Raw genomic sequence first — 130,262 nt, 5'->3', positions numbered from 1 at the left:
AATGTAGTAGAGGCTTTGAGTCCAATCTGGATTTGAAACGGCTGCTTGCTGACTGACTGATTCAGGGCATTTCCTCATCTATAAACATCATGGTGGTGCATCCTTGCAAAGTTCAGGTGCTGCTTAAATGGCCTGATAACCTGTGAAGTGCCTGGTGGTGGAAGATGAATGCTTGGTAATTGCTTTCTTTGCTCCTGTCCCTCCCAGCTGTGCTGTGCTTTGAGCATGGCTTCACTTTGAACTGTTTCACCCTCAGGACCTCAAAACTAAACCCTTTCTGACCACAGCCTTTAGTGCTCCCACTCCGCTATCTCTACTCTGCCATCAAGGCCTTTCTGTCCCTCTCCACTCCTCCCAGTTCTCCCTGCTAGAATTCTGTTGGCTTTTTACCCCCTCTCTATGACAGTCCAGTGCTGTCACAATTAACAGTGAAACTGAACCATTTGGTTTCTCTCCTCTTGTTCCTTAAGCTGCAGAATCCTGGCATATACCACAGTAAACTGAGGAGCCCTGGGTATTGATGCCCACTCCTGTGATCCAGCCCTAGGAAACTCCCCACGCATTTCTACTGCATAGGCATTGTTCCACTGTGTCCTCTTTCTCAATCCAAGCCCACCTGCATCTTCCTCACTCACAGCCCATTACAAAACAGCCTACTTCCTGAGAAAATTGAGATCTTGTCACAGAACTTCATCATCTTCCTTTTTCACCCCAAAATTGCTCTGTGATGTTAACTGCTTCCTTTTTCCCTTCTGTCTTGTGGGTGTATTTTCTTTTGAAGGAGATATAATTTACATACAGTAAAATGCCCAAATCTTAAATCCACAGCTTGATAAAATGTTGCCTATGTGTACACCAAAAACGAGATGCAGGATGTTTAATTACCTCAGAAAGTTCTCGTGTGTCTTCCCAGTCTGTAGCGTCTCTGAGATAACCACTACTCTGACTTCTTTCACCATCGAAGTTTTGTTTGTTCTTAAACTCATATAAATGGGCTCGCTGTGTGTGTGTGATTTTATAAATTGTTTTCTTTATTCAGGTATTCCTATTCATGATAAACTTTAGGAAGTGCAAATAAACAATAAAACTTCACAATACCACATTGTCCGGAGGTATCTACTGTTACTATTCCAGTGTATGTCTTCCCAGACTTTGCATATAAAAAAATTTTTTTCTACAAAAATGGGATGGCATTGTAAATATTGTATTCTCTCCATTTCATATCTTATCTGTATATTTTTAATGACTATGCATCATTTCACTGAATGGATGTACCATAAACTGATCAAAATCCTCTTACGACATTTTAGGTTGTTTTTTGTTTTGGTTTGGTTTTTTTGTTTGTTTTGCTTTTCTTTAAAAAAAAATTTTTTAACGTTTATTTATTTTTGAGAAAGAGACAGAGCATGAAGGGGGGGGGGCAGGGTGCAGAGAGAGAGGGAGATGCAGAATCCGAACAGGCTCCAGGCTCTGAGCGGTCAGCACAGAACCTGACGCAGGGCTTGAACTCCCGGACCATGAGATCATGACCTGAGCCGAAGTCGGACGCTTAACCAACCGAGCCACCCAGGCACCCCTGTTTTGCTTTTCTAAGTACAGACTGATAAACATCATCCCTGTAGCTAAGTGTACACACCCATGCTTGTTTTCTCAGGGAAGAAGAATCCCAGAAGTGAAGTTACTGAATCAAAGGTTGGAAATTTTACTTTTTTAAATGATTGTGTGATTTCCAAATTATCGTCCAGAAAAGTTATTTATACTCCTGCCAGCAGTGTGAGCTCAGTCTCTGATTTGTGTCATCATTGCCAGAACCTTTACAACTATCTTCTTTTCATTCGCTTGAATCTCTCTTCATGTTCCATCTAAAAATGTTTGGCATCTCCTCCCTTGCAAAACCTTAATCTTACCTTACCCACAGGTCCCAGTCCTATCTCCTTTCCTGCCAAGATAGCTTGCACAACCAGCCTCCACTTCCTTAACCTCCTGTTGATTGAACTTCCATCCCCACTGACCATCTCTTACAGTCAACTGCAGCCTCCTAATTGCCATGTTCATTGGTGTCTTACAAGATCTTTGTAAATAGAAAAGTTCCCCACCTGGTACCTGGGGGTCAGATTATGAGAATTAGGTTAGGGAATCATACTTTATCTTGAGGGCCATTGAGGGGCTTTAAGCAAGGGAGACACATCAGATTTGGGTTTCAGAAAGCTGATTCTGTCACTGTGGGGAGATTGGATGGGATGGGGCAAGACTAAGAGGTGATATGATGGAGTCTTGGATTAGGAATGGTGTGGGGATAGAGAAGCGTTAATGATCAGAATGAGAAGTATGTAGAAGGCACAATAACCAAGGAGGGCCTGAAGGCTGATTAGATACGGAGGGTGATGGAGTGTCCAGATTTCTGACAACGGCATTTTAGGAACAAAACAGTCCCTGGTGACCTTCACAGGTGCTATTTCAGTAGAGTAGTGTCAGAAGGCAGAAGTAATGAATGGGAAATGAAGTGGAAAGATGGAATGTAGGCAGCTCTCATGAAATTTGTCAGTGGAAGGTATTGGAGGAAATAGGACAAGCCAGAGAAGCATTATGAATGAGGAAAGGTTATTTAACACAGGAGAGACTTCATTATGTGTAAGTGTTAAAAGCAGTGAGATTTTAGAGAAAAATGTTGAAGGTGCATAGAGAAAGGATAACAGAGAAAGATGTCCCTGGGATGGTGGAAAGGTTGGCCTTAAGAGGAAGGATGGGAGCAGAAAGTGCATTTGTAGATTTGAAGGCAGAAGTTGAAAATGTCCACATGTGACGGTAACTCTTTGTCAGATTGTGGGGAGATGGTGGGGTCAGAGGTCTAAGAAGACTTTTGATTTGAAAGAGCTGTTTTAAAGAGTGCAGACTAGAATATAGGAAGACTTAGGTGGTTTTCTGGGAAAACAGAGAGTCCATATGAGATTGACACCAGAATATACAGTGGGAGTAGATATGAAAAGCCAGGACCTGTCGCCAGTCTATTTTCTTCACTGCTGCCAGTTTTCTTTCTGAAAACAGAGGGCACATGCAGGCATTCAGAATCTCTCTGCACCCCCTTTGTCCCAGATGAAAGTCCAGCTCTTCAGCCTAGAAGTTGGGGACTTCAACTCTGGGGCCTCTTTACAGCTTTGTTTTTCTGTTCCCCTGCATGGTCATACTAATTAACCACACAGATCTCTTGATTGTTCCCTAAACACACCAATGCACTTCCTGCCTAAAGCTGTACTAACACAACTAACACTCAAGATAAATGGTTTAGAAGATAAGCTGTCAATTTCTCAAACTCCTCTGATTGCCAGCCTACCAAGTGCCTATGCCATGTGATTCTGGTCTTCCAGAATCATATTTATAACACTCTGGCTTATTATAACACAGGTGCTGGCATGGCAAGGAGTGTAGATATAAATCAATTTAGACACATAGAAACTGCACACTCCTGGATCTTCTCACATAGCTCTTTTGGTGCCTATATTAGAGATCTTTACTTGCAGGTAACAAACAGGAAACCCACTGTAGCTAATTTAAGGGGGGAAAAAAACCCAAAAAAACTGATGTGTTGAAAGACTATGTGGTAGGTCCAAGAATTGAAAGCCAAATCTTAGAAAGGGTGAGGTCTAGGTTTCAGAAAGGGTGGCTTGGTGGAAAGGTGTTGTTAGAAGTAGAGGACATCCACGGGATGTTGGGACTTCCACCTTTGGGATGGAGAAACATAATTGGCAAGTAGATTGGGTAAAGCCTTTTCTTTTGAAAAATTGCAGAAAAGCATAAAGAAGAAAATAACCCTTATTCGTAGTCCCATCACCCAAAATTATTAAGATTAATATTTTGGCATAGTTGCTTCCAGCTTTCCCCCCTGGATATACTTGGGTTAAAATCACATAAAATGTTTATACATTTGCTAAAATAAATCCATTCACCCTCAGCAGATGTGGTTAATTTCTGGCTGAGCAACCTGCCATTGTGTTGAGCACTGAACAGCAGTGAGCCCTCTGTTGTTAGGAGGGCTTTCCCAGCATGCACTTCTCTGTCAGAGACTTTATCTGAGGTTGAAATAACAGCGGAGGCTGACAGGTTTGCCCCAGCTTGTCAGAACTGTGGAGGCCAGGGTGGTGGTGGTTCAAAGTATCACCGTGCAGAAAAATAATTGGAAATGGGAGAGATAACAGTTAATTCACTATGCTGGACACTGGAAAGAGAGGGCAAGGCCTGTGTAATCATCTGGGCCCTGGGACTGGGGTCAACTTCCCATATGCTTTCCCTCCAAGCAGCTCATTTTTTCACTTATTCAATCACCTGTTCAGATAACCCTCACTGATGCCTACTGTGTCCTTGCCCTTTTGCTAGGATCTGGGCATTTGGCGTATGTGATGACTTTTGGTCTAGTGAAGCAGAGACATGGGCAGCCAACCAGATTGATTGTAACAGGTGAGGCATATGGGGAAAGCTGTCTGCGTGGTGTGCTGAGGAAGCAGAGTAGAAGTGTGTTCTTCTCTGACTTGAGGGAGGGATCTGGGGAAGCTCACTTGAGGATGGGACATTCAAACTGGGCTTTGGAAAAGGAGCATGCTTACCAGGAGGAGAGGAGTTCAAGCATTTGAGACAACATAGTGTGGCTCAAGGGCAAGGGCTGCAGGGGGAGATGGACCTGGGCTTGATCCCAACTCTCTGGAATCTCTGGAAAGTCCTCTCCCCTATCTGAGTCTCAGGTTCTTCAGCAGGAACTATGAGGGAAGTAATAACAGTTTTACAGTAAAGAAATCAGAAGAAGGATCCCATGAGGGGTAACTCGGCAGCATGGTGGGCACTTAATGAAATGTGAATAGTCTTCTAAGCAGAGGAAACAGCATGCACAACACAGGGGTGAAAATGGCATGTTGGGTAAACCATGAGAACCTGGGGGTAGCTAGAAGGAAGGAGGGACACGCAGAGGCTGATGAGAGTGAGATTAGATTGGGATAATGGTTCTACTGCTTCCAACCCGTGTCATAGGGAAGCTGGAGAAGACAGGTGAGAGGAGGGAAAGACAAACATGGAACCTCAACGTCTTTGTCATCACCCATCTTCCAGTGAAATGACAAAGGAGGTTTATCTTCAGGGCTGAAATCAGTCTGACGTCAGTCTCCCCGTTCATAAAACAAAAACCCAAGACTCTTCTGCGGCTGTCATTCCCAAGAACCCGTGTGAGGGACAGAGGGCTTCCATCTCCTGTTGCATCCAGGAAATTGTAAGGTGGCAGGGGAAAACAGGCTGAAGGAGGCCTCTGTTAGGATTTTTCAGAAGTGGGTTCTCTGACTTGGAGAATGCAGAGTGGAAAGACTACCAGGCTATCCTGATTCTCCCACTTGGGCCTGGGACTTAGACTGGGGCCTCTCTGAGCCACAGCTTCTTCATATGGAAACCAAAGATAATATATACCTCAACTCGGAGCTGAGGAACAAATGAAACACTGTGGTTTATAAGGCCCTCTGGGACCTGGCCCCTGCCCTTCTCTTCAACTTCATCTCCTCAGCTTCATCCTGTGTTCTTGCCCAAACTGCTTCCTGCCTCTGAGCTTCTGCACATTCTGTTCCCTCCTTCTGGAAAGCTTTTCTCCTGACTAGCTCCTGTTCATCATTCAGGTCTCATCTCAACATCACCTCCCCTGGGAGACCACCCCTATGTCAGGGTGCCCCTGCCCCTGTATTCTTCATGACCCTTGTGATAATTTGAATTTAAAATTTTAAAATAATTTTTGTGAGAGAATGAGAGAGAGACAGAGTGCAAGCAGGGGAGGGGCAGAGAGGGAGACACAGAAACTGAAGCAGGCTCCAGGCTCTGAGCTGTCCGCACAGAGCCCAGTGTGGAGCTTGAAGTCATGAACTGCAAGATCATGACCTAACCTGAAATCAGACACTTAATTGACTGAGCCACCCAGGTGCCCCTAATTTGAAGTTATTGTTTACTTGTATATTGTCTAGCTCTCCTTCTGGAATGCCAGCTTCCTGGAGGCAGGAACTTGGTCTCATTCACTGGAGTTCCCAGTCATTGCCTAGAACAGTTTGTGGCTTTGGGCAGAAACACTCAGCCAGTTTTGTTGAATGACTTTATTTAGCACAAACAAGATGGGAAGCACCATACAAGGTGCTGAGGACTCTGTGGCAGTTAAACTTCCCTTATACAGTATCTAGGCTGTTACCCACTCTGTGCCCAGAGAAGGACATTTTTCCCATCAGTATACAGGCTGAGCTCAAAGGATTCTGAGGTACTGAGGCCAAGGCCAAAGTGGTGAGAAAGCATCTGGTCCTGGAGCTCCACCTTCTTCCCTCCAAGGACTTGTGGCATGTACCCCTTGGAGGGATGTTGCCAGTTTTACCAACTATTATTAAAGTAAAGATGCATTTTACTGCCAATTCATTCACTCTTCAAAGAATGGCTACAATGGGCCAGGCATAGCTGTAGTTGCTGGCAGGCAGAGCTTTTGATACAAGGGAGGAAACCAGAATGACCTCCTACTACCCTACTGCCCCGCCACCTGCTGCCACACCTTCAAATAACAAAACTCTAACCCAAAGAGGATAGGATTTTTAAAAATATTTTATGTATTTGTTCTTTAAGCTCTACGCCCAACATGGGGCTTGAACTCACAACCCTGAAATCATGAGTCGAATGCTCTACCAACTGAACCAACCAGGTGCTCCAAGACGATAGGATTTGTAATTTTTTAAATTTCTTTTTTGTTTGAGTATAATGTTACATTAGTTTCAGGTGTACAACTTAGTGATTTGACAAGTTTATACATTATGCTATGTTCACTACAAATGTAGCTACCACTTGTTCCATTACATTGTTATTACAGTATCATGCACTGTATTCTGTATGCTGTGCCTGTTATTTCTGTGACTTATTCATTGCCTAACTGGAAGACTGTATCTCCCTCTCCCCTTTACCCATTTTGCTGACCCCCCCCCCACCCGCCTCCTCCTATGGCAACCATCAATTTGTTCTCTGTATTTATAGGTCTGCTTTTTAATAATTTTTAATACATTTTTTTAGATTATATTTATGAGCGGAATCCTATGGTATTTGTCTTTCTCAGTCTGACTTATTTCACTCAGTCTGATACCCTCTAGGTCCATCCATATTGTTTTCCACGGTGGCTGTACCAGTTTACATTCCCACCAACAGTTCCTTTTTCTCCACATTCTTGCCAACACTAGTTTCTTGTCATTTTGATTTTAGCCTTTCTAACTGGTGTAAGGTGATACTTCATTGTAGTTTTGATTCGCATTTCCTTGATGATTAGTGATGTTAAGCATCTTTTCATGTGTTTGTTGGTCATCTGTAGGTCGTCTTTGGAAAAATGTCTATTCAGGTCCTCTGCCCATTTTTTACTCAGTTTTGTTGTTGCTGTTGTGATGAGTTGTATAAGTTGTTTATATATTTTAGATATTAACCCCTTATCAGATATATCATTTGTAAATATCTTCTCCCATTCAGTAGGTTGTCTTTTTATTTTGTTGATGGTTTCCTTTGCTGGACAAAAGCTTTTTATTTTGATGTGGTCTCAATAGTTTATTTTTGCTTTGGTTTCCCTTGCCTCAGGAGACATCTAAAAAACTGTTGCTATGGCTGATGTCAGAAAAATTACTGCCTGTTTCCTCTTCTAGCTTTTTATGGTTTTAGGTTTCTTTTGTTTTATGTATTTAAAAAAAAACTTTTTTTAATGTTTATTTTTGAGAGGGAGAGAGAGACAGAGACAGAGAGAGCATGGGGGTGGGGGGTGGGGGGGAGGGTCAGAAAAAGACGGAGACACAGAATCTGGAACAGGCTCCAGGCTCTGAGCTGTCAGCAAAAAGCCTGATGTGGGTCTTGAACCTACAAGCTGTGAGATCATGATCTGAGTCAAAGTCAGACACTCAACCAACTGAGCCACCCAGGTGTCCCTGTGGTTTTAGGTTTCATATTTAGTTCTTGAATCCATTTCAAGTTTATTTTTGTACATGGTGTTAGAAAGTGGTCTAACATCATTCTTTTGCATGTAGCTGTCCAGTTTGTCCATTTATTAAAGAGACTGTCTTTTCCCTATTGTATGTTCTTGCCTCCTTTGTCATAGATTAATTGACTATATAATTGTGGGTTTATTTCTGGGGTCTTCTGTTCCACTGAGAAAAATATGTGTCTATTTTTGTGCCAGCACTATACTGTTTTCATTACTACAGCTTTGTACTATATCTTGAAATCTGGACTTGTGATATCTCCAGCTTTGTTCTTCCTTCTCAAGATTGCTTTGGCTATCCAGGGCCTTCTGTGGTTCCATACAAATTTTAGTAATATTTGTTCCAGTTTTTTGTTTTGTTTTGTTTTGTTTTTTTAAGTGCTGTTGGTGGGGCACCTGGGTGGCTCAGTTGGTTTAGTGTCTGACTATTGATTTCAGCTCAGGTCATGATCCCAGGGTTGAGGGATCCAGTCCCATGTTTAAGATTCTTTCTCTCTCCCTCTTCCCCTCTCCCTGCTCACTCTCTCACTCTCTTAAAATACAAAAAAAAAAAAAAAAAAAAGAAGAAGAAGAAGGGGCACCTGGGTGGCTCAGTCAGTTGGGCGTCCAACTTTGGCTCAGGTCATGATCTCACAGTTTTGTGAGTTTGAGCCCCGCGTCGGGCTCTGTTCTGACAGCTCAGAGCCTGGAGCCTGTTTTGGATTCTGTGTCTCCCTCTGTCTCTGCTTCTCTCTCTCAAAAATAAATAAACATTAAAATAAAATTAAAAAATTAAAAAAAGAATGTTAAAAAAAGAAAACTGTTGTTGGTATTTTGATAGGGATTGCATTGAATCTGTAAATTACTTTGGGTAATATGGGAATTTTAATAATATTCTTCCAATCCATTTGTTTTTGTCATCTTCAATTTCTTTCATTTGTGTTTTATAGTTTTCAGAGATAGTTCTTTCACCTCTTTGGTTAAGTTTATTCCTAGGTATTTTGTTCTTTTTGGTACAATTGTAAATAGCATTGTTTTCATAATTTCTCTTTCTTCTACTTCATTATTAGCGTATAGGAACGCCACCAATTTCTGGGTGTTAATTTTGTATCCTGTCACTTAATTCTTTTATTATTTTTAGTAGTTTTTGGTAGAGTCTAGGATTTTCTATGTGTAGTGCAAAAATGATAGGATTTTAATCTGATTCATAATGTCATAATTTATCCATTTCCCACAGGCTTTTTTTTTTTTACTTTTTATTTTGAAATAAATATAGATTTATGGGAAGTTGTAAAACTATTACAAAAAGGTCTTATTTAACCCTTAGTTTCCCTCAATGATAACCTCTTACATAAATCAGCAAACTGACATTGGTAATATCCACAGATTTCTCCAGTTTTACATATACATATTTGTGTATGTGTGGGGGGGGGGGGCAGTTGCCAGTTTTATCATTTGTATAAATTCATGTAACCACACCATAATCAAGAAGCAATCTTTGTTGCATTACCACAAAGATCTTACCCCTGCTACTCTTTTATAAGTGAGACACACCCTTATTCCACCATCCCTAACCCCAGCAACCACTAATCTATTCTCCATCTCTCTAATGTTGTCATTTTGATAATGTTATAAAAATGGATATGTCACCTTAGTGATTGGCTTTTTTTCACTCAGTATAATTCCCTTGAGATCCATCCAAGTTGTTGCATGTATCAATAGTTTGTTTCTTTTCTTAAGTGAGCTCTACGCCCAATGTGGGGCTTGAACTCATGACCTTGAGATCAAGAGTCACAAGCTCCACCAACTGAGCCAGCCAGGCACCCTGAGTTTCTTTCTTTTATTGCTAAGTAGTATTCCATGATCTGGATGGGTCATAATTCAACCATTTGCTCATTGAAGGATATTTAAGTTGTTCCCCTATTACGAAGAAAGCAGCTGTGAACATTTGTGTACGTGATTTTGTGTGGACATGTTTTCATTTTTCTGGGATAAATGCCCAGGAGTGCTGGGTCATTTAGTAAGTTTAGTTTTATAGGAAACTGCCAGGCGGTTGCCATGGTGAAGCTGAGCAAAGAGGCCAAGCAGGGGCTGCATAGCTCTTCAAGGGTAGCCAATTTGCCACCCACTGGAGTGTTATTCCTCTCATGATTTACCTGCAATTTAAGGGGGGTGCGAATCCTGGAATGCCTGAACCAATCATGTTGAGCTTTCTTAAGGGATAAGGAACTATATTGGTCATCTGGATTTGGAAGCAATTAATGGACAGAAATAACATGGAAGGTATGTGCTGTGACTGAGATAAAAAGATGGGACACTATTTAGATGATCATCAGTTGAATGGCACAGGGCTCTTCACAGATGCATCTGTGGCAGAGTGGAACCTCTATTTACTTATGATAGATTGTGTCAAAATAAATGTTAAAAAAAAAAAAAAAAAACTTGCCAAACTGTATTCCAGAGTGGCTGTATGAGAGCAATGTATGAGAAATCCAATTTCCCTGCATCCTTACCAGAATTTGATATTGTCACTATTTATTATTTTTGTTGTTTTTACAGGTGTGTAATGATCTTATTGTAGTTGAATTTGCATTTCCCTAATAGCTTATGATGTTGAACAAATGAAATATCCTCTTTGTTCAATGTGTCCTTTCATGTCTTTTGCCCATGTTCTAATTGGATTGTCTTGAGTTTTAAAAGTTCTTTATATATCTGACATGAGTCATTTTTCAGATGTTACTTGTAAATTAAGCATTTAATTTCTGGTAAAGTCCAATTTATCATTTTTTTCCCCCTTTCATGTATTGCGTTTGGTGTCATGTCTGAGATCTCTTCACCAAGCCCTAGGTCGTAGCGAAGATTTTCACTTTTCTTCTTCTAAAAGTTTTCTAGTTTTATGTTTTACCTTTAAATCAATGATCCATTTTCAATTCATTTTTATGTTGTGACTTAAGGCAAGATTCTTTTTTATTTTTTATGGATGTTCAGCTATTCCAGTAGTATTTGTTGAAAAGACTATCCTTCGTTGAATGCTCAAAAATTAGTTGGTCATACTTGTACAGGGTCTGTTCCAGGGATCTTTATTCTGTCCCATTGATCTACTTGTTTATCCCTCTACCATATTGTTTTAATGTGGCTCTTCAGTAACTCTTCAAATCAGGTAGAGTGATTCTTCTCACTTTATTCTTGTTTTTTCAAGGTTGTCTTTGCTACTTATTTCTTTGCCTTTTCATATGCATGTTGAAGTAAGAATGTCTATCTCAAAACAAACTGCCAGAATTTTTATAGGAATTGCATTAAACTCACAGGTTAATATGGGAAGAAATAGTATCCTTCCTACTGCCAAGTCTTCTAATCCAAGAACATGACATGTTTCTCTATTTATGTAGATCTTTGATTTCTTTCATCTAGTGTTTTCCAATTTTCAACATATAAATCTCATAACACATTTTGTTAGATGTATATGTTTCATATCTCTTGAGTGATTATATAGTACCATTGTTTCAAATTTTGATTTTCATGTGTTCATTGCTACTATGTAGAATATAATTTTTGTATATTCATCTTGTAATCTATGACTTGATGAATTCATTTCTAGTTTTTTTGTATATTCCTTGGGATTTTTAAAATCTCCATGAGATCTTGATAATTTATAGGTTGTCAAATCTCCAAACAGGGACAATTTTCTTTTCAATCTGTAGGCTTAATATTATTTCCTTTTTCTTGCCATATCTCAGTGTGCTGGCTAGGACTTTCTGTATGATGTTGAGTACAAGTAGTGAAGAGTGGATAACCTTGCCTAGTCCTGACCTCAAGGGGGAAGCACCTAGTCTTTCACACCATTACATATGGTTAGCTGTTGGGTTTTTTGTAGATGCTATTTATCCCATTGAAGTTACCCTCTACTTCCAGCTTGCTGAGTTTTTTGTTTTGTTTTGTTTTTTTTTATCATGATAACTGTTGAATTTTGGTGTATTTTTTTGTTTTGATTTTTTTTTTGCATCAACTGGTAAGTTCATGTTTTTATTTTTTCCCCCACAGGTTTTTTGAAATATTGAAAAAAGTCTAGCAACTCCCCTAGACTTCAGACTAGGGCCCTGGGAACTCAGTTGCTACCACTGGTCTAGTCCAGCACTTCCCAGTGTACTCCAGCAAATGCAACTTGAACATTGCCTGTAGCCAAACAAGCTAAATGTAGGAAGTACTGCTCATAGGAAGTACTTCCTGGAAGCTTATAACACATCAGCATAGCCAAGGCTCAGAGAAGCCCTGCAATATAGGCTCCTGTTACCCTTTAGTGTGGAATTTCCCAAACGTTTTTAACCACAGAGCCCTTCTTAACCAACCCCCCCGCCCACACACACACACACACACACACACTCCCATAGCACATTTTCTGAAATGGACATAGGGACTGATTGTCCCTTATTTTGCAGATGATCCAGAAGCTGAAAGGAAAGTGACCTGACCAAGGCTACAGATAGTGGCATCACACAGATACCAGATCCTGGGTCTCCTGACCCCAGCCCACTGTTCCTGCTCCAGACCATGTTGCTTTGACATGCTAACAAGTCAGCTGATAACCCTGCAGCACCATACACCATCATGGGTAAGAGGAATGCAACTGCATTACCAACCTGGTCTCTTGGGTGGTTCTCAAGCCCCTTGTCCCCACTGAGCCTGAGGATGAGGGACTCAAGTCCACGCAGTCCGAGTAGGGCCTGTGGGTGGGAGAGTATGTAATGCAAGCCAGGCCAATCATGCCGTTGTAGCTCCCTGAGACGGTAGCGAATGGCTCAGGGATGCACTCATAATTCAAGTTGCGTCTAAATACTCCAGCCCAGAAATCCCATTAGAATTTTTTGGGGAAAATGGTTTTCCCCTGGAATTATGCTAAACTAGAAGAAATGGAGCTAGAGCTACCAAGAACTACCACACAGAAACAGCTCCTTCAAAACAAACTTGTAAAATGAGGGGAGGTCTTGGTTCCTTATACTATGCCTGAGCCCGATTCAGTCATGCTTGAGGCAGAACCTACCTCCAAAATTTAAATGACAGACCAACAAGTGCCTTAACCCGTTAGATGGAATTCTGCCACTTGTCAACAGAATCCTGCCTAATTTGAGTGTGAAGCAGATGGCCCACAATGTCATCACTAACCTGGCTTGGCAGACCTTCTCGATCAGGAGGTACCCCCAAGGTGCCACAGCACAGAACAGTCTTTTCTGCCCACCTTATCCCTATCCCCTACCCACTCTCAGACCGACATTATTACCCCCACTTCCCACCAAAAGAACACAGGTAGCCAAAGGCAGCTTGGGCAATACTTGATATACATCATACATTTATTAGTGAATATCCCTCTGAAATCAGCAACAATATTAAAAAAAATAATGATTGCACTACTTGGTCAAGCAGAACTAGCAACTTTCATTTTAAAAAAAGTACAAATCTGTTAAAAATTTCAATCAGTATACACATATATATAATACAACATACTAGTTATGTTAAATGCTACAAACCAATGTGAATCCAATGGAATGGAAAAAACCACACATTTAAGCTTTAAGAACCATTTTTTTCTCTATATATTAGCATTTTCTCAAATACATACATGGGAAAAATGAGGTAACTGTAAAATGTGCAAGGAACAGGGCCCCCCCAATTACATATATTTTTATATATATGTATATATATATATATATGTATATATATATATATATAAAACCTTTCTAACACAGAACACAGGTGCTGGGCCCAGCCAGGGCTGGGGGATGGTGCCCACTGTCATGCCTAGGCCAGAAGTTGGTAAATAAAAGAGTAAACAATGACAAGCCCCCACCACAGGAAATCATTGGTAACATGGCATCTATAGCAAGGTCGGCAAATCACAAACATCCTAAATAATTGTTTATAAATCTTTTTTTAATGATTTTTTTTTTTTAATGTTGTGTTCCCCCCCCCCATAGCTGCTCGTTGGAATCATTGCTGCAGCCGACACACAATCCGAGAGCCTGTTTCCGCCTGCCCCAGGAACCTTAAGGATTCTGAAAACCTTTTGTTGGGGTGGGAAAGGGAGGGGGGGGTTTGGAGAGGGTGGTTCTCTGTGTAAAACACGTGGGGTTTCAACACTGCTATAAATATAGAAACGTCACCTGGAGTTATATACAGTAAGACTTTGGGTTCTCCACGGGGGTGGGGCCAGGCTGATGGGGCCCCATGGCAGGCTGAGGGGACGCAGGGAGCCAGGGCCGCTGCGGGGAGAACGAGGGTGGTTGGAGCATCCCTGAGGCAGCAGGCGCCAGGGGCTGCCTGCTAGGATGTGCCGGCCCCACACGCGGTTCGTTCAGGGGCAGCAACCCCAGCTAGGGGTAGGACAGGAAAGGAACGGGACCAGGGAGGGAGAAGGTGGGAGCTCAGCCAGACCCTACAGGGGGCCTCCTCCAGACCTTGGAGGGCAGGGCTCAGGCTGGGAGGAGGCCCCTGGAGGTGGGATCCACACCCTCCCTGGTCCCTGTCCTCCTGGGACTTCCTAGGAGGAGACTCGCCCAGTCAGATGGGAGATGGGCCCTGGCTGGAGGGAGAAATGCCCTGAAAAGCGTACGGTCCCGGTAGGCTCTGGGGACGTGTGCAGTACAGTGCATGGCAGTTATCAGCTGAGCACAGACCACCCCCCAACCCCACCCGTGACCGCCAGCCGCCCAGCCCAGCCCCAGCCGCACGCATGCATGCAGACCAGGCGGCACCACCAGACCATTCCCGGCCCCCTGGGCACTTGGTCCTGGTTGGTCCCTGTATCCCCCCATTAAACCAAAAGAAAATAAATTGTTTAAAAATCCACACCCCCAAATCCTACACGCGATTTTGGGCCAAATGAATAAATAAAAACTGCTCCTCACGTTCATGCAAAACAACAGAGAGGGGAGATTGGGCATGGGTCTGGCCCCCATCAATGCCAGGGAGGGGTGGCCATGAGGAACACAGGAGGTCACTCTCCCCTGCATGGCCCAGGCCCCCTCAAGATACATGCCACCTCAGCTCAGAGCCTGTCTCCCACCTGCTCAGGAGGCTGGCTCTGATGCCCTCCAGCCTGGGGGTGGGGCTGGAATGTTGTGACTGGGGTGACAGTCCTTGAGGGAGCCAGACCCACCCCTCACAGCAGCCTGCGTGGGGCTGGCTGCCTGAATCTGTCTGGGGTCAAGGCAGGAGGACCCAGGCCTAGGGCGCTCAGGAAATGGCCTCATGCCACCATCTGTCCACACACCTGTCAGTGCCACCCAGTCAGATGGCACACCATTTCAGTGCAAGAGACCAGGCAACCCAGGATGGAGCTCCCTTTGCCCACCCTGGGGCTGAGGATCTCCCCCAGCTGCACTGGGGTGGGGGATGAACTCCTGGCTCCCAGGGCTGGCAGGTAAAGGAGACGGACTTGAGGGCAAACAGGAGGGAGACTGAGTTAGAGACACTCAGGCAGCTCCGTGGTGGGCAGACTGGCAGGCATATCGGGGCAGGAGTCTTTGGAGCTTGGCAAATGCAGGGGCTTATTGCAGGGGCTTCTCTCGGGGCTGACCCTGGCACCAGCTCTGGAGATGCAGGCGGGAATGACGGGGCAGGCCTGAGCCACTCCCTCCCCGTCCTCCCCAGGTCCCCCCAACCCGAGCTTCCAGAGCTTCGGGCAGGGTTATCCTGGGCAGCTGTGGGCCTCACTCAGCCTCCCTGGGCACCTCGGAGGCGTCGGCCCGGCAAATGGGACACGTCCGGTTGGCCTGGGGGAGCAGGCATACATCAGGCTCCGCTCTTGCCTGTCCCCCACCTCAGCTGGGTCTATTCTACTTCTGGGACTTGACCCCTGAACAGAGCCTTAACTTCTGGGTGATGACAAGGATAAGGGGGGAAACCCTCCAAGGTCCACCCACCTCCCTCACCACATGAGGAATACCCAGGATCTGGCCTGGGCTGCGTTACCTTTAACCACTTATCGACACACTTGGTGTGGAACTCGTGGTTGCAGGGGAGGACTCGGAGCAGCTGCCGTGCCTCGAAGTCACTGAAGCAGACAACACATCTAGAAGGAGGGCACTGAGTGTTACTTCCACACTAACAGCAGAGGGAGGCTCACTACATAGCACAAAGTCCCCTGGAGGAAGGGGTCCCCCTGGAGGAGACAGGGGCACAGTACTCACAGTGTCTGCTCTGACTGATGGCTGTCTGGGTTAAAGCGGTACGATGGGAGCTGCTCGATGTCCGCTTTGGTGAGGCCTCGGGGCTTCGCATCTCCTAGCCGCTCTGCCAGATTCAGGAGGGCCTGGATACAGACAGGAGGGTAGGGTCATTAGTGCTCAAGGCCAGAGGTCCCCCAAGCTCCTACCTCCCAGGAAAGTGCTCCACGGGACCTCATAGTTCTCCATCTCCACATCATCCACGTCGAGATCCAGGCTGATGGTGGGCCCCATTGCTGTTGGTGACATTGGCAGCATCGAGCTAGGGGAGACAGGTGTGGGGGACCCAGGGTCAAGGTCAGTAGGTGTAGGGGGTGCAGAGCTGCTCCCGACTCCCTCCGTGAAACAAAGCCCAGAGCTCTGCACCATTCACACCAGGACTCCAGTGTTTGTCCCAGGACATTATAGGAGAGCAAGGAACCCAGCTCGTGGGTGCTGAGAGTATGTGTGGTTTGGTGGGAATGCCAGATGGCTTCAGAGGTCCTGGGTACCTCCTAGGGCTATGTTTGGGTCCAACAACTGGAGGCCCCAGGAGACCAGAGCACCAGGGCTCTGGGGCAGATGTGCTGGTACTTACAGGAAGTAGGGCAGGAAGCTGGGGTAATACGGTGGTGGGGGTGGCGGTGGGGGTGGCGGGGGCAGCGGCTGTTGCAGGCGGTATCTCTGGGTGCTCAGTCTCCGAGGCATCATGTGGGAATATGGCTGTGAGAGGGGTGCCAGGTGCAGATCAGACCAGTGGGCCTGTCTCCTGATCGCCCTAGAGTCTGGGTCGGGGTGCTACTTACCACACCAAAGGACAGCTCCTGGTGCAGTGGATCATGGGGCAGGTAGTGCAGGGGCATAGATGGGGACAGGGCTGGGCCTGGGGCAGAGGTGGAGTAGGTAAAGCTCCCCAGGGGATGCTGGTCCCCCCGAAGGTCCACATCATTGTCAAGCCGCTGCAGGGGCTGGAAGAGGCAAGGGTGGGTCAGCCAGAGTCAGCAACAAGGGAAGCCCCGCCCCCCATACCATGCCCTATAGCATCAAACCCATCGCCCAGACTCACCATACGTGGATGCTGGGCCTGCAGCGATACAAACTGCCCAAGAGGTGCCATGTGGGCAGGCTGCGGGTGTGGGGCTGGCGGTGGGGGGTGCAGGATGTAGTGGTCACTGGAGATGAGGTGGGGGTAGGCCTGATAGGGCACAGGGAGCTGCTGCATGGTACACGCCTGGATCAGCTGCCAAGAGAGGGGGTGTGGGGGGTGTACTGTAGAATGTTCTTCTAGGCTCTGGGTTGGGGCTATGCTTGTGCTGAGAACCAGGAGCAATTCCATTCATTGAGAGGTCCCCACAGAAGCCCTATGGACCATCCCATCCCTGCTAGAGGCCACTTAGGCAGGACACTACACTCTTAAGGCCCTTAGTTAACAATTCCAAACCAAAAGGCAGGTACTGGGGTGCAGGAAGGTCCCTAAACCCCAGGTACTAACTGTACATGAGCACACACATGCTTCTCTGAACAGTGTTGGGGCCTGGAACTGGGCAGATGCTCTGATAGCCTTGATGGCTATCATAAACTTGGCTTGCTTCTACTGCTGGCCTGTGTCTGAGGCTTTCAGGTAGTAGTGGGGAAGGAGGTGAAAGCACTCACTCACCGGGGGTGGGAGGCAGCAGAGGGGGTAGTGCTGCCCGCTGAACATCACGGAGCATGCTGGGAGCTGCTGGGCACTGCAGCCAGGGATGTGTTGGCCTGTAGGCAAGGGGAAGCCTTGGGTTGTCACTGTGGTGACTGTGTAGGACAGAGGGACGGGTCCCTGGTGCACCTGTGGGTGGACAGAAAACCCAAGAACTGTAGGGAGGAAACCTGGCCATGCTGCTGCCCCTAAATGAGAAAACCCTGCTGGACCAGCTCCCTTCCCTTCTCTAGTGGGGTCCTACCTAGTTACAGACCTGGCTGTCCCCCTGCCCCAAGCCCTAAAGGGCAGAGAGAACCCTCTGGGAAACCTGGGAGGGGCTTCCAGCTCAACCACTCATCCACTGTGTAGTCCCAAAGGCGGCCCTTTCCTTCTCTGGGCCTCGATTTACCAGCCTGTAAAACAGGGCTAATAATGCCTCACTGAACATGCAATGAGTTAAGGAAAGTGCAATCAGGGCTCCACTATCTCTGGTCCTCAGACAGGTTTGCTAGAGACTGGTGGGGAGGGGCCCGCAGGGTGGGGAAACAGGTGAAGGGTGTTCTGCCTACCTGCTCGTGGAGATCAACCATGAACGGGCTCTGTTGAGAGGCTGGGTGCAGCATTCGGGGGCTCCTGCCGGCAGGAGCCGAGGCTCGGTGCTCCTCTACAGGGAGGTGTGGTCGGGACGGTGGCTGCTGGGAGGGTAAGTGCTCATCCTGGGCAGGCAGGCTGGCCAGGGGGCCCTCGCGGCTGGGGCTGCACCACAGAGAGGAGGCCCCAGTAGGACTGAGGGGAGCCACTCATTCAGAGAGCATGGAAAGAAGCCAAGGTCACTACCCACTGGGGAAGGAAGAAAGCTCAGGGCCCTATGCCCCACCCTCCCAGCCCCTATTCCCCAACCCAAGCTGACAGCCCCAGCACCAGGGGCTCTAGGCTCTGCAGGACTAGGAGGTTCCTTCCTACCTTCCCCGGAGCTGGCCCGGGGTACTGCTGGGTCCTACAGAGAATTGCCGCTGACCCACAGGGGCAGAGGGTGGCCACCTAGTCACTGCCAGAGCCCATGGTCGCATCAGGGGTGGCACAGGGGTAGAGGGGCTGGGCCAGGGCTCACAACCCTAGGAGGCAAACAGATAAACAAACTGAGGCACAAAGAAGTCCAGTCACTTGCCCCATTAGGGACTGCAGAGACAGAATCAAATCTCAGGAGTCCAATTCCAGAGGCCACAGATGCCCATCACACCCTGTGCTCCACATGTAGTGTGTACTCTGTCTGGGTCTGACCTTCTTGGCACTGGGGTTTAGGGATGACAGATCAGGGACAGGGAGCCCAGGCCTCAGTTTCCTGCTCTATGAAATGGGGTCAAGTTCCCATTCAGAGTTGTGGTGAGTTCAGAGGGCTGGCCAGCATGGTTCCCTCACAGTAGGGTTCCCAGGGCACCTTGTCCTGGTGTGGAGGTCTACAACTTCAATCTCCAGGAAGCTGGGGTTCCTGGGAGGGCACTCCAGCTTCCTCCCTTCTACTGGGGTGGCTCGGGGTCAATTCCAATCAGGCTTTCTCTTTCCAGTATTGCCAGGTAAGAGGTTCTGACCTGGTTCCTGCCCTCAGGGGCTCCAAATTCAAGTTAGTTTTCTATCTTTCCATAACCAGCTCCCTCAGTGTCTACCCACATGTGACTTTATTTACTCTTTAAGGAAGGCACTGTCAGCTCCATTTCAAGAAAGAGAAGACTGAGGCTCACAGAGAGGAAGAGACTTGTCCAAGTGTTCAAAGCTGGGAGGTGAGCTGGCCACAAGCCTCTCACTGCACCCTGCTGCCAGCAGGGAGGGGTCCAGCTCAAGGGCTTCACAGGAGGTGATGAAGGAAGTGGCCACTGGTGGATGGGTGGGTCTGGCATACAGCAAGCCCTTGCTCTGGGGGCATAACACAGCCCTCGGGTGGAGGTGGGGCTTGCTGAGAAAAAAGGGGAACTGAGAACCTAAAGGAGGAAGTTGGGAGGGAAAGGGGTGGGGCAGGTCTCCTCTCTAGTAGGAGTTGGGGGTCCAAGTGGGATAAGCTGCAGGGCCACAATTTATTTACTCCAGACACTGGGATGAGGCCCTGGCAGAGAGAATGCTGGAACCTATCAGGCCCTGCAAAGCTGAAGGTTGCATCAAATAGGACCAGCCCTTTGCTGTTCCTGCCACAGGAAGGCCCCCTCTAGCCACCCCTTCTCCATCTGACAAAACTCCTATGCATCTCTGATACCCAGGGTTGTGGTGAGTTCTCTGATACCCAGCTTTCAGTGTTGCCTCCCTGCCGACACAGCTTGGGAGCCAGTGTACCAACACAACACCCTCAACATTTTGTTTTTTCCTGCCAACAGTGGCAAGAACATTTCCTCTGTGCTAAGCTTTACAAGCCTGGGCCCTAAATCGCAAAAAACCAGCCTGCAGAGGAAGCTCTTCACTTGCTAGGGCAGCGCCTGGCCAAGGCCACAGCCAGGAAGTGTTAAGAGCTGTAATTCACACTTCTCCCATCTAACTTGAGTTCTGGCACTTGGCAGAAAGGCAGGCAGGGCCCAGTGACCAGCTTGTGTTCAGCACTGATCTGGGAAATGTACACTAGAAAGCCAATCACACAGGTCCAAGGCCACAGTCTACCAACAATGAAGTTGGTGCCCATGATTAAAAATTGGGAGATTACAGGGGTGCCTGGGTGGCTCAGTCGGTTAAGTGTCCAACTTTGGCTGAAGTCATGATCTCACAGTTAGTGAGTTCGAGCCCCATGTTGGGCTTTGTGCTGACAGATCAGAGCCTGGAGCCTGCTTTGGATTCTGTGTCTCCCTCTTTCTCTGCCCCTCCCCACCCCTCAAAAATAAACATTAAACATTTTTTTTCAATTGGGAGATTATATAAAAATCTGGCCTTCCCTGAAAGGAAAAAAAAAAAAAAAAGGAGACAATCTGGTTCCATTAGGCCCTCATTTCTGCTTGGCGCCCTCACTCAGAGCATGCATGAACTTTCCCCCCAGGCCACCCCAGGCCCATTCCCTACCTGCCCACCATAGGTAACTAGGTTTGTAACCCCTGGTGTGGGCCAAGGGCACATCCTTACACACACAGCCTTCCTGATTCTTGCTGACAATCCAGCCTAGCAAACAAAGGCCAAGAGAGACTCAGAGTAAACCCCCCAAATATCTGAAACAATAAACTCCTAGGCTACTCCAGACCTTCTGGATCAGAATCTTTGGAGGCTGGGGAACAAGGACACCTAGATTTTCTATCAAATTCACAAGCAGTTTCTACAACACAGCCAGGTTTGGGAACCTGTGCTCTAATGGGCCTCAGAGATCCTGGGAGCCCACAGTCCTTATTGATGAGGAATATTAACAATAATAACTATGACACCTCGTATGTGTCATCTTGAGTCCTCATAGCAACCCTCAGAAGGACACTGAGGCTCAGAGAGGTGAGGTCCAAGGCCTGTCAGCCAGAGTTGTGAGTGCACTGGGACATGATCCAGGCAGTGGCTTCAATGGTTCCTCTTGTGCCAGGCTGGCTGCCCTGCTGAGCTCTGGGGGGTGTGGATGCCACAGAGGCCCAGGTACATGGGAATCTTCTCTGTGGCCAGCCCCTTCAAAAACACCCATTCCTCAGGAAAGGTAAGTGGCAAGGAGCTGAGAAACCAGATCAGCAGACAGAAGGGCCTCCACCTGTAGATGATGGTGCCAAAGGTGAAAGCATCAACCCTTGCATTCTTACACATGATACCCCAACTTCTGGCCAGAGTCTTGGACACACCGCTTCCCCTCTCTGAGCCTCAGCTCCTTCGCCTATAAAATAGGAACAGCCCAATAACCACTTCCCAATGGACTGGCAAGGACTGCTCAAGGGCAGAGGTGATTTGCAAAGCTCAGGTGTGAATGATCACTATCAGAAATTAAGATAGGCTGACCTCCTAGCTGACTCTGGCTCACAAGCAAAAATGAGATGCCACTTCAAGCGCTCTAAGTGCTAGCTGGGAAATGTGCCTCCCTAGGGGAAAACTCCAGCTGGCAAGTGAGGGGCACCTGGTTCTTGGAAGTCCTACCAAGAACACAAGTTGTACACAGGGGACACACCCACTTCACAGTTGAGGAAACTGAGACATGGAGAAAGGAAGTAACTTACTCTAGCTCACAAAGCCAGAGAAACAGAACTAGTCTTGCCTGGCTAGCCCTCTAGGCCCCCAACTCCTGACTCTCTCATTAGCATCAGTATCCCCAATAACCACCTTATCCCAAGTCTCTTTTTCCAGTCCCTAAAGGGGATCTCAAGAGTTTTCTGTTTCAGGCACCCATGACTAACACTATTGTGGTGACGCAAGTGAGGCCCAGAGATGGAGCTATCAACTTGCTCAAGGTCAAACAGCAAGGGTGGCCAGGTAACCACCCTCATCAATTCCTCTGCCTTTCCATAGTCCTGTGCTGTGCTCTCTTAAGGTCTGGGCAAATGGGTCTTGAGGGTCCCATCCCTAAACCCAATCTTGCCTGGAAACAGGAACCACACTTTGCATCCACCCCTCTCCCCCAGGAGGTAGCCAAATCCCTACTTCCAGGGCCCCAAACAGCCATCCCAATCCTAGTCTAGGGAGCCCCAGCCAAGTCATTTGCCCCTGGGTGATGTTTGCAGGAACAAGGGCTGTTTTGCTGTTAAGCAAAGCCAGCCTCTGAGAGCATGAGTAGACTCAGGCAGGATGAGAAGCCGCCTCCACCCCAAGGGGCAGGCTAGGCCACCACTGCTTGGTGGGCAAGCAGAGCTCCCCAACATGTGCTGCCTGGAGGTAGCTGAGGGCAGGACCATCAGGCTCCTGGCTAGGAGTCCTTGGCCAGCCCAGGTTTCCTAGATGACCTTGATCAAGGAAATCTCTCTGCTTCCAAGAGCCTCAGTTGTCACAGCTGTGAAATGGGGGTGGAAATCTCCCCTTCTTAGAATGCCCAAATAAAGCCAGAAGAAACAAGACGCAAGAAACCAGGTGGTCACATTAACGGGCAGGGGAAACTAGTGTTCTGAGGGGCCGGCCCCTCCTCAACGCGAACTCGATGCGGGTTGCGGGGTTCTGGGGAGCTTACTCAGCCTCCCTTACCCGGGGATAGTGGGGCCCTAGATGTAGACACCCGCCCAAAGAGGGGTCTCCCACGTCCTCCTCTCACTCCTTTGTGCCGTGCTCGGAAGGGCATGGAGGGGCGGGAGGCCAGACTGCGGCGTTGGGGCCAGCGCGCTGTGACTTTAAGAGCCGAGGATCCCGGACCATGTGCTCGGCGTGAGACAAAAGCAACAACAAAGGAAGTGGCGGTGGCAGGGGGAGGGGGCGGCTCCTTCCTCTCCAACCGCAACACTCAGTCTCCGGAGAAGGGAGACTCGACCTGGCCTTGGGAGGTTGCGGGAGGGGGAGGTGGTGGTGGTGGTGGTAATCCTCCTTGATTCTAGAGGTCTCGCCGTCCCCCTCCGGACCGCCCGTGATTAACCCCTGCAGAGCCAGCTACACCACAGCCCCCAGCCCCAGGAGAGAGAGGAAGGAGTTCCAGGGATGCGGAAATAGGGAGTTGGGGCTCTGGCCCCTACTCACCTTCGGCCGCCAGGCCACACGTTGGCTCCTTTGTTCCCGATCTAGGACGGCCAAGCTGGGCAGGGGGGAGGGGGGCTGCCTGGACCCTTTAAGAGCCCCCGCCCTGCGGAACAATGTGCTCCCCTCCCCACCCCCCGGTCCGGGGGCAGTACAGCTCCTTCCGGGGCCCTTTCTTTGTTGTCGGTCCGCCGGCGTCTGCCTCGCGAGGCCCACGCGCGGTCTGCCTCCCTCAGCCCAGGCCCTCCGGGAGCGGGAGGCGGCGCAGGACGCAGCCGGGTTTGCGCAGCTGCGGGCCGCTGGCCCTTTAAGAACTGTCCGCGGCGGCAGCGGAATGTAACAAACCCCACATTTGATTCACAACATTCGAAGCGGCGGGGTCGCGCGCCGGGCGGGAGGGGGGCTCGCGGGGGCGCGCCGTGAGGTTCCGGCAAACAGTAGCCGGCTGCTGCCCGCGGCAGCCCCACCAAGAGCTCCGCCCCGCAGGTGCCATGAGAGCCAATCACTTGCGGCGACTCGGCACGTGATTAATAGGACGCCATCTTGAGGGCAGATTTTCTTTAAAACCTCCTTCTTGCCCCCACCTTCGCACTTAAAGTGACCGCGGTCACCACAGGCAAGGGGCGGGGCCACATGGCCTGAGCTAAAGATGGGAGACCCCGGGTTGGGCAAGGCCAACCGGCTGCAACTCGAACTTGATATGCAAACTCGCGAACCATTCGCGCCTCTGAGGCTCAGTTTCCCTGCCGGAGAAAGAAGTCCCGCTAGGAGAGCCGCAGCCCGGACTTACTGTGTCATGGTCTTCTCTTCCGGGACAGGGCGCCGTCTGAGACACTGAAGTGCAATGGGACTGACCTTCGACGGGGCAGGAGCGGCCTCTTAAGCCAGCCCGAGTAGGTTAGGAAGGCTCTAACAGCCTTGGGTCGGCAACCTCCCCGGAGATGACGTCAGCCCCAAGAGCTACCGCGCCGCGATGACATCATGGCCTGGCCGCCCTACATCTCCTTGTTTATACTACGCGGCAGCTTTAAAAAGCTGGGAGGGCCTGGATTGCCCAATGGACCAATAGCGGGCAACCCAGGCAAACGAACTAACGCCTATGAGGCAGGGCGATTGGTCCTGCTTGCGCTGACGTCACAGAGACATTTAACCGCCCCACCCCCAGCGTGGCCCGGGAAAGGGGCGGGGAACAGTTTGAAGCTTGAGCCGCAGTTGTCGGGAGCTCTGGGTGCTTTCAGCGCGTGGCTATGAGAGCTTAGTCTCCCCAGCGGAGGGCTTTAACGGTATTGGGGAACTAAGCCCAGTGGAGTCTTCAGTTTTCCACTGTACTTCTCCCAGCAGCGATGAGATGGAGGGATGACTACGACATTTTACAGATGGGTAAAGAGAATCAAGGGGGGGGGGCGTCACTCACCCCAGGTCACACAGCTAGGAAGTGTGGCTGAACAGATATTTGAATTAAAACCAAAACCGAGCTTCGTTCTCCTTTGCCTAATAATACTGGGGCAGACATTATACAAAGTAGGGTATTACCTCCACATCGATTATTTAAGAATAAAAATCAGTAATACTCTATCCCAGAGCTGGGCACAGGCCGAAAAGAATGATGTGTGCAATAAACAATAACTGGACTCTTCTGCATGGGGCTGCACTGACATAGGGCCACCTGCAAGACAGCCCTAAACAAGATGCCAGTGCAAAACGTTAATATTTGTTAAACCTCTGTGTTGGGCTACTGGAGGTGTGGTGGTGTCATTTTCTATGCTTCTTTGGTGTACTTCATAATCCCAAATTTAAAAATAAAAATTGAAAGCAATTTCCTGAACAGAATGTAACAGTATGTATCAATTTTTCTGAAATTGGATATATATGATATCTCCATAGAATATTTTTGGAAGGATATACAGGAACTAACAACTGTCCTCACGGAAAACTGGAAGAGAGTATGGGGTCAGGAGGACAGACTTTTTATTGTATATGCTTGTGTACATTTGCTCTTTTTAAAAAACCCTGTACAATTTGGGGAGGAGGATGGGTGAAATAGGGTATGGGGGTTAAAGAGTACACTCTTTATGATGAAAAAATAACAATAAAGAAAGAGAAAAAAACATGTACAGTATAGCCTATAGAAAATCGTGAAGAAAATTACTGTAAAGGTATGTTTTAAATCTTGTAAAGCATTAAAACAGGGGCGCCTGGGTGGCTCAGTTGGTTAAGCGTCTGACTTCAGCTCAGGTCACGATCTCAGTCTGATTTCGAGCCCCACGTCAGGCTCTGTGCTGACAGCTCAGAACCTGGAACCTGCTTCAAATTCTGTCTTCCTCTCTGTCTGCCCCTCCCCTGCTCACATTCTCTCTCTCTCTCTCTGTCACTCTCTCTCAAAAGTAAACATTAACAACTTAAAAAACATACTTTAAAAGGCATTAAAACATCAGTTCCCTTAAAGTCAGAAAATCTCCCTTCAGGAAAGGTATCCAATGGAAACAATCCAGAAGGAGGTTTGGGGAACAGAGATGCTTATCCAAGTGTTGTTTAGACCAGCAACAATCTGTTACAGCACTGTGGATGTGCAGCCAGCAACGCAACGAAGATGGTACCCAGGGGTGGTTTGCAGATGTCTAAGCACAGGAGATCAAGTTCGTGATGCAGTACTATAGATGTTACCTGCCAAACTCTATCCATCAGTTAAAACTAGGCGTGCTTGAGAATGAATGGGAAAGTACACGGTGATACCTTTCTCTAACCCACTTCCTTATCATCAACTCTCCCTTCTCCTATATCCCTCCCAACCTTCTATTTTTCCCACTATGTAAAAGCAACTAGAAAATCTTTCCCTCATTGGAAGATGCTACATTGTTAAAACCACCCTCCTGCTTGCCTCTGTAGGGACAGAACCTGCAATGGCTCCCTGCTGCCTGCCTTTTGGGCTATAATTAACAAACTTCCCCCACCCTTTCAGGCTCACCTCTCCCCAGTCCTTCTCCCACAACCATGATGGTGCACCCGCTGACCTTCCCTGCCTGAGATACCCCCCCTCTTCCTTTCTATCAGTCTATTCTTCTTTGTCCTCAGGGCTCTGTTCTCATCTCACCTCTTACAGGAAGCTCTGGGGTCTCCATTTTGTACTGAACTCCCTCATCTCTGAACTCAGGCCCAGACCGACCCTAACCTTCACTTCATACCATTTAATTCGCACACAGCCCTGTCAGTCATTTTGCTGCATGTCTCCATAATCCCCTCTGGTCTAAGAGGATCCAGAATTTTTAAATGCACTACCATCCAGTCTTCATTGGAAGGCCTTATTTTATGGGTGAGGATCCGAGGCCTAAGGAGTGAAATGATTTGCCCAAGGCCACACTGAGAACAGTGAGGCCACTCCACCCTGAGAAAGCATTCACCCACAATCAAGTCATGTACTTTAAAGCTACTAAACCTCTGACTATACAATTCTACTTAAAACATCATCACCCCTTACCTCTGGCAAAATCCTGCTCAACCTTTGAAGTTCAGCTCAAAGACTGCCTCCTTGGAACCCCCCTGACCGGTCTTCCGGCAGTCAGCTGCTTTGGCTTCCTTATTACACAGCAAGACTGCTACCACATTGCATCATGACAGCATTAGCTATCTCCATGGGGCTGCTCCCCCACCCCAGCAGGGGCTGGCTCACACTGGGTGGTGGATGCCCAAGGAAGGGGCTCTGGGCTTGACTCTTACTTCTGATACTACAGGGCCAGGAAAACCCTGCCCTGTCTTCTCTCATGATGACCCTCTTACTCCCCTGAGAGGCCCTCAGCAAATCCTCCCAGCCCCTCAGGGATCCCCCACGGCCAGAGGCCAGTAACACATCTCCTCCTGATCTGAAATACCTTCCCGGGCACATGCAGAATCACTCTGGAGGAAGTGGGAAGGAGGCTCAATTTTACCAGGTTTTTCCAGAGAAGCCACGAGTCTGTTTTCCTATGAAATCTCCCCTCAGGTTAACCCCCAGGTCCTCTGCTCTGGAATCCCAATGTGGTGATGTGGCCTGCACACCTGTGTGCCTCATTCTCATCACTCCACCCAACTCCACCCCTGCCCGCTTGAAGACAGGTTGTGTTTTCATCTCACAGCTGAGGAAAGTGGCTCAGGAAGTGCCTCTCCTTGCCTCAGATCTGGGGAAGTGTGGCCCAGTGGGCTCCAGAAGCCACAGGTGGGAGCGGCTCACTCTTGACCCAAGCATCTGCAGTGAGGTTCTGTGGAGAAATTAGAGTTCTAGGGTCTCCTGCACAGTCTAAGCAAGTCCCATCCTAGTCATCTTTTCACTGGTCCTCCCAATGACCTAAGAGCTAGGTGCCAGCGTTTTGCAGATGAGGAAATGGGTGAGGGGATATGCCTCAGCCATCAAGGGGCAAACCTGCGATCACATTCTAATCTCACACCAGAACCAATACAAATGCCAAAGCAGAGTCTGCAAAGGTTGCTCAACAGTCCAAAGCACAGATGTCCAAAGGCAAGAGTAGACCATGGAGGCTCAAAGGTGGATGAGCAGCAGAGGATTCAAATCCTAGTGCCTCCTAGTGCCTAGTGTAACACTGGATGTTACTTTCCAGCTTCCACCCCCAAGCCTCCTCTTGAGATGCGAGGGATTCCACTTTGGCAGGAAGAAGTGGGGAGAGGACCCCCTCCCCCCACCAGCCAAGAGCTTGGACAGCTGGCTCCTTTCTTCTAGGACCCCTCAAATCCTCCTCCAGACACAGGGCCCAATAGCCTTCCCAGGTGGAGTTTGCAGAACACAGAGATTGAGGGATCACCCAGGGACACACAGCACAGCCTGGTAGAGCCAGCTCAGGATGCAGACCTCCTAGCTACCACCGAGCATCAGAGATCTGAGCCCAGAGCCTCACAACCCAGGGTGGGGACTGATGGGCTCCCTGCCAAGTCCTCTCTGCTCAGGTCATGCCCGAACACATCGCCCTCGCATCTGAGCTCCAAGCTTTGGCTCCCCTAAAAAGAAGTGTTTGTGGACATGGGGGGAGGATGGGGTGTCTGTAAAGGTATTCCTGGACCTGGGGCTCTGGCTTTGACTCGGATCAGTTATTTGGCTTCTCTCCACCTCAGTCTTACCTGTAAAATCAGAACAATGACCCTAGTGACAGATGACATTTACTGAGCACTTAGTGTGCACCACTGTTATTCATCTACTATGGGCTACTGAGGAGGACAGGCATACACTGATGGTTAAATACCTGTGAAGCCAGCCTCTCTGGGCTTGGAACATGGCTCTGCCTCTTATTAGGTCCTCGGGCTTGAGGAAGTCACCACCTCTTTGAGGCTCCGTTTGGCCAGGTGTAAAACGGAGGTGAGAGCACCTCCGTGAATCAATAGTGGCTCTATGTGTGCATCTTCGCGGTACCCGCCCAACTTTCTGAGTCTGAGTCTGCACTTGAATGTGTGAGCTTTGTGGGTATGGTGTTGGAAAGGGCTCACCTTTCTGACTCCTTTCCCTCTGCACTTCTGGTCACTGTGACTTCCAGGGTCTGCAGAGGTGGGAGCAGGTAGTATCACATCGTCCAGAGATGAAAACCGGAGGCTGCAGAAGTGCGGGCGCCTGGCAAACCCAGGGAGAGGAGTCCAACCGAATTCCCCATTTTCCCTCCATCTTATATTTCTCCCCTACTGAAAGGGCCAGCTTCCTACCCCCATCCTGCCCACACTGCCGCCCCGAAGCCCCCACCCCACCAGCTCGATTCGAGCTTAGTGATCCTCAGGCAGCGGAAGCTGTGTGACCCTGGGCAAGACACAGACCCTCTCTGGACCCCTCGGCGTTCTGACATCCTGAAAGCTGTAACAACGGCGCTGGGTTTGCAGTGGTCGGTTCCCCGGACACGCAGCCGCTCTACGGCTGGGCTAGGGAAGCTCTGGCTCCCCAGCGGCTGGCCCAAGGAGCGCTGGTAAAATGTTTGGGACCGAGGTTACAAAACCAAAGGACTGCTGCACCTCCTCAGCTCTCGTCCCCTACTGCCAGTACCCCCGCTGAAGCCGGAACCCACCGGTGATGGTGGTGGGATGGGTCGAGCGGCGATCGGGTCACGTGCGGGGCGCAGGGCACGCTGGGACTTGTAGTTCCCAGGGGGTCCCCAAACTAGGACACTTGGACCTAGCGGGCGGACTGATGAGCGGAGCAGCTCTGGCTCCGGGTCCCGGGGTAGCGAGCCCCGGCCCTGCAGGTGCAGGCAGAGGCCACGCTGGAAGTCCCTGCGCTACTCTGTCAGCCCGCGGCCGCCCCCTATCACTCCGTCCTCTCTGGCCTCGCGCCTGGGGCGCTTGGCGCAGGGTCCGGGCCAGGCGTTACCTGGGCCGCGGCTGGGCTCCACCCCAACCCGGCGGCCGGCGAGTCGCTCCCCGTTGCAGCCCGGGGTCCCGGTCCCGCGGCGGCCCGAGAGCCGCCTGCCGCGCCCCCCCCCCCCCCTCTGGCCCCGCGCAGTGGAACCGTCTGCGGATTTCACCCCCAGGGCGCGCGCGCGCGCGCGCGCGGGGGGGCCTACGGAGGTTCCGCAGCTTCACCCCCGCTCCCGCGCGTGTATGAAACTACCTGGACTGCACCAAGCGCACGGGAGCGGAGGGGGGAGGGGGCGGGGCGTCTCTAGGCCCCGCTCCTCGGCGTCCGGCGGCAAAGGGCGTGCAAGGGCGAAGCGCCCAAGGCCTGGCATCCCAGCCTACCGCTTACTGCCCGAGTGACCTTGGATGAGTGACAGACTCTGTCTCCTCGTCTGTGAAATGGGGAAGATAACACGACAACGTGGCCGTTCAAAGAATCTTCGCTTCCGCCTTGGATTGAGGGGGGCAGGGTCGGTATACAAAGAGTAAAGACTGGGGTCAGCAGATCTTGGTTTCCCGCTTTGGGCCATTCTCTGAGCCTATTTTCTCGTCTTCGAACTGGGAGCGTTGATACCTCTTTTGGGAGGTTAGGAGACTCCACTGACCACAGGATGCATATGCCCATCTCTGCAGCCAGCCTGGTGCAGAGCGTGGCCGCTCCCTGCTCAGGCCCAGCATTCCCCGGTCCCAGGAGCCGATCCTTGTCGCCCCGCATCACATCCGTGGCTGTTTCAGACTGGCGAGAGCTACAACTCTCAGCTTGCCCCTCCCCACGCTGGGTCGTGCCTGTGGTTGTAGTCCCTGCAGACCTCAGAGGCTGCCCCACGGGGGCCCTCTTATCTCGGCCCGGGTCTCGGCTCCTCTGCCTGCTGCCTGGAGTCCTCTGCCTGCTGCCTGGAGGCCTACCTAATTTTTTAAAGCTTCCACTTGTTACCATGTGCGAAGCAGCATTCTAAGTGCTTAACGTGAATTAACTTGGTTATTCCTTAAAGTCTAACAACTCAGTGAGGGGAAAATATTATCCCTTTTTTTTTTTCCAATTACCCATTTTTTATAGATTTGGAAACTGAGGCATTAGTGAGGGGAAGGGATTTTACTAGGCGGTCCAAGATCTCTACTAAGCCCTGACACCTAGAGCCTGCTTTCTGCCTTACTCTGGTTCATCCTTCAACAAACATGTTTCTCTCTTCTCCTTGCCCTTGCCTTCTTCAGAACTGCATCTAAATTAAGGCCTAATTTAGAGTATATTTTACAGATGTACAGTAAAATGCACAAATCTTATGTGTATAGCTTACAATAACTGAATTTTTCTTAAATATATACCTCTGTATAACTAAAACCCTGATCAAGATCTAGAACGTTTTCATCACTCCGGAAAGTTCCCTTTTGCCCCCTCCACATCATTTCCCTCCGTACGTAACTATTCATCTGTCACTATAGATTAGTTATGTGTGTTTAGAACTTTAGGCTAATGGAATGACTAGCTCTGTAAATGCCGCCCCCTTTTAGAGGTTAAAGTATTTTTGAGGTCCTATGTATTAGTAGTCTGATCCTGCCCCACCCGCCAGCTTTATTGAAATATATGTGACATTGTGTAAGTTCAAGGTGTACAATATGATTTGATACATGTATAAATTGCAAAATGTTACCATAGTAACCTTAGTCGACACATCCTTCACTTCACATAATCACCGTTTTGTTGTTGTTAGGATGAGAACTTTAAAGCTCTACTCTCATAGCAGCTTTCAAGGATAAGATACAGTATTGTCAACTGTAGTCACCATGCTATACATTAGACCCCAGAACTTTTAAAAAATTTTTTTAATGTTTCCCTATTTAAAAAAAAATTTTTTTTAATATATTTATTTATTTTTGAGAGACAGAGTGAGACAAAGTGAGAGTGGGGGAGGGGCAGAGAGAGAGAGGGAGACACAGGATTGGAAACAGGCTCCAGGCTCTGAGCTGTCAGCACAGAGCCCGATGCGGGGCTTGAACCCATAGACCGTGAGATCATGACCTGAGCCGAAGTCGGACGCCCAACCGACTGAGCCACCCGGGTGCCCCAATGTTTATTTATTTTTAAGAGAGAGAGATAGCATGAGGTGGGGGGGAGGGCAGAGAGGGGACGGAGGATGTGAGGCGAGCTCTGTGCTGACAGCAGAGACCCCGAGGTGGGGCTTCAACTCAGAACCGTGAGATCATGACCAGAGCTGAAGTTGGTCCCTCAACCGACTGAGCCACCCAGGTGCCCCTCCTTTTTTTTTTTTTTTTTTTTTTTTAATGGCTGAATGATATTTTACTGTGGATATACCACATCTTCTTTATCCATTCATCCGTTGATGGACACTTAGGTTGTTTCCACGTCTCAGCTACTGTGAACAATACGGCCATGAACATGGAGCTGCCTTTAAACCACTGAATAGTATTCCGCTGTATTAATGTACAATCGTTTTTGAAACCCAGTCTTCTGAACAAATGGCCTCTGAGTTCTAGCCTTGTTCTTGCAGTTCCCCCAAGGGCCGGGCTCTTTCTGGAGTGGGGTTTTGTATACACTATTCCCTCTGCCTGGGCTTTCCTTCCTTCCTCTTGGCCTGGCCTACTCTGCTGTCATACAGATTATCCCTCTGTGGGGCAGGAGTGCCCAGATCCCCTCCAACTCTGCTGGTGCCCAGAACCAAGGACAGTGCCTGGCATAAAGGGAATGTTCAATCCCTGTCTGTTGAATGAACACTGAAGTGGCAGGGGGCCCAGGAGGGCCATGTGGCATCGAGTCACGTTCCTAGAGGGCCCAGAGACATCACGTTCCTTCTCGGAGCTCCACTAACTTGACTGAAAGGAAACAGCCACCCTCATTTTCCTGATGTGGAAGCTGAGGCTCAGAGAGGGAGAGTGGCTTCCCTTAGGTCACACAGCCAGGAAAGGGAGAGCTGAAATGTGAACCCAGGTTGGCCTGGCGGCTATACCTATGTGTGGTGGTAGTGGGGCATGGTTGGAGGAGCCTGAGGGAAAGCTCTGGAGGAGCTGTCTTACAGTGGAGACAGGAAGCAGGATCTGGTGCTCTCAGAAGGTAGACCCAGTGGAAGTGGTCAGGGAAACTCTCAACTCAATGAAACATGTACAACTAGGCTCATGGAGTGGAGGCCATGTAAGAAGGTGAGCTTCCTATTACTGGAGGTGTGCAAGCCACGGCAGAACAGCCACTAGGAAAGGGTGCTTTAGAGCAAATGTGTGCCCTGGAAAGGGGCCCAGGTGTCTGGGTTGGGGAGGAGTTAGTTTCTTCTGTCCCAAATTCTTTCTAGCATTGGAGGCTCGGAGTTTCTGACACCAAGGGGTTGTTCTTGGGCTGGCCCCTCTACTGTAGAACAGAACAATGAAGGAATTTTGTACTCTGCAAAGCCATGTGTGGCATGAAGGGAAGGCTAGGAAGTTGAGGAGGGATTGAACACATTCACAGCAAAGAGCCGCTCTTGGCTCAGGCTCTCCGGGTCAACCTGTGAGGCTGCACAGTGGAGTGGAGGGGTAGGTGAGGGTACATGGTGTCTCTGTGTTGCAGATGAAGAAGGGTCCGCTCAGAGAGGAGTGACTTGCCCAGTGTCACCCAGTTAGTCAGAGGCAAGTGAGGACTTGATTTCAACTTGGTCAATTTCTGAGCACATAGTGGGTGCACACAGTAGGTTGCCAGCAAAGACAGGCAACGAGAAGTTTTTCTGAACAAAATATTTAAAAAGCACACACTTAGGGGCGCCTGGGTGGCTCAGTCGGTTGAGCCTCCGACTTCAGCTCGGGTCATGATCTCATGGCTAGTGAGTTCGAGCCCCGCGTCAGGTTCTGTGCTGACAGCTCAGAGCCTGGAGCCTGCTTCAGTTTCTGTGTATCCCTCTCTCTCTCTGCCCCTCCCCTGCTCATGCTCTGTCTCTCTCTGTCTCTCAAAAAATAAATAAATGTTAAAAAAAAATGTTTAAAAAAAACCACACACACACTTAGAACAGTGGCTGGGAAGGAACCCTGATGTGTATCTGAACTGCTATCTCATGTGAACATTTCTCTATCACTTGTTCTTGTGCTAAGTGCTTTACTGTATCACATGATTAATCTTTTTTTTTAAATGGGAATGAGTAACACGAGTGGGAAAGTTTTTTTTTTTCAATGTTTTTTTTTTTTGGGGGGGGGGGACAGAGAGAGCCAGAGCATGAACGGGGGAGGGGCAGAGAGAGAGGGAGACACAGAATCGGAAACAGGCTCCAGGCTCCGAGCCATCAGCCCAGAGCCCGACGTGGGGCTCGAACTCCCGGACCGCGAGATCGTGACCTGGCTGACGTCGGACGCTTAACCGACTGCTCCACCCAGGCGCCCCGGGAAAGTTTATTAAAGCAAAAAGTACACTCTCCAGATAGGAGAGAGGGCGAGAGACAGGGAGAGAGAGCGAGAGAGAGCGAGCTGCACCTCCCTGATTAATCTTTATAATAAACCTTTGAATTGAGTTCTGCTGTTACACGCATTTTGAGGCTCAGGGAGATGCCCGAGACGCATTTTACAGATGAGGACATTGAGGCTCAGGGAGATGCCCGAGACCCCCAGCTGGTAAGCAGTGGGCAGGTGATTAGGACCCAAGTCATCTGAATCCACATCCTGGCCTCTTAGCTCCACTTTCTGACTGGCTGCCTGCCTTTCCCTGAAGCTGAGCCTGTGCCTAGGCCTATTACTTGGATCAGCATTTTCACAGCCCGGGCTCAGTGAACTTCTGAGGCTGCATTGTGGCAGGCACACAGGTGCCACTTGAGAAGGGCAGGGCACCATTTGGCCACACCTGGATCGTGCAGATGCTGTCCAAAGGTCTGGCAGGTTAGCACATGCCCTCATGGGACCATAGCAGTGACTCAGAGCTGTTGGTCCCAGGTGTCAGAGCAGGGACGGGGAGCAGGGACTTGGGTCTGGGGTCTGCCCTACCTGGAGCTGGCCAGGGAGACCAGGCTGACTCCCTCGGTCTGGGGCAGGCCCAGAGTCCAGAGTGCTGGGGGGAGCAGCCTGCCTGTCTTCTTAGTAGTTAGGTCAGCAGCAATCCCACCACACTATAACAAACACTAGCATTCATTGGGACTTTACTCTGTGTTGGACACTGTGCTCGGGACTTTAAATGCATGACTCCATTTCATCCCCACCACCACCTTCTGAGAGAGGCTTCATACATTGTCCGTGATTCACAGACAAGGTTGCTGGGGATTAGAGACATGGTATCATTTGCCCTATCACAACTGAACCCAGATGTCTGGCCCCTGAGCCCCATCTCTTAACAACTACCTTATAATAGTCATGTCAGGTGCTGTTCACCTCCTGCAGCATCCGCTCCTTGGAGACAGACAAGAGTTCTCAGGTATCAGATCTCACATCACCATGGTTCCCAGATGCTGACCATTGCATGCTCTCTCTCTAGCCCCCGACATACTCACCCAAGGGGTGTGTGTGTGTGTGTGTGTGTGTGTGTGTTTAGTGGTTGGATGCTGGACTTAATGGATCCTGTTTCCCTTTTTGCTTTGCCTGCGGAGAAGCTCAGAAGCCAATTCATGACCCACCTCTGGCAAGTAACCAGAACTGCAAGGCAAATATTTACATATTCTATGGATTCGATTCAGGCCTATATTCTCCTTGTTTTTCCTATACCTTTTCCCTTCATCCTGGTTTCTTCACCTTTTTAAGCTTGTTGTAGCATATATTTTCTTTCCTTTTTTTTTTTTTTTTTTTTGGTGCTGAAATACACCTAACATAAAATTCACTATCCGGGCGCCTTGGTGGCTCAGTTAAGTGTCTGACTCTTGATCTTAGCTCAGGTCTTGATCTCGGAGTTGTGAGTTCAAGCCCAGTGTTGGGCTCCATGCTGGGTGGGAAGCTTACTTAAAAAAAAATTCGGGGGGCCTGAGTGGCTCAGTCGGTTGAGTGTCCGACTTCAGCTCAGGTCACGATCTCGCAGTTTGTGAGTTCGAGCCCCGCGTGCTCTGTGCTGATGGCTCAGAGCCTGGAGCCTGCTTTGGATTCTGTGTCTCCCTGTCTCTCTGCCCCTCCCACGCTCATTCTCTGTCTCTCTCCGTCTCTCAACAATAAACATTAAAAAAATTTTTTTTAAATAAAATAAAATAAAAATTCACTATCTTAACAATTTTTAAGTGTACAGTTCAGAAGTATTAAGTACATTTATAAAGCTGTGCACCCATCACAACCATCTATCTCCAGAACTTATTTAATATTTTTTTAATTTTTTTTTTTTTTTTTGAGAGAGAGAGAGAGCACAAGCAGGGGAGGGGCAGAGAAAGCGAGAGAGAGAATCCCAAGCATGCTCCCCACTGTCAGTATGGAGCCCAAATCGGGGCTCGAACTCACTAACTGTGAGATCATGACCTGAGCCGAATCCAAGAGTCACACACTTAACTGACTGAGCCACCCAGGTGCCCCCAGAACTCATTTAACCTTGCAAAAACTGCAGCTCTGTACTCACTAAACAACTTCTCATTCATTCCTCTTCCGCCAGCCCCTAGTGACCACCATTCTACTTTTTTCCCTATGAATTTGACTACTTTAGATACCTCATGTAAGTGGAATCATATGTATGGTACTTGTCCTTCTGTGACTGGCTTATTTCCCTCAGCACAACGTTCTCAAGGTTCATCCATGTGGTAGCGTGTATAATAATTTCCTTCCTTTTGTTTATCCATTCATCTGTCGATGGACATCGGGTTGTTTCCATGCTTTACCTAATGCGAATAAGTATGCTATGAACATGGGTATACACAAAGCATGTGTACTTTGATAATCTATTTTAAATTTGGGGAGTGATGGGTGAGGGGGTAGGGAACAAACATCCCTGTAAAGTGCCTGATCTGTATCTATTGAGTCAGGTAGGGTCCCTGTCCATAAGGAGAGGGTCACCATAGAAGAGGCTGGTGATCTTGTATTGGGGGTCCCCTTTCTCCTGTGTCAACACAGGGATGGATGGTGGGGCCTGCGTGGCTGGAGGGGGAATTGGGGGCTCAGACCCTGCTGGGAGGCCATAGCACCTAGATGGCATTTAACACCAGCCTGGCGTGGATGAGCCCCTGGGGAAGGGTAGATACCCTTTGAGGGCCTCAGTGGAGGGGAATATTAGCAACAGTAGGCAGGAGAGTACGTTACCCAAGTTCAAGGGTGCCCTCACTCTCTCCTGAAAACCTCACAGATGTCCACTGGAGTCTCCATATTTGATTGCTTATTAGTTCCTTCTCCTGGCCTAACTACTCTCTCATTTTCTCCACAGGCCGCCTGTCACTGAGGCCTCTTAACAGCCAGGAGGAGATGGGAGGCTTAGGTATCACCTTCTGATGACCAACTGTCACCCTCCCCACTTCCTGCCTGCCCCAGGGTTGGGCCTGGTTCCCAGGTCTCTGGGCTGGGGTTCTGCCAGGCTCTTTCTCCTGTGGCCTGAGCCTTCTGTCCTGGGAGTACGGAGGCGGGTCGCCTCAGTCTTGCCCTCCTGCCCCCTTGCTAGAGCCACAGTCAGTGCCTGTTGAGGAGTCTGTCCCATCCTTCTCATCCTGGGAGGTGTGGTCTCTGGCTGGGTTAATGATTGCTCAAGAGAGGAGGAGATGGTGCTAAAGTCTGCCGGCCACGCTGTGGCAGGCCCCAGACGGTGCCCGCTGGTGCCCATCTGCCGCCTCCACGGCCCCTTCCGGGGCACAGGTAGGGACCGCACAGCTTGGTTGCAACGGGGCCGCAGGGGGCTGCTGGCCAGGGGTAGGGGCTGAGTAAGGTTGTTGAGGCCAAGGTGAGCTCTGTGACTCCCACCCAGCTGGGTGGGAGCCCCGGGCAGAGGGAGTGAGGGCTCGTTCTGGGTTGGGCGGACCTGGAGCTGAGGGAGTCCCGGTCTGACTGCCAGGCCTCAGTTTCTTCTCAGTGTGGGGCTAATAAGACCTGTTCCCAGGTGCTGATGGCTCCCCTCCCTTCCAAGTCCTTGGATAATCTGGACCCACTGAGGTTTCTCACAGGACAGAAGGGAGGCGGTTCCCTCAGGCAAGTGCGTTAACCTGCCTGGGCCTCTTTCACAAGAAGCTCGAGGGGTAAAGACAGAGTGGCTGAGCCGGAGGGCTCCAGAGCTCCAGGAGAAAGAACTGGGCTCCGACCCCAACTGCGTGGGTTCAGATCCCAGCTCCGTCCTGACTTTGGGTGGGCTCTGTAACTCTTCTGGACCTCAGTTTCCACATCGGTGCAGTCAGGATGGTAAGGATGCAGGAAGGAAGCTGGAGAGCCTCTGAAGCCCAGTTGGGTCTGTGGTCAGTGATGGATTGGAGTGCCACCTCAGCCAGTACTAGGAAGGGTCTGGCTGGGACGAACTGCAGGCCGGGCCCCAGCCCTGGCCTGGTGTGAGAGCCAGGGTCCGGCTGGACCTCTTCCCTGAGGCCGGCACTGCACGGCTGGGGCACCAGACACCGGCGTGGGCTCAGGGAATTTGGGATCTGACTGATGGCCACCAGCGTATGGACTCCATGGTTCTTAACCTCACCCCGTTTCTCAGGAGGGAAAGTGAGGCTGAGAGGGGGCAAGGGCTTGCCTGGGGGTGGGCGACAGTGAGTAAGTGAAATTCTGGAATCCAACCCAGGGCCATTGGCCTCTGTCTCTGTCTGCTGCTGAAACAGCCGGGGTGATGGGCACTGGAGGGGCCCTGTGGCCGGGAGCCCAGTGCTCTTGGGGTCCACATCTTGGCACCGGGGCTCCCTAGCTGGGCTGGTGTCTGCCTTGTGGGTGTAGGTAGGGCCCCATGAAGTCAAATGGAGCCCAGACCAAGGCTCACCCAAGGACTCCTGGGTTTGGAGCTAGTCTGGGTCTAATGCCCTGTCCCACGCTCTCGGACATCCCTCTTTGAACTTCTCGGAGCCTCAGTTTTCTCTCTGCACCCCAAACGATAATTCCTCCAGCTGGGGCACAGCTGTGAGAAGGAAACAGAGCGGAAGAGAAAGTATGCGATGAGCTAGAGGTGGCAGTGGCCATGCTGGCCGAGTCAGCTCTTTGGGGGCCTGTGGGTGACAAGGGCCACCACCCTCTCTGACCCTCTTGGAGGTCCTGGGCAGATCTGGGGTCCTCACCCCCTGTCTGGGAGATGGTGTGGGTGCCCTGGGCTGTTGGGAACTGTGGCTCCTGCCTCTTCCCACTGGGGTCAAGGAGCCAGTGCTTCCCAGGCCAGGCAAGGATGAGTGTGCCTCATCCAAGCGGGGGGGGGGGGGGGTGAAAGGGGCACTCCTGGTGGGGGGCCTGCACATCTCATGTGGCCAGTTCAGAAGCACCCTAATTCACTTCTTTTTTGACATCACTCCTTTTTCAAGGAGTACTTTTTGAGAGGAAGGAAAGTATGGGGAGAGGGAAGCTGGGATTTCTAGAATGCAGATAGTCCCACTTTTTAGAAGGCAAGCTGAGGGATAGAAGGAAAAGAAGAGCCTCTGGGTGTGGCTGCGTGGTACTGGGGCTGGGGTGAGACTGCCTTCTTCGTGCCCAGGCTGCCCAGCGGCACAGGCCCGGGGTGGGCCGGCCAGGGCACTATCAAGGCCTCTCCCCAGTCCCAGCCCACAGGCAACGCCATTCACTTCTTGTTCATTTGCAATTGCTCTGTCCCCTGCCCTTGCTGGGAGACCAGAAACTCAGGGGCCGGAGGAGGGCCCACCAAAGCATACACATGGCTCTGCACCTGACCTGGCCTTAGAGGATGGAGAGAATTTGCACATATGCAGAAGGCGAGGGAAGGCATTCTGGGTGAGGGGACAGCATATGCAAATGCCTGGATAGAGGAAAATAGAGGGTGTGCATGAAGAACAGGAGCATCCAGTGCCACTGGACCACAGGAGGGGGGAAGGGGACCAGCTTGTGTGGGAAGAGAAACCCAGGACCTGTGAGGACTCAGCCTGCCAGGCCGAGGGGGAGGAAGTGTTTCCTGCCGCCAGAGCCATGGTGGAGGCTTGTGCTTGGGAGTAGCTGTGCCCAGCGGGCGAGAAGGCTCACTGGCGGGGCAGGTTCGTTCTTGTTCCTTGTCCAGCTCACACAGGCTCTGTACATTTTTCTCAAATGACCAAATCCAGAGGTGACACTCTGGACCATAGAACTTTGGCCTCATTATGATCAAGTGAGCGTGTGTGTGTAAAAAGTCTCTGTAACAAGGGGACAAGATTGTGTGAAACCCAGGGTGGAGGTACTAAAGTGGGGAGGAGAGGCAGGACCGCAGCAAGAAAGAGCACTGGACTGGGTGGGAGGGAGGCGTCCAGTTTTGCCCCCAGCTGGCTTGCGGGCGTTGGGCAGGAGCCTTATCTTCCCCGGGACTCAGGAATAAAAGGGGTTGACAGCCACCTCTCTGGGATGGTCTGGACCAGATGCAGGGGCAAGACTTTGGATATGTCACTGTTGCCCCGAGTAAGGATCAGCAGGCTTCTTGAGGCCCCAAGACAATGGGAGGGGGAAGTTGGAAGAAGCTTCCATGAGCAATGAGTGTAGCTGGTTTATAGGGAGGAGGCCAGGAGGTGGAGGCCTTGGGGACCCTAGAGAATGCCTGCCAGTTAAGGCTGTTTTCCCTCTACCTTGCCCTTGGGTGCTCTGCACACACTGTCTGGGAGAAGTGTGGCTGATGAGGAAGAGAAAATCAGAAGCCCAGAAAGAGAGAGAATAGACTTCCTGCTTTGGGTTCTGATCCCATTACTGACTGGGTCACTTCCCTTCTGCTCCCGGGCCGTGGTGTGCCAAGGACTGAATGGCACAGGGTACAAAGTGCCAGCCACAGCACGTGGGCCATCCTTGCCGGCTTCCTTCCCCTTGAGGACTGGATCCCGAGGGCAGGGGTTTCCTGTGTTCCCGATTGCACTTCGTCATAGTGAAAAGCACACCTTGCACACTTAGTGACTAATTTCCCTGTGGCTGCTGACTCACCCCTGCAGGAGGGGAAGTGGGAGAACGAAAGAGGTGAGGGGTGAGGTCCAAGATCACACAGCAAGGGGACATCAGGACTGGCTGCATCCAGCCAGTGTTGAGGTACCCCGGATTTTGCTCACACAGTGGATGCCAGCTGTCTACCGCCATCATCAGGGTCCAACTCCATCTCTGCGTCTACTGTGTGCCCACCGCCACCACCATCTCCACCTGCCTCCCCACCCTCATCATCACAAATGGTATCCCCACGTCACTGCCACCACCGTCCCTGCTTCCATCCCTTTGTCATCCCTACCCCCAACCAAACTACCGTCCTGGCCCAACTCCACCTCCACGACCCGCTCCAGGCCCCCCCCCACCCCAGTCACTGCATGGTGACCCCAGCTCCATCACACCGGCATCCTCCACCGCCTGGCCGTCAACGTCTCGCGTAGGACTGGGAGGAGCAGTCATATGGTGAGGATGACCGCACAACAGGCAGAAGGAAGGGATTTGCATTGGTTGAGTGCTTTCTGTATGCCAGGGGCTGAGCTGGCACATTCTCTTCTCATTCACTCCCCCCACCCCTATCACTTCATAGAGTTGTCAGTCCATCTTACAAAGGAGGAAATGGGCTTAGAGTGAATCGCCCAGAGAGCCTCTGCTGTTTCTCAGCTCTGTAAGCTCTTTGCCTCTCTGACCTCTAGTTTCCCCATCTGTAAAGTGGGTATAATGGTGCCTATCTTAAGTGTTCCTGTGTCAAATAGCGCCCAGCTCGGTGTCCAGCATGGAGTACATGTTCCTTCCACGGCAGCTGCTGTCGCTCACTGCCGGGATGCTTAACACCTGCCACATATTCCACTGAGGCCTTCGTCCCATCTTTCTTGACTGTTGCTTGGTGTTCCCACATTTAGGTTACTTCCATTTTCCATGATTACAAATAACCACTTGTGATGAACAGTTTTTCTGCTGAAAGAGTTTCCTTACTTTATTTATTTATTTTGAGAGAGAGAGAGAGAGAGAGGCAGAGAGAGAGGGTAAGAGAGAACCTGCATTGTGAATGCAGAGCCTGATGCAGGGCTGGAACTCACGAACTGCGAGATGGTGACCTGAGCTGAAGTCGGTCGCTCAACGGACTGAGCCACCCAGGCGCCCCAAGAGTTCTTTATTTTAGGTTCGTTGGATCACTAGGTCTGAGATAACAGGTGTTTTGAAGGTGTGGGGCCCATAGCTGAACTGGGTTTTTCCGCCTCCTGCTGGAGCCCTGGGGAAAGCCCATGGGAAAGACCCCCTCACTTCTAGCTGTGAGCTCCACTGAACCTGTTTCTCTGTCGGCAAAATGGTTGTGCAGAGATGATGTGAATTTATGTCCTGTCCCCAAAATACCTCTATTCCTGCCTCTTCTCTTTAGCCCTGCTGCCACCATTTCAATCCACCGGCATGTAGCAGCTGGAAAGATCTTCTAGAAAAGTAAATTAGTCCCTGCCACTCCTCTGCTTAAAACCCTGGAATGACCCTCCGTTTTCCTTAGAATAAAGCAACCCAGCCTCGCCTTGTCTTACAGGGCCAGGCGTGATCTGCCTCTGCCTGCTTCCCCTCCCCGTCTCCCTCCCTGCCCCTCTCTCTCCTGGGTCCAGCCACAGGGCCCATCTTATAATTCCCGGAACACAACTGGTTCTTACCTGACCTGGGACCACCTCTCATACTGACTGAGCAACTTTGTAACAGTGCTTGCTTCAGCCAAGTAGTATGGGTACTGATTTATTTTATTTTAAAGAGAGGGGGAGAGGGGCCGAGGGGGAGAGAGATAGAGATAGAGAGAGAGCGAGAGCGAGAGCGAGAGAGAGAGAGAATCTTAAGCGGGCTCCATGCTCCACGCAGAGTCCTATGCCAGGGTGGATCCCTAACCCTGGGATCGTGACCTGAACCAAAACCAAGAGTTGGGCACTTGACCGACTGAGCCACCCAGGTGCCCTGTGAATTTTTTTAAAAAGATATTATTTTTAAGTGCTCTCTACACCCAAGGTGGGGCTTGAACTCACCACCACCAGATCAAGAGTCGTATACTCTACCGACTGAGGCACCCAGGCGCCCCATGGGCCCTGAATTTAAAAAATTCAAATAAGGAGCGCCTGGGTGGCTCATTTGGTTGAGTGTCTGACTTCGGCTCAGGTCACGGTCTCGCAGTTCGTGGGTTCGAGCCCCGTGTCGGGCTCTGTGCTGACAGCTCAGGGGCTGGAGCCTGCTTCAGTTTCTGTGTCTCCCTCTCTCTCTGCCCCTCCCCTGCTCGCACTCTGTCTCTCGCACTCTCTCTCTCAAAATAAATAATCAAAAAATGTTTTTAATAAAAAAATAAAAAATTCAAATCATGCTACAAGATTTATAACAACAAACAGCCCCCGAATTGCCTTTCCCCATATTTTTGTTTGACTTGGTTTGGATTTTTCAGTGTCTGTCACTGGTGTGCAGGTTTCCATGATTTATTGTGTTTGCTTATTTCCATGGTGTAAATACTTCCACCCTGACTTCAAGCCATGAAGATCGTGCCAACCGGATTGTAAACTTCCTGAAGCTATGGCAGTTTTCAGTAGGAGCTCCCACATGCTATGGCATCTCTCTTCCCTTCAATGTCTGATGGTTCCTGTTCATACATAATGAAATCCGTGGGGGCTCTGGGTCGGGGGGCAAGGCAGAACTTGTCTTTTAGAAGCCGCACCATAAAGTGAGTCAATGGAAGCCCCTACATTTCAGAATCTGTGGGTTGTTTCCTCTTAAGTGGGTCCATTTTCTCTGGGTTTTTTTTCATTTTTTTATTTTTTATTTTTTTAATTTCTGGTGGTTGGGGGAGGTGTCCTATCATCTCCAGTGCTTTTGGAACTGAGAAGGGACAAGGGGCTGAGAGTGTCACCATTTAGTGTGCAGTCTTTCACTTAGCTCCCTGTTTTGCTGTGGTACCCCACCTCTGCCAGGCCTAGGGCCCCCTGGCTCCATATCTCTCTGATTCAGCCTTTTCAGGAAGTAGCCTTCATGTAAGTTCTCTAATGTGTGTGGGGGGTGGGATGTCAGCCCCCTGACTGCATGGATGGAGAAGCGGTATCTGGGAGTCTAACGGCTCCACATGCAAACTTTCAACTAATTTTCCTGCTTTTAGGCCACCCCACACCTCCGATTTCAGAGGGTTCTAGAACCGTCGATGCTTTGGCCTTTCTGGGGTTTTGAGCTGGCTTCTCGTGGGTGTCATCCGTACTCTGGTTTTCACTATCATTAGCTTGATAAGTTGTTCATCTCTCACCAACTCTTTTGAACTTCTAAAATCTTTACCATCATTTGAGTGGGGTTTCAAGAAGGAAGAAGTGGAGATAAATGTTGAATTCTCCTGAACAGAAAGCTCCCTCCTCCACTCCTCACACAATGCCCTTTCCTTATCTGTCAGACATGTCACTTTCTCAGAGACTCAGCCCTATGTGTTCCCATTATCCACTGCTACATAACCAACCACGCTAGGACTTACTGGCAAACAGCAACAGTCATTTATTATGCTTAGAGATCTACCATTTGGGCAGGGCTCAGAAGGGATGGCTCATTTGGGGGTAGAGCATCCATTTTGGGATGGTTTATACACCGGCTTATTCACACGGATGTTAGCTGTCCACTGGGAGCTCAACCAGGCTGTTGGCCAGGGACTTTGGTTTTTCTCCACATGAGTCTCTTCAAGAGACTGCTTGGGCTTTCTTGCAGCACGACTGCTGAGTTCCAAGAGTGAGTGTTCCAAGACACTGGAAAGGAAACTGCCAGTATCTTGAGGCCTAGGCCTGGAAACCGGCATAGCATCTCTGGTGCCATAGTCTATCGATCAGTCATGGGGCCTGCCCAGATGTCTTAACTATAAAACCAGTGGGATTCTTAATTCATGGAGGTGACTGTGTAATGACATGGAGAGGCGAAGGCAATTGTAAGAATTTTTATTACAGTTTTCTCGAAGAGCTGGCTTGCCACACCATGCAGGGCCACATGGGGAAGCTTTTGGTCAGGAGGCAGAAGGAGGGAGGAGAAAGCATGACCCAGAGCCTCAGTGCATTTTCCATGGGAAGGAAGCTTCAGGTCAAGCAGCAGAGCAAGATTAGGATTAAGTAGTTTGAATAGTTTTGGTAGGCTCTAGGGGCTGTCCTTAGCTGTCCAGTGCTTGGCCCTGGGGTGACTTAGGGCAGGGGGAATATTGACCTGGTGTGTGAGTTAGATAAAGGAGGTGGTTTGGGTGTCGTCTCTGGATTGGTTGGTTTGTATAGGAGAGGAGTGTTTGCAGACAAGTCATTTGTCATCTCTAGGAAATAGCTCACCTTGGGAAAGGCCAGCAAGGCCCCCCAGGTGTTAAAGTCTCATAAAAGAGAGAAAATAAAAACATGATGAATGGGCCAGATTCAAAGGGGGCAGACCTAGTCCTCATCTCTTGCTGGGAGAAGTGTCAAAAAGTGCGTAGCCCAGTTTATCTGCCACAGTGCCCAAAGTGGCACCCCTCCTTCTGCTCCCACACTAGGCACATTCTCTTCCTTCATAGCACAGGATGCAGCAAGCAGTTAGACAGCACTGTGTTTACTTGTTTAGGGTCTGTCTCATTGACTAAGCCAGGAGCTTGGTGAAGGCAGCACGCAGAGTCTTTTGTTCGCCATTATCTTCCCAGTGCTGAGAACAAGGTATAGCACATGGTGGATGGTAGACATCCATAAATATTTATAAAAGAATGAATGAGTGAATCAGAGTACCCAGCACATAGTATGTGCTCAGGAAATGTCAGCAGATATTTAAAATTACCAATCCACCTGATACCCCCGTGTTTCCCTGGCAGTGAGGGAAAGCGGGGCGCACCTGTGGCCATGCAAGGCATGGGAGATGGCAGTCAGGCACGGATGGTCTGTGGAAGCCCTTTTATGCAGTGTGGACTCAGGCAATGCGGAGCCATCGAAGGCTTTTGAACAGGGGAGGGAGGTCATCAGAGGGGGCAAGGAAGGATTACTTGAGCTGAGCGAACTGGATTAGAGACTAAGGGGAGGGAGACCTGGAGGAGAGCTGAGCCAGGCAAGGGGGGAAGGGGGCCTGTGAGTGTGGCCTCTGTGGGATGGAGAGAAATGCAGGGGTCCCCGTGGATTGGATGTGGGGCACTCCAGAAAAGGGAAGTCAGGGTAACCTGGGCAAATGGGTATATTCCTGAGGTGGGAACTTGGGAGAGGGTTGGGTGGTGAGAGGGAGAGGACTTCTGGGTTTTGATGCTGTTTCATTGTCAGGATCAGCTCTGGAAGCCAATCTCTCTCTCTCCCTTGTTCCTTACTCTCCCCTTTGGAGGGTCCCATCTTTTGGAATCAGCCATAGATTGAGGCCATTTTTCTCTTGGTTGTCCCATAGTTTTGGATCCTTCCCAAACTGACTTAACCAGGGAACCCTCCTGTTGTAGGGCATCTTACATGGGCAGTGTTCCACAGAGCACACTTTGGGAAAGGCTGAAAAGGCAGCTGTTAAATGTGTCTGCAAGTAGGACAAAGGACCCTGCCCACCCATAGCGTCTCTGGATTGTCCTGGATAAGTCACAGTCCCTCCTCAGGCACCTGATTTTGAAGGATGCTATTAGTTTTAGACACTTCAAATAGGCAGAGTAGTGTAGTGGCTGGGGGAGTGAATTCTGAAGACTAAAAGCCTTGTGTTCAATTTTTTTAAATTTAAATTTAAATCTAAATTTTATTTTATTTGAGAGAGAGAGAGAGAGAGAGAGACCAAGCATGAGCAGGGAAGAGGGGCAGAGGGAGAGAGAGAGAGAATCTTTTTTTTTTTAATTTTTAAAACATTTATTCATTTTGGAGAGTGAGAGAGATGGAGCATGAGCAGGGGAGGGGCAGAAAGAGAGGGAGACACAGAATCCGAAGCAGGCTCCAGTCTCTGAGCTGTCAGCACGGGGCCTGATGCAGGGCTAGAACTCACGGACTGCGAGATCATGACCTGAACCGAAGTCAGACACTCAACCGACTGAGCCACCCAGGTTCCCCTGAGAGAGAGAGAGAATCTTAACCAGGCTCCATGCTGAGCAGAGCTCAATCCCATGACTCTGGGATCATGACCTGAGCTGAAATCAAGAGTTGGATGCTCAACCAACTGAGCCACCCAGGCGCCCCCAAAAGAGTGTAGTTTTGTCATTGATTTCCTGTGTGGCCTCAGGAAAGCCCCTTATTCTCTCAACCACCTCATAGTTGCAGGAATATCAAGATTACACATACAATTTGCTTAGAGCCGTACCTACTACACAGTAGACACTGAATTCTGGAGTCAAGTTCAGAGTCATTCTCAGAATGGAATTCTGGACCAGGCTCAGCTACCTTGCCCACCCATCTGGGTACCACCGCACCCCCTCCCGCCATTACTCCTACCCTGGGACATCTGGAAAATGGGCAGAGGATGATAGGGGCCCTTTAGGAGAGCTGCTGATGGTAGTTGTGGGTGGCCTGGGTCAGACCCAGACAGATGGGGGGGGGGGTCCACCAAAGGGACGGAGGCATGTGTATAGGTGCCTCTTCCCTGACACCTCTTCTCCTAGGTCCTTCCAGACATGATGGCATGGTTGTGGCTCTCCTGCTTCCTGTTTCCTACCCTCATGGTGTCCGGTGGGTGTCTCTCCTCCCCTATCAGAGTAGCATTAACCTGGGGATCCTTGGCAGGACCTTCCAGAAGGAAGGGGCACGGTCTCATCAGCAAACTCCCAGCTCCTACGACCCAGCCTCACGCTTGGCTGCCTTGGGGAGGCCTGGGGAGCAATACAGGCCCTGGCGGGTGAGCTTGGCTGAAGGTTGGGACTGGTATGGGCTCCCACAGGGGCTGGTGGGGGTCAGGCTTTGCAATGGCAACCAGGTGTTCCAGTGATCTATGTTCCTACAGTGGCAGCCAATGTGGCCCCAGTGTTCTCGCGAAACATGACGAGAGTGAACTTGCCTGAGGACCTACCAGTGGGTGAGTAACCATCCCTGTGCAGAGACTGTGTCAAACCCTTACCCAAAGAGGGTGCCAGGGCCTCCCTTAGGAGCTAGCTCCCCATCCTTGCAGCTGCGTGGCTTGTCAAGGGGCAAAGGTGGACTGATGGGAGTCAGTTCCAGAAATTTGTTTTCTCCTCCTCTTCAGCTTTTGCGTCAGGGCCCTCACACAACATCAAATAACCAAGACACCCCATGAGAACATTCCTCCTGTTTCCCATCACTTTCTGGTGTTTCTGATTTCCCCAAGGAGAAAGGATCCACTTGGGACAATTCTTTCTCTTCCAACTCTCCCACTTGCTAACCTCCCTCCAGTCCCTGTTTTTAGCCCCTAAACAGAGAGTAGGTTTCAGACTCAGAGCCTTTCACACACTTCTCTCCAGAAGTTAATAAGTTTGCTTTATTCTTATTGCCTTTGTTTGTAGAGTTACTTTCTATCTGTGGCAAGTGAAATGGATTTCTATTTACAGCCACGATCTAAAGCTTGCTTTTAAAATAAATGTACTTACATGATGATAAGTGGATTAAAAGAAGGATCGTAAATAATGAGATATTTGGTTATGGTAAAGATGGTGGCAGGGGTGCCTGGGTGACTCGGTCGGTTAAGTGTCCGACCTCGGCTCAGGTCATGATCTCACAGTCCGTGAGTTCAAGCCCCGCGTCGGGCTCTGTGCTGACAGCTCAGAGCCTGGAGCCTGTTTCAGATTCTGTGTCTCCCTCTCTCTCTGCTCCTCCCTGTTCATGCTCTGTCTCTCTCTGTCTCAAAAATAAATAAACGTTAAAAAAAAAAAAAAGATGGTGGCAGCGTATAAGAGGGGATGACATTTGGGAAATATCGTTTTGGAGGAACCATAGGAACTGAATACCAAATTCCCAGCAGGATGTGGATTGGAGAAGCAGAAACAAAGATGACTATTTTCACTGGGATATAGGCTCAGCTGTACATTATAGACCCCAAACAACCAAGGTGTAAACAAGGTCAAGGTTTATAGTTCTCTCATATAGCCATCTACAGCAACAAGTCCAGGGCTGTCTGGGGTTCTGTTCCATGAGAACAGTAGGCTGTTCCCAACTCTATGCTCCTGGTGTCAGGCACCCTCCCTCCTTCCACGTCCAGGTTCTGCCTTCCCTCAGGTGCGGCCCTCATCCACGTGGTCCAAGATGGCTCATGCCTCACCCTATTCCAGCCAGCCAGAGGAGGAAGGGGCAACGTGAGTTTGGCCCTTTGTCCTAAGGACAGGCTCCAGACTCCACACACGCAGATTTTAGCATCATATCCACACCTAGCTTCAAGGGAACCTGGGAAACGAAGTCTTTACTCTGGTTGACCATGTAACCAGCTCAGAATCTGGGCTTCTCTTACTCTGAGGGAAAGGAGGAGTATGACTACTGGGGGACAAGCCACAGTCTTTGTCTTAGCATCAGAATTGGGATCTCAGATATGCAAAGCTGCAACATAACACAAGAGACTGCATCAAAGGAAGTGAAACCCAGAGTTTGTCCTGGGATTCAGATGCCCAGATCTGAGGGAAGGATGGGGGTGGACTTTGCAGGCACAAAGGCCACGTGCCTTTGGGTGTGGTTGCCAGGACAGCGAGATCTATTCAGGGTTATATTAGTAAAAATTTAATGCCCAGGATAAGGGAGGTAATAGTCTCATTTCACTCAGAGATGACACAACGTCCCCTGGAGGGCTGGGCTGGTGTCCAACCATTTGATATTTATAAATGTTCTCTGTACAACAGAGAAGTAATGTGTAAACATGAACGATATTTACATATATTTTCATAGCTGTTTGGTCATAGATAAAACACATGCATACCTTCAAACAAATGTCACAGATGTTACAACCCAAATGCCTTCAAGATCTCCATTCTCTGGGGTAAGACTTTAATGTCTAAACAAAACAGCGTAAGTCCCCATGCTAGTTCCAGAGGCCCCTCCTGTGGATGTTCTTTTGGAGCTTGAGGCTCACCTCTCGTTCCTTCTTCCCTCTCCGTGGCCAGTCCCTGGTCCCCTCCAGCCAGCTCCAGCCTCTACTGAAGGTTTGGGGAGAAAGCAGGAATTGCAGCATGAATCGGGAAGCCACACTCCCTGTTGTCACAAAAGTGTCCACTCGGAGCCTGGTCAGGTCACCTGACCCTTGTCTGTCTCTCCTCACCTCCTCTGTGGCACACTCCTCCCTCTGCAACCTCCCTGGAAACAGAAAACTAATTCCTTCGTTGTTCAGAGCAGTGCTCCCCCCTCCCTGAGCCATACCAAATGAGGGTTTTTTATAACCACGTGGCTTTTCTCTGAACTTTTTTTTTTTTAATTTTTTGAATGTTTATTTATTTTTGAGAGAGAGACAGAGTGCAAGCGGAGGAGGGGCAGAGAGAGGGAGACACAGAATCCGAAGCAGGTTCCGGGCTCCGAGCTGTCAGCACCGAGCCCGACGCAGGGCTCGAACCCACGAACCGGGAGACCATGACCTGAGCTGAAGTCGGACGCTTAACCGATAGTCAGGAGACCTCCTCCCTGGGCTTTTAAAGTAAAGGATGATTTCCTTGTTCCTGAGACAAATTCTACAGCTCTCTTCCAATGGGAAGTATTTTCAGTCAGATTTTAAAAACTATGTCATTTAGACTTTCTATTTTTATTTTTATTTTATTTTGAGACAGAGAGGGAGAAAGAGAGAGAGAATCCCAAGCAGGCTCCACAATGCCAGCTCAGAGCCCGACACAGGGCGCAAACTCACGAACTAGACTTTCTATTTTGAAGTATAATATATGTACAGGAAAGTGCATTGAATTCACATGTAACCTCCACTGGATCAGGAACTAGGATGTTGCCAACACTCCCAGGTCCCCTTTCTCGTCCCTTCGGTCACTCCCTGTCCTTTCTCTCCCACACAAGACCTCTTTTTCTGACACTAATGCTATACAATAGTTTAGCTTCATCAGGCAGATTTTTTAAAAATATATAATTATGGTGTTTTAAATATCAATTTTAGGGGTGCCTGGGAGGCTCAGTCGGTTAAGTGTCCAACTCTTGATTTCGGCTCAGGTCACCATCTCACAGGTTGTGGGATCAAGTCCTGGGTCGGGCTCTGAGCTGATAGCCTGGAGCCTGCTTGGGATTCTCTTTCTCTTTCTCTCTCTCTCTGCCCCTCCCCCACTTTCTCTCTCTCTCCCCCCTCAAAATAAATAAATACACATTAAAAATTTTTAAATATATCCATTTTCGTTTAGTGACAAACTATATAATTCCTTATACACAGAGACCTAATACATGTCTTTTATTGATTTCTTATATTTAATTTCTTTTTTCAGGTCAACCTGAAAAAAAGAGCATTTAAAGAGCATTTGTCCACGGATACATCTTTCTATGCCCATGGACAAATATAAACACATAAGGATTTACACCCACCTGCTCACCTCCCATATTTCCTTAGGCATAAGGGCCACATCCTATTGCACTGTAATTGAACCAGGATGTGTCTTACAATTGAGATAGTCATCTAACCCAGAGTGACTTTTCTCCCCCCCGAAACGGTCATTAAATTGATTGCGTGTCTCACGACCAAGGAAAAATAAAGTAGACACTAACATCTTTTTAGCAGAACAGTGGTCTGGTGGTCTTCCTGGAAGAGGGGGCTTGGGGGGAGGGACTGTAACCAAGCTGTCCAAGAAGTTGTGGGAGGAGCTGGGACTGTTTGGCTAAAGAAAGCTGACTCTGGGGCACGCTGATGAGCTTGTCTCTGAAAAGCTGTAATGGGCAAAAGGGGAGGACTGGGTCCCTGAGGCCCTCAGGCTGGGCGCTGAGCCACACGGCACTTCTGCCTTTGTGAGCCCCTTACTCCAAAATAAATATGAAAATTATATTTTATGACAGAAATGAAATATTCTCGTGCATCCCCTACAAGTAGCAAGGGCCCAAGGGCACCCCAGCTCATGGCCTTTGGGGACCTGTGGGTGGGAGTTACAGGGAAACACTTTGGTGAGATGGAGAAAGCCCTTGCTCATGGACATTTGTCCAACAATGGGAGGGGGTGGCTGAGGAGAGAGTAAGTTTTGATGCTGGAGGTGGCTGAGCGGAGGTTGGATGTGATAAAGGAGGTGAGGCCCTGGAGCAGGGTTTGATGAATCTGTAAAAAGTTTCTTTTAGACTGGTGAGTTGAAGGCCTTGGGATTTTCAAGTCCCCCGCTATCTCTGAGCCTCCGCTCTGCCCAGGGACATGCCCTCCGGAGGCTCAACGAAAGAGCCGGGGCTCCTGGGAGGCCAGCAAGTAGACGCTCATTTGTGCAGACGGTGTTTCTGGCAGGCTCTGGGGGCACAGTCTCCGGGTGAAGGAAAGGCTTAGAGGAGGCCCAGGCACCTCCAGAGGGACTCCAGCGGTCCTCGTCTAGGATGTACCCAGCAGCTGCAGCTAGATACTTCCATTCCAGTCATCTCTGGTCTCTTCTCAACCAATTCCAGGGAGGCAATCTCAGGGCCAGGGGAAAGGGAGATGCTTGGATAACAGCCCACCCTGCCGTGGCCAGTGCAGATGGGGTCTCACCGTAGAGGAAATCAGCATGATGTTATCAAAAGGCCACGGAGTGGGTGCTGAGGAGCAACAGCCAAACCTGACATTTATGACCACAGCGGGCAGAGCCCTGGTGGCCGGGAGGTCCCAGAGAACACAGGGCCCCTAGCCCAGCTCAGCTAGGCCAGCGCCGGAAGAGGTGATCATGGACTGTAGGCATTCTCTGTCCCACCTTCAGGTGCCGAGGCCTTCTGGTTGGTAGCTCAGGACCGTGACCAGGACCCTCTGACCTATGGGATTAGTGGCCAATTTGCCTACTTCTTCAATGTCACCCCAGCCACTGGGGAAGTGAAGCTGGCCAGCCCTCTGGACTATGAGGTAAAGGGCAGCAGCCTGGGAGGGCCCCGTGAGGGGGGCAGGGAGGTGGGGGCCCTGTCTGTGCTCCCACCCTGAGCGGAGTCCACCTCGGGGCCTCCTCTCTGCCCGCTGCAGACGCTCTACCTGTTCACCATCACTATCTCCGTGAACGACGGTCACAACAACCCAGTGAGTTGGAAGGCGGGAAGGGAGGGCAGGGTGGTCCTGGGATCGGAGAGCGGAGGACCAAGGGCCACTCCTGACCGTCCCCTACCTCAAGCAAGCAGAGAGGGCCCTAGTTAACAAAAACTGAATTTGATGTTTATTTTCATCCAAATTATACTTGCCCATTTTGGGTCACACAATATTACCAAGATTTTAATATTGTTATTAATTTACTTTAATTATATAAATATGCTGTTTATAAGTATAACATGAATTATATTAATTTATATTAATGTAAGTGTTAATAAAAGACAGGTGCTAAATACCTCCCTACCTCAGCTCTTTTGAGCCAATTGCTTTCAACTCCCTTGGCTGAACAAGCTGGTATCTGTACTCATGTTTCTAAATAACACACTTAAACCACTGTGCCTTATGTCTGTGAAAGTGGAGGATTTTGTCTTCATAACACATTCCCCAAACTCTGTCCATTAAAAAAAATAATTTTAATGACTTGGATATTCATGAACATACTCTCTTCGTAAACATCTCAAAAGTTGCAACTAAAGCTCAAGTCCCTGGGATGACACTTCCCTAGCCACCCCAGCGGAAGCGTCCAAGGTCACTGCTCTTTCACACCCCTCACTATGCATTTACATGCACACGCACACACACACACACATGTATGTATGTATGTAGATATATACATACATCCACGGAAGAAAGATTGTCGTTTTTGTGCATTTTCTGAAACCCAAGTGGGATCTTACTGTATTTATTATCTTGAACTGTGCTGTCCACTCAACAATTGGCTCTGGAGCTCTGCCCATGTCTGCTCACGAGCTACCTGTTTCTTGTAGTATTTTCCAGCGTGGGGACGTACCATACTGTGTTAGCTGGTCTCCTCTGATAGACACCTAGGTTTGTTCACTGCTTCAAATTATGGCAAACAAGCGAAAATGACCATTCCTATAATAGGACAGGCACATTTTACATGTTTTAGAAATGACCTAATTATGTCTGCAACTTACTCTGAAATAGTTCTGTAAACACATGGAGAGCAAGAAATCAAACAATGGGTAAATCTAGATGAAGAGTATTGGGAGTTTTCTGTACTATACTTGCAACTTTTCTGGTGTTTGAAGTTGTATCAAATACAAGATTATCCCACATATTGCCTAATTGCCTGAGAAGTGAAGTCAACTTGCACTCCCAACCCAGACATTGCTCCCTTTGTCTTCTCAAGCGCTCACATTTTCCAGGCTCACCTGGGCTTTCCTACCTGCAGGTGCAGAAGGAAATGCATGTGATCGTGGAGGACAGAAATGACAATGCTCCCGTTTTCCAGAATACTGGCTTCTCCACCAAAATCAATGAGGTAACATCTGTCTTAATGGGTGTGTGTGCGTGTGGGTGTGTGTGTGTGATGCGGGCATCCCAGAAGTTCTTAGAGTGCAAAGAACAAGAGACAGCCAGCAGGGGGTCCAGATCAGGGAAAAGCACCTCTTAGAAGGGGCAGCTGCAGGAACCAAATCCAGGGGAATGTAACCCCATGAACAATAGTTACAGCAACATGTTAATCAGTCAGACTGGATTAGAATGATTTCAGTTATGAAAGCAATTTTTTTTAAAGGAATTGGTTTTCTCATGTATCTGAAAAATTCAGAGGTACACCAACTTTAGGCATGGCTGGATTCAGGTACTCAAACCATGTGATCAAGAAGAGATTTCTTTCCATGTCTCAGCTCTGTTTCTCTTGTTGTCCCCATCTTTGGGCAAGGGGGCCATTCTCTCTTGTGGTGATGAAAATGTTCTCTGAAACTCTAGGCTTTGCAACTTGAACATAGAGTGGCTCTTTCTCCATAGTCCTGGCCAAAACTCCAGAGCTGACTCTCATTGGCTCATTTTGGGTCATGTGCCCATGAAGCTAGAGGTATGGAATGCTCTGATTGGCTAGGTTTGTACATGAGCCCTCCCTTCTAGCAAGGGAGGACAGCCCCACTTGAACTGCCTGTGTGGGAGGAGGTTCCCCAATGGTCCCTGAGCAGCAAATACAACATCACTCCTGGATCTTCATTACCCTGTGGCTTTGAAGATGATAAGATATAAGACCCCATAGTAGGCCAGACACAAGACCAGTGAAATCCAGGCAGCCATTTGACTGTGATGGAGCACCTACTATGTACCAGGCAGTGTCCTTGGTGCTGAGAATATTTGGTAAATAAGACAGACTTGGTCACCACCCTCAGTAGCTCACATTCTAATGAAGAGTACTGATAATAATCAATGAAACATTAAATAAGCAGGATTATTTTAGACAGTGTTAAGTTCTATGAAAAGCATGAAACAGGACAAAATGGAGGAAAGTGACCAGGAAGGGGGCTGGTTTAGGTTGAGTGGCCAGGAAACGTTTTTCTGAGTAGGTGACATCTGAGCAGAGACCTACCTGGCAAGAAGGAGCCAGCCATGGGATGCTCCAGGAAAAGGATGGTCCAGTCAGTGGGACAGCAGATTCTAAGGCTTTGAGCTGGGAATGAATTTGGGGTGTTCTAGGGATAGCCAGGAAGCGGGTGTGAGCGGAGGGTAGAAGGTGAGGAGGAGGTGAGGTCAGACAGGTGAGCAGTGGCCTGACCTCAGAGGGCCATAGAGGCAGTTTGGACCTTATTCTGGACAGAATGGGGGAAACATTGGAGAGTTTTTAACATAAGAGTGATGTGGTCTGATTCATGATTTTCAAAATTCACTTTGACCACTTTGTGGAAATAGTGAAGGTGTGGACAGGTCACAGCTGGCAAAGGCCTCCCCAGAGAACCTTCCAGCTTTGCAGGGTGCTGTCTGGAATATACTGCTATAGGCTACAGAGAGCCCATGGGAAGTTTGAGCAGGGGAGTGACACATCCTGGGTTCCTGAATGATTGCTCATCCTTATCCTGAGGGGCTCTGCAAATCAGAAGCCAGCTGAGGTGTTGGGGAGAGGAAGAGGGGGTAACCTTTCCCCCTCCCTACCTCCCCCCCACCAGTTGTCTCCAGAGGCCCAGCCCAGGTGGGAGGGAAAGGGGAACACTGGGTTTCAGGCTCTGGAATACATTATCCCTGTGGTACAGCTGGGGACACTGAAGCTCAGGGAGGGGAAGTGAGTGCTCAGTTATGGAGGGGATGGATTAGAGTTCCTCATTACAGACCCTGCCAGTCGGCTCCCTGGTGTTCTCTGTGACGGCCAAGGACCGGGACACGGAGTCTGCAGGAGCCGTGGTGTACTCCATACAGGCGGTGAGCGTTGGCAAGTCCCTGGGAGTATACGTCCCACTGCCCCTCATAGCCACCAGGGGGCAGCATCTCCCACACAACCTGCAAGAACCTTGAGTGTCGGCTTGAGGACAGTGTCCTTGTGGTGGCCCAGCCCTAGCTCCCAAACCTTTCGCTGGCCCCTGCTGGACCTCACTTGGCCAAGCTGTGGACAGGACCCTCCTTCTCACCTCCTTGCCCAGGGCACTGTCTGGGCCCTTGCTGAGTTCCTATCACACCGCCTGGTGGCAGACTGGAGATGTTCAGTGTCTTGTCCAAGGGGGTGTTCAGTTCTCCTGAAGACAAGTTTGCTAGTGATAGCTCCTGTTAACTGAGTGCCCATGATGTGCCTAGCACATACTTTACTTCATTTGACCCTTCTTTCAACCCACCGATGAAATATCTGAGCTCATTTCCCAGAGGCAAAAACTGAGGCTCAGAGAGGTTATGTGACCTGGTAAGAGTGGCAGAACTGGTCAAGAGCAGAGCCAGGATTTGAACCCAGGTCTCTCAGAGGGGAGCCTGGCCTGACTGTGCTCTGCCTTAGGTCATCCCTAGCACTGGAGACAGCCAGCACCTCTTCAGGATCTTGCCCAATGGCTCCATCATCCTCAATGGCAACCTCAGCTACAACAACAAAAGTGCCTTCTATCAGCTGGAGCTGGAGGCCTGCGTGAGTGGGGGCACAGATGGAGGGGTGCCGTGACCTGAGGCCTGGGCTCACAGGGACCTGTCTCCCCACAGGACTCAGGCGGCATATACAACAACAGCTTCATCACCCAGTGCTCCTCGCCTGTCTTCCTGTCCATCTCTGTGGTCGACCAGCCGGACCTGGACCCCCAATTTATCAGAGAGTTTTACTCAGCCACTGTGGCTGAGGATGCACCCCAGGTGTGCTAGAGGACAAGGAGGGGGCCTGGATGGGCCCAAGAGGCAAGGAAAGGGTCTGGGCCATTGAACCAGGTGGTTCTCTGCACAGGGAACCTCAGTGCTGAAGGTGGAGGCTGTGGATAGTGACAGAGGCATCAATTCCCAGATGATCTACAGCATTTCCAGTGAGAATGGGGGTGTTCCCAGGCCGGGGGAGGGATGGGGGCTCTGCCAGAGCCACTGGAAGCAGCAGCTCCTACTGCCTGTCACTAGACTCCACAAGGCCCGGCTTGTTTGACATCAGGCCAGATGGGGTGATCACGGTCAGTGGATCCCTGGACCGTGAGCAGCTGCTGGAGGAGGATGAAGAGGTGAAGGTGCAGGTCACGGTGAGTGAGGGCTCCACTGCCCCCTTTTGCACCCCAACTCTCAGCTTCTGGCCTTAAATCTCCCTTCTCTCTGAGCCTTTGTTCTCTGAGTGCTGCCCTTTGGCCTCTGCTCTGCTCTCAGGCCACCGAGACGCACCAAAACATCTACGGGCAAGATGCCAAGGTGAGCATATGGGTCACGCTGAGGGTGACAGATGTCAATGATCACAAACCCGAGTTTTACAACTGCAGCCTCCCAGCCTGCACCTTCACCCCCCAAGACACCCAAGTCAACTTCACTGGCTATGTTGATGAGCATGCCTCCACCCGCATCCCCATCGATGACCTCACCATGGTCGTGTATGACCCAGACAAGGCAGGTGCACCCAGACAAGGGGTGGTTGGGTGAGGGTGATGCTGGGAGATGACTGGGGGAGGGAGGTGGAGACTGACCCATAGAACGCGGTACTAAGATGCAAGGTGGGGAGGTGAGTGGTGGGTGTTGCTGGTGCTGATCATGAACAGTGGTAGAAAATTGGAGTTATTGGGCGATACTTGGAAATGTTGGGTTATGTTACGCTGATGGGTAGTCATGTGCTCAGGGCAATGCTAGGTGGTGGTGAAAAGAAAGGCAGTGTTGAGTGGAGGTTACTACCGGATACTACATAATGTTGAATGGAGTATAGTTTTCAGTGGTGTTGAGGAGGGGGTGGTGATGGGTGGTTGGTGAAGTTGAGGGGTGTTGGGCAGTATTGGATATTGGGGGATATGGCCGTGCTGAGCACAGAGTGATCTGAATGAGTGCTAAGTTGGAGAGTATTCTTGAGTGGAAGTTGAGCGGGGTGGTGTTGAGCAAGGAATACCTATGGATGGTATTTGGTAGTATTGGGTGATATTGAGTTGATACCAAATATGGAGGGGAGGATGACACTGGGTGGTGGTGGGTGGGGAGATGTGATGAGTTAGTGGTTGGTGTTGAGTAGAGCGGAGGGGGTATGGGATGGAGGGTGCTATGGGTAATGGGGTGATGTTGGGCATTACTGGTATTTGGTGTTGGTACGGGTGGTGGAGCATGTTGAGTGGGAGCTCGTAAGCAAGACTCAGTAACGTCTCCTGGGAGTGAGGGGAATGTGTCCAGGCTCTGTCTCTCCAGCCCAAGCCAGGAGTCCAGGCACCTAGAGATGTCTTCTTCCGATGAGCTCACATTTGCAGGGAGTGCACAGCCCAGCTTCCCCAGGGCCCTCTTGCCTCAGTGTTTTGAGAGCCCCCCACCAATGCCCCACCTATGGGACTTCAGAAGTCTGGGCTTCCTGAGGCAGGAGCCTATGGGCAGGGATTACAGGCAAGATACAGGTTGGTGTATTGTAGGAGGTGGGGGCTCTGCTCTACTATATGCCCAACTCTACAGGGCAGCAATGGCACCTTCCTCCTATCCACGAGGGGCCCCGATGCCGAAGCCTTCAGTGTCTCCCCCGAGCGGGCGGCGGGCTCAGTGGATGTGCAGGTGCTTGTGAGAGCTCCCGCACTGGTGGACTACGAGAGGCAGACAGTGATGCTGGTGCAGGTGAGGGGTGCTCTGGGGTGCCGGGGAGTGCGGTCCACGGGTGCTCTGGTCCCAATGCTGCTGCTGTTCCCTTGTCTTCAGGTCGTGGCCACTGATTCAGTCAGTGGGAACTCCTCCATTGCCCTGGTGACCATCCACATTAGGGATGTTAATGACCACAGACCCACATTCACCCACAGCTTGTACAACCTCAGTGTCTCGGAGAACAGTCCAGACGGCACTGTGGTCACCAACAGCATCCATGTGAGTGACGGGGACCTGAGTGGGCTGGGCCAGGAGAGACATGGAGAAGGGCAGACCTGGGGACCGTGACCCTGCCATGTCTCTGTGTCACCTGATGTCATCACGTCCTAGCCAGTGTGTACACATATGCGTGGGGAGTCTATTTGTGAATCTCAGTGTGTTAGGGGTTCTCCCTTTGTGTCAAGAAGCAGGACATCCCTGTCCCCATCAGTTGCATAGCTGACAGGGAGTTACATCATTTCCAAACAGTGTCCCATTGTCTAACTCTCTGCTCACAGGCCTTCGACCCTGACACGGGTGATGGGGGCCGCATCACCTACAGCCTGCTTCCGGGGAACGGGTAAGGTCTCAGCATGGGCAGGGGGCAGGTGGATGAGCGGGACCCGGGCCCGCCTCTCTGCCTCACAGTGGGGCTATTGTAGGTGGGTAACAAATAGGATACCAGGTTACATTCTAATTTCAGATTAACGACAAATAATTTGTTTAGAATAAGTAGATTGCAAATATTGCCTGGGACATACTGAAATATTTTTCATTGCTTATCTGAAATTCAAATTTAAGTGGGCATCCTATATTTTTGTTTGCTCACTCTGGCCACCCTGTGCAGGGCAGACGTCTTTGAGGTGGATCCAGACTCAGGGACAGTGACAGTGAGGAACAGCGAGCTATTGGACCGTGAGAAGCAGGCTGTGTACTACCTCACGCTGCAGGCCACAGACGGCGGGAACATGTCGACCTCCACCACACTGCATATCATCCTGCTGGATGTCAATGACAACCCGCCTGTGGTCACCGGCTCCTACAACATCTTTGTCCAGGAGGAGGAGGGCAATGTCTTTGTGACCATCCAGGTGCGAGCCGGCCTGGACCTGGCAGGTGGAACAGGGACAAGGGACCAAGCCTAGCTCTGTAGTCATGCCAGCCCTGAGATGGAATCTGGGCTCTCCTCTGTGGTCTTGAGAAAGTTAGTCTGTCTCTCCGGGCCTCCGTCTCCTCTTTGGAAAATGAGGACAATTGTGGCCACTAGAGAATAATGAGATAATGCATTCAGAGTGCTCAGTGTAAAGCCTAGCATAGAGCAAGCCTTCAAAAACATATAGTTCTTTTTAATTTCAGCCCCCGTTTCATTCCAAAAGGGACTTGAGGTGATTTCGATTAAAAGTAAGGTAAAATGGGGGAAATAAGGAAAAAGAGAAAATAAGAATGGTATTGCTAATGGGCACAAAGGTAAAGTTAGAACCCAGAGCCACACAATTGCTAAGAGTGGGCTGAAAATTCAGTTCTGAGCTCCCTGATGGCCAATGCAAAACAGGAAATATCAGTGGCTAGGTTCACAGAGTCTATGAGATAAAAACCCACTGTTGGCTCCAAAGAAACGTCAGAGACAAGCATCTCCCCTGAGTCATCTGAAAGGGGGTCTTGTAAGAAGCGGGAAAGAAACCAGGTCCTCAGAATGACAATCATGTGGCCACAGAATGCTCTCGTATTTCTGGGGCTGTGTGGTTTCCAGGGCACATTCCCACCTCTGGTGTCTCGACTGACTTGTGAAGCAGATGCTGTAATGATCCCCATTTCACAGAAGGAGAGAACTGAGGCTCAGAGAAGTTCAGTGACTTTTGGGGGCTTGCACAGCGAGTAAGTGGCAGCCCTGGAGCCAGAGCTCAGACCTCTCTGCCCTGAAACCTGAGCCTTTTCTTCTTTTTCCTCGATAACTTCTCACTCTGCTCTGTGAGCTCCTTGGGGCAGGAGCATTTCAGACCTGCTGCTGTAACCACGGTGCCCGGCGTTAGCCCCGAGAAGCGCTTGGTGAATTAACTGGCCCAAATTCAAAGTGCTGAGGGGTGAACAGACAGGGTCAGGCTTCTGGAGCAAACATCTCTGGCTGCCTGTACAGGAGGCATTTAATAACCAAGTCCCAGTGGAGCTGAGATGAAAGAGCTGAAGGTGGGGGATGGGCAAGGAGGAAGACTTGCTTCCAAGTCAGAGTAGCCCAGCCCTGGATTCAAAGCCCCTTTGCTGGGCCCCAGGTCCTCTCAGATGAATCCACCATATTTCTGCAGGTGCCTCTCAGTTAGGGGAGGGTGCCAGAGAGTCACCCAAGGGTGTCACCCGTGCTGTGTTAAAGACAGCACAGGGGACGTAGAGGCCCCGGGCAATCACCAACCTGGCCTGGGGTCAGGCAGAGAAGAGAGGCGTAGAAGGCATTGGGGTGAGGGGAAGGCATATGCAAAGGACTGAAGGAACCTGCTGCATTCTCCATGCTGGATCACCCCGAAGGCAAACCAAGCACATGTGTTCAGGACCCTGGTGGGACAGGAACACACACACACACGTACACACACGAATTGGGTGAAGAATCAACGGGTTAAAAAAAAAAAACAACAGCACTGAAGTAGTCATTGTGGGAAAATCAGAAACTGGTTGGACTTCACACTTATTTTATACTTGTTTGTTTTTGAATTTTGTTACTTTTTTCGTTTTTTAATGTTTATTTATTTTTGAGAGAGAGACAGAGACAGAGACAGACAGCAAGTAGGGGAGGGGCAGAGAGAGGGGGAGACGCAGTATCGGAAGCAGCCCCCAGGCTCCGAGCTGTCAGCGCAGAGCCCAATGCGGGGTTTGAGCTCACCAACCGCGAGATCGTGACCTGAGCCAAAGTCGGACGCTTAACCGACTGAGCCACCCAGGCACCCCTGTTTTTGAATTTCGAATAGCTATAACATACTCCCCCATGACCCCTCTCCACTAGAATTTCAGCTCCATGAGGGAATTGCCTTGATCATGGCTCTGTGATTGTCCAGTGCCTAGAACAGGGCTGGGCACACGGTAGGTAGGCAGGAAATATTTGTGGGGCAGATGATTGACATCAGGAGCTTAAGACCTCAGAACTCTTGCAAGCTGTTGATCTGACCCTCTGACGGAAGACTGAGGCTGAGAGATTGGCCAGCGTCCCACTGGCTTTAGGCCTAATTATTGCCCTTGAGTGCCAGTGCTGGAGGGGGAGGCCAGGCTGCAGAAGGGGGGCCGGGGAGCATCTGGGAGCTGATGGTCCAATGCTGGTTATCCGCACAGGCTCATGACAACGACCAGCCAGACACCAACAACAGCCATCTGCATTTCAGCCTGCTGCCTGGCCCCTACAGCCACAACTTCTCAGTGGACCCTGATAAAGGGATCCTCAGAAACCTGGGGCCCCTGGACCGAGAGGCCATTGAGCCTGCCCTGGGGGGCCGAATTGTGCTGACCGTGCTTGTGGCTGACTGTGGTGTGCCTGTCCTCAGCACTGAAGTCAATATCACCATCAACGTGGAGGTAAGGCCTGGTTCGGCCGTAGGTGGGGTGCCAGGGTGGGCCCTGTGTTGGGGAGCTCATTGCGTACGGCCAGCACCCCACCCCTCCAACTTGAGTCACATTGCTGCCCTTTGCAGTATGGTGGGCAAGAGAGGTCTGGAACCAGGCTGCCTGGGTTAGAATTCTGGCTCCGTTGTGTGGCCTTAGGCAATCACTCAAACTCCCTGTGCCTTCACGTTCCTTATCTGTAAAATGGTGATAAAAACAACCTAAAGTGAGTTAGTGAATGGAAAGGGCTTTGAAGAGTGCCTGACCCAAGGAAGGTACTCCGTGAATACAGTCGGGTCCCCCTTATCCACGGTTTCGCTTTCCTCGGTTCCAGTGACCCGCAGTCAATAGCGTCCCCAAAGCAGATGATCCTTCTGACACATGATCAGGAGGTCAGTAGCTACCCACCGCTACATCGCTACGCCCATGTCATCCACCTCACTTCATGTCATCACATGGGCATGTCATCATCTCACAGCCTCACAGGAGGAGGGATGAGTACAGGACAAAAGGCTATTTTGAGAGAGAGAAAGAGACCACATTCGCATTATCAGTTATCACAGTATATTGTTATAATTGTTCTATTTTATTATCAGCTATTGTTCATCTCTTTCTGTGCCTGATTTATGTATTAAACCCTATCATAGGTACATACGTATAGGAAATAACACAGTACATATAGGGTCCGGTACCATCTGCCGTTAAAGGCATCCTCTGGGGCTCCTGGAACGTTTCTCCCACAGATAAGGCAGGAACTACTCACTGTATTGGCTCTAATTATCATTCACAAAGTTCTGCCTGAAACTCTCCTATCTCCTCACCACCGCTCTGGGGTAAACAGAAGGGATGAAAATCAGCATTTATGGGGTTTCCGTCACACCTGCCCCTGCAAGGTAGGGATGGTTATTACCATTTTATTGATCAAGAAACTGAGGCACAGAGGTGGCATATAGCTTGCCTAGGGTCGCAGAATCGGGTTTTGAACCCAGTCTCTCTGGTTCTAAGGCCGCCACCAGCCCACAGGGCACCTTCCTTCAGAAAAGTGTTGCAACAAATGTGCACCTCTACAATGTCCGTGATGTGTTTGGCGCCCCCTAGGGCTGTGCGATGCACAGTCCGCAACATCCCACAGAGCAGCCCTGTGTCCCACTGGGTCGGGATGCACTGCTTCCCTACAAGGATCAGAGTGAGACCTCAGGGAACATGGAGGAACAGAAGCCAAATTAGGACTTGCCAGCTTGTTCAGCTGTCCTTGGGGTGAAGTAGGTCACGAAGAAGGAAGCAAGCAGAATTGCATTAGCTGAGCAAGTAGGTCCTTTCACACCCATGAACTAGTCCTCATAACAGCCCCTAGACTGGGCACTACGACCCATCTTGCAGAATGAAAACACTGAGGCCCAGAGAAGTCAAAGTCATGCGTGAAGCCGAGGGGGAGCTGGATTTGACTCAGAGCTGTGCTCTTAGCGACCCCTGCGACTTCGGAGGCAGCTGGCCGTGTGCATTGAGCCAGCAATGCCATTCTGGGAAATCACCCCCAGAAAACACATCTAGTTAAGGGGGACATGGCTTTGTTTTCAAAGATGTCTGTTGAACCGTTATTTAAAAAAAACTGAAAGCAAAAGCAGACACTTGTGGGCCACCCCGGGGAAGGGCTGGAAAAGCCAAGGGCACCCCCCCCCCCCAACACACACCAGTGTTTGGGAAGGAAGCTCTGTGCTGTAACAACAGTGGCAGTATTTGTAGGTGTGAGTGGCCAGGGCCAGAGAAGGAAGGTGAGAACAGAAAACAGTGGGCATCTGGGGGCAGGACCAGGTCTAAGCCCTGGCAGGTACCCTGAACTCAGCTCTGCCTGAGCACAGGAGCGAGTGTCCTGGGGTTGGCTGAGGGCAGGAGGGACGGGAGAAAAGACGTGACAAGGGAAAGCTTGGGCTGCAGGGCCTTTGTGGAAACAGTGGCATTGGTGCCAACACAATAAATCCAAGAGATGGGGAGTCGAGCTGGGCCAGCAGGGACACTGATGGGGGTACTCAACCACCCTTCTGGAAGGCAGGGTCTACGGTGGCTCTGAGCTGTGGTCAGAGAAACAAGAAGGAGGTGGGGCTCCCTGAAATCGTAGAATTAGCTTCAGAGGTCCCGCGACCGGTCTGTGAGCCCCAGGTGTGCGCTCTGGGCTAGCTCCGTCCTCTCAAAGGCCCTTTTCTCATCTGCAAAGCGGACGGTGATCTCTGAGGAGATGCTGACAGCCTCTGTGCCTTGGGTCAGAGGAAGCACCGATTTCTCAGATGGGCTCGGGGGAGGCCGAACTGTGGGTGCTCTTGAGGTCCCTGGGCTCAGAACTACCTCTGCCCACAGGACATCAATGACAATCTTCCCGTCTTCAACCAGTCCATCTATTCCTTCTCGGTGAAGGAGAGGGACCCAGGTAAGTCCTTCCTGGGTCAGGCCAGGCACTGGGGCTGGGGCCCAGTGAGGCATCTGGTCCCCCCAGGGTGCAGTTGAGGGAGGTGAGAGCAGATGAAGCCGCCAATGCCTGGGCCAGGGGTCCCTGTGAACTCTGCCCTCACCCACAGGAGAGCTGGTGGGCGTGCTGAAGGCCTGGGATGCGGATCAGACGGAAGCCAACAACCGCATCAGCTTCAGTCTTTCAGGGAGTGGTGCCAACAACTTCGTGCTCCAAGGCTCGGTGCTGGAGGCTGGGTGGGCTGAGGGTCGCCTCCGGCTGCCCTCAGATGTGAGTCTGGACTATGAGACACAGCCCTTCTTCAATCTGACAGTAAGTGCTGAGAACCCAGACCCCCACGGGAGAGAGGCCACAGCAGAAATCCTTGTGGCTGTGGAGGATGTGAATGATGAACCGCCCACTCTGGACTCAGCCTCACTCCGGGGCGTCCGTGTGGCTGAGAATGGCTCGCAGCGTGGCCTGGTGGCTGAGGTGGTTGCTCGCGATGTGGATACCATGGCCCAGCTGGAGATACAGCTTGTGAACGTCATCTGCACCAAGGCCGGGGTCAACGTGGGCAGCCTGTGCCATGGCTGGTTCTCTGTGTCGGCCAATGGCTCTGTGTTCATCAATCAGAGTGAGGCCATTGACTATGAGACCTGTGACCTGGTCACGCTAGTCGTGCGGGCCTGTGACCTCACAACGGACCTCCGCTTCCAGGCCTACAGTGACAATGGTGAGGTGGCCTGGCAGGCTGCGGCATAGCAGCCATGGGCTGGGACCTAAAAGGTCAGGGTTCGAATTCTGGCTCCAGCCCTTATCAGCTGTGTCACTGGGAAAGTTGTGACACCTCCTTAGGCCTCAGTTTACCCATCTGTCAAGTGGACTTGGGTAGTAGGTTGGCTGTACAGATTAAAAGAAAACACGCGTGTAAAATAATAATGCTATTATTCTGTGAGGCAGTGTAAAGGAAGGAACACGCTTCAGAGTGCTCGTATCCTGCCTTTGATTATGATAGCAATGATAACCACATAAGAGCTAGCATATTTTGAGAATTTGCTATAGCCAAGAGCTATGCCAAGCACCTTATAAGCATTTCCTTATGTTATTCCCACACAACCCGTGGGGTAGGTGATCCCTATCTAATTTTATAGATGAGGAAACTGAGGCACTCAGCGGCCAGTTCAATAACCTAGCTTACACAGCTAGCAAGTGTCAGGACAATGTTGGGGTCAGGTGGGACATATCCAGGCTGGGCTCAATCCTGGCCTGACGCTCTTGCTGGATGACCTTGGACAACTTGCTTACCTTCTCTGAAGTATGGGGAGGATACACCCTGCCACAAAGGCCAGAGGAGACTGAGTGGACACCTCAGGTCAAAAGCAGGGGAGGGGGCTGAGAATGGGAGATGCATGGAGGGAGGCAGCTGGGAGTGTGCCTGAGGCCCAGGCTTTCTGGGTCAGGCCTTTGCCTAGAGACCAGAACGAGCCAACCTTGTTCCTCTAGGAAGCCTCGCCATCACCATCGAGGACACGAATGATAATAAACCCTATTTTCTGCCTGACAATAAGACTTTTGGTAAGCAGTCAGCCTTTCCCTCCATACTCTGCTAGAATTACCTTTAGGTAGCTCCCATAGACCCTCCTCAGGCCCCAAGTGGACCCTTAGAAAGAAAGAAAGGTCCCCAATCCTGCCTCTTTCCCAGGATTTCAAAAGGAGGGGGGATCTGAGTTTTTATCCCAGGTCTGCCCCAACTCATATCTGACCCTGGGCCAGTCCCTCCCTCCCTCTCTGGGCCTCAGTTTCCTCATTATCTGCACACTGGGAGGTGGATGAGCTGCTAACTAACGGCTCAGAGGCCATTGTAATGGGGGTTTCTGGTGACAATGAGTTCTGAGCTGGGCTTGTGGTCAGCACCTCAGACAAGTGGGCACGGGCCCCGACTCCACTGACCCTTTCTTGTCCACGTTTGTAGTTATCATCCCAGAACTTGTGGTGCCCAACCAGCAGGTGGCTTCTGTCCAGGTAAGTCCTTGGCTCCCGCCTTTGTCCATCACGTTAGCCCCAGGAGACACAGGACCAAGGCCTTCAGGCCTTTCAGCTGCCCCTAAAATGTTTTAACACTAGAGAGGAAATTTATTGGCTCCAACACATGAAGAGAAAACCCCAGGATGGAAACAAACACATGCCTGATTGATATGATTCAACTCCATTAATTGTTATTTAGTTTTTATAAAAATTTTCATGACCATAAAAACCATTTGCAGGCCAGATTTTTTTCACTACGCCAGAATTCTTGAGCAATACGGAGAAATCATAGCAACTGTAAATTAAATGAGCTCCTTGGAGATAAGTAATTTTCAGAGTAAAATTATAAACATACTTTCAGCATTTTTATGGTGTTGGATGTGGGTGTGTTTGTTAGAGGGTGCCGGCCACGCCTCACAGAAGGCTGAGACCTCCCACACAGCCCTGGGGACCAGGCCTGCTCGGGCCTCTTACCGACCCGGGGAGCTGCCTGCCTTTCTGGAGCTCAGTTTCCTTCCTGGGCAAGAAGCTGGAAGTTCCCAGCAGTAGTCTTGGGGTTAACAGATGAGTGGTATGCCTGTGCCAGTCCCTGGGCTGTGGAAAGCGCATGGGTGTTGGAGATGGCTGGGCCTGACCTTCCCTACTTCGAGCTGGGCCTTCAGCAGCACAGCGTCTCTCTCAGAGCTCTGGTTTCTTCTCACAAAATGGGGATAGTAATTCTCCCTCTCCAGGTTCTTTCAAGCCTTAAAGAGTCTTCAAATCTTCAGCCGGTTGCAGTCCAATGTCATGAGTCTGGCCATAACTTTGACCCGTTTTCTTTAAATTGGCTCTTTTTTGAAACATAAACACCAGTTTTGGCTTCGTTCTGAACAGTAGGCTCATGGTCTGTATGTTGGTATATTTTTCTCTAAAGGCAGTAGAATGAATAAGAATGTTTGTGCCCTCACCTCCGCTTTCATGGCCTACTAGGGGAATTTGTATCAATGTCGGTAAATACTGAAATGAGGGATCTAAGGGAAGGTGCCTGGCACACAGTAGCTACTCAGGAAATGTGAGTATCCTTGTGCTTGTGTGTGTGTGTGTGTGTGTGTGTGGCAGTGGGTGAGGGGAAGCAAGGCAGGATTTCCATATGGGAAGGGCTTTGGGCAGTGACTTGATGAGTTAGGGGGCCAGAAGCAGGGACTTGTCCAAACCTGGATTTGCAGAGCAAGAACATTGCCTAAAATGTTTGCTTAGTTGAGGTGGCCTGGAGAAGGCTGATGGAGATAATGGGACCAGTCTCCCAGGCCATCTTAGCTGCTGAGTCCTGCTGGGGGTGGAGGGGTGCCTAGCCTGGCTCCCAGGTGCCATCCACTCTTTCTCCCAGGCCAAAGACGATGACTCAGGGAACAACGGGGCCATCCTGTTCTCCATCTTCCAAGTGGATTTCATCGCCAAGGATGGGACCACGACCCCTTTCCAGGGCTTCTTCCGGGTCGCCACCTCATTGGAGGCCAATGTGTTCATTGGCAACATTGAGTAACTGTGGGCAGCCCCTGGATGGGGGGGGGGACCCAAGGGAGGGCTTCAAGACAGTGAGTTCCTCATCCTAGCAGGTACATAAGTAGGTTCCAGAGGACTTCAGTTGGGTCCCAAGACCAAGCTGTGCTCTTCCATCTCCAATAGGCTGGTGACCAACCTCGATTCCACCCTCCAAGGCACCTACCAAGTGACAGTCAAGGCCCGGGACAGACCTTCTGTGGGTCCTGCTCAGGAAGCCATTATCACCCTGAATGTGAGTGTTTGGCCCTGCCTCTAGTACCCTCTGCCTGCTCCCAGATCCCTCGTGCCTCATCTTCACCATGCCTTCCTCCTGTAGCTCTTCACTGTGGACCAAAGTTACCGTGTAAGGTTGCAGTTCTCCATGAACAAGGAGGAGGTGGGCGCCAACATGGAAGAGATTACAGCGTAGGTCTGGGGCATCCAGAGGGGCCTGTGGGGAAGAACAGGGCCTGGGAGTCTGATCCCTGACAGGACCTGGATGGAATGTATGTCGATTCTGTCCCTGACCTACCCCTGATTTTGTCTCTGTCTTTGATCCAGTACTTGTACCTGCAGTTCCTTTCTCAATGCTCCTAGAAGCCTAGGGTTGGCTGGGTAGAGAGAGGCCTAAATAGGGCCACCATGTACAGTTGTGAAGGCTGTGCACTGCACAAGGGCATTCTGCTTGCTAAGTCATAAACCCAGCCCCAAAGGAAGGGGCTGCCTTGCCTGATTTGCAGAGGTGTTACCTGCTTAGCCAGTGAAGCTGTCCAGAGAGGGTGCCCCTTTCTAATTAACACAATTCCTAATTCCACTGGCCACAGGCTGTACTAGGGCCCCTACCCCATGCCTCTGTGACATCTTCCCCCTTTGCAGGGCCCTCATTCAGGCCACCAGGACTACTGTCTACGTTGTGAGCATTCAGGACATAGAATCCATGACTCGGTGAGTGCCCACAGTCCCAGTGGTTGGAGGACAAGAAGCAGCAGTATGAGGGACCTGCTGGGTGGTTCTGGGTTGGTCACTTTTCATCCCTGCCCCATTCCAGGGCCCGGGGCCGTTCCTACCTCGATGCCTATTTTGTCTTCTCGAATGGGTCTGCCCTGACACTTGATGAGCTGAGTGTGTGAGTGGGGCTGCCCTTGGGGTGGGCAGGAGGGTGAGCAGGAAGCCTGGGGGATGCCAATGTCCCTCGGGCCTGAGTGGGGCTCTGTGGCCAGGATGATCCGGAATGACCAGGACTCCCTGACGCGGCTGCTGCAGCTGGGGCTGGTGGTGCTGGTGAGTTTCAGCATGGTGGAGGTAATGGGGGCATTGGGAGGGGGAATGTCAACCCACAACCTCCCTCATGCTTCTTCTCCAGGGCTCCCAGGAGAGCCAGGAGTCAGACCTGCCAAAGCTGCTCAGCAGTGTCATCATAGGATTGGGAGTGGCTTTGCTGCTGGTCATCGTGATCATGACTGTGGCCCTTGTGTGCACCCGGAAGAGGTATTGCTCCCATCACCCCTTCCGTCTTCAACCCCACCTTTCCCACCATCTAAGACATATGGTGGGTAGAAAGAGCTTGGGTGTAGGCATCTGGTATACCTGTATTTAATCCCCAGAGACCTGTCGTGACAACTTGGACAGCTCATCTCTCCCTCCCTGAGCCTCAGTTTCCGCATCTGCAGAATGAGCACAACACGAGATTCCTCAAAGCACACAAGGAAGCAGTGTGCATCTTGCAACCAGCAGGATGTCTGGCACATACTATCCATTTATAAATACTGCTTCTTTTTCCCTTTCCAATATATTTGGAGGCGGCAGCCACCTCTGGATTTGACTCCAGGTCTTGTCGCTGGCCAGCTGTGGCCTTTGGCAAATCATATCCTATCTCTGGCTCCTACTTGTACCCTCCGTACATAGAGCTAACACTCTCACCTGCCAGGGTTGTTGTGAAGTCACACTCGCAGGGCCTGCACTAGGCACACAGTGGGTGTGCAGGGAGAGTAGCGCCCCACCTCCTCCTGGTTCTCCACAGCTACCACCGAAAGCTTCGGGCTATGAAGGCTGCCAAAGAGGCCCGGAGGACAGCAGCAGGGGTGATGCCCTCAGCTTCTGCCATCCCTGGGACTAACATGTATACCACTGAGCGGTGAGCGGGGGTCAAAGGGTGGGTAAGAGGCCCCGTGCGGTGTCTGAGGCTCCCAACTGCTTAAACAGGCCTTCTCTCCAGGGCCAACCCTATGCTGAACCTCCCCACAAAGGATCTGAACTTCGAGTCCCTATCCTCCTCCAGTGACCTAGACCACATGAGGTGAGCAGTGGCCCGCACAGCCAGGCTGGTCGGTGGTGGTGGTGATGGAGGCAATGGTGGTTCTTGGCCACAGACAGGGAGGACTGGGGCTGCTAACAATGTGAGCCCCACCATCTCCCCCACAGCCTCAATTCCCTGGATGACAACTCTGTGGACCTGGAAAAGGACAAGCAGAAAACCAAGGCAAGATGGGGGATGAGTGGGTGCCTGGGGCTTCTGACTTGGGGTCCTTCTCTGAAGGGGCGGGGTTCAGGACAGAGCTGAAGGAGCTGCTGATGACATGGGCATGTCCCTGCGCCAGGCCCCAGGAAGCCCCACGGCTTCGGAATGGGGTCCAATCCTTGCTCTTCTGCTCATTCGCCGTGACTCTGGGTGGGCGGCTTCCTTCTAGCTCTCAGTTTTCTCATCTGTAAATGGGGATGAGAACACTAACCATGCAGGACTTTGTGAGGATGAAGTTTGAGTGGGTATAAAAAACCACCTGGCATGACACAAGTGCTAAAAAACCTGGTTCCCTCTGTTCATACCCTTTATATGAAAGCTGGCAGGGTGTAGGCTCGAATAATCAGCAGTGCCATCATTTGTTCAATAGACGAGTTGGTTCAATTAGAACCAGTCAGGGAGTGCGTGCCATAATGAACTGCAGGTGGGACCCCGGGTGGGATGTGTCCCTCTGACTGTGGCAGAAGGAGATGCCAAATTCAACCAGAGGCACCGATGGACGGGCTTTAGAGTCAAAACAACCAGTGATCCAAACCCTGCTCTGCCTCTTCCTGGCCATGCGATCCCTCTGAGCCTCAGCCATCTGTAAAGCGGGGTACGTGATCCCTCCCCCAGGGGGCTCCTGTGGGGACTTTAGGTCACGGACGGACTGTGCCCAGCACGGTGGCCTGCCTTGGGATGCAGGTGGCAGGTACTGGACAGGACTGGCTCCTCGGCCCAGGACACAGGGCCTGGTGTTATTCAGGACTGGGAAGAACACCAAAGTGCTCCTCTGTCCGTGGATTGGGGCAAAGGCCAGAACAGACCCCCTTCAGGCCCACCCCTTCACCTGAGTGTGTCTGCACCACTAGGGGCTGTCGCCACCTCTGGGACACAGCCAGGAAACTGAGGCCCTAGGAGGAACAGGCGGGACCCCTGTAAAGGAGCCACCTGTCGTGGGCTTGAAGGCCCACTCCGCTAAGGACTGAGGAAATCACCCCATCTTGCCTCTGCCTTCACACCTTCCCTCCTTCTCCCCACAGAAGGAGCCCCTACACAGTCCAGTGGAGCTAGATACGGAACCCCTGGGGGCAGTGCTGTCAGGAAGGAAGGTGGACACAGATGGACAGCAGGAGCTCTCCTTCACCAATGCTGGCCTGGACACCACAGACCTGTGATGTCGCTGCCACAGGACCCAGGCTGCAGAACCCCACATGGCCCCCGCTCTTCCGTTGCACCTTGGAAGAGGTCTTGTCACCCCCAAATGACACCTACCCCTCCCTGAACACAACAATATATCTTGCTGCTCTGCCCCTCTTCTGCCTGTAGCCAATCACAGCTGACAACAGTTGGGGGAAATTTTTATTACCAATGTATATTGTGACAGTTTGTAGCCAAAAACTGTGGCTGGAGGGGTGGGGGGAAACGGGTATTGAGTGATCACAAGGGACTCGTGGGGCTCACAGCACAGGGGGGACGAGGGGTGGGAGAGGGCAGCCTTGAGAGGACAACTGGGGTTGTAGAATGAGCTCTCCGTCCTGCCCCCAATACCCAAGACCAGCTGTCAGGCTGCCTGGGACCCAAGACCTTCCACGAGCTTCTGTCTGTGATTCCCAGACCTGTCTGAGAGCCTCTGACCTTTCTGAGACTCTTAGAACTGTGCCCCCCCAGGGGCACCCCTGCAGCTGCCTTCCCCCTGTCAGGAATTGTGAACAAGTGTCCAGTGAGGGTGGAGATAGGGCTGGGGATGGGGCCAGGTGAGAGGGAGACAGGAATTGGGGATGACTACCAGCATGCAAGACATGCCCGGGGCCATGGGGGCCAGCCCACTGCATGGACACACACTCACGCTCTTCCAGGGGCCTCACATTTGGAGCCTTGCACACTCAGGGATCTCACACACCAATCCTTGCACACTTGGAGCTTTTGTACAGTCTCTCCTGTTCTGGGGACCGGGCGGCCACTGATGACTTCAGCCTACCAATCTGGACATCTCAGGAGCCTGCCTCAGCTCTCAGGGCTGGGCCTGCTGAGCAGGGCCCCGAGGTCACCCAGCGTGACCCGGAGGGAGTGGAGCTGAGAGCTGTAAGGGGACAGGAGGGTGGGTGTCAGGGCTGGGTTCGTGGTTCTCATGACCACGAGGGGGCTGGGTAGCGAGGGTTCATTTGTGTGGCTGGCGGGGGAGGAGGCTGGAAAGAAAAGGATGAGAAGGCCCTAGAGGCTGCCCACCCCTCGTGGGCCTCCCGCCCGTCTAAGGGATCCCTTCTAGGAGCTTGGGGTCAAGAAGGGAACCTGAAAAGGTTGGAAACCCGGGCGTACGAAAGGGGAGGAGATCACTCGGCCGTGGGTCCGGCTCGGGAGCAGCACCGCGGGCGGCGCACACTCTGCAGCAGCGCGCGGAAGAGGCCAGGCGGGCGCTTGGCGGGACCCTCTGGGGGCGCGGCGCGCACGGAGCCCGCACGGCCGGGGCCCGGACGGGCGGCGGGTGGCGGTGCGGGCGCCCCTTGGCGGCCGTGCTCCTCGATCTGTCGCTCCAGATGCTTCTGGATGGCCATGCCCAGCACCTCCACCTCCATGGAGGCGCCGTACACCTCCCACGTCATGCCCTTTTCGTCCCAGCTCACGTCGCGCACGGGCTCGGCCGCCTCCTGGGGCGCCACGGCGGCTGCCAGTGCGGAGCCGGGCCGCACCCGCACTTCGGGGAAGGCGGGCGGCGCGGCGGGCGGCGCGGCTGCCTGCGGCGTCATGGGCCCGGTGGCCACCGAGCGCGTCTCGGCGGCGCCCAGCGACACCTGCAGACCCGCGTCCCGGCGCGAGGGCGGCCTGGGCGCGGGGCTGGGCGCGCGAGGCGCCGCCTGGAAGCTGAAGGCCGGGCCGCCCGCGCCGTCCTGCGGAGACATGGGGCTCACGGCCACCGACACGCAGGCCTGTGCGCCCGCCTGCGTGCCCGCGTCCTCGCGCGGCGGCGGGGCGCTGGCATCCCACGACGGCGCCTTAGTGAAGTTGTCGCGAGTCCGTGGCCCCATCGGGGGCCCTGCGGCCTCTGGGCCGGGGCTTCTCTCGGTCCCGGCGACCGTCGGGTCTTTCTGGCCTGGGCTGGAGACCGCTGTGCTGGGCGCTGGCCCTGGCTCCAGGAGGCCTCCGCCGCTACCGGCACCCGCGGGAGAAGCGCCTGGGCCGCAGGGTTTGCCATCTGACTGCCTGGAAGAGGAGGCCTCCGCCTTCTCCAGAGGCAGGGAGCCCAACTTCCCGGAGGATGAGGGCTCTGCTTTGCTTGGAGCGTTGGCCTTCCCCAGGACCGCAGGCTCCACTTTCCCAGAGGCAATAGGGTCTGCTTTTCCTGAGGATTCTGGCTCCCCTTTCTCCAAAGCCAGTGGCTTTTCCTTCTCCAGAGATGCAGCCTCTGCTTTTTCCACAGGGCCCTCCTGCCCAAGGGGCTTTGTTTCTGCTTTGCCCTCAGACTTGGGTTCTGGCTTCCCCGAGGCCCGGGGATCCACCTTTACAGAGTTCATAGGATTCCCCTTTTCTGGAGGCACAGGATCCACCTTTTCCTCTGGCACAGTTTCTGCTTTTCCCAAGGATGCCAGGACAGTTTTTTCTAGAGTCATGGGGTCCACTTTTCCTGAAGACACAGAGTCCAGTTCCCCAGGGGGAATAGTTTCTGCCTTCCCTCTGTTCACAGTGTCTGCCTTGCCCAAGGCCAGGGGATCAGCCTTCCCTGAGGCTGTGGGACCCACCATTCCAGAGGCCATAGGACCTGCCTTCTCTGAGGACAGTGGATCTGCTTCCCCCCCAGTCACTGCCTCGCCTTTTACAGAGGATGAGAGTCCTGCTGTCCCCACGAATTTGGGAGTCTCTGGACCTGAGGGCACTGGGTCTATTCTTCCTTTCGATTCAGGGTTCACTTTTCCAGAAGATGCTGTTTTTGTATTTCCCAGAGAAATGGGGTCCACCTTTGCGGAGGATACTGGGTCCTCCTTTTGTGATGATACGGTCTCTGTCTTTCCCATGGACATTGGCTCTTCCTGCCTGGGAGACAAGGGCTCTGGCTTTCCTGAGGACACAGGCTCCACCTTCCCCAAAGAAACTGGTCCCACCCTGCCTGAAGACACAGGATCCATATTTTTCAAAGATGTGGGTTCCATCTTTCCTGAAAATACAGGACCCATCTGCCCAGCAGACATAGTTTTTATCACTCTCGTCGACATGGAATCTTCCTTTCCTGAGGAGGCAGGATCCACCTTCCCCAGGAACTGAGGGTCCTCTTTTGTGGGGGACACAATTTCTGTATTTCCCATAGATGCAGGATCTGTCATCCCCAAGCGAGTAGGATCCATCCTTCCTGAGGACCCCAGAGCTACTATTCCAGGGGATACAGGCTCAGTTTTGCCTGATGACCCTGGAGTCAGTGTTCCCAAAGACCCAGGATCTGTCTTTTCTGAAGATGCAGCATCTGCGTTTAGCAAGGACACAGGATCCATCTTTTTTGAGGGCCCAGGATCTTTCTTTCTCAAGGACACAAGATCTGCCTTTCTCACAGATGCAGAAGCCACCTCTCTTGAGGCCACAGGAAGCTCTTTTCCTGAATACCTGGGCTCCTCCTTTCTTGGGAACTCAGGATCCACTTTGGTAGCAGATACAGGATCCTCCTTCCCTGGGGACACTGTATCCACCTTGTCAGAACACACAAGATCTACCTTTCCCAAGGATCCAGGATCCTCCTTTCTTGGGGTCACAGGGTCCATCCTTCTAGGAGCCACAGGATCCCCTTTTCCCAAGACTGCAGGCTCTGTTTTTACTATAAACATGGATTCTGCCTTTCTCAAGGGCCCAGCATCTTCCTCTCCCATGGAAGTGGAATCTGCCTGCTTTGAAGACTTGGATTCCATCTTCTCTAAAAACACAGGATTTCTATTCTCCAAGGATGAGAGATCAGTGTTCACTGAGGACACAGGGTCTGGCTTCCCAGAGAAGGTGGTTTCTTGTGTCCCTGAGATCAAGGCTCCATGTGCCCCCAATGTCTCCTTGGTGGCTGCCTCTTGGGGAGGGATGCAGGTCAGGGAGGGGCAGGCCAAGCTCCTGCCAGGGCCCTCAGAACAGGAGGCCCCTTCCCCAGCCCCAATGGGGCTGCTGTGTCTAGAGTCCATGCCTGGGCTTTGGGTAGGGGTGTGCCTCAGGAGTGCAGGGCTGGCCTTTTGCTGGGAGGGGCAGGAGTCCCTCATGGCTGGGTTCCCAGCCCCCAGGCTCCCATCCTGTGGGCAGCAGAGGGCTGTGGGCTGAGGTGCTGGGGGGCTGGAGTTCTTTCAAAGAAGCTGGAGCCAGGCTGGGTCTTCAGCACTGCCCAACTGCCCTCGTGACCATACCTGTGCCCCAGGCTGCTATCTGGTTCTGAAACACAGAGAAAACAGACTCAGACTCAGGACGACCTAGTGGGGAGGAGTCTCTATATTCTCCTTGCCACCTGTCTTCTAGCAGCTGGGCCTCCTCTGGGTTCTCTGCCCCCATCTGGTCCACTCCTGTCCCACCATATCACTCCCCTGCTTCTCTGCTCCCAGTGGCCCTCTGGATAAAGGTCAGACTTCTCAAAATGGCATTCAAGGCCCTTCGCAACTAACTTTTCAGCTTATGTACCATCACCCATGCAGCATGCACCCTTCATCTACCTCGTCAGCCCACCCCGTGCAGCATGCTACCTAGAAGTTACGCTTTTGTCTTCCAGACCATGAGTCACAAACTCTGATGCCATAGGGGCCAGGCAGGTAATTTAAGTGAGGGGAGCAGGCTGGATAGAAAACAATAGGAAATGGTGGGGAAAGGGACAAACCAGAGAGTGCATGCCCTGTCTGAAGTGGGGGCCACTACTCCACCAGCCAAGGACTGCTTTGGAGAAGTACATCCTGGTAGTATCAGTGAGCAGCAGGAAATCCAGAAGTTTAACGTAAAATACCCTAATTCAAGGTTAAAAAAGAAAAACAACACTATGTGGGTCAAACAAAACACGTCTGTAGCCCACCAGTTTGGGTCTGTGTAGGCCCTGGGGAGACGTGAATGGTTTATCGTTGAGGGACATAGTCTGAAATGTGTGCTTTCAAAGACTGCTCTGGGGTGGAGGCTGGAGGAGAGGGGTTAGCCAATCATTCTTTAATCTCTCATCCTTCCAATTCTTCATTCGTTCCACCTGTCTTCTAGCAGCTGGGCTAGAGATTATTATTCTCTGCAATAATCTAGATGAGAGCTGGTACAGTAAAGGTCCCAGGGATAGAGAGTTGGCAGAATTGAGCAATCTTGGGGAAAACTGACAAGAGCCAGTCAGCTGTAGGAGGTGGCAGTAGGGGCGACCCTCAGGATTCTGGCCAGGGTGGGGGTGTGTGTGTGAGGCAGGAGATCTGGGGGAAAACAGAGTTGTGTTTTAGACAAGCTGAGCGTGTGGTGTCTGGGGGACATCCAGGGAGAGGATCTGGCAGGCAGCTGGATCTGTGAGCAACTCCATCCCACTACATATCAGCAGCCAGAGTGAGCAGGGCACTGGGTTCCCCCCAAACCTGCTCTGCCTGACATCTTTCCCAAAGCCACCTCACTAATGCTCGGGTCAAAAGCCCTAGAGTCACCCTTGACTTTTCTCACACACCCCACATCCCATCCATCAGCAAAACATAATGGATCTCCCTTCAGAATATATCCAGAATATCTCCTGAGCTAAACTCACACTATCTCCCACCTGGATTATCCTGGCTTTTTCCTTTGCTCCGAACAGTTCATTCTCAACACAGCAGCTGGAGGGATCTTAGCAAGATCCAAGGCAGATAGATCATCCCTCTTCTGCTCAGAACCAGGTAGTGTCTCCCCGTCCTGTGTGAAGTAAAAGTAAACTCCTTACATGTCCCTGCATCTTCTGGCCCCATCACTGATCTTGGCCTTGTCTCCTACTACTTTTTTGTTTCTTAATTTTTAAAAATTTTTATTTATTTTGAGAGGACAGAGCCAGCATGAGTGAGGGCGGGGCAGAGAAAGAAGAAGAAGAGAGAAAGAGAATTCCAAGCAAGCTTCGAGCTGCCCGCACAGACCCCGATGTGGGGCCCAAACTCACGAAACCGTGAGATCATGACCTGAGCCAAAATGAAGAGGTGGATGCTCAACCGACTGAGCCACCCAGGCGCCCCCCTACTACTTTCAATTATGCTGCTTCAGCCACACCGGCTGCCTTGCTGATCGTTGGACACCCGCTGCCTTGGGGCTTTTGCACTGGCTGTTTCCTCTGCCTGGAAGGGCTTCTCTCCCAATATCTTCACGGTCGCCTTCCTGGGACCTTCCCTGACCCATAGTCCCCAGCACTGTGGCACTCTCCATCGCCCTTGTCTTGCTCAGTTTTCTTCATAGTACCTGTCACCATCTGACATATTACATACAGTTGTTTATTACTTGTGGTTTGTCTCTCCCATTAGAATGTCAGCTCCAGGAGGATGGGAACGTTGTCATGTTTATGGATATAAGCTCAGGGTTGAGAACAATGATTGGCATAGAGTAAGCAAGTAGCTCCCTATGAATATTTGTTAAACGAAGAACTGAATGATCTTTCTAATATGTTGGTCCAACTATGCCGCTCATTGGCTCCAACCCGTCTTTGTTCTTGCTGGGAAAGTAAACTGGTTGTAATCTTTTTGGAAAGATATTTGTCAATTCCCATCAAAGTTTACAGTGCACTTGGCATTTAGGTCAGCAAGCCCACCTCCAGGCATGGTCATGAGGAAGGATCGGTGGTGCACCGAGGGTGCAAGAGAACACGGTTGGTGACGAGAAGAAAACCAAGAAGATAATTCATGAAATGTGAGACAGCCACACGGAGCCCCCACAGCTGTCAGAGTGTACGGAGTGATGAGGAAGGATGCCCAAGATAAATTAAGTGAAAAAATCCAGGGACAGCCTGGCTAGTGGGACCCCATGCATGCAGATACAAAAAGGGTCAGATACACATATATGGGTTTATTTATAAAAAGAAAATTTCTGGAAGGAAACCCATGAAATTTAGTAGCAATTGCCTCTGGGAAGTGAGACCAGGGATCCAGAGGTGGAAGAGACTCTTTTTTTCTTTTCTTTCTTTCTTTCCTTCTTTCTTTCCTTCTTTCCTTTTTCTTTTTCTTTCTTTCTTTCTTTCTTTCTTTCTTTCTTTCTTTCTTTCTTTCTTCCTCTTTCTTTCTTTCTTCCTTCCTTCCTTCCTTCCTTTGCTATGCCCCTTTGTGATTCGTGAAATTTTGGTTATGTGTGCACATATCACTCTTTTTAAAAATGGGGGATAAAAAGAAACCTTAGTGACTCCCTATTACTTTTAGGGTTGAGTCCAATTCTATAATGTGCTTCCAAGCCCCTGTGTAGTTACTAACCCACTAAGCTTTATCTTTCAGTATGCACTTCCCCACAGTGCGTACAAACACACACACACGCACCACGACCTCTCTGGGCTTATCCATGGCTTCACAGTCTCTCGCATCTCAGCCTCGGCACACCTTCTTGCCTGGCTCTCATTAAACCTTCAGGCCCCCGTTCAAACACCTCCTCCTCCAGTGAGCTTTCTTTGTCCACTAGCTTCCTTGGAGTTCCTATGGCCTCATCTTCTTCCCCTAGCCAGACACACGTTATGTGCCGTTTATACCTCTAGGTCCCTGCTTAGACCTCGAGTCCGTGAATGGGGACGCAGCTGAGACTATTCACCACTGTGTCCCCCAGACTTTGGGCTTATGGGACTTGGGTGGATGAGGGTCATCACCAAAATGGGGACCCTGGGGTACGGGCCATCTTGTAGACAACAGTGGGGCACTTGGTTTGGGGCAGCATCTGAAGTAGCCATACAAAGTCCGGAGCGGCTGGAGTGAATGGAGTGAAGTCGGAAGGGGAGCAGGAGGAAGCAGTTCCCTACTTAGCAACTCTATGAGCACAGGCATGTCCCTTCTCCTCACTGGGGACCCTGACAAGGCCTCCCCTGCTCCCACAGGGCTGTTGTGAGGATTAGAGAAGATGAGGGGCGTGCGGGGCTCTGCTCACTTTGGGGCTGGGCTGTGTACACGGAAGGCCTGTTTTTATCTACTCAGCCTGTCAGAGCCCAGCTGTGCTCCCAGGAGGGGGCAGGGGATGGGGGGGGGGGGAGGTAGCTACAGCAGGGGCACAAACTGGCAAAATCTGGCCCTCAGACCTGCTTGTTTGACCCAGAGTGCTAAGAAGAAATTTTTAAAGGAATTAACTGATCGACATTTAAAAATTGTAAGATTTCATGTGCAAAATCAGATTTCCAGATTCTCTTAGAAAACTAGAATTTGGCAATCTGAGCATGCTTCCTGCATGCCAACAGTCAGCTGGAGCCAAGCAGTGGCTGCCTTCTTGGATGGGGGTGCACTCTCCAACGAGCCACAATCTCCACCCCTCCCTATGGGGTCCTGGGCACTGAGGCTGGCTGCCCGTTACTATCGATCATTGAAGGTTTTTCTTGTAGCCAGCTTCTCATGTAGGCTATCCCCTTGGCCTCTAGCCACCTGAATTTTGACACTTGACCTAGATGCTGAGAAGGGTGGGAGATGACCTCACACACATCAAGCCTGTAGTATGTTTACTATGTGCAGGCCCCATACACCTTCCAGGCAGGTGCTGTGTTCTTATTTTCCAGAAGTGGACACTGAGAGGCAGGCATGGCCCAGAGGGTAACACACCTCTTCTGAAAGCGCCACCTGCACCCCCCCCCCCCCCAGAAGAGTTTGGCTTCTCAGTTCCCAGCTTGCTGTTTTCTGACATGCTAGAAGGTCTGGGGTAGGGACAAAGAGCCTGGTCAGGGCATTAGAAAGATGTGGCGTCAGGTGCCAGTTTGGTCACTGACTTGCTCCATGAATTTGAGTGAATATTTCCAGTCTGGGCCTCAGTCTGTGAAATGGGGGAAGGGATGTAGTTATATCTAGAATCGCTGGCCCAGCCCTGGGTTTAAGATCTGCCAAGACACCATTCTCAGAGGCTCTGCTGCTCACAGTTCTACTGGGTGCTTCCTGGCTCTTGATGGAGCCTCAGTATCCTCAAGCCACTTCTCCAAGAGGCAGCCCAGGCCTGGGGCACCCCCTCCTTATGCCCTACCCTCGCACTGGAACCCAGCTCCATCACTTTCCCCACTGTATGCTCAGCCCTGGGCCCAGCACTCTCAGGCTTATTTTGTCATCTAGACTCCACAACGATCTCATGGCAGGGGGGTGGGGGGGGCATTATCATCCCATTTCACAGATGAAGACACTGAAGTCAAAGGGAAAAAAAGACTTGACCAAGGGCACACAGCTGGTGCCGGGGGCTGTGGTTCAGAGCCTGTTGTGTCTCAACCCAAATCTTGGGTTCTTCCTGCTTGTATCAGCTAAGATTTTGGACACTGACGCTTGGCTCTTAAAGCCCCTTTCTGCTTTTTGGGGTCAGGCCAAGGGTCCTCCTGATCCCTTGGACGTGAGGAAGCATGTCCCAACAGATACACGCCCACCAAGATGAGCAGATAAGCCTGCACACTTATGTGGCCTGACTGAGGTAGAAGATTGAAATGATCCCCTAGGTGTGTGGGCCAGCTCACCTCGCATGCAGAGGAGCATGCAGACTGCTTATGGATGTCTGTGCCAGCTTAAGCCAGCCTGGAGAGGCAGGACCTGGCTCCTGCATTCTGCTCAAGAAAAGCTTGCGTGTGTATACATGCAACTTGTATGTGCAGAATGGCCTATGTCTTTATGTCTTGTGGGGGCCACTTGGACCCTGTGGGTGTACACACGTGTGGCCACATGGCCTCAGGGTCTCACTCATGGAGAGCTGGCCTGGCTGTAGGCACAGGTGCTTGGGCAGAGGAGCCCCTGTGAATTCTTCTCCCAGCCCAGAGACCTGGCCAGTCCGTTCCTTCTTCTCTATATGAAGCCAGGGCTGCCAGGCACCTGCAAACACCTCCTCCCATGGTGATGAGACCAACAAAGGCTTGCAGTACTCCAGAAGGTGTGAGTGTATGCCTGTGTGTGTGTCTGACAATCTGGGTCTGCTGCCCCTCACCCTCTCCGCCCCTTGTCTCCTAGTATCTTTGGAGCAGCAAATCTTCCTGCCTAGGGCCGTAGGGGAGTCTAGCAAAGGGTGACAGCCATACCTTTTTCCAGAAATGGACCCAGACCATCCATCCGTTCATCCACAAGAGGGCAAGAGTGGACAATCAGGGGTGCACATACTTGGGCTGAGTGAGTGCAGGGGATGGGCAGCAAGCTAAGATATGGAGAGTGTGGGAGAGGGAGTGTGTGCACAGCCTACTCCAGGGTCTAGGGGTACGTGAGGGATACCATGAGTAAATGTGAATGGGCAGAAGCAGGTCAGAGCAGGGTGGCTGTGAATGTGGTGTGATAAGCGACTATTGTTGAGTTGGGTGTTCTGTGATAGGCAATGGCCGGTGTGAATGCGTAGCTATGCCTGGGTATATACGCAAGGCTCCCACTTAGTGTACTGGATGGGTGCACAGGTGGCCGTGTGTATGAATAGGATGGAATGACCAAGGGCCATAGTGTGTGCGTGTGTGTGTGTGTGTGTGTGTGTGTGTGTGTAAGAGAGAGAGAGAGAGAGAGAGAGAAGATCGTGGCCTCACCCGGGAGTGGGATGCCCATGTATGAACGCGGTGAGTGTGTAATGGGGTGTGTGATGGTGCCCCAGAGTGTATGCCATACTGAGTGTGCGACAGCGAGTGTGCTCAGTAGTGCCGGTGGTTTCAGTGGAGCCACTCGAGCACAGAGCTCGCTCCAGGGGGCAGATGAATCAACGCGGGCGGACCCCCTTCCCCGCGGTGGCGGGAAGCGCCCCCTCCCGCACAACCCTGTGGAACAATGCGGCCGCACGCGACGAAGCCGGGCGCAGGGTCCGGGTCCTACACACAGGGAGGGTTGGCCCTCAAGGTCCCTCGAGAGCCGGGCCCCAGGCTGCGGGACCCGCCCCCGCCCCGCCCCACCCCTGCGAGGAGCCTGGAAATGGACACCCGCCGCCCCCGGCCGCGCGCGCACACACACACACACCGGCGCACGCTGGGCACACGCCTCGCACGGTGCGCGAGCCCCTCCACCCAGGTGGTTCCAGGACCCTGGACAGCGGCTCTGGGGCGGCCGCGGGCAGAGGAATGGGGTCGCTGCCGCCCGCCCATCGCGGGCAGCAGGTGCGGGCTCGGCACCTACCCTGCTGTGCCACCGCTCGTCTCCTTGGCGCGCTGTGCTCCAGCTCCAGCCGCTGCCGCTGCCGCTGCCGCCGCCGCCCGAGCGGCCTCGGCTGCCTCCGGCGGGGCTGGCGGGCGGACCCGCGGACTCCGCGCCGCCGTCCCCCGCGCCGGCTCCGCGCTCCCGCCCAGCGCCCCGCCCCGGGCATGCGCGCTGGCCGACTAGCGGTCTCCGGAGCCGGGAGGGGGCGGTGCCGGCGAGGACTCGGAGGCCGGAGAGAGGGAGGGGCGCCCTTAGCCCCTCGCTCCTCACCGAGGTTCCCGGGCTCCTGGGTTCCCCGCCCCTCTCGACCGGGTTCCCATTTCACAGACAGGGAGACTGAGGGGCGGAGCGACTGCCCATTTGCCGCGCGTATTGAGGGCGGGGCGCGCTGCTCGTCAGGTTTCACTCAATCCAGCCCCGCGAACACCCTCTACTTGTATTACCGAGGAGGAAATTGGGACTCAGAGAGGGAAAGCCATTTGTCCAAAGACACGCAGCGCCTGGAAAGGGACCCAGGTCGGCGCGATCTCCGAAATCCACCTGCGCGGAAATTTCCCGCCTCCGCCTTGGCCGCACTTCCGGCCGTCTCTCCCCGCACCGCGCCCCGCCCCTGCCCCTTTGTCTCGCCGCCGCCCACGCTCCCACGAGTTGAGGCGACACGAGTAGGGTCGGAGGGAGGCGCCTTCGATTCCCTCGCTACGGGCCTCCCCAGCCAGAGTGCCCGCCCACTCTCTGGTCTGTGCAAGCTCGGTTCTCTTCCCTCTGGGTACCCTTGAGCAAGTTGTTTCACCTTTTTGAGCCTCAGTTTCCCAATCTAGAAAATGGGACCAACATTAATCATCTCACAGTAGTCTTGGAAAGATGAAGGAACCTGAAGTAGCTGTTCAGGGGCTTCCAGATGAATATGAATTGCCAAGGACATGAGGCCTTCTTGACGTTTCTCCTCAGAAAGAGGAGATAGTCCCCTCCTCTTTGACTTCCCAGAGGAGAACAAATAATTCTGTAATTGCCGAGAGGTGATAAAACCTCACCTGCACCTTGAAACCACCTATTAAAAATGGTAACAACTAACGTTAATGTAACGCTTATTTAGGAGTAGACACCGTTCTAAGTTTTTGTTACAGGTGTCATATAATTTCAATTTCCAATCACTTAGGAACAATATTTATATATTATATTCCCATTTTTCAGATAAGAAACCTGAGATAGTGATGGGTTAATTGTCTGGGTTCACACACCTAGTTAATGGCGGAGCTAACTCCTGAAACCTCACACTAAACCCCTAGTTTCTATTCCTCCCGCTTACCTAGTGAACCGTAAATCACCGTTATCTTTTTAAAAATCATTTTTAAAATCCAGATGCTAAAAGAAGAAGGTCTATCCAACCGGCGTTATCCGCCAACATCCCGGAGAAGCAGAAAACCTCAGGGTACAGGACCAGTGTTCAGCACCACGGACAACAACCACACAAGGGCTGCTTCCTAACGTTTCAGGCCCTGAAAATTGCTCATTCATGCCCACAAAAGCACTTCGCTTCACAGTTTACAAACCCTATTCTACATCCATCGTTTCATTTTATTCCCTCTACAATCCTTCCAGGTAAACATTACCAGCCCCATGATACGGATGAAGACATCGAGTCTTGGGGAGGTTTATAAAACACGAAAAGTGGCAAAAACCAACCTGTGACCTAAAAAGTCCCCCTGGGGCAGGGTGAGGGTGGATAGGAGTAGAACCAGAGCATGAGTGAGGAAGCCGTGAAGTTGTCCACGTGAGAGATGATGATGCCTGACCATGGCACTGCTTGTTGGGATGGATGAGGGGACAGGTTTGATACCAATTTAGGGGTAAAGCCAACAGGCCTTGGTCATGGATGGTTGTGGCTGTGAAGGGAGAGAGGATTCTGCTGCTTCTCTGAAGTTCTGCCTTGCAGAGATGACTGGATGGAGGACAGATACCTGATGAGCCCTGGGAAAGAATGTGGGGTGGCCATGCTGAGACATCTGAATCCAAACCTGAGATCTGGAGTAGTCCAGGCTGGAAACAGACCAGGTTTCTGGTGACGGAAGTCACAAGAGGGGTGTCAGTATGTGAAGGAAGGGTATAGGCCAAATAAGGTGAGACAAGGGCCCCACATCCACCCTGAGGAATGCCAACATTAAGGTACCAGCTAGGAAAAGACTGCAAAGAAAAATGAGAAACAGTAGTCTGATAAACCAGAAGAAACTCAGGATAATGATGTCTCAGAAGCTAAGGGAAGAGAATGTTACAGAAGGAAGGTACGGTCAACTGCATCAGGAAGACAAGATATAGCCTGAGAGGCGATCTCTGGACTTGCAAAGAGGGTAATGGAAATTTAATGCAAGCACAGTGAGTGGAGTGGTGGGGGTGGAAGGCAGACGTGGGGTGGGGGAATTGATGTATAAATTGGAGTAAAGAAGTAGAGAGAGCAAGTAGATGACTCTCTCAGCAAATTTGGGCTTGAAGGGAGACAGGCAATATCATAATCTCTAGAGTGGGATAGGAGGTTAAGTTGAGGAGATTTGGAGGCATTTGAATTCTGATGAGAGAGGCCAGTAGTGAGGGAAAGGAAAGATGCCAGGAAGGGAGAGCATAATGACTGGGCCCAGATGCTCAGGATGGAAGAAGAGGATGGGATCCAGAGTCCTGGGGCAGCTCACAGACCCTGAGACGAAGATTGAGGGAATGAGGTTTATTGGGGAGGTGTAGGGACACCAGCAGGGCAGTGGAAAGGTGACCCAGGAGGGGAAGGCATCCAATAAGAGGTGGTTATTAAGCCAGCTACCCCAGTGGGTGGCTGAAGCTTAATCCTGCAGGAAGGTTTAGAAAATGGGGTAAATGTACACCTCAGAATTCCTGTGGCTGAAGGCAGAGGAGCTGGTGTATTTATATCCCAGCACCTGGCAGACATTGATGAAGGGCCCACCCGTGGAGCTGTGTGTTAATTCCCAGGCACTTCTGGCCCACGGTACATGTGGATAAAGTGGGTTCCAAAACCCAGGGGCAGATTTTTGACAAAGATTCAGGTACCACCTGTTGGGAGTCTAGCTGGCGGGCACAGAAATTGTAAGGGCATCTGAAGGCATGTGGTCAGAGATCCAGCTGTGTCTGCTACATGGGCACAGTCAGGGCCTCTCTCTACCTGTGCCCTTTGCCACACTCTCCAACCACTTTTGTTCCATGCAAACTTATTGATAGAAACATGCTTAAAAATGAAAATTTCCAGACAACAAAATAAAACACTTGCTAAGACAGAGTGAGAGCTCAAAAAGCGCATAGAAGTAGGCAGTGTGGGTTCAGATCCTGACTCTGACGGCTACTAGCTATGTAGCCGTGACTGCAGTCTGTCTGAGCCTCAACATCGTCCTAGGTACCTCAGCTCTCAGACCTCTGAAGAGGATATAGGGAGAAATAAAACCACCAAGCACTAAGCATAGTGTAACACTCATGGTAGATGCGAGGGTTATGGCAGGCCCAGCTCTGTGCACCCTTTTCTGACCACAGCACCTCCATTTTCCTTGGGGAACCACCTTCCCGCTCCAGCCCATGTGGTGGGGTAGGACGGGCCTCACTGCCAGCTTTAGGAGTGGGCAGTGACCTAGGCCTGGCCAACCACTGCACAGTGATTAGTTCTGGGGTTGGGGCCAGAGCACAGGACCACAGCCAGAGCAACTGGCTCTCACATTTGCCTGGAGCTTTGGGGGTTGCTAAATTGGTGTGTTGTCTACCTAGAGCTGCTGAGGGGTCATCTTCGTCCCTATGTGGAGTGAATCTGCCTGGGCCTGGGTTATGACTCATCCTGGGGTTTGGGCTCATCCTGTAAAAACTAACATGGTCACCACACCCGTGTGAGTGTGTGTGCGCACGTACCTCGGGTTGGTTTGCTGCTGGGAAGCCACACACGCTCGTACGCACCAGAAGATAAACAAGTGCCTGCAGCTCCTTGGCTGGCGCCCAGGCTGGGGGCGGAATAAACAATCCCAGTGACTTTCTGAAAAGCAAGCGTGTGTGGCAACAGGCGCCATGGAGACAAGCAGCCTGTACCAGAGCAGAGACGGCAGCCAACCCCCAACTCCATGCGCGCACACACACGTGCCCCTCGTGCTCTCTCATGTTCATAGCCACTCCATCAAACACAGTCCCCCTTTCACGCCCATTCCAGATCTGCTTGAGGCTAAAGGCTTTTGAGAAAGTGAAATTCCCAATACAGCAGCATCCGCAGTTTCTCAGTTCCTTTGCCTGAGCGCTCGTCGTGGTCTAGGCTGAATTTCAGCAAATCATGGCCTCTGGGGAAGGTGTGATATGGGGGGGGGGGGAAGGGGGTGGATCATATGGCAGACAGTGCCATATAAACCCACTTTCTGAAGAGTTCTTATCTCTGCTTCAGACACACACACACACACACACACACACACACACACTACACATTCACTCAGTCCTTTAAGAAACACCCATCCAGACCCCCTACCCACCTAGGCTTGTACAGACACACAGGAATACAAACACTCAGATACGTGTCCATCCTCATGCAAGCACTGTATAATCCAATATACTCTAGATGATGATGGTGGTGGTAGTATCGTACCATTCACTGGCTGCCTAAATGTTTTACAGTCATCATCTTATTACGTTTCATACTTAAGTGGGGGTGCTGGGCGGCTTAGTTGGTTAGGCATCTGACTCTTGATTTTGGCTTTGGTCATGATTTCACGGTTTGTGAGATTGAGCCCCGTGTTGGGCTCTGCACTGACAGTGCAGAGCCTACTTGGGATTGTCTTTCTCCCTCTCTCTCTACCCCCACCACTTGCGCCCATGCTCTCTCTCTCTCTCAAAATAAATAAATAAACATTTTATTTTTTTAATGTTTATTTATTTTTGGAGGGAGGGAGGGAGAGAGAGAGAGAGAGAGAGAGAGAGAGAGAGAGAGAGAGAACATGAGCAGGAGAGGGGCAGAGAGGATCTGAAGCGGGCTCTGCACTGACAGCAGAGAGCCTGATACGGGGCTCCAACTCACAAACCATGAAATCATGACGTGAGCCGAAGTCGGATGTTGGAGGCTTAACCGACTGAGTTACCCAGGTGCCCCAATAAATAAACATTTTAAAAACGATTTAAGGAAAACCATCTGAGATTGATATTATTATTCCTATTTCATAAGTGAGGAAACAGAAGTTCAGAGAGATTAAGTAACTTGCCAGGGTCACACAGCTAGAAAGCGACAGAGCTGGGAGCCAAACTTCTGCCCACACTATTAGCCCTTCTTCATTTAGTCAGATATACATGTGACACCACATGAATGTGCAGGCAAGCACACACACACACACACACACACAGACGAAAACCTTACCTCTTCAGTCAGCCCAAATAGATGTCTATGGGGTCACCTCCCCACCCCACCTCCTCATATGCATCACACCCGGGCCCTCACAGCACTGCCCTATATTCATGAAAGCTCCTGGACTAGGCACCTCTGAGCACAGTCCACTGCCCACAGAGGCCCCTCCCTCCCTCCCTCTGCCCAGCCCCCTTCCCCTGGCAGCTGCAGGCCCTGGCCCAGCTGGGGGCGGCCCTGGGATTTGGATGGGTGACTCAGGCTGAATCATGGCCCAGCTGCTCCTTGGCAGGCCTCTTCCCCATTCTGCCCAGAGAGCTTGTTTTGAAGGCAGAAGTGGGCCTTCGGATGGGGGACAGGAAGAAGGGGAAGCAGGGGATAGGGACAGGGAACTGGGGCACTTGAGAAAGAAAGAGGAATCAGGCACCTGGGGCTCCGTCCTCCACTGCTCAGTGGTTTGCAGGTGCTCTCAGGTGGTCTCCACCCTTGTCCTGCATTCTTCCAGGAAAAGAGGCCCTTCTTCCTGGACACAGGCTGTGGGCTCCCTCTCTGATCCCAGGGCCCACTTTGGTTCCCCTGCCCCATCTCTTGGCCCTGATGATAACAACAATAACACTATTTACTATTCTAAACTTAAAAAAATTGTTTTTAATGTTTGTTTATTTTTGAGAGAGAGAGAGAGAGAGAGAGAGAGAAAGAGAGAGAGAGAGTCAGAGTGCAAGCAGGAGAGTCAGAGAGAGAGACACACACAGAATCTGAAGCAGGTTCCAGGCTCTGAGCTGTCAGCACAGATCCCAATGCAGGGCTTGAGCTCACAAACCGTGAGATCATGACCTGAGCTGAAGTCGGACGCTTAATTGACTGAGCCACCCAGGTGCCCCAATATTTATTATTCTAATTGATCACTCACATGTTTCAGCAATCCACAGTCTGCAAAGCACTTTTTCATCGGTATCTCATTTAATTCTCTTATTAGTGCCATGGTGGAAATTAGTATCCTTACTTTTGAGCTGAGCACACTGAAGCTCAAAGAGGTTCCACGAACTATCCAGGGTCACCCCGCTTGGTGAAATGACAGAGCCAGGAGCCAAGCTCAGGCTTCCTGGTCCAATCTGTGGAAGATAAGTGTTAGGGCCGGAGATGAGCTACAGCTGGGCATCGTGGGGCATGGTAGGAACATGGTAGGGGGACTGCGAGGTGGCATAGTGGGCCCATGGTGGGAGGCATGGTGAAACCATTGTTGGGGCATCGAAAGGGACATGGTGGAGTGGCTTGGGAGGGGGCATTGTGGAGGTCATGGCCGAGGCATGATCGGTTGCTTAGTGTGCAGCGGGATCATGACATTTTTCTCTACCCTCTGCAATTCATGGATCATGTTATTTTTTTAATACTTAAAAATTTTTCTTTTCAGTGTTTCAGGCCAATATCCCAAGTCTAAAAAATCCAGAGCTGTGGAGTTTCTGCTGAGAAGACTTCAGCTGTGGGTCCTTTGGTTACCAAAGCCTCAGTTTCCTCATCTGAAGAAATGGGTGCAGGCCTCTGGCAGGGTAGGCTATTGAGAGGCACAAATGAAATCACACGCATCATGCCCTTTAGAGGCTGTGAAGGACTTCACAAAAGCTGTTGTTTTTTTTTTTACATTTTGATTTATCTTTTATAAAACAGCTGTGGGTGCTGGGCAGAGGGCGGAGTGGCTTTCTGGGAGCCTGGGGGCGGTGCTGAGAGGGGGAGTGGGTGACAGCTCTTCCTTCCCCCCTGCCTGGGCTCGGGCCTGGCCTTCCCCCACCCTCAGCCCAGAGCCAGTTTCTAGGCAACAGGATGGATGCAGGGATGGTTCGGAGGGGAGAGAGCTATAAATAGGGAAGGGAGAAAACAAAAATAAAGTTCCAGAGAAAGCTGTGGAACCACATTACTAGGGATGGGGGTGGGGAGACCGGGAGGGAGACAGGCGAGTGGTGGGAACACCAGGACAGCCCCCAGGTCTTCATCGGGGGAAGAGGGCAATTTCCAGATTAGCCAGCCAGCAAAGACCCTCTGAGTGCTAATATGGGTGCGGTGTGGGGTGTGGGTTCTCTGTGCACAGCTGGGTGGCACAGGGGTGATGCGGAGAAATAAGTCACTTCTGGTTGGAGGGCTACGGACTAAGATCAGAGGAGGGAAGGATTTCAACAGGTAGAGGTGGAACTGTCCAGGTAGAAGAAAGAGCACTGGCAAAGGAAGGGAAGGAGTGGGTCAGGTGAGGCGGGGCTGGCCAACAGAGAGGTGGGCCCTTGCTCCCCAGCTCTTCCCATGCCAACCTCCTTGTCGTTAAGGTTTCAGCTCTAACCTCACCTCAGATGCCTGACTTGACCACCCCAATTTTACACTGGTCACCAACCCCTCCTTGTCAGATCCTATCACATCACGCTGTTTTATGTTTGTCATAAAACTCAAAATTATCTTACTCCAAGTATTCGTGGATCCAGAGGATGTGAGCTCTCTCAAGGCATCGACCTGCAGCCCCTCGCTTCTAAGAACAGAGCAGGCATTGTTGAACGACTAAATAATCACACATGACACACTCAAGCCACATCCATGTACACGTGTAGACGCAGATACGCCTGCATCACATAGGTAAGCGTGCCCACACAGCTCAACCCCTTTCATCTCACTTCAGTCTCCATGAAATTGCACAAGTGTCTGTTATTTCTGCTCTGTGGCTGCCTCCACGTTTCCCTATTGTTGGTGTTTTTTTGTCTCCCCCAGAGAAAGTCGTTTTGGAAAATTCCAAGGGAGGTGAGCTTTGGACTCAGGCTTGGGGCCGAATGTGGACTTTGCCACTTCCCAGAAATATGACCTAGGACAGGTAACTTTGCCTGTCTGGCCTCCATTCTCTCATCCATAAATTTGGCTTTAAAATAACAAGGAATCCTTGAGGATGGTTTCAAGTAAAATAATGGAGACAAGTGTTGGATGCTGGGGACATACTGGGCACTTGAGAAATGGTTCCATCCCTTCATAAGGGAGGAACCCATCAGCGGTGTCCTCTCACGTGTGTACCCACAGTCAGGACTGCCCTCTGACACAGGGCTGGTATCTTCCACTGATGCATCTGGGCCTGTGCCTGGAATGCATTTAAAGTGACCCTGTCAGATGACAACATTGGTCTCTGAGCAGAAAACCAGGTTCAGAAAACCAGGTGCGTGGCTTGGCACTCAGGAAGGAAGAATAAACCTCCCCATAAGCCAGATGGTGTACCTGATTTTAGCATCTAAAAATGGGGATCAGGTGATGGTAGCTGGAAAAGAGGTGGCAAACTTACATTCTTTACCAGCCAGGTAGTTCATTAAAATGAGTGAAGTGGATGAGATGAATACAATGGGGAGGGAAAGGGACTGTCATTAACTGGAATCAAATGAGAAACCTTTAAACCTTGTGCCAGCACATTAAACATCTCCACAGGCCAAGGTTAACGTGAAGGCCACGAGTTTGCAATCCCTGCAAACTATGAGTTTGTAAATAGTATCTTAATTCAGTCAAAAGGGATCTGAGATCCTGGCACCCACACGTTGAATCAGAGAATCTTGAGCCCACCGGTTTGTTCTCCCTACGCACACGTCTGCCAGCTGCCTCCTACTTCCGGAAATCATGGCTCGCACACTGCAGGCCAAGGTGACCCGAACGGACGGGTCTCTTGCAGCTTTCAAGGCCTACGCGGCCCTGGCACCATCTCCAGGCCCCAACGACTCAGGGAAAGACGAAGCGCTAACACCTAGGAGTTGATTAAATAGAGCAAGCTCCTACCAGCCCCGGGGTCTAAAGGGCGAGGCAGGGCTGAAGTCGGAAAGGAGGTCGCATCCGGGAGAAAAGGGGGTGACGTCTTGCGCAGACCAGGTTAGGGGCCCCTGCGGCAAAGCAAAGCGGGGCTTCCGCAAGGGCGGGGGCGGGGCCTCCGTTCGAGCCAGGTTTAGAGAGCCACTGCGGCAAAAGAGGCCGCAGCGCTGCACCGGTGGGGGCGGAGCCTCAGCTGGCGCTTCTATGCCAATCAGAACAGCGCCTTCCCCCCTGGCGGAGGCGGAGCCTTTGCGCCTCACCGCGGCGGCTCCGCCCCCTTCTTCCCCACACCTACACGGTGTTGGGGGCCCTCTAGTGCCGATCCTGATCCTCTCAGGGCTCCTGGCCGGCCTCCCAGCTTTCTGCGTACCCTCGCCCACCTCAGCCGAAGCCGAAAACCTTGAGACGCCTTTCCGGGAGGGATAGAACATCGGTTGCCCGAGCTCTGCCTCCTTCTGGGGCAACTGCCATTCCCCTTACCCTTGGGTGCGTTTTTCTGTGTTAGTCAGGTGTGCGCTGCGGGATGCACCTGTAAACGCTCTGCTCGCGCGCAAGCGGGGTCTTTCAGTGCCCGCGCTGCTGGTTTCCGAGGGCTCCTCTGCGGCGCGCGTGTGACTGAGTGCGCGCGCGAGTCTGCACGTGCCGATCAGTGTGTGTGCACGCGTGTCTGCTCGTGCGCGCCTGCTAAGGTGCGTACACTCGGGCTGGCGCGCAAGGACCATGATACCCGTACACATGTCTGCGCGTGCGTTATCATCCGCGTCCCTACTCTGAGTGTGCAGAGAGGTGTGAGCCCGTCCACCCTGCCCTGCTGCGTGCGGCTCTGGGCTTCCTTCCCTTGGCCGTGCACCCCAGCAGGCGCTTTACGGTCCAGCAGGTGGCGCCTGAGGCCACCTTCACTCCTAGCCAACAGCAGTTCCCAGCCTGCGTAGACCCTCTCCCTCCAGGTCATGCCAGGGGAAGATAGGAGATGGAGAAACTGAGGCCCGAGGTGGTCAGTCTTGTACCTGGGCTGAGGGTGCCAGGCCTGTAGTCTGGGACCTGGAAGCCGGTCGGCCGCCCCCACCCACCTCCCAACCCTGCCTTTGCCCATGCGGCGGCGGCTACAGACAGATTGGCTTTATTCGTGGACACGCGAAGGGGGGAGGCGCCCGGGCCCGCCCACCCAGGACACGCTCACACGGGGGGTGGGGGACTCTCCATGCCACAATCACGACACACGACGCCCGCGTTCGGACTGGGCCGGCTGAGGGAGGGGGCATGGCACAGCCTGGCTCCTGGTTTTGGTTTAAAAACAAAACAAAACAAAACAACAAACGTTCTTGGGATCGTTGTGGGAGTTGGGTGGGGGGCTCTGGGCTGCCCGGGGGGGGGGGGGGGCCCTCGGAGAGTCTCTGTCGGGGATGTGTGGAGGGAGCCGTCGCTTTCTGATCTTCGTTTAAAAATACATAGAACATGCTACACCCGCGGAGACATTGGACGGGATGCGGTGGGGAGGAGGGCAACATACGTGGGGGCAACAGCCCCGGCCCTGTCCGCGCCCCAGGATTGGACGCGGGCGGGTAGGACAGACAGATGGACAGACACCAACACAGGCTCCAAGGGAGCCCCTCGGAGCAAAGGAAGATCTCGTGTGTGGGGGGAAGGGGTAGAAGGACAGCCCTGGCTCTGGGGGGGGGGGGCAGGGGACAGGGAGGAAATTGTGCTGCTGGTGGGGGGCCGTCCTGGGCCCCTACGCCTCTGGCTCATACTCCTGATACTCCTCCTGCAGTAGAGGGATAGGGGATGGAGTGGGGAAGAGCAAAAGAGGAAGTGGTTGGAGACCAAGTGGCCAGGCTCTGGCCCTGAGACTCCTCCCCTTCAAGGAGGAACAGTGCACGCCCCTCTCCCTGGGCAGGGGAGGAACCTGGAAGCTGGGACTTTCCAGGGCAGGGGTGCCTGGGGCCCAGTGCTAGGCGCCATCTGTCCTCCCTCTCTGTTGCCACCTCCTAGGGCCTGGTTCTAGAAAAGGGGGGTATGAAGTTCCCTGGCCCAACCCTACCCAACAGGGTCCTCCCACCCTAGCTGGGGATGGTGGCAATCTTCTAGGATGCCCAAAGCCCCACCCAGCCCTGCCACCCCTCACCTGGGGTGGTTCCTCATAACTCTCCCCTTCTGGCTCCATCAGGGGCTCGATCAGTGGTTCCTCAGCAGCTTCCTGGGCCACTTCCTCTGGCTGCAGGCAGAGAAGGGACAGGGCCATGAGGGCAGCTGGAGATGCTCCTGAAATTCGTACCCTGGGAAGCTTTTGGCTGATTGGGGGAAGGCTGGGCTTTATTGGCAGTACAACCAGAATTTCTCATTAAATTGTTTATTTGGAGTGCCTCAGAAGTGGAGTGAAGGTGTGAGGGGTGAAATCACCCCAGATCACCAGGAAGCTGGGAGTGGAAAGGGGAAACAAGGCTCTCCATATCCCTCCCCTCAGTACCTGGTAGCCGCCTGCGCTTCCATCACTTGGATGGATGGGATGGGGAGAGAGCACGCTCAATCACCCATTTATCCCTGCCTGCCTTGTGTCAGCCTCTGCTGGGCATCAGGACCCCAGAGACAACCCTGGAGGCTCCTCTGGGCTGGAGGGAGATGGAAGCTCTGAGACAGGGCTGGGCAGGAGCTCTGAGCCATTCCCTTGCCACCTTCCACCCATCCCTCCCCCAGGGTCCTGTGTGGCCTGATTTCTTCAGCGGTTGCTATTTTAAGATAAGCTGGAAGCAACAGCTCATGGTGTTGCTTGGATGTGTGAGCTAAGACTCTCCCCTCCCCCCTGCATCTGCTGCCCAGATGGGTGCAGACCAGCAGGCACACAAGTAGGGGGTTGCCAGACACACGGCCAGCCACCTGCAGGTGAGCACATGTATGTGCACAAACACAAGACTGAGCTAGCTGCCCACAGCACACACAATAACCTGGGGTGCGTGCACGGCTGCACAAGGCCACATATGGGCTGGCACACTCCTGGACCCCTGGGGGAATCTGTAGGTAGGGGGTATACCACCTCCCCATTTTCCACATATAACCACGGTCCCTCCCTACTGGGCAGAGGTAAGAATCTTGGGAGCCTGGGGGGCTGGCACTGAGAAGGCCTGCCTGACCACCTCTGTGGTCTAGTTGCCTTACCCCTATCCAGGCAGCTTTAGTTCTTTCACATTGCCAGGGTAGGTGGGCCCTGTGGGCACATGAGTTTATAGCTCCTGACCTGGCTCATTTCCCCCAGTGTACAGATGGGGTACACCAAGACCTAGGAGGTGGGGAAAAATTAGTTTGCTGAGAGTCACCCAGTATTAAAAATCCCAGCTTGTGGGGCACCTGGGTGGCTCAGTTGGTTAAGTGTCTGACTCTTGATTTTGACTCGGGTCATGATCTTGCAGTTCGTGAGTTTAAGCCCTGCATCAGGCTCCCTGCTGACAGTGAGGAGCCCTGCTTGGGATTCTCTCTCTCTGTCTCTGTCTGTTCCTTCCCTGCTCCCTCTCTCTCTTGCTCTCTCAAAATAAATAAACTTTAAACCTTTCTTAAAAACAAATAGCTTGAGCACATCATTTGGAAACGACCCAAATGTCCAGCAACAGTAGAATGGAGGTGTGCACTATGGCTAATCACACGATAGTTGATGTGCAACAAGAATGAAGAATGACAATGCATGCCACATATGGCTGAATCTCACAGTGTTGAGTGAAAGAAGCTACGTACAGAAGAGCATCTACTTGATGATAACATTTGTATGAAGTGGAAAAATACCCAACTCATTCGTGGTGTCAGGAGTCAAGAAGCAATTACCCTTGGAGGGGGAGGCAGGGCCAGGACAAAGGCGAGGTGAATAAGGGTACAAATGTTAAGAAGGTACTCACTCTCAAGGCCATGCAAATAAGACCCGAGAATGAGTGTCCCCTTCAAATTTTGCGCCCCAGACACCTCACTCATCTTACCCTAGCCTGGGCCTGGGGCGTTTAGGACTGGAAGGAGGTCTAAGGCAGGCTTCTGAGGGGCTGATGATCTGTGTCTTGCTGTGGGTGCTGGTTACATGGGGGGGGGGGTTCCCTCTGTGAAAATTTCATGGGGTCGTGTGGTTTCTGCGTGTACATTGTACCTCAGTAAAATGTTTACTTAAAAAACATCCCAGCCTGGCCACCTACTAGCTATTTGGCATCAGGTTAAGTCACTTCACCGTGAACTCAGCTGCTTTGGATGGGAAATGAGAGTAGGAATGTGGGGAGGGTCCCATGATAATGCACACGAGCAGGCTGGGAAGTGGAGACACTCAGAAATGTGCATCCTGGACTTGCACGGGTTCCCCATGCCCGGTAACCCCAAAGAGCTGTTGCTTAAAGAGGAAATCCACGATCTTGAGCCCCCTTAGAGCAGAGGTATCACAAGTGCTGGTAGGAGGAAGGGGGCCTGAGAGAAATGTGCAAAGGGCTCTCACAAACAGCCTCGAGGCTGACAACTCAGACTCAGACCTGGATTTCTCAGCACCCCAGCTCCCAGCACAGGGGCCGGCCTTGTGGGGCACCAAGCTACTCCGGTGATGTAACCTGAGCTTATTCTCCCAACCACCTTCTTAGAGAGGCAGGCAGGAATTGGGATCTTGGGCAAGTCACTTCACCTCTCTGGGCTTCAGTTCCTTCATCTATAAAGTGAGCTAGTTGTGGCGTTCCTCCATGTAACGTGTCTAGAACACTGCCTGCCCATACAAGACATCAATGAATGGGAGCGGTCCCTGGAAATAATGATAAGAAACGGGAAGTCACACAGCTGGTAAAATGCATAGGCAGGACTTGAACCAGAACTTCTGAGTCAAGTCCCAGACTTCCAACAGGGGAAAGGACCAGTTGTGTAAAATGTCTGCAGTGAAGGGTGGTGTGGGGTCTCCTCCCGGAGCCCAGTGGATACACTCATGCAGAATGTACCTAATCTCCCAAACCAAAAGTTGAAGAGACCCTCACGCCCACGAAGGCAGTCTGCACTTGTACGTGGACAGACACGGAGCACCTCACAGAAGGAATGTCTGGCAGACATATAGGACCACAGAGTGCACTGTCACGGTGGTGCACTTCCATGCACACCTGTGGTCACGTGCGCCCCTGGGGGCAGGTATGGATCACTCATACGATGGCAGGGCTATCATCTTTTACTAAGCACTCACTGAATGCAAGTCAGGCTCTTTACCTCAGTGGTTCTCAAAGTGTGGTCCTTAAACCTGCAGCATCAGCATCACCTGGGTACCTGTTAGAAATGCAAACTCTCGGGTCCCATCTCAGACCTAGAGAGTCAGAAATTCTAGGGATGTGGCCAACAGTCTGCATTTTAACCTGACCTCCTGATGATTCTGATGCGCACATACGTTTTGAGAACCTCCAATATGTATTATCCCTAATCTATGTTAGAGCCCTATTGTATTCATCTTCTGTCTTAAAGCCAAAGAATCAGGCTCAGAGATGTGATGGGATCTGCCCAGGGTCACACAGTCAGGATGCAGTGGAGTTAGGATTCAAATCCAACTCTACAGCGCTTCAGAGATCACAGCTTTTACGCTGTAGTGTATTCTAATGAAAGTATTTGCCTTCATGCGCACGTGGACAGCCACTGTCACTCCCCCCGGAGGAACATGCCTGCACAAATATGTGATGCATATTTCGCCCCTCCTCCACGGCCAACGCTTGCTCATGCCTGCCTCAGGGCCTTTGCACATGCTGTTCCTACTGCCTGAAATACAATTCTCGCATGGCTTGCCTCATCCCTTGGGTGTCAGCTCAAATGTCACCTTGTCAGAGCAGCCCTCCCAACTAAAGCAGTCCCCTTACCGCTTGATTCTCTATCACATCACCTTTGTCTTTTCTTCATAGCACTTATCCCTGTCTGAAACCATCTTGTTTATTGGTTGGCTTTTTACTGTCTATCTTCTCCCACTACAGTGTCAGGTCCATGAACATATTCACTGTGGCAACCCCTAGAATAATTCCTCTCTGGCATGGATACTTATTGAATGACAAGACATGAATGAACAATCAGTGACATACAGACGTGGCCCTAAGTGGTCGAGGTCACGCTCACAAGCAGGATACATGTATACAATCAGATCTGGGTCACTGTCACAGGAAGCACAACACCCATACACAACTTCATGCAGACTCATTCTGAGCTGAGTCTAGCAGGGTCCTGCAGAACGTGAGACAAGGTGTGCCCGGACTGGCTGGAGGAGCCGGCAGCCCAGTGGGATCCATACAGGTGTGCCTGCCTGGCACGTGTGTGTGTGTGTGTGTGTGCGTGTCCATGGCGAGAGGAAAGCTCACCTTCAGATCAGTGGGAAATTCCTCCTTCTTCACCAGGCCTGTGGCTGCTGCAATGTTCCCAGCCCCAGAGAACACGGCTCCTCCAAGATGTGACGCCTGCTCCTTGGTTTTTTCAGCCACTGGAGCAGGTATAGGATTTGAGAAGAGGATTGGGGGCCAAGGTAAAGCAGACATAGATGCATCTGTCCCTCGTGGTGTCCCAGGGCTTGCCTCCCTCATGGAGCACACTCTCAGGAATCTTTGGGGGTACCCTTTTCCACCGCCAGCCCCCCACCTCCAGATCCCAGTCAGATCCCAGGCCCGAGGTGTGGGAAGGGGGCTGTGCCAGGGCTGGGCTGGTACCTGAGGCCACTCCTTGTACCACCCCCTCTCGAGTCTTGCTTCCTGCAGGGACGAAAAGGAGCACACATAAGGACTCCGAGCTGAGGGAACAGACACTCTGGCAAGCACGGGGTTTACAGAGTGGGCAGAGGGATCCAGACAACAGCGGGCATCCTGGCCTCATCACCGCCTCTTTGGGCCCCCAAATCCCACAGGTACATCCCTCATCACTGCACTGAACCCTCCACACCTGCTCCCTGAGGACTGTGAGTTCTCCCCGACAGTCTGCCCCTTCTCCACCTGCAACGATACCCGCACCCCTCTGGGGAAGGCCGCCTGAGAGCCAGCACTCTACTTCCCCGGTTTCATTTAACTGTCCGACCAGGGTGAGCAGGTGGGGGTGGGGGTGGGGGTGGGGGTGGGGGTGGGGCTGGAGCTGGGAGGTTCGTATTTGGAAAGGTTCCTCTGGTGTCCTTGAGGCCTGACTGCCCACACCTCACCTATGGACACTCACCCCCGCCAGCTCCCACTCCATTCCAACTAAAGACTCTTCTCCTAACTGGGGTGTGAATTTCTCCTTCTGGATGAAGTGAGGGGTCTCAGGTGCACGATGGGTGTCAGGGGGACTGACACCCATGGCATTGGCCAGGCCTTCTTAGGAGGTAGCTGGGAAAGGCAAGATGGCGTGATCTGACGTGGGGGGCAGGAGCCCTCAGGGAAGTGGGGAGTCTGCTATACTGAGGATCTGGCAGTGCAGACAACAGCTGGCGGACCCCAGAATAGGTAAAAGGGTGTCTAGTAGGGCTGAGGCTGGTGGAAGGAGGAGAGGACAGCATGGGAAGGCAGGATCCTCCGGGCTAAGGTCAGCCAGACCCAGACAGCAGGGGGCGGGCTGCTTGTACCCAATCATTCCTCCCACAAACATTTGTTGGCACCTGCTCTGTGCCACGCCCCAGGCCAATGGCTCACTGTCGGATGGGGATAAGAGAAGGGCAGATTTGGTGTCCTGGAACTCATGTAGTGGGGAGGGGACCTCTAGCCTCCAAGGGTACGTGAAGGGGGGAGAGAGCACTGTCTGTGCTTTGACCAATGGGGAACAGGCAGATATGCAGAAAGGAGACTGGGGGTGGGGGTGGGGGTGGGGGTGGGGGTGGGGGTGGGGGTGGGGGAGGGTATCTCAGGCACCAGAAACCATGCGGACAGGTACAATGAAGTGTGCTTTCTGGACCTGCACAGAGCACATCAATGCTGTCTGTGCATCTGCAGAGATGGAAATACAGACTGAGGTGGGACCATGAACTGCGGCTATAGGAAGCTGAGGTTTTAATGTGTAGGAACAGGGGGCCGCCAGGGGTTCCTGGGCAGGGGGAGGAGTAGGAGGTGCCAAACTCCTACTAAGGGGAAGGGGGTGCTTTGAGTCTGTTAGCAGGGAGACTGTGTCAGGGAGCCAGGGATCCATATAGAAGTGAAAGGGCTGGGTAAGGGGAGGCAGGGGGGAGGCAGGGGGGAGGCAGGGGGGAGGCAGGGGGGAGGCCAAAGCTGGGGCCTGGCAGGTGTGGGCTCAAGCCCCTGCCTTGTCTCCATCCCCTGTGCCCTAGCTCCAGCTATACCACCTCCCTGCATTTGGTCTCTCCCCAGAAGCCCGAGGAACCTTTCTACACTGAAATCAGATCATGTCTGTCCCTAGGTTACAATCTCTCGTGGCAGTTGTAATAATCCTTTGCCCTGGCCCACAAGGGCTCTCTCATGAATTGGCTCTTGCCCATTTTTCTGATCTCATCCCCTACCATTGCTTCCTGCCCTCTGCTCTCCAGGCTTGTCTCCTTCAGGCCTTTTCTGCTTCCTCCAACTCCCCTCCCCCACCCAGCTCCTTATTCTTTGGGGTTCGGCTCAAATGCCACCCCCTCGGGTTCCCCTACTGAAGTGGTCCCCATCCCAGCCACTTGATGTCACATGCCACTATGCGAATGATCTGTATCGCTATCCGGAAAGTCAGCAGCTCCTAGTACATAGATAGCAAGAAGTCAACAAACATTTTGCACATCGCCACAATCCCAAATCTGCCACAAACCTGGGCGAATTAACCAGCCCTCTTCAACACACGTGAAGGGTAATTCTGCCTACTCCACACTAGTAAGCTCTGAACCACCATATAAATTCAGTAATTGTCAGTTTGGGGCCCTGAATCCCCTTATGCCGATGACCCTGGGGGCTCCCTCTCCTCTCACCCTTGGGGTGAGAGATTTTAACCACTTGGTCTTTCTCCTGACACAGCTGGAAGCTGCTAGGAGGATGGACCCAGAGAGAGGGCAATGGTGCAACCACAGGCATTGGCAGGCAGGAAGACCCTCAGAGCAAGTCAGAGATGGAAGTAGCTGGAGAGGAGGGCGAACAGGGAGCCCAGGAGGGAGGGCCTGCAAGGAGAGGGGCTTTGGAGTTCATAAAGCTTGGCTCGAACTCCAGCTTCAGGTTTCAGCAGCTGTGTGACCTTGAGCACCATAGTTAGACCTCTGTGGAATGGGCCGGGAGCATAAAGTGAGGTAATGGGCATTATGGCACTTGACACAATACTTGGCAGAGAGTAAGGGCTCAACTCCAACTCCAGGTAACTATTAATCATGTGAAGAATCAGGGGGAAAATAAAAGGCTACCTGCTTTGACCAATACATTGGTCCCCGGCCATTCAGCTGAACCCCACCCTCACCAACTCTTCCCCCACTCCCCCCTCCCCATAGGTGTCATCACTGACCCAGGCTTCCTTCAGCTGGCTGTGTCCTCGGTGACCCCTGCTGACCCGGCCCCATCTGCTGACTCATATTCTCCAGCCCAGACCCCTCCCCCCCCCACACCCTCCCTCTAAGGACCCCAGCCACACTCCCTCCAAGGACCGGAACCCGGTAGCCCCAAAGCCCTGCCCCTTGCCCACCGACGTAGAGGACGCCCTCCTTAGTCTTCTCCGCGGCCTCGGTGACCCCCTGCTTGGTTTTCTCAGCGGCGGCCACGACGCCCTCCTTGGCCATGGACAGGCCCTTCATGAACACGTCCATCCTGGCGGCCTGGGGAGGGCGAACACACGGGCACGGGTGCGCTGGCCACGCACCCTCACCCCAGCCCTTCCCCTTGGACGCCGGGCCCCCTCCCCTCCCTCCTGAGACTCCAGCGCTCTTCTGGACCGGGAGCCCCCTCCCGTCTTACCCCCTGCCCAGCGTGAGGCCACAGGGCCGCGACGAGTCCTAGCGTCCTTGAAACCCAGGGACGCGGGAGGATCCACTGCCTCGGTTATCCGGGGCCCTGCAACCTGCAGCCCCGAGGAACCGGGGTGCTGGGCTCGGCGCGCAGCCCTAGCGCCTGCCTGTACGTACACACACGACAGAGTCACACGACCATACACAAACATTCTCCACCGATACGCTCACGTGCACATACAGGACACGCAGACGTTCAAACGCGCACGGACACCCTGACACACGAACACGGGCACGGGCGCACGTCCACAAGGCCACCCAGGCAGTTGCAGACACAGAGCAGCAGTCACACATACCCCAGGGCACACACTGACACGCACCTAGCGGAGCCGTCTCCCCGTTCTCCAGCGGGTTCCCCAACTCTGCTCCCAGCCCTTTCCCCATCCCGCCCAGTCCCCTCTCCATCCCCAGCCCTTCCCCAACCCGGGCGTCCGGAGCGCGGCCGCCTCACCTGGAAGCTGAGCCCGGGCTTGGGATGGAGCAGCGGCTGCGGCTGCGGCCGGCGGACGCTGGGGCTCGGCTAGGCCGGGCTGGGGTGGGCTCGGGGCGGATGGGGAATCGGGGCCTCGCTAGGCGCCCAGGTCCGTCGGCAGCAGGCGGGGCGCGGGCCCTGAGCCGGGGCGCAGCAGTGCCCTGGCCTTGGGTGCGTCGCCAGCCACGGATCGCGCCTTGCGCCCTGCTGCTCTCACGCTCGGGCTCCGGCTCCCGCTCGGGCGCTGCGGCAGCTCTGAGCTCAGCGCCCCCTCTGGCGGCCGCGCCGCCCCCTCAGCCTGACTGACAGGGGGCGGGGAGGGTGACATCTCCGCGGAGCGCGCTGGCCTCCGGGGGCGGCCCCCGACGCGCCTCTGGGGACCCTTGGGCGTCAGACTCGCGTCCCGACCCCAGGAGCCGAGTCTGGCGGCGGAGACAATGCAGAGTGCCAAGAGTAGGGGAAAAAAAAACTGCACGCAGTTGCCTTTGGGATTCAAGGGGTTCGAATCTCAGCTGTGCTTTTATTAACTGTGGGACCTTGGGCTACTCAGCTCTCCTTTCTGAACGCCAGTTTCTTTTTCTGTAAAATAGTGGATGATGGATGATTCGCTCAACGAAGGTTGATTGAGGATTTAGACAGGTGCTAGGTAAGTTTCAGGCAATGGAGACAGTGGAAAAGGAAAACAAGGTCCCTGTCCTTGGGGAGTTTACAATGATGTGTTTGTGTGTGTGCAGAAATGGGACACAGGACAGAAAACAAACATGTCAACACTTACACCTAAGAAGATTGTTTCAGCTTGTGAGGAGTGTTATGAAGATAATGAATGGCTGATGTAACAGAATGACTAGAGGGGGGAATTGGGACAGAGTGTCCAGGGAAGACCTCTGTGAGGAGGCCAATGGGAGCAGAGACCCCAGAGAGGGACCAAGGCCAACATGGACAGGATCCAGAGAGGGAATTGGCAAGTGCAAAGGCACTGAGACAGGACGGTGCTTGGGAATAGATAAAAGGAAGTGCAGCTGGAGGACCAGGAAGGAATGAGGAGGTGGACAAGACCACTTTGTGTGTGTGTGTGTGTGTGTGTGTGTGTGTGTGTGTGTGTGTGTTATGGTGGTGATTGTCAAATGGCCATAGAATGCCAGGTACACATAGGCCCTCAGATGGAGCTATGACATAATTATGCCCAAGAAGCTATGGGATCCTAGAGGAAGGGGACTCTGACAGCTTAGGGGAGTCAGGGAAGTCTACACAGAGGAGGTGACATCTGTGATAGGTCTCCTGGGAGAGGCAAGATTTTTACCTGGAAGACAGGCAGGAAGGGTATTTTAGGCTGTGGGCATAGCATGGGCAAAGGCACTGTGGCTGGAAATGCACGGTGTATACGTGACAGGTGATGAGGTGAGGAGGCAGCCAGACTGTGCAGGGCCTGGAATAAAGTGTTCATAGGCCACTGCTAGAGCTGCAAATTGGTGCATGCTTTTTGGAAGGCAGTTTGGCAATGTTTACCAAAAACATAAATGCATGCTCCTTTTGAGCCAACAGTTCCCCTTCCAGGAATTTATTCCTTGGATTTACTCACACAAACATGCAAGACATTTGTGCAAGGATGTTCACTGCAGCACTGGAAATAATCTGTGTCCATACATAGAGGACTGGCTGGTGAAGTGTGTTACATCCACCCAGTGAAATGCTATGTTGCTGTTACAAAGGATGAGCAGGACCCATGTGTACTGACATGGAGTGTAGCAAGAAATAGTGTAAAGTGACAGCTTGACGTGCTAAACCATCATGTATGGAACTAGTCAATTTTGATACATACATACACATAGTTATATACAGACCCCTTATATACAAATATGTACACGTTTACTTATATCTAGATATATAAGGACCACACCAGCAAGGACTTCCAAAACACTGTTCACAGTAGTTGCCCCTGGCAAGTGGGGCTGAGAACACTCAGGGAGAGAAAGTTTTCCATTTTATCACCTTCCTTCTTACACTGCTTGGTTATTTTACTTTGAATAGTATTTTACTTGTATAGTATTAAAAGCTAGCATAAGGGACATTTGTCATTTTTTTTGAGCCCTCAGCATTGACACTCTCCCCTTCCTATGTTGGGGGGGAATCTCCCACCTTATGAGCCAGGGTCCATCTCCCCCTCTAGGAGCTGACGGTTTTTTCTTAGCCTTTGTTGCAGCCAAGACCTGTAACTTCAAACCCAGACAGGCCAGTCCCAGACTTGGAACCTGAAGAATCAGGGAAGGAGGGCAGTCTGCTCTGGTGAGGGCAGGTGATATTGGTGGTAGCAGCTCCTACCAGGGACCACAGGCAGCGGTGACACTGCTTCTGGGAGTGTCCAGCACCAACAGGAAAAGCTGTAGCGGCAGGGGGTCTGCTTGGCAGTGCGATTTGGGGCGTTATTCCAGGCAGTGTGGTCTTGAAGGGGGACTCTCTGGCCTTCCTGGAGAGTTTCTGAGCTCTCCAGTGTCGGATAATAAAATCCTTATCTACGTAAATTAGCCAGAAGCAATTTTTGTGACTCTTGACTAAGAGCCCCTGAATGTCAGAATCGGTGATGAAGAAGGACCAAGCAGGAGGGACAGGAGGAAGAGAGAAAGACCACGTGAAGGGTGTCTGTACTTCCAACTGTAGGAACTGGGAAGTCACTGAGGATTTTAAGCACAAGAGAGACCAAAATGTGATTTGCATTTTGTGGGACTAAATAGAGGTGGGTTGGATAGAGGACACAGCAAGATCACAAGATAGCTAGGGCAGAATCCACAGGAGGGATGATGGAGCCCGAACCGTGGAAGACGAACGGAGGCTGGAGGAGGGCTGGAGGGACAGTTGGGTATTATTCAGGAGGTAACTTAGGTGTTGGGGAAGAGGGAGAGGGATGAGTCGGGGAAGGTTCCCAGGACAGCAGGTGAGAGATGCTATTGCAAAATGAAACAGGCATTGAGGAGATGGGGCAGCCTCGGGGGTGGGGGTGATGGGGAGCTTGTTTGGGGCATGATTGGGGCTGACTGTGTGGTGCTTGACAGATGAACTAGAGGAGGTGTTTGGCAGACAGTAGGATGTCTGAGCCTGGAGCTCAGGAAGTCACCCAGGGCTGGCTCCACATATAGATCTGGGTCATGGTGTACTAGGAAATCTTTAACACATGGCTTTCTAAGCAGAGAAGTACCTTGGTTTGTAGAGGTTGCCCACATCCATGGGGTAAATCCCGCCCCTCCCCCCCACCATGATTGATTTCACTGTCACAGAGCAGAGAATTGGGAAGAGATGGGCCATAGTATGGCCTTTTACGGTATTTTCACCACACAGACAAAATAGGTAAAAAACAATCTTAAGAAATAGAAAATAGTAAATGGAAAAGAGAAAATGGAAAATAGTAAAATAATTAGAAAGTTCTGTTTTGAGTGTCCATTATGTTTTATTATCATTTTTAATTGTTTATCTATTTTTGAGAGAGACAGAGACAGAATGTGAGTGGGTTGGGGCAGAGAGAGAGGGAGGCACAGAATCTGAAGCAGGCCCCAGGCTCCGAGATGTCAGCACAGAGTCTGACGCGGGGCTTGGCCTCACAAGCTGTGGGATCATGACCTGAGCTGAAGTCGGACGCTCAACCGACTGAGCCACCCAGGCACCCCGAGTGTTTATTATGTTTTAAACATAATTTTTATATAACCATAAGTTTATAGAATTTAATTTTTAAATAATGACTTTACACCTGGCTCCGAAATTCCTGAAGATTTAATAACTGCTCTCATAAGCTGGTCTAAGCCAGCCTAGCACACCGCTGGATTTGGGGCCATTAGCACAGAGGTGGTGGCTGGAGCCATGGGGAGGGTGCAGTTGCACAGGAGAACCTGGAGAGTGAAAAGGAGAGAGTCCAGAACAGAATCCTGAGGCACTGCAAACTTCCTGTGTGGCCAGGGGCAGGGGACCTGGCTAACAGACTGAGAGGGAGCAGCACGGGGAAGAGGAGAAGCTGGAAGGAGTAGTAGTAGGGATACCAAGAGGATTAGAGGGAGAGCTGGTTAAATGCTACCGAGGGGCCAAAGCGATGAGTAGCAACGAGTCCTCGGATTCACAGCAAGTGGCTATCAGGGACTTTAACAGCAGCACAGGGGCTACGGGAGCCCAGGAAGGAAGGGGCACCTACAGAAAGCCTCCAGGAGAAAGTCACATTCTGGCTGGGTTTTGAAAGATGAGAAGGACCCTACAAGTAAGTGATGGTGAGCATTCTTGGCAGAGGATCCAGCAGGTGGAAAAGTCCAGATTCATCAGGAACTAGACTCCTTTCTTCCTGCTCCACCATTCTTAGTACATGGATTCTACCTTCAAGGTCATCTCATGGTCCAAGATGGCTGCCGCGGCTCCAGCCATCATATCTATGCAGAAAGCAGGAGGAGGGGAAGTAGGGTAAAAAGAACACCTGCCAATTGTCTCTCTCACGAGGAATTTTTGGAAGCTAACAACTTCTGCATGTCTCTTGGCTATGCCTAGCTGTAGGGAGGCTGGAAAATTGTGGTCATCTAGCCAGGCATACGACTTCCCAGAGCCAAAGTATGACAAGGGGACAATGGTCACTGAGTGGACCACTAGCATCTTTGTCACTATTTCTCTTTGCCCCCAACTGTTTTTATTTGGAAAAACTTCAAACCTAGAGAGAAGTTGCAAGCATAGTACAGTGAATAAAATCTTCAGAAAAATTGCAGTGTTAATAAAATCAATACCCAAATATTCTTCATCTAGATTCACCAGGTGTTAACATCTGCTACTTTTTTTTTTTTTTTTTTGGTCTCTCTCTACGTGTACTATCTCCAGAAGAAGGAGCATATTTACTGGGCCACCACTTTCCAGCACAACGGATACTTCACCCTGTATCACACTGCAGCCCACATGCTCCCCCTTCCCCCTTTAGGGCAGGCCCCTGGGCCTCTTTCTGGCCAGGCCCTAAACATGTGAGTTCTCAGGAACGCCCTCCTTGTTTCCATTCTCTCTCCCCCAGGAAAATGGGTCTCTCCATTCCTCTCTTCCCTCTCCTCTTCCTGAGAATATACTAAGGAGAATGGTTTTTGAAGCTTGGGGGGGCGGGGCAGGGCTGGGAGAAAATCCTCACTGGAACAGCTGGAGCAGCTGGAGCAGAAAGCATCCTCTTAAGAGGATCATGAGGCTCCTGGTGATCCCAGCCCTTCCTGGGTTTTGCGAAAATCCAGATGGGCCTTTACAACACTGTGTGTGGTGCCTGACGGTGCGATTAAACATTCATCAACATTCCGGCTGTGCAGAGGCCTCAGGGTGGGGAGTGGGGGGAGAGGCAGGCCGGTGGGGGCTGGAAACAGAGAGAGGAATGTGATATTTATTGAACACCTACCGTGTCCCAGGCACGACAGCCATTATATCATCAATCCCTAAAATCAGTCCTTTAGAACAGGCATTTTCAATCCCATTTTCCAGATGTTGGAACCAACACCCAAAGAGGAGAAGTCCTATGACTGGCCACTGGCATCTATTGTTTTCAATCAGCTTTTCCTGAGTGCCCGCCACGTGCCAGGTACTGTTCTGGGTACCAGAGATTCAGCAGAAAACAAGACCAATGAAGTCCTTGCTTTTCTAAATCTTAACATTCTGGTAGGAAGCGACAGACACCAAAAGAACTAGTGACCAAATAAGATGCTTTCGTTTGTGTTGCTCTTGTCCAAATCAGGGATGTCCACCTTGCTACATCTGATGGTCAATCCTGCCTCCTCACTCTGACCTCCGAGTCCTTGCTAAGAGCCAGGCCCCACTTTAGGTACTAGAGAACACAGCTGTGAAGGAAAGAGGCCTGGGTTCTTATGTTCTCGTAGAAGGAGGCAGATAAGTAAAGTAAGTAAGTGAACTATATGGTGTGTCGGGAGGTGCTGTGCTGGGACAGGAAGCGAAGAGTGAGGAAGGGCATGGAAAGTGCTGGCGTGGAGCTAAGGGCTTGGACGGTTACATACAGAGGGCAGGGAAGGCCTTACCTGAGTTAGGAATTGAGGGCAGGACCGGTGTAAGGTCCCAAGGCAGGAGTGGGCCCTGAACAAAGACCATCCGGGAGGTGGCGCGGCTGGAGCACAGGGAGTAGGAGAGGAGGCAGGGCGATTCTGGGGCCGTGCAAACCCTCTCCTGGGAGCAGAGGAGCCCTGTGATCTTTTTCCTTTTTTTTTTTTTTGTTTTTTTGTTTTTGAGAGAGAGAGAGAGAGAGATAGCGCGAGCACACAAGCAGGGAAGAGGGGCAGAGAGAGGGAGGGAGGGAGAGAGAATCATAAGCAAGCTCTGCATTCAGCGCAAGCCCAACGCAGAACTCGATCCTACAACCCTGGGATCATGGCCTGAGCCAAAATCAAGAGTCAGTCGCTTAACTGACCGAGCCATGAGCCACCTAGGCACCCCTTTCATTTTTAACGGCTGCTGTGTAGGGAGCAGATTGCTCCTAGGCAAAGGCAGGTGGGGGCCAGTTCAGATGCCATCACCATAATACAGGGAAGATGACAGCCACTTGGGCTGGGGTGACGGGAGGTGGATGGAAGTGGCTAGATCCTGGATATGTTTTAAAGTAGAGCTGGGGTGCCAGGGTGGCTCAGTCGGTTGAGTGACCGCCTTCTGCTCAGGTCATGATCTCCCGGTTGGTGACAGTTCGTGAGGTTGAGCCCTGGATCAAGCTTGCTGCTTTCTGTGGGGAGCCTACTTTGGATCTTCTGTCCCCCTCCCTGTCTGCCCTTACTCTGCTCGTTCTCTCTCTCTTTCTCAAAAATAAATAAAAACATTAAAAAAGTAGAGCTGGACATAATGATGTGCTGATGAGCTAGAAAGAGAGGAGTCCAGGATCATTCCAGAATTTTTGGATGAGCAATTGGGAGGATGGAGAAGATGATAGGAGGAGCAGGTCTGGGGACAGGAGACAGAAGAAAGTCAGGAATTGCACTTTGGTTTTTAAAAAAATTTTTTTTTAATGTTTATTTATTGGAGAGAGAGAGAGAGAGACAGAGAGACAGAGCACGAGCAGGGGAGGGGCAGAGAGAGAGGGAGACACAGAATCCGAAGCAGGCTCCAGGCTCTGAGCTGTCAGCACGAAGCCTGACACACGGCTCACACCTACAAACCACAAGATCATGACCTGAGCCAAAGTCAGACGCTTAACCGACTGAGCCAGCCAGGCGCCCCAGGAATTGCACTTTGGATACAATAAGCCTGAGACAGATGCACATTAGATACTTGGGTGGAGCTGTGAACAGGCTGTTGGATGTGCTCTTCTGGATTTCACGTAGGACCAGGGGTATATTGTATATGTGACGTTTGATGCCCATGACTGGAGGAGATCACGAAATGGCAAGGGCTGACAGAGCAGTGATGAAGTCCAAGGGCTTAGTCCCAGGGCCTTGTGAAGCAGGAGGACCCATCAATTTCATTCACATCTGTGTTCCCCAGGGCCTAAAACAGTGCCTGACACAAAGTAACTGCTAGGTTGGTATTTGTTGACCGGATAGCTGACAGAATGAATGAGCGATGCTAAGGGCTAAAAAGGAAATAAAACAGTGATGAGTTAAAGACGGCATGGGGGAGAATGGTCTACTTTATTTTTTATTGAAGTCTAGTTGACACAAAATGTTAATTAGTTTCAGGTGTACAACATAGTGACTTAACAACTCCTTAAATTATGCTATGGAGAGTGGTCTACCTTAGGTAAGGTGGTCACGGAGGACCTCTCTAAGAAGGTGACATTTGAGGGGAGCCTGGATGGTTCAGTCAAGCATCCGATTCTTGATTTTGGCTCAGGTCAGGATCTCATAGTTTGTGAACTCAAACCCCATATCGGGCTCTGTGCTGACAGGGCATGGAGCCTGCTTGGTATTCTGTCTCCCTCTCTCTCTTCCCCTCCCCTGCTTGCTCTCTATATCTCTCTCAAAATAGATAAAAATAAGCTTAAAAAAAAAAGATGACATTTGAGCCAAGCCCTGAAGGACAAAGAGAAGTCAGTCACACAAAGAGTTGGAAGAGACATGGCAAGTGCAAAGGCCCTGAGGCAGGAGCAAATCTGGCCTGTTGGAGGATCAGTGTGCTTGAGGTACTGTGAGGCTGGATCATGCAGAAACTAGCAGGCCCAGAACCTGGACTTTGGATCACACCCTGGGTGTCCTGGAGGGTTTTAAACAGAGGATTTAAGTGATCAGATTAATATTTAAAATGAGCCCTCTGAGGCAAGTGGAGAATGTTCTATAGGGAGGTGGAAAGTAGGAGCAAGGAGAATGTTAGGAGAGATTTGGGCAGTGGCCGAGGCCAGAGATGGCAGGGCTTGCCTGGAGCTGGGACAGTGGGAAGTAAGAGGAATGGGCAAATTCAAGACATTTTAGGAACGGTATGGTAGGATTGGGGTTCAAGAGCCCCAGCTTGTTCAACCCATAGGACCCCACGGGACCAGGGGGGTTGCTTCTGGGGTCTTTCCTTAGTCACCTAACTCCAGACTCCATGGGCTGCCCCATGCTGGAAAATGTGGAAGATGGTGGGAAGGGGTACGGTGGCTGGCAGGGCCGTTCCATGCCAGGCTCTAGGCTAGGACTCTAAGGCAGCTAAGACCATGTCTGGCACTTGAAGAGGGTCCTTTCTCCCCTTTTCTCCATCAGATCTAGATTCATGATCTTTCCCCAAGCCTGACCCTCCTCCAGTGCATTCTCTGTCCAAAATTCTTTGATACTCTTCCAATTGGGAGGTGGGATTATGTCCCTGTCTTTGAATGTGGGCCCTGGGACACTAATAGAATACAGCGGACATGATGTGCCAGGCTTTGGGCCCAGGCCTTAAGGAACTGGCAGCCTCTGCTTCCCATCTCTTGGGATGCCGCTTCTGGGAACCTAGCCACCATGCTGTGAGGAGGCCAAGTGGCCACATGGAGAGGTACATAGAGCTGTCCCAGCCAACACTCCCAGCTGAGGTTCCAGCTGACAGCCAGCATCAGCTGCCCCACTGAGTGAGCAGATGACTCCAGCCCCAGCCTGTAAGCCACTCCAACTGACAGCACTTTGGAGCAGAGGTGAGCTGTCCCTATTGAGCATGGCCTGAATTGTAGATCTGTGAGCAAAATAGATGATTATTGCTGTTTTAAGCCATTAATTTGGGAGTGGTTTATTATGTAGCAGCAGGTAGTTGGGACACTGTGCCTCACCTCTCCAGAGCCTATCCATCACCAAACACCCCAGTCTTCCTCTAAACACCTCTCAAATCCATCATGTTCTATCTTCCCTGTCACCAGATTTGTCACCTGGACAATTACATTAACAACCTAATAGATCTTCTTCCACTCCCTCTTGCCACCACAGGGTCTGTTTCCTACACAGCAGCCCAAAGAACTTGCTGGAAAGCCCATCTATAGCCACCCGAAGCACTCAGTGGCCCTTCACTTTCCTAAGATCAAGACCTACTATCCCTTTCTCCTTTAGGCATCAGCCACACTGGTCTTCCTTTTTTTCTTCCAGTGTCCCATGTTCCCTTTGCCCCAGGGCCTTTGCACATGCTGCTCCCTGACATGCCCTTCTCCACCCACCTAGTTAACTCTTGCTCATACCTTAGGTATCAGCTCAAACATCACCTCATCCATGAACTGCCTCTAAGCTAGTGGTTCTCAAAATGGGTTCCTGACCAGCATCCTCAAGGAACTTCTTAGAAATGCCAATTCTTGGGGCACCTGGGTGGCTCAGTCGGTTAAGCGTCCGACTTCAACTCAGGTCATGATCTTGCGGTTCGTGAGTTTGAGCCCCGCGTTGGGCTCTATGCTGACAGCTCCTAGCCTGGAGCCTGCTTTTCTGATTCTGTGTCTCCCTCTCTGCCCCTCCCCCACTCACACTCTGTCTCTCTCCTTCAAAAATAAATAAACGTTAAAAAAATTTTTTTAGGGGCGCCTGGGTGGCTCAGTCGGTTGAGCGTCTGACTTTGGCTCAGGTCATGATCTCACAGCTCGTGAGTTCGAGCCCCATGTCGGGCTCTGTGCTGACAGCTCAGAGCCTGGAGCCTGCTTCTGCTTCTGTGTCTCCCTCTCTCTCTGCCCCTAACCCGCTCACATTCTGTCTCTGTCTCTCTCAAAAATTAATAAACATTAAAAAAAATGTTTTTTTAAATAAAAAATTAAAAAAAAATTTTTTTAAATAAAGAAATGCCAATTCTTAGGGGCACCTGGGTGGGTCATTCAGTTAAGTGTCTGACTTCGGCTCAGGTCATGATCTCACGGTTCGTGAGCTGGAGGCCCATGTTGGGCTCTGTGCTGACAAGTCAGAGCCTGGAGCCTGCTTCAGATTCTGTGTCTCCCTCTCTCTCTGCCCTTCCCCCGCTTGCACTGTGTGTCTCTCAAAAATAAGTAAACGTTAAAAAAAGAGAGAGAAATGCCAATTCTCAGGTCCAAGCCCAGGGCTAAGGAATCAAATTCTGGGGGTAGGGCCCAGCAGCTTGTTTGACAAACCCTGCAGGTGATTCTGATCTGTGCACTTGAGAACCACCACTCTCTTTTTTTTTTTTTTTTTTTTTTTTCAGAACTGCCACTCTAAATCCCCCAGTTCAGGTTGTGGACTTTATCTTTTCCCATCTGCAAATTCCTTTCCTTCAGAGGTCTGCGTTAGTGATTACACAGGTCTTTGTGAGAGGACCTGATGTCTGGCTCCCCTGATAGAGCAGAGCACAGGGGTCACTCATTATTTGCTCCTCATTCCTTCTAGCACCTACCCCCATGCCTGGCAGGTACCGAGAGCTTAGGAGATGGGGGTTGGGCGGATATTGACTCCAGGTGGTCATGGACTTCCCTGGGTGTGGGAGAGGGGAAGAGACTGGTCACTTTATAGATCTCAGACCCTAAAAGTGGCCAAGGGGAGGGCGAGAAGCCTTAAGAAGTTTGGGGAGGTCTCAGCCCTTGCAGAAAAGGGTGCTACTGAGAAGTCAGGGAAAGGGTAGCCAGAGCTTTTCCCCCCTCTTCCCCTCCCCACCCCTCCCTCCTGCACCCTAAGGTAGCCCTCAGCTGATTTGTACTGACCACTGCAGCAGGCCCTGTTTTAGGGGCTTTATGTATTTTATATCATTTAATACAGTAAGCTTCTGAATTATATATCATTAACATTCCTATTTTACAGACAGGGAAACTGAAAACTCTGAGGTTCAGGTACTTGGCTGAAGTCAGGCAGGGAGGATTTGAACCTAGGCTATGTGACTGTTGCACTGCCCCTCCCCCTTCCCTATCAATGCTGAGAACACTCAGAAGAGCAGGAGTGCAGTGGGCCAGTGGGGGGGGGGGGTGCATATCGGATTGTGGATCCGTGAGGTGGAGGCTCCAGTGTCATGAGACTTTCCCAAATTTTCAAGAGTAACCAAAAATGTAGATTTTTAATATACAGTCTCCCTGTTTCTAAATGATTATGTATTTAAAAACATTTTTAAAATATTTTTTAGAGAGAAAGACAGAGCGTGAGTGGGGGAGGGCCAGAGAGAGAGGGAGACATAGAATCTGAAGCAGGCTCCAGGCTCTCAGCACAGAGCCCCATACGGGGCTCAAACTCACGAACCAGGAGATCACGACCTGAGCTGAAGTCGGATACTTAACCTGACTGAGCCACCCAGGCGCCCCAAAATCATTATGTATTTTAAAAAACTCAGATGTTCCCAGAGACCAGATAAACGTGGGTGTCAGATGACATTGGTAGCCAAAAGAATGGCAACAGAGACAAACAGATACCCCAATGTGTGTATAAGGTCTGACCTGGCTATGAACACTGTCAGACCTGCTGTTTCTGCCATTTCTGGAATGGTCCACTTTAAACTCTAGGCCCATCCTCTGTGAGACGTGATTGCACTAGGGGCAGACCCCTAATATTGACCTTTAGCTTCATGTGTCCCAGCCCTCGCATGGCCAGCACCCTATGGGTGAGGGCTGGGTTTGTCTGGTCACACTGTCCCCCTCCCACCCTGCATGCGGAAGGTGCTCACTAAATGCCTGCCGATGGAAGGTATAGCACAAGCCCTTTCCCCTCTGAGCTCCCCCAACAACACCACGCTGACTCCTCCCCATCCCATGCTCTGGGGGGTGGGGTGGCACGAGTGAGTTAAAAGCCTGCAGCTGGGGGCCAACTGGGACGAAGCCCAAGCAGCTGCATGGCTACTGCTAGCCCCGTGAGTCCACCTTCCTGCCCCTCGTGTAGCAAGGGACGGGGCTGGGGTGGCTGGGCTGGAGCTTGCTGTTCACCCTGATTTCTTTCTTTGGTCAGGTTGGAGAGGCTGAGGGTGGAATCCAAAACTGGGAGGAGAAGGAGGAGAAAGAGGAAGAGAAAGAGGGGGCAGCAGTGGCTGTCCTGATGGCTGAGGGAGCTCTGAATCCCCCTGGGGATCAGCTGTCCCAGAGGAGGAAGGAAGCCCAGGATGGGGGCCCCCAGGGGATCAAGTTGGAGTTACACCCGCTGCTGAACAGGTAAGGCAGGCTTTGTGGCCTTGCACCTGGCCTTGCTCTCTTGCCCCCACTCCCTCATCCAAGAAAGGTCAGAGCTAGCCTAAGACTTGGGTCCTGTTGGTTCTTCTGGCCTTAACCCAGTAGAGATTCTGGCTTCAATCCCCCCATCCTGTCCTAGCCTTTCAGGATCACTGACTCCAGTCACCGTGCAGAGGCCGTGCCTAAATCCCATCTCCTTATTTATACTTGAAGGGGTGGGACTTCCCTGCCAGCACCTGCTGCAGGTTCTGGGCCTGGGAGGGGCTCGCTGCTTCCTCCTGACCTCTCCTATCCCCAGGTGGGCTCTATGGTTCTTCAAGAATGACCGCAGCCGAGCCTGGCAAGACAACCTGCATCTGGTCACCAAGTTTGACACCGTGGAGGACTTTTGGGCGTGAGTGTCTGTTGCTTGTAGAGGAGGCCAGAGCCAGGGGGGTCCTTCCTAGACCCTACCCCTCCAGGGAGCTGTTTCCTACACCGCTTTCCAGCCCTCCCTGCGACCTCTCAGCATTTGCTGAGGCCTAGGGCTTGGTGGGTTCTGCTTGGGGGTGGGGGTCACTGGGACTAGGATCTAGGCCCCCCTGAAAACTTCTTGGGGCTTAGGGAAGAGAGTCTCAGGGGAGGAGCTGAGACGCCAGAACAGCATGGAAGCTTTTGTGTGTGTGTGTGTGTGTTGTGGCCATGAAATACAGCCAGATCAACACCAAATCATCCTGCACACCTGGAGGAGAGTCTGAGAGGTGGGAGGAGCCAGGAGTTGACCCTGACTCTGCCACTTCTTGGCTTTGTGACTCTGGACAAGTTCTTTCCCCTCTGAGCTGGCCTCAGCCACAAAGTGAGGATTAGGCTACTTGATAGTGTCCATGGGTGAATCCCAAAACACCCCCTGCCCCGGCACTGGGGCTCTAAAAGCCTCCTGAGGGATTTGGATGGTCAGGGAAGGCTCCAGGGAGAAGGTGGGATTTGACGGTTTGGGTAAGTAGAGATAGAAGGGGGCAAGGGAGGGGTTGGTGAGAAGGGTGAGTGAGCAAAGGCTTGGAGGCCTGAAGGTGGGTGGAAAACAGTGGGGTCTGGTAAGAAGTTGGGGCGGTGAGGCAGGTTGGAACCAGGCCTTAAAAAGTCTGGACGTTCAGCCTGGATTGGGGTGGGGTGGGGGGCTCTCTCCAGGATGTACAGTCACATCCAGCTGGCCAGTAAGCTCTCTTCTGGCTGTGACTACGCCCTGTTCAAGGTAAGCTCTGCCCACCCGCCCCCTCAGGCCACAGGAGGGCTGATTCTCCTCAGCTCAGCTTCTGCATCCCTCCCTCATGGAGAGTTTGGGGGTGGGGTGCCACAGAGAGCCTTCCTCAGAGCCAAGGTGGGACTTCCAATCTGAGGAAATGCTATATACAGAAGCTTGGGTAGAGTGTCAGACTAGAGCTGTACTTATAGGACATTTATGAGTCTGGAAGGGGAGAGGGGAGAAGGGGGAACCAGGAAGGAGCCCAGGTTTCTGGCCTGGCTCCTGAACTAGGCATATGCATCAGAATTTCCCGAGGACACTCCTCATCAGTGTCCAGGCCCATCCCTGGAGGTGCTGACCTAGCAGGTGTGTGCTGTGGGACCTGACATCAGTGTTTAAAGACTTCCCTAGGGGGTCTGTGCCCAGCCTGGGATGTCTGGTCTTCCACACACTAGGGCTGCCCCAGAGGCTTCCTTAATCCCCCTGCCCCGATTTGAACTCCTGCCTCAAGGAGCTCAGTTCAGTAAAAGAGACAAACATACACACATATATGACAAGGCTACAAAAGATGACCAGTGTTGAGGATCAGGGGATTGTGGGAGCTCATAGGAGGGTGTGGGGGGCCGAGTGGCTGATGGTGGAAGCTGCCCATACAGAGGGAATGGAAGCAAGAGGGAACTTGGCCTACTGAGGCTTATTTAGGGGTCAGAGCAGCGCCTGGGAAGATGGTTGGGTCCCCACTTCCCTTTGAAGAAAGGGAGGCAGTTGATTTGTCATTACACCTCTTAGGATGGCATTGAGCCCATGTGGGAAGATAGCAGGAATAAGAGGGGTGGCCGCTGGCTGGTCAGTCTTGCCAAGCAGCAGCGTCACAGTGAGCTGGACCGCCTGTGGCTGGAGACCGTGAGTGGGGGTTGGGAGGGGAGGGAAGGCGGGGGAGGTCCCCAAGAGAAGAGGCTGGCTGGTGTGGTGGCACCATCAAGGATAGTGGGGCAGTCCCTGTAACTGAGGTGGAGGTCTCACCATCCTTCCTTTTGGCCCCAGCTGCTCTGTCTGATCGGGGAGAGCTTTGAGGAGCACAGCCGGGAGGTGTGTGGGGCTGTCATCAACATCCGAACCAAGGGAGACAAGATTGCTGTGTGGACCAGGGAGGCAGAGAACCAGGCGGGCGTGCTGCACATTGGGTGAGTGATATCTCTGGCACAGGGTCTCTTCCAGGGGAGAAGTTGAGGGTGGTGTGGCTTGGCCTGTGAGGGAGACCTCTGGAACTCTCCATGTCGGCGCCTCCTTTTTCCTTACCCATGTATATGAGGGTTTGGAATCCAGATTTCAAGCTGTTTACAGCAGGACTCTTTTGCGTAAAGAGTCATATTTTGGGTTTCCACATGGGTAAGACGTCACAAGAGTGATGGTGGCTGGAACTAGGGTAGGACGGATGGGCAAAGGACCCAGGGTCCCAGGTGATCTCCAGGACTTGCTGCTGACTGTTTAATTTCCTCTCCTACTCCTCCCCCAGGCGTGTGTACAAAGAGCGCCTGGGCCTCTCCACGAAGATCGTCATTGGGTACCAGGCCCATGCAGACACTGCCACCAAGAGCAACTCCCTAGCCAAGAATAAGTTTGTGGTGTGATTCAGCTGCTCCTGAGCCTCTCACTCTGTGTGTGTGTGTGTGTGTGTGTGTGTGTGTAAGTAAGTAAGGGGATGCTGGGCTACAGTGCTGATGCTGGGTAGGACTAGGGGGTAGAGAACCGGGTTCTCACTTGTCCTGGAGTGAATATGAACATTGCTTAACATGAGTTGGGGCCTAGGCATAGATCTGTGGTCAGGGAGCCATCCTGAGGATGCAGAACAGGTGGAGGAAAGCCTTGAGTTTCCTTGTTTCACCTGGGGGTGGGCTGGGGTGAGTCACTGGGGAAAGGAGAGCTCAGATGAAGGTGGAAAGATGGCAAGAGAACCCTACAATCCAGCACTTACTCTCTCTGCACCCCTGAGAAAGAGGCTGGGTGACCTGAGGGCCAGACTCTTCTGATTTGGGGGAGCAGGCCCAAGACCACTGACGCTCTGAGAGCAGGAGCTCAAGGACAGGAGGGGGATGGGCTTTCCTCTTTGTAATCACTCTACTTTAAACCTTTATGAATTGCCTTTCATCAGATTTATAGCCTTGGAGCCTCCCCAGTATCCTGTACCTTCCCTCAAGCAGTCGTGGGTGGGGCCTCGGAAGTGGGGTTGTAGATCAAAAGGGTTGGAGTCTTACAGGCAGAACCCCACTATCTCACAGACATGTGGTGAGCTAAGGACTGAGAGCCCTGTGTGTCTACTTGCCCTTTCCTCAGCCGTGGCCAGGGCTGTCTGGGCCTTGCCTGCCTCAGAGTCAGGCTGAATGGAGGCGGGCGGGTAGATAGATGAGACAGGAGACAGGACAGTGGTGGTTAGGTTTGAGATGGATTAACTGGAAGGTGATGAAGTTTAAGCCCCTTTCTGTTCCTGCTCCAAATAAACACTCACTTCTGAATTATTAGAATTATTTTTGAGGGTTCTAAAATTGAGTAAGGTTTGGGCCCCCCAAAACCTTAATCTCCTGTCCTGCCTTGAGGGGCTCGTGTGAGACCCCCCACCCCAGGGTCCAATCAGGGATCCATCTAGTATGGGGAGAGGGGTAAGATGGGAAGAGTCGGCGAGGTTTCAATGTCAGAGGGTCATTGAGCCAGAAGGCCGAGTATATGCCCCAGGCAAAACTGAAGTGTCGGGGAGCAGAGGCCGCGGCCCTCACAAGACCTAGATGTCATCAGGCCTGAGTTTGAGCCAGTGTAGGCAGTTAATTTCCGTTGAGTGAAAAGTGCGTCTGCTTCGATTACACTGTAATAAAACGTCCTGTGTTTTAAAAACACGATCCATATCGCCATCCCCATCTGCTCATTAGAGCATCAGTTACTCTTCTCCAGGACTGAGTTCCAACAGCAAGGCTGGGTACGGAAGTGGCGCTGGTACTGTGCCTGGTGGGGTGGGAGTAATGAGGGTGTTTCGTACCTGCGACTTGCGGTGCCATCATCAAGCTTCTCAGGTCCGTAGGAACCTGGGGGGGGCGGGGGGGGGAGAGAACGCTGCCGGCGCTCGGGGCGGAGTCAGACCTAGAGGCGGGGTTCCGAGTCGGGCAGAGGGGCGGGGCCTGCCTGGGGCGGAACCTGCCTGGGGCGGAGCCCGGAGGTCACAGACTCAGGCCTAGAGGCGGGGCTCCGAGGGCACTGAGTAGGACGGAGGCGGAGTCAGGCCTAGAGGCGGCGGGGCTTTGAGCGGACTGAACGGGCTGGGAGCTGGGCGGTCGGGGCGCCGGGGGCGGTCCCTGCGGGGCGGGCGGGACCCGACCGGCTCTCTGTGTGGCCGCGGCCATGAAGCCGCAGCCGCCGGGCTAGGCCCCGGGCGGCTCTAGCCCAGGGCGGCCCCTGGAGGGCCGGGCCAGCCCCAGCTCCGGTCCCAGGCCGGCGGGCGACTGCTCACCATGCCGGGGAAGCACCAGCACTTCCAGGAACCCGAGGTCGGCTGCTGCGGGAAATACTTCCTGTTTGGCTTCAACATTGTCTTCTGGGTGAGAGCGGGGTGGGTTTGGGCCCCGTGCTGAATTCAGGTGGCGGGAGAAGGAGGTTCAAGCCCCTACTGCAGGGGCTGGGGGGAGGGAGGGGGACGGTCCCAAATCCTGAAGGCAGAGAGCGGTCTTTCTCCTCCATCTCCCCCCAGCCCCCATCTCTTTTTCCCACTCCACGCCCACTCCCAGGACCACTCCGGGGAACTACGGAGAGTCCCGGATTGCTGGAGGCGGGTCCCAGGCGCCGCCGGGGTAGGATGTGGGGGTGGAGTCTCCTGGTATCTTCCAGAGTCCAGGTGGAGAAAGGGGAAGGGTCCCAGGGATGCTCTTGGTGCCCCGTCGCCCATTCTCCCATCCAGCCTCACTGCTACTCTGGGGTGTGGGGTGTTCGCTGAACTCCACCCCTGTTTAGCCCACCGAGGGGAGTGTCTCCGCGAAGGGAAGGGCCGGATTCCCTCACCCAGCCTTAAGCTCCTTTGGGGGGGGGGGGGTGGAGCGGGGAAGGGGTGGTGTGTGGGTCTTGCTCCTCAGTGAGGAGGCTTGGAGGCTGGGGGAGGGCAATAGCTCTAGTCCTCTGCTGGGGGCAGGAGATCTGCCCTGTTGAGACGTCCTGAGGTGGCCCTGGGGAACAGAATTCAACATTCTACAGCTGACAAAACCGAGGTTTCGCAGGCAGTTGCTGCCCCTGCCAGAGAAGGGAGCTTCAAGTGCCCCTCCCCGGGTGGCATCTGTGCCCCCAGGGCCCTGCCAAGTCATCTTCCCTTCTCCCTCCCCCATCCCGTCTCCAAGGCTGCTTGCTGCCTCTGCAGTCTCTGCTCCTGCTGCCTTGTGTCAAAATGCCGGGCCCATTCTGTTTCTTTCAGCAAGACTTTGGCACCGCCCTCCACCCACGTGCTGCCCATGCAGTCGCCCCTGTGTGGTGGGCCTTCTGGTTCCAGCAATGCTCAGCTCTCCAGGGTGTGGGCAATGTGCAGAGAGTACTGGTGGGGAAGTCTGGAGGCCTGGGTGTAGCAAGCAGAGCTCTGAGACTGGGCAAGTCACTTCTCTCTGGGCCTCAGCTTCCCTTCCTGGGAGTGGGGGTAATGAAGCCTGCCCCTCAGGGTTGTTAGGCCCATTAAATGAATTCTAACTTGTATTCACACAGCTATTTTATTTATTATCTATATTTTATAGATGAGGGAACAGGCACAGAGATGTTAAGTCGTTTAACCTAGAACGACAGGGCCAGTAAGCACAGAGCCAAGAGGGCAGTGGGTAGAGGTGAGGCAGAGCATTGAGCATAGTGAGTCCCACCCCTCTCCCCCCAACCCCCCATGTCAAGGGGACAGGCAGGAGAAACTCAGGCTCTTTGCAGGCACACCAACTTTTGCAGGGGAGTGGGGGTGGGGAGCCAGAGCAGGAAAGGCTGGGCTGGTGCTTGAATTTTATGTTGAGGGCAATGTAGAGCAGTGAGGGTTTCAGCGCTGGATAATGGGTCTGCTTTGGCTTTTGTACTAGAGGCAGCTCTGTCTGGCTGCATGGGGAGAGTGGGTGAGGGGCATGGGGCTTGGAAGTGGGAGACCTGGGAGGAGGGCTGGGGCACAGCTAGGGGCTGGGGAGTGGGAAGTGAGGAAGGCTCCAGGGGAAGTTAGGAGGCTGAATTGACAGGACTGGGACGCTTGGAGGGCCAAGAGGGTTTCAGGTTTGGGTCAAGGTGGCTGGAGGGAGGTGCCTATCATATAGGCCCCAAGATTTTTGTTTGTTTGTTTTAAAGGAAAGCAGACCCTGGTTGCTACCCTGCTGAGAACCTTCCCACAATTAATACAGTCCAGACTCCTCCCATGGCCTCCAGCACTCTCTGGAGTCTGGCCCTGCTGCCCTTCAGTTTATCCCTCGCACCACCAAACATGATCTTACCTCTGGGCCTCTGCCAGTCCCTCCACCTGGAATTTCCTTCTCACTACACTTTTTTCGCTATTTAGACCTCAGCTAAAATATCCCCATTTTCCCTAACTGAAGCATGCCTCCACAACCCCCAGTCACTCCCCACTGCATCACTGTTTGGTTTTCTTTAAAGGATCTGTTGGTATCTGAAATTACCTTGTTTGCTCACTGTGGATTTCTCCCACTGGAGTGTAAACTCCATGAGGGCAGAGAGCTCATTTGTTCTATTTTCTGATGTATTCCCAGCACACGGAACAGGGCCTGGGACTTGGAGGTGTTTGCAGCAGGCAGTTGGACATAGGAGTCTGGAGCCAGGGAGAGGTTTGGGTGGAGATCTGGGAGATGTCGGCATCTGATGGTGTGGATAATAAGTGTGGAGGAGGAAGAAAGCAGAAGGCTGAAGGTTAAACCTGGTTGGGGGTGGGGGGGTGTGGCCATGTGCATAGGGCAGGTGAAGCAGTGAATCCTGGGAGGGAGGCTGAGAAGGAGCAGAGAGAGGATTGGTGTTGGGTAACCAAGGAGGGGTTCAGAAAGGAGAAAGTAGTAGTCAGTCACCTGTCTAAAGGCCATGGGTGGGTCAAATGGGATGAGGCAGGAGAAGTGATGTTTGGTTTCACGTTCCAGATCTAGTATAGAGGTGAGGGGAAGGAAAGCTATTTCCAGAGAAGAATACAGCAGTGGGAGGAGTCTGGGGTCAGAGAGAGGAAGGCGTTAAAGTGGGTGATCATGGTGGAATTGACTGGAATTGGTGGGGGGAAGGGGAGGAGCCTATGAAAGCAGGTGGGTGGGGAAGGTCTGAAGAGGTGGGGTCACGGCCTTGTGCTGGCTGGGGCAGGAAGGACACTCTTCCTGTGAGATTGAACATCCGGGGAGCTGCCCAGTCTCAGGTTGATAGCCTTGACATCCAGGGCTCTTCCCAGTAAGGAACTGAGGCCGGATGGTGGGTTGTGCTTAGAAGGCCCAGAGAGAACTGTGGCCAGAAGTTTTCAAGGGCACAGCCACCGGCCCAGACTAGGGTCCCTCAGCTGGATCCTGCTCACATTGGGATTCCTTGTCATTCAGGGGTCTTTGCTTATGAGCTATGAAAAGCAGAAAATGGAGTAGGGCAACCATCACAGAGTTGGAGGGCAGTGGAATGGCCAGAATGGGAAGGAGCAGAAAGGAGGCTAGGAGCCCAGAACTCAGACAGGTCTGGTGGGAGGAGAGGCTCAGGACATAGCTGCTGCTGCTGCTGCTGCTGCTGCTGCTGCTGCTGCTGCTGCTTGGCAGGAGTATCCTGGCCATCCTCTGCTCCAGTTCTGAGTTCTGGGAAGGACTAAGGTGGGATCCATCCTCCAGGCTGTGTTTTGTGGGGGAGAAACACTGGAATGTATTCTTGGAAAGGTAGAAAGGACCCTGGACCCACCCCTCCTCCTCTCTCTCCTCCTGGCTTCCTGAAGACCCTGAGTACTAGGGGGGAGGGGGCTCTGTCCGGGTGGGGAAGGATGCTGCTCCAACCCTCAGCTCTTTGATGCTGCTTCTGCAGGTGCTGGGAGCCCTGTTCCTGGCCATTGGCCTCTGGGCCTGGGGTGAGAAGGTAAGGTGGTGCAGTAGGGCGTGGGGCTGCCATGGGTTGAGGTGGTGGGAGGATCGGGCCGACCACTTGCCTTTGCTCCCCTGGCACAGGGCGTTCTCTCTAACATCTCAGCGCTGACAGATCTGGGAGGCCTCGACCCCGTATGGCTGTTTGTAGTGGTTGGAGGTGTCATGTCAGTACTGGGCTTTGCTGGCTGCATCGGGGCCCTCCGGGAGAACACCTTCCTGCTCAAGTTTGTGAGTACACCCTCACCTAGGCCCACTGGGAACCCCAACCTCCTCCCACATCTATGTAGTTAGTACTTACTAATGGGTAGTTTTATTATTACGTTATTATAACAGTAATCGTCAGAATTGTATTATCTATATAGGATTCTTTCTGCTATGACTGAAACCCAGGGGCCTAAGCATGAAAGGGTATTTATGGACTCACTAGGGAAAGCCCAGGGGTGTGCTGGGTGTCAGCACATTTGGATCTAGGGGCCACCGCAATGTCACTTGGCCTGGTCTCTCGGTTTCTCTTCTCTGTCCCTCCAGTTGGCTCCATTCCCCAAGGGGTGGAAGGATGCCCACAAATGGGTGGGGGCTGGCTTCATACTGCCCCTCCGGGAACCCCTACTAGAGGCTGAACCTCTCTCTTCCTAACCAGTCATCCAGTCTTTTTTTTTTTTTTTTTTTTTTTTAATTTTTTAAGTTTATTTTGAGAGAGAGAGTGTAGGCATGTGCGCATGTGTGAGTGGAGGTGAGGAGGAGGGGGAGAGGGAGAGAGAGAGAAAGAAAGAGAAAGAAGAAAGAGAAAGAGGGAGGAAGGGAGAGATGGAAGGAAGGAAAGAATCCCAAGCAGGCTCCTTGCTGTCAGCGCAGAGCCTGAGGAGCCTGAGATGGGTTTCATCTGACTGAGAGCAGGACCTGAGTAGAAATCAAGAATCAGAAGCAGTCACTTCTTTGCATCTCTTTGGTCCAGATTGGCTGTCTTTGGACCAATCCCCGTGGCCCTGGGAGAGGTAGCGCTCTGATTGGTGGGCTCCTCGCACAGGCCATGTCCTCTATCTGGGAATGGGGAAGGAGGTGGAAATGGCTCTGCCTGAGCCACAGGAACTAAATTAAAGGCTGTGTGGAGGGTGGTTTTTCAACGAAAACAGTATGATTACCAGAGGAAGCAGAATAAGTGGGTTATAAGAGCAGTGCTGTCCTTCGCCATCATAAAACAATGTTAATGGGAGAAAAGGTGGGCACTGTCCACTTTATTGGGTTGGGGTGGGGGTGGAGCTCTGCCCCGTGGCACCCGCAGGCCCTGCACCTCTGATCCCTACAATCTGTATGTCCCCCACCCCAGTTCTCCGTGTTCCTCGGCCTCATCTTCTTCCTGGAACTGGCAACAGGGATTCTGGCCTTCGTATTCAAGGACTGGATTCGAGACCAGCTCAATTTCTTCATCAACAACAACGTTAAGGCCTATCGGGACGACATTGACCTCCAGAACCTCATTGACTTTGCTCAGGAATATGTGAGTCCAGCACCAGCCTGGGCTACCTGCATGAGGCTCCTGCTGGGCGGATGTGTGAAAGAATAAGTCCCCGTGGGTGCTGGGACCATTCCTCCACCCATGCCCCGGGGAAAAGAGCCAGGAGGCCCCTGTCTGAGGGGAAGCTAGTTTACGTGATCCCTGTAGGTCCCCATTATGCCTAGTTCTGCAAGGACCCAGTGTCGGGGAACAGAGGCCAGAGACTCCAAACTGGCAGGTCGTAGGCCAAGGTTTACAACACACTTAAAGGAGAAAATTTGATATAAAAATATAAATTTCCCCTTCTAATAAACTCTGGACCCATAGTCTTGGCTGCGGTTACATTGCTGCTATCCCCTTTGCTGGTATAGGAGCTCTCTGTTTGCCATTGTCTGCCACTCTTTATTTTATTATACCTGTTGGCCCTCTTCTCTCATTTTTATTGTTTGTTTGGCCTCTGGACATGTTAGAGTTTGAGACTTTCCCCCTCAACCAAAGCTCTGCTCTTAAACTCTATACTTAACCAATGTGAAGAAGCAGTCAGTGAACAGTTCACGAGATCCTAGACACCTCCCGCCTGCACCTTCTCATCCACTCACACCCACTTACACATAGTCTCACCCAGTCACATTCACTTCCACAGTTACATGCCTTCAGGGCCATCAACCCAAGAGACTGTTCCGGGATCCAGAGATGAACCAGAGCTGGTACCTCTTTGAGGACTTTTCAACTCAGGACAGAGCAGACATATAGTAAGGCAGTTAGGATGTGATTTATTTGTTCATTCAACACAGAATTGGTACAGGTTTATTGTGTGCCAGACCCTGGGAAGGTTGCTGGGAATTCAGTGGTGAAAAAAGCTGGGACTTGTCCTCATGGGGATGGCAGTCTGGGGCAAGAGACAGATGATAAGCAAAACAGACAAATGTACGTGTGTGCGTGCACGCATGTATACAAAATTGTGAATAGTGGTGAGAGCTGAAATGAGGAAGGGTGGAGAAGAGGAAGGCCTTGGAGAAGAAGCAGCGTTGTGGAAAGAGGGGCAGATGTTCCCCAACAGGAACATCAGGTGCTGAGCAGAGCGAGAAGAGGCAGGCAGAGGCCAGGCTGTTTGCTGGGACCTGTGCACACAGAGCCGCTGGCCAGTCCTCACTCTCCCTGCTCTGCCCATAGGGGCCTATCTCTGTCTGCATTAAGCTGGTCCCTTGAGGGCTGGTTTCTGCGTTGGGTGGTCTAAGGCATGTGCTCCTGCCTCCCCTGACTCACGAGCTAGTTTCAGTGCGGCCTCACACTCACTATTGCCATGCCTAGGGAGGCAGTGCACGATATTCTGGGCGGAGGTGTTGGGGATACAGGTGCTGCCGTGGCATTTATGAAGTGTAAGGGTGTATGACGGTGACAGGGTTACCCTCTTGTCCCTGCAGAGAGGAAGAGAGAAAGTCTTCGCAAAATCTCTGGGGCGAGTGTGGGGAGACCCAGTACAGACATGGGGTTCAGTGGTACCTTCCCCCACAGGGCTTGGCCTGATACCCACTTCTCAGGGCACCCCTTCCCAGTACCCCCCTGCCCCCACCAACCTGGGCAGGAGCATAGTGATGCTCTGATGGGTCTGGGCTTAGGTCTGGCCTTTCTGTTGGGAGGGTGAGGAGGGGCCCACCTGCCCAGCTGCCCCTAGACCCCCTCGCAGCACAGCCCTGCCCTGTCTCCCTGTAGCCTGGGCCTGTCTCCAAACTGGATGGGGCTCCTGGGGTGGGCCTGGCTCACCTGGGGCTCTCCTCTCGCCCCTTAGTGGTCTTGCTGCGGAGCCCGAGGGCCTAATGATTGGAACCTCAATATCTATTTCAACTGCACTGACTTGAACCCGAGCCGGGAGCGCTGCGGGGTGCCCTTCTCCTGCTGCGTCCGGGACCCTGCGGTGAGTGGGATGTGGTGAGGAGGGGCAGGGGCATTGCTGTGCGCAGACCAAGTGTGGGAAAAAGCCACCACAGGGCTTGCTGGGCTCAGCCCTGCTCTGGGGGCCTTGGGTGCCGGGGGTGGGAGTCATTTTACAAGGGAGCACCCCTCCTACACTGAGGAGTTTGTGTCCATGGGCAGCAGTGGGGCCTGCACCCCTTCAGCCAAACCTGTCTCCATGATTGTAGTGAGGCAGCTGCCACACCGCTGGGCCGCCATGCTCGTGTGGTCGGGCGTGGGGCTTCTGACCCCCTGTATGGCTTTCTTCAGAGCAGAAACTTCTCCCGGTGACTCCTCTCCCAGCACAGTTCACTTGGGACACTGAGGGCCAGGATTCTTCCCATTCTTAGAAAACACGAGCAGGCAGGATTCCTAAACCGGAGGCAGCTCAGGCTGGCATTTGTAGCCATGTGTCCTGGCACCAAGGAAAGAGGTGTGTGGGCCTCTGTGAGCCTTGTCTAGGAGTGGTGGGCATGGCGGAGTCCGTGGTTCCATCTGCTTCCCCTGAGAAGCAAGAACCACTCCAGTGCTGGGTGTCATGGGCCCCCGTGGGATATCCCCTCACCAACTCACTTATTGGCCTGTTTCTCCTCAGGAAGATGTCCTCAACACCCAGTGTGGCTACGATGTCCGGCTCAAGCTGGTGAGAGGGGTGGGGACAGAGTTGGGGGCATTGGGATAGAAAGGACAGCCTCCCATAAGCTCCTCTGTGAGGTCTCAGGAATTCTGTGGGGGAGGGGGTACTGAGTCCTAGGAACCATCCAGGCACCTAGAGCTTGTACTTCCAAACATGGGGGCAGTGGACCCGTGAGCACAGACACATGTGTGTTTGCTCGTTGCAGCTCTTTGTCGAGCACCCATTGGTGCTCACACCTGGCAGTGCCCTAGATGCTAGGGATTCATGGTCATGAGCTAGGTAGACAGAGCCCCTGTTCTCAAGGAGCTCCCACACTAGTAGAGGGAGAAAGACAGAAAGCTAATGGATAAATACATGTGAACAGTAATGTGACATTTTCAACCAAGAGCTTGAATGCAAATAAAGTAAGGGAGGTTGATAGGATTGGGGCCGGGTGGTCAGGGAAGACCTCCTGAAGGAGGGGGCATCTGTTCCGAGATTCTGATGACCAGAAGGAATCTGTCATGCAAAGGCCCTGTGGTAGAGCTCCATCCAGGCAGCAGGTGCAAAGGTGTAAGGCGCTGGGGTGGAGACAAGCATGGCAGTCTAGGCTGAGAGGAGGCCTGTGGGGGTGGGTGGCCCAAGCCCCTTGCCTGTGTGTCCCCAGGAGCTGGAGCAGCAGGGCTCCATCCACACCAAAGGCTGTGTGGGCCAGTTTGAGAAGTGGCTGCAGGACAACCTGATCGTTGTGGCTGGGGTCTTTGTGGGCATCGCCCTCCTCCAGGTACTGACTCAGCACAGCATGCCCCCCCACACCCTTGCCCCGCTGGCAGACTTTCCCTCACTTGCCTCTTTGTCCTACAGATCTTTGGTATCTGCCTGGCCCAGAACCTTGTGAGTGACATCAAGGCAGTGAAGGCCAACTGGTGAGGCTGCCACACTGGCCATGGCCACCTGCCTGGCCTACCCAGGGACCCGCCCCCCACCCCTTCCCCTGCCACTATACCCATGATGGGCAAGGCTATGGTATTTCCACTCCATAGGGAGCTTGAGTGTGTGTGCGCTGTGCACCTGTAGAGAAAGCTGTGTGCCTCTGCCCGGGCTGCCTGTCCTGGAGCTGTGTGCATGGAGGGCAGGTGTGTGTGTGAGTGTGCACAGGGAGCCACCATTGCGGCTGTTGTTGGGTGGTGGGCTCTCCAGGGGACTAGGAATGGCCCAGCTAAGAGGGTCCAGGCCTGGTGGGGTGAGGTGGGGTGGAAGGGGCCCCCCGCCCAGGCTGAGACACACGTCTGTGTGCATGGCTATTAGGGCAGGCTTGGGGCCTGCTGTTGCTGGGGACACAGCCTCATGCAACCTCAGAGCTGTCTTCTCGACTAGCTGTGACCTTGACCCTGCCAGAAGCCCCCTTTGGCCTCAATGTCTCAGACTTTAAAATGGGTCCAAGAATTTTTTCTCCCTCGCTTGCCTCTCAGGATCAAACATGATGATGGCTACAAACTACTCAAATAAACAAAACCTTGAAAACCACTGGCTTACGCCCACCATCTCGAAGGTTCTGTCAGCGGCAGGGCCTCAGCAGTACTCTCCACCTGGGGCCCCGGCCCGGATGCACCCTGCCAGCGTGTTTTCTTGGCCTAGGCAGCGTATACAATTGAGCCAACCTTTAAAACTTGGTATATTTCACATAAAAGTCCAGCTCCCCGGCATCTTGTGAAGAATGGCCATCTGGCCACAACGGCTCTTCAGTGGCATCATCTCCTGGGACACATGCTTCCCGTTCTCTGCCTGGCGTGTTCTGCTCACCTAAGTGCCCTGCCTGACCCTGTAGGCTGGGAGTTGGCCTCCCCCACCTCTGCAGGGTTTTCCCCTGCAAATGCTGCGAGGCTGCTGTGGGCCAAGCCCGGATTGAAGCATGGGAGTGAGAATGGGGAGGCTGGAGCCTGCCCCGAAGAGGCCACAGCCTGGGAGGGGTCTGGTCCTCCTGGGGACTAAGATGGGTGCCCTGCATGCCCAGGAGAGGGGCTGAGGGGTGGGATGGAGATCGGAAAGGTTTTGGGAAGGAGTAGCTGGAAGCCTGAGCTTGGCACCCATGGGGATAGGGGGAGCCAGGTTTGGGGGCCATTGATGGTTTTGACTCCTAGGCTCCCTTGGAATCCAGTTCAAAAATCTTCCTGGTGGCCTGCAGAGCTGCTTCATGGCCACCAGAGTGCGCATCAGCACAGCATTACCTGCGTCCAGCTTTCCTAGGGCAACCTCATCCAAGGTACAGCCCTGTGCCTGGTGTGTCCACCCTGCTTACTAGCTCTTTGGGGTTCAGGGAATTTATAGACTTCTAAAGGAGTAAAATGGCTCAGATTTGGGAAGTCTGGCTGCTGCTTTCAGATCTGCACAAAGGGGGTATATGGAGTGACTGTCCATCCCCCTGCATTTGTGGGTGAAAGGAGAGGTTTGGGCTAGTTCATAGATCTCTAACTTAGATGCCCTCAGGGCCAGGTGGGTTATAAAAATAAATAAAGTGGGCCTTTGCGTTGTGAGGCCTTTGTAGTGCAACTTTGATTTTTCCCACTATTACTGGAGATGGGACACAGAGACTGCTTTGTAATGAGAAATATTTGCATGATTGAGTCACTAATGGCAACTGGGCTTTGAGTTACAATGGGTGTGGTGGGGACTGTGGCAAAGCACAGTTTCCCACCTGAAAGTCGTGGCTGTCATTCAGCTGTAGCTAATTACTGTAAAGTGGGAATGTGGGTCTAATGTGAG

General features: G+C 52.0%; 6 protein-coding genes and 1 pseudogene across 25 annotated transcripts in view; 4 read left to right on the top strand and 3 right to left on the bottom strand.

Moving 5' to 3' along the window:
* Positions 1-9,777: 9,777 nt before the first annotated feature.
* LOC122493111 lies at positions 9,778-14,181 on the top strand (annotated as a pseudogene).
* RNF44 (ring finger protein 44) lies at positions 13,298-29,035 on the bottom strand. Of its 16 annotated transcripts, none has more exons than XM_043596091.1 (11): positions 28,907-29,035; positions 18,821-18,972; positions 18,427-18,643; positions 17,837-18,004; positions 17,246-17,419; positions 16,986-17,147; positions 16,778-16,902; positions 16,375-16,462; positions 16,165-16,286; positions 15,947-16,046; positions 13,298-14,235 (listed from the first exon to the last, which is right to left on the bottom strand). In XM_043596091.1, exons 2-11 carry the CDS (start codon positions 18,925-18,927, stop codon positions 14,143-14,145), a joined length of 1,356 nt encoding a protein of 451 aa, XP_043452026.1. In that variant the 5' UTR covers positions 18,928-18,972; positions 28,907-29,035; the 3' UTR covers positions 13,298-14,142. The 16 variants fall into 16 exon arrangements, with proteins under 16 accessions (XP_043452026.1, XP_043452100.1, XP_043452013.1 ...); XM_043596165.1 differs by having other exon boundaries at positions 18,427-18,613; positions 28,907-29,027; XM_043596078.1 differs by lacking the exon at positions 28,907-29,035 and adding an exon at positions 24,231-25,345.
* Positions 29,036-37,403: 8,368 nt separating this feature from the next.
* Positions 37,404-72,203, top strand: CDHR2 (cadherin related family member 2). The gene is made up of 32 exons (XM_043595757.1): positions 37,404-37,501; positions 47,280-47,346; positions 47,618-47,689; positions 52,455-52,594; positions 52,709-52,762; positions 54,024-54,113; positions 55,916-56,005; positions 56,568-56,693; positions 56,765-56,911; positions 57,000-57,075; positions 57,164-57,279; positions 57,401-57,634; positions 58,667-58,822; positions 58,904-59,065; positions 59,344-59,405; positions 59,673-59,916; positions 62,138-62,377; positions 64,757-64,826; positions 64,975-65,580; positions 66,351-66,422; positions 66,820-66,869; positions 68,239-68,390; positions 68,538-68,646; positions 68,731-68,819; positions 69,270-69,338; positions 69,442-69,519; positions 69,614-69,674; positions 69,757-69,881; positions 70,414-70,527; positions 70,609-70,689; positions 70,815-70,872; positions 71,934-72,203. The coding sequence occupies exons 2-32, from the start codon at positions 47,292-47,294 to the stop codon at positions 72,066-72,068; spliced, it is 3,933 nt and encodes a 1,310-aa protein (XP_043451692.1). The 5' UTR covers positions 37,404-37,501; positions 47,280-47,291; the 3' UTR covers positions 72,069-72,203.
* A 36-nt stretch (positions 72,204-72,239) lies between these two features.
* Positions 72,240-83,251, bottom strand: GPRIN1 (G protein regulated inducer of neurite outgrowth 1). 2 transcript variants are annotated; one of them, XM_043595896.1, is made up of 3 exons: positions 83,088-83,215; positions 77,609-77,739; positions 72,240-76,278 (listed from the first exon to the last, which is right to left on the bottom strand). In XM_043595896.1, the coding sequence occupies exon 3, from the start codon at positions 76,110-76,112 to the stop codon at positions 73,224-73,226; it is 2,889 nt and encodes a 962-aa protein (XP_043451831.1). In that variant the 5' UTR covers positions 76,113-76,278; positions 77,609-77,739; positions 83,088-83,215; the 3' UTR covers positions 72,240-73,223. The 2 variants fall into 2 exon arrangements, with proteins under 2 accessions (XP_043451831.1, XP_043451899.1); XM_043595964.1 differs by lacking the exon at positions 77,609-77,739 and having other exon boundaries at positions 83,088-83,251.
* A 10,127-nt stretch (positions 83,252-93,378) lies between these two features.
* SNCB (synuclein beta) lies at positions 93,379-102,902 on the bottom strand. 2 transcript variants are annotated; one of them, XM_043595551.1, is made up of 6 exons: positions 102,615-102,902; positions 101,845-101,974; positions 98,940-98,981; positions 98,598-98,716; positions 94,400-94,489; positions 93,379-94,039 (listed from the first exon to the last, which is right to left on the bottom strand). In XM_043595551.1, exons 2-6 carry the CDS (start codon positions 101,963-101,965, stop codon positions 94,007-94,009), a joined length of 405 nt encoding a protein of 134 aa, XP_043451486.1. In that variant the 5' UTR covers positions 101,966-101,974; positions 102,615-102,902; the 3' UTR covers positions 93,379-94,006. The 2 variants fall into 2 exon arrangements, with proteins under 2 accessions (XP_043451486.1, XP_043451567.1); XM_043595632.1 differs by lacking the exon at positions 102,615-102,902 and adding an exon at positions 102,114-102,248.
* An 11,646-nt stretch (positions 102,903-114,548) lies between these two features.
* Positions 114,549-118,860, top strand: EIF4E1B (eukaryotic translation initiation factor 4E family member 1B). The gene is made up of 7 exons (XM_043573718.1): positions 114,549-114,566; positions 114,842-115,107; positions 115,424-115,519; positions 116,293-116,356; positions 117,137-117,250; positions 117,392-117,531; positions 117,864-118,860. Exons 1-7 carry the CDS (start codon positions 114,549-114,551, stop codon positions 117,976-117,978), a joined length of 813 nt encoding a protein of 270 aa, XP_043429653.1. The 3' UTR covers positions 117,979-118,860.
* Positions 118,861-119,568: 708 nt separating this feature from the next.
* TSPAN17 (tetraspanin 17) overlaps positions 119,569-130,262 on the top strand; it is an 11,035-nt gene continuing 341 nt past the window's right edge. Inside the window, exons 1-9 of one of the 3 annotated variants that reach the window (XM_043595266.1) lie at positions 119,569-119,931; positions 123,377-123,427; positions 123,517-123,663; positions 124,763-124,933; positions 126,720-126,845; positions 127,479-127,526; positions 128,167-128,283; positions 128,364-128,425; positions 128,972-130,262. The exon at positions 128,972-130,262 is cut by the window's right edge and continues 341 nt beyond it. In XM_043595266.1, the coding sequence (XP_043451201.1) occupies positions 119,845-119,931; positions 123,377-123,427; positions 123,517-123,663; positions 124,763-124,933; positions 126,720-126,845; positions 127,479-127,526; positions 128,167-128,283; positions 128,364-128,425; positions 128,972-129,008 (846 nt within the window). In that variant the 5' untranslated portion in view covers positions 119,569-119,844 and the 3' untranslated portion in view covers positions 129,009-130,262. The remainder of the gene's footprint in view (positions 119,932-123,376; positions 123,428-123,516; positions 123,664-124,762; positions 124,934-126,719; positions 126,846-127,478; positions 127,527-128,166; positions 128,284-128,363; positions 128,426-128,971) is intronic. The other 2 variants (XM_043595347.1, XM_043595429.1) reach the window with 2 other exon arrangements.

This window comes from Prionailurus bengalensis, chromosome A1 (assembly GCF_016509475.1).
Source record: "Prionailurus bengalensis isolate Pbe53 chromosome A1, Fcat_Pben_1.1_paternal_pri, whole genome shotgun sequence".
Taxonomy (NCBI): Eukaryota; Metazoa; Chordata; class Mammalia; order Carnivora; family Felidae; genus Prionailurus; species Prionailurus bengalensis.
Note: the sequence above shows the minus strand (reverse complement) of the source record. Positions and strands in the feature narration are given on the sequence as shown.

Coding starts and splice junctions, on each gene's coding strand:
- RNF44 (XM_043596091.1), bottom strand. CDS start 18,927: ATGCGACCATGGGCTCTGGCAGTGACTAGGTGGCCACCCTCTGCCCCT. Junction 16,047..16,164: donor CATCAGTCAGAGCAGACACT/GTGAGTACTGTG, acceptor CCCTCCTTCTAG/ATGTGTTGTCTGCTTCAGTG. Junction 14,236..15,946: donor GTGTCGATAAGTGGTTAAAG/GTAACGCAGCCC, acceptor TTCTCCCCGCAG/CGGCCCTGGCTCCCTGCGTC.
- CDHR2 (XM_043595757.1), top strand. CDS start 47,292: ATGATGGCATGGTTGTGGCTCTCCTGCTTCCTGTTTCCTACCCTCATG. Junction 56,694..56,764: donor AGCTGGAGCTGGAGGCCTGC/GTGAGTGGGGGC, acceptor GTCTCCCCACAG/GACTCAGGCGGCATATACAA. Junction 68,820..69,269: donor AACATGGAAGAGATTACAGC/GTAGGTCTGGGG, acceptor CCCCCTTTGCAG/GGCCCTCATTCAGGCCACCA.
- GPRIN1 (XM_043595964.1), bottom strand. CDS start 76,112: ATGAGGGACTCCTGCCCCTCCCAGCAAAAGGCCAGCCCTGCACTCCTG.
- SNCB (XM_043595551.1), bottom strand. CDS start 101,965: ATGGACGTGTTCATGAAGGGCCTGTCCATGGCCAAGGAGGGCGTCGTG. Junction 98,982..101,844: donor GGAGGGCGTCCTCTACGTCG/GTGGGCAAGGGG, acceptor TCGTCCCTGCAG/GAAGCAAGACTCGAGAGGGG. Junction 94,490..98,597: donor AATTTCCCACTGATCTGAAG/GTGAGCTTTCCT, acceptor CTCTGCCTGCAG/CCAGAGGAAGTGGCCCAGGA.
- EIF4E1B (XM_043573718.1), top strand. Junction 115,108..115,423: donor TTACACCCGCTGCTGAACAG/GTAAGGCAGGCT, acceptor TCCTATCCCCAG/GTGGGCTCTATGGTTCTTCA. Junction 117,251..117,391: donor ACCGCCTGTGGCTGGAGACC/GTGAGTGGGGGT, acceptor TTTTGGCCCCAG/CTGCTCTGTCTGATCGGGGA.